We start from the raw sequence: 144179 nt of genomic DNA, 5'->3' as shown, positions 1-144179 counted from the left end.
AAAGAACTGGGAATGGAAAAGAGCAAGGAGAAGAAGAAGAAGAGGAACTGTGCAATGAAAAAGACACAAAAGGAGTAAAAAAGTGACGTGAAATCTGAGATATTTAAAGAAAACGTGAGTGCGGTCATTCCTGTCAGAGGGGGCAGGTGTGCTCAGGTATGTGCTCCTTCTTTTAGCAAAGGTTTGGTCGCACATGAAGTACAAAGCTTCCGGGCTCACACACCTGTGTTTTCAGCTGCCAGCTCGGTGACAGTTTCCTGTCCTTTATTTCAGCACCAATTATTCAGGAATCTGGGAAAAGTCGGAGTGTGACTGAGGAAAAGATGCGTGGTTTCAGCATGGCGTGGTTCTTTTTAACAAATGACCTGAATCCAGCTCGCCGTTCGCTCAGTATCCATCGGTAAACCTGAGCAGCTGCATGGCTTTAAAATCAAAGAACGAGGTTTCAAATGATTAATACAGCTCAAATCTCTTCCCACACCCACGGAGCCGATGGAGTGCAGCCTGTAACTGAAACTAAAATGAAATGAGAATATGTAAAAAGTAAAGTGAAGTTAATCTTTGAGCTTGATTCAATGCAATCAGACGATCACAGCAAAGAGCAGGACGACAACATTCAACAGTTCAGAGCTAAATGTGGATTAAACGACCACAGAAAGTAGTTTTGAACAAACACTCATTAGCTGAGAGTGGAGATAATTACATGATGATCCGATTCAGACATTATACATCATGGAACTGAATCAGATTCATTTGATTTTTCTAATTAAAAGTCATCAGTCTGAGTCACGTTTTAAGAGTTTCTTTCAAAATAAAATTAAACTCTTTTAGTCTTTCATCTCCACCCTCTGTGCACCTAATCTGATCTGGAGTCAGCGGCTCTCGGGCTCTGGACTGACTCCAGGCCGGTGCGTCTGTTCTCAGAGCTCCATCGAGGTGCCTGCCAGAAACTAGCAGCAGGAAAAACCCGCCAAACAGATCCTCGCCACTCAGGAGTCACCTGCTCGCTGCCCGCTCAGGTCAAAGTTCAGACACCAGTTTAAGGAGCGGTCAGGCATTTCAGAGCCGAAGGTGAGAGGACGATATCAGACTCGTGGTAACGCTGACATAAGGCTGCATGTCTCACCGTCCACATATTTCTGCTCACGCGGCGCAGATCTGGTCAGTAGTTTTCCTTCTGTGAGCAACAGAAATGCAGCATGTTCCTTTAAGGCCGCCCCGGGCTCAGCTTTCCTCACTAAGACGGGTAAAACAAGAGCGGATATTAGAGCCCCGAGCTGCCGCCGACCTCTCCCTGGACACAGAGCAGGAGGAGAAGCTGCAGAGAGGTACTGGAATCACAGCTCACAGATAAACTCAAACTCCACAGAGTCTGAGAACTCAGAACGAGTAAAACTGACAGAACAGCAACGGCTTCACTTCATCGTGTTTCAGAAAGAGACGCAGCGCAGGAAACAACAGAGACATTAACATTAGGAAAGGAAGGTCATCAAAAATAAAGAAAATTAAATAGAGAAACAAACAGTGAAGGAAACAGTGAGAATAAAAGAATAAAGCAAAAGGAAATCTGAAGATACAAGAACACGAGAAAGAGAACAGAAAAAGGGATGAAGAGCAAAGAAAGAAAAGATGATGTGAAGAAAAAAGAAAGATAAATACTCGAGGCAAAAAAAAGAGGAAGTGAAGCTCTAAAGAAGGGAGGGAAAGAAAAAAAGTGAACAAAGACAGAAACGATGGAGCGTGAGAAATAAAACAGAAGCAAACCAAAAAGAAAAAGGAAGAAAATAGGACGTGGAGAAAAGTAATGATGATGAAAAATGCAAGGTAAGAAAACAGAGAGGAAGGAAGGACAGAAGGGAAGGAAAGAAGGGATGATGGGGGAGAGGAAAGGAGAGGTGAAAGGCGAGCAGAGGAGTGAGTCACGTTCGACAGCCTGAGACTCGCCGGGAGCTCGAGGACTCGCCGTGTCCTCACACTTTCCACACCGCAGGACAACCACGGGGAGGGCGAGAGCGGGCCAGGACGAATGCACAGAGAGAGAGAGGGAGAGAGAGGCGTGGGCGAGCGAGCACGCCACGTTCAGGAAGTTCAAGCAGACAATCCTAATCCTCCAATTTCCTCCCCTCTAATCATCTCTGCCTGCTCATGGCCGCCTCCAAATTGGAAACATCTTCTGCTCAATATGACACTCGCTGTGTATCACACACACACACACACACTCTCACACACACACACACACACACACACACTCACAGAGACCACGTGACCCTGCCGGGCCATCTCTGCATGAACTCTGTGCTGAAAAGGTAAAATTAGTGTGAAAAAATGAGTCATTTCCATCAGCTGATCAAGCACAAGGTCGCGGCGCCTTTAAAGGAACAGTCTGCGCTTTTTAAGCTGCCGTCTGTTTGGGAAACCACCTGAATCCATCAGCGCACCTTTCCGACACACACACTGATTCGAGTTTTCACGGAGGAAGAAAAGCTAACGAGCAGTCCTCCGAGCCTGAAAATCACCTCCAAGCGTGGAGCAGTCTCTTTTTTTCAGACACCAAATCATCCACCCTAAAAATCCTAAATCTGGGTCCAAACTGAGTCCAAGCTCAACCTCAGGGAGCACGGCCAATCACGAGAGGTCACTGGCGGAGGTAAAGATGGTACTCTCCAGATTCTTTCTCAATATACTGAACACCAAAAACTCATCCTCTCATCAGTCTGATTTTACTAAGAAGCCGAGCTCCAAAGAGAAAAGGCACGTTAAATAACGAGAGCCCTCTGGGTCAAAGGTCAACAATCATCGTGATCGGGTCACTGAATGGCAGGTGGCCATTTAGGAGCAGCAAGTGGCAAAAACCTGGATTTAGATTGGTCCACGGCTCCCAGCTGATACAGTGCTGTATCTCTAGACCAGGGGTGTCAGATATAAGGCCAGAGGGCTTCAATCCGGCCTTCTGGACCGTGTTGGAAAAGAGGGCATAAATTGTGACTTTTAACTGTGGTTTACAGATTTTCCTGCTCCTCCATGGACATACTACACCAAAGTAAGTAAGAAATAAATAAATAAAAGACAGAAAATTTCACCATCTACTATAAAATGTTGTTTTTTACAAAACGTCTACAGAAGAAAAGAAAATGAATGTAAATAACAGCAGGGTGGTGGATTACTGAATCAAGTCATGCACATCTGTAGATTTAAAAAACCGTGAAGCTGATTTTTACACTGAAAACAACAAGCACTCTGTTTATGGCTCACATACTGAGCAACCACAAAACTAACAAGTTAAAGCCTTCTGCTTATTTAAAAGTGATCAGCATTCGTTTGTAGATCACACCCACAGTGGTCTCAGTGCACGTTACTGGGCCCAGCTCAGGAAGACCTTCACCCTCCTGCTTGGCCCGCAGCTACAGTCAGAGGGTCCTGGTTTCAGGACCGTCTCTAAAGTTTTGGCGTGCTGTCTATGCTCTGCTGCTTCCTGCACTGCGTTTCTGCTCGTTGAGCTCATTGCTGAGGCCCGGTCCTCCTCTCAGGCTCTGGCTAATGAACGCGACCTCACACGGACCACAAACACAGCGCTGAGGCGCCACCGGCCCGCTATGAGTCACCGCTTCACAGAGCCGAGCATCGCCTCACTCAACCTCTGACCCCGAACACACTGCCAACCGCTAACGGACACGGGTCAGTAATCAGAGCCATCAAACAGCCACCATGTTCACCTGGAACACACACACACACCTTTCTACTGCTCATTAATTCTTACACAATAGCTTGATTACTATAGTCGATATTAATTAGCTTTAACGATTATTCAGCTTTTTAAAGACGACAACAGAGTGTGTCCTGAGTGGCGTTCAGGTGCTCAGGTTAATTATAACAGCCAGACGAAGACGCCATGTCATCTTCACCGTGCTGTAAGAACACAGTCAGAGCACCTGAGCATGCCCCGCCTTCTCCCAATACACCTGGAAGCAACTCCTTCTGATTCTTTACATCCCTACATCATCACATATCCACTGTATTGCCCTTCTACACGCACAGCTGGTACTTCCCGTCCGTCCGTCTCCCTCAGTGTCATGCTGTAAGCCCCGCCCCCTACAGAGCATCTATGATTTGTGATGTTTGGACTGTAGAAATAAATTTGTCAGAACCAGTGAAATCATCAATCAGCTGTAGTTATTAATGAATCCTTAATGATCAAGAATTTACTCTGTTCCATATTTAGCTTCTTTTATTCTGTAGGATGAATTTACATGGCCAGCCACTGTGACATCATCATCATCATCAACATCAAGTCCATGCAGACCTGCTCAGTTCACGCTGCAGTGTTCATAAACAGGTTCATCACTGTGATTTAAAACGTCTCTCCGAACCTGAACGCACCCTCACTGGGTGGACAAAATAACATAAACACAAACACGTCATAAACCAGACTCTCAAAAATGACTGACCGGATCTTTTTTACCTGGTTGATCTTTTTTTTTTTTTCCATTTGAGAAATTCTCTGCTGAAAGGTTTTAAAAGTTTTTATTTGCTGGTTTCTCAGTAAACTCGTCATCATTTCATCTCCAACTCAGAGAATAGCATCAATAAATCACGTTCTGTTGATTTATAGAGCCGCGGCACAGTTTACGCTCTAAGTATTGACTAACAGAAAATATTGATACCAACACCAATCATTATTCCCACGTTGGAATGGCCATTAAATGAATTATTATCTGCTGTTACTAACCCTGACAGTCATGAGGATGTTCAGCGTGTTTGGAGGCTGGATGAAAAGTAATAAACACAGCTGGCTGTTATTAATTTAATGGTGTGCCTGTCCAAAAACATAATTTCTACATATTCACAGACTCAGCACCCTGAAGGATGAATCTGTATATTACACAGTGACCCATCAGGCTCTGTTCACAGGTCTCTGACACATCAAACTCACGCACGGGACTGAAATCCTCCAGTTTTTCTCTGTGACACTAAAACGCTTCTCTGACGCTTTCAGACAGGAAGCTCATCGTGATTGAACTCTTTTCATATGCAGAGAAAACAATACGACCGTTTTTTCTTTCAGTGTGTAAACCCTCGCACTCGCCAACACTTACATGATTTATATTTTAACATTTCACTCAGATTCACTCGTGTTATCGAGAAACGTTCAGCTGACAGGACATCGGAACGTTTTTTTAACGTTTTATGGTTTCATCATTAATAATAAAGATTTTCTAATAAAGGATCGACGAGCTCTGGGTTAGGGTTAGCTGCTGCAGGCGTCTCAGAGACAAACACGAGCTGAACCTCGGCGTCGGACGCAAGGCGGCGACACTGAGACTGATCACGCCTTCCTGAAACCATCAAACGGGTCTCAGAGCCCGGACCAATCAGCTCGCAGAGTTGATGTAAACAAGTGCAAAGGACAGCAGACAGTGAGACACATGTGATCCACGGCACCACCATCCCACTGACCAATTACACACTTTACACACACAGGTTCAAAGAGCTGCCTCACAACTGAAGGCAACACCCGCAAACTGCCCCGACGCCGCCATCAGTGTGTGTGTGCGTGATTGTGTGTGTGTGTTTGTCTGTGAGTGTGTGTGTGTGCAAGTGCCTCTGTTTTTATGTGTGTGTGAGTGTCTGTGAGAGTGTGTGCGTGAGTGTGTGTCTGTGAGTGTGTGTGTGTGTAGAGTTCCTGAGGGTTACACACTCAGATCACTTGGTTTTTGTGCTTTGTCAGTCACTTAAGCTGAAACTGATGGAGGTGCAGACCGATGAGGCCGTACTGTGCTCCGTCTGCAGCACCTCCACAGCTCCTGTTCCTCCTGAACCTCCAACATCCAGCATGTGCTCTGATCAGATACTTCAAATAATAAACCGCCTGCGGTGGAATCGCCGCCAGCGCTTACTCCAACGTTCTGCTTTTAAGATGAGCATAAAGCAGCTTTTGAAAAAGGAACAAAATATTTTCATTTGTGCCTTTGAAGACTCGTTTATTGCCGCGATGAGCGAGAGAGAACAATCTCAAGAAATCGTAATATTCTAGGAGCTCAGTGTTAGTGGTGTTTACACCTGCCTCCTCCTCAGCTTTCTAACACGTTTAAAAATAATTTTAAAATTCATGAATTTCACAGTTTTTAAAGCATCTGCAGAAACTCTAATAACGTTCCACATGTTCCACATGCACCATGTTTACAAACATGTTTATAAACATACACAACAACATCCTGAAAACAGAGTTGCTTATTTATTTGTGATGCTAAATGTCGCTTGTAGTGCTGTTAACCCCTGCAGAGAACACACACACAAACTCTCTCCTCTTTATTGTGTATGAAAGTCAGATGTTCTTCTGCTGTAGTTTAAATTGATGCGCAGCCTGTTTGTTCTGCATGGTTTTAAGTTTATAATTTAAATACATTTTCTGTCTCTTCTGAGAAAAACTCCCTGATATTATTTTTCTCTATCTTTTTGCTCGTGCTCTCCGCCTTCATCCTGCTCTCACTGTAAATGTGAGAATTAATGAAGGCGACGTGTTCACGGCTGCAGACGCCGCACAGCAATAAATACTAACTGGCAACAATTCAGCTTCACTTCTCCAGCGTTTAACTGTAACGTGCAGTGAAGACGAAGAAGGCCGAAGAAAGGCTCACAAAAAACCCGACTCCACGAGAGGTAGCAGGAATTCAGAACATTTTTACAGCTTTAAAAACAAAATATCCTGAATATGAAAGACTCATTAACGATATTAAATCACCAAACAGCAGATTATAAAAATATTTAAATGAGATTAAAACCTAAAATCCATTAAAGCACTAAAGGAAAACTGGTGCGCTGGCCTGAAATCATCTGGAATAATCACAGCTGCTTTCTGAAAATGGGAGCAGATAATCCTCTTTGTGCTTTCAGCCAGTTTAACCTTTCCTGCTGCTTCACAGATTTAAGTCCCACTAATTACCCGCTATGATCATTTAGGACGCAGCGGCGGTGATACCTCAGAAAACTCTCAACTGCTGAGTTTTTAATGCAGTCACTGCAAACGTGTCTGTTATCTCCCCACGAACTGTCAAATTTTTCACGCAGAGCAAAAAATTCAAATCATTATTCATTTGAATTTACTGCAAAAGTCCAGTAGAAAAAAACCCAGAAAATACCTGTGCAGTTCATTTAAATCATTTAGAGGAAAAAGGAAAATATTTCAGGTTTTACATAAAAAAACGTAATTTTTGTGCATTAGTACTGCCTAAAATTGCTGTGAACTTCCAGCATTGGCCTTATTTTAATTTATTTTCAGTTTTTTATTTTTACATTTAATTGTGAGGTTTAAAATCATTTTAATAAAGAAATAAAAATTAAAAGTAGAGTCCAATCAGGATTTTACATTTGTATTCCAAATGTATTTTTAAATAAATGTTATAAATAAAGAACAAATGTGTTTAATTTAACCTCCTTGATTTAAATAAAATTATTTAAATCAAGTAAAGCGACAGGAAACTTTTCCTTTAATAAGAAACGTTTAAGGACAAACAGACGTTTCTATCTTGTGCTCAGCGCGTGCCATAAATTTATTTTAATACATTCACTTCATTAAAACGGGAAATAAATTATTTTTTATTTTCCTGCTTCAAACTAAATTCAAAAGATTATTTTAATAGAAACTCTTCACCTAAACTTTCTCTCCTTGGACCGGGAGCTGGCGGCGGCAGCGGACGGCACAGTGTGACCGGAGGAATGCAGAGTTCTCGGAGCTATTCGGCAGCATGAAGCCGCCGTTGTGTCTCCGCGCTCAGGCTGGGGGAGCAGGAGCTGCAGGTGCCTCCGGCCTTGGAGCTACTGAAGCTCCGCGGGTCCACGGCGGGTCCACCGACCCTTACGCGTCATCACAGAGCCGCCGACCGGGGCCGGAGCCCAGCTCGTCCCGGGACATCACGGGGAGGGAGGGGGGAAGCGGGGGTGTCCGCTCCGTAAGTACCGGCAGGAGCGCGCGGACACGGACGCGGAGCCACTTTATGCGCGCTTTGACAAGTTTGCGCTTCTGAGTGGAGAGAAGCTCCGACACCGCGGGAGGAGCAGAGAGGAGCAGAGAGAGGAGCAGAGGGGAGCGGGGGTGTTTGGCGGGAGGAAAAGAGAAAGAGAAGAAGAAGGAGAGCAGCTCGTGCCAACTCACCATCCACCACGTCCTGGCTGAGATGTCGTAGCACAGCTGCCATTTGATGGATCCTTCCGAGCTTTTCCCCGCCATCACGCTGTCCGCGAGCCTCATCTGAGAGCGCGCTCACCGGACATGAGACACCTCACCGAGAAAACATTTGCTCTGGCATGTTGGGCAACATGTAGCCGCAGCACATGGAATCATGGGAAAAAAAGCGCCCTGACAATGAACCAATCTCCTGCAGACCCCGTGGCAAGGTGAGCGGCAGTCATCTGCTGCGAGGAAAACACACCCCCTACACACACACACACAAACTCACTGCACAAACAGACACACACACTCACTGCATATACACACACTCACTGCATATACACACGCACACACCCTATGCGCACACAACACACTCACTCGCACACGCGCGCGTTCGAGCGCAGGAATGACGAGCCTTTTTACGCATCGTCGCGCGCCTCGGGTCGCTTCTCCCTTTCTTCCTCCTCCGGTTTAATTAGGGCTTCTTCTTCATCATCATCATCATCAGGAGCAGAGGAAGAGGAGGCGAGCTGAACTCTGCAAACTTCTTCTTCGTGGTCACTTTAAAGGCAGGTAAGGGGGAGGCAGGGAGGGGAGGGTGCACATGGAACTGCTTATCATGCTTTGTTTTGTTTTCATCCTCTGTGAGCCCTCCACCTCCTCTTCCTCCACCTCCTGCAGCTGAGCCTCGTGTGTTTTGGCATAAATACCTCCAGACCGAGGGGCCGTGCGCGAGTGGACCCTGGACAGAGCGCACCTCTCCCGGCCGCCGCTTCATCATCCCGAGCTCCATCTGTAAGTCTGCTCCACCTTCATGCACCTCACCTGTAGGAAGGAGACAGCAGGAGGCTCAGGCTGAGGCTCAACCTCACTCCGAGCCTAAAAATGAACAGAAAGAGAGAGGGTTTAAACTTGAGACTAAAATCAGCTTGACTGGTTTTTATGTTTATTATTGATGTAAAAATAATTTCAGCAGACAGACACACACACCGCTTTAGTCTTTAATTAAACTTTCATATTTTTATTCAGGAGGCTACAGCCATTAATAAAGGAGCTGCTTCATATTTCATATATTTCCGGATGAGACAGAAATCACTGTAAATTATGATTTTTTTTTTTTTCCGTCTAATCCAATTTTATTCTGATTTATTTTAGTGTGAGCGAAAAACAGATCTCAATAATAATCTGACAGGACAGTTTATGTCGTAGCCACGCTTTACACCATACCTAAACTCAAAGAGTAGAATTATATTCTTTTTATAGCACTGTATATTTATAAAAAAGAAATACGTATTTTATATTTCCTGGCTGTGGAGATTTTAATGCCAAAGCACTTCCTGTTTGTAATTATTTCACATTTATAGAAAGAGAAAAATTATTAAGCTAAATCAATAGGAAGCATTGATAAATATTTGTCCTCATCATACATCATAATTTTTCATTATATATATGTATAATGACACAGAATAGGAAGGAATTAATTAGAAAACGATGCAGTTCTTTAATTATTCCATTTTAATAATAAAAGCACGTGTTGATGGTCAGGTGGCATATATTTCTGTTGTGTATTCACTGTGTGTATGAATATTACCTTTATTATTTTATGTTTCTCTTTTTGTGGAAATGCAGGTAATTAAACTCTGGAATCTTCTTCATACACGTCTCTGTTTTTATTTCCTCTCAGGATGGACAGAGCGGTGGTGTTGTCCCATCACATGTGCTTCAGCCTAAGAGAGCCTCGCTCTGTGTGTGTGCGTAGGGGGGTCTGAGCGGGGGGGGGGGTCTGTGCAGCTCAGGTTCCTAATCAGACGGGGAATACCTGAACCAGGGCAGAGCTGCCATCAAACAGTTCAACCATTGTGGCGGCCAAACAGAGGAATGCGATTCGGCCGGAGATACGTGGGGGGGGGGCTATGCAAGGCCGGGAGGAGGGGGTCTCTGTAAAGTTTGGAAAGAAATGAGAATAAATTTGGAGAGCCCTGCAGTGAAAGGTTAAATCAAGTCAGGCTTATGGAGCATGCTCAGGTGCAGTTAGCGGCTGTGGTACTGTTTGGGATCATCTAGGACACGTCGTTCACCGGGAACACAAGGAACCAGCTCCGTCTTCCCTGCTGACACACTTTGTGACTCCAGCCACGAGCGTTCGACAGATGCCGAGCGGGACTGTTTTCGTAGGCCAGCCCTGGCGTTAGCATCGCTCCGCTTCCCTCCACACGTGCGCTGAGGATGATCTCTGAATTCAGACTTCATGAAGCTTGCGTGTTTTTTTCACTCAGAAACTTTCTGCAAACTAGCACAGCTTTCACAATTTTCAGTTCCCGACAACTCAGCCGCCTGTCAGGTTTTATCAGGAATGTTTCTGTCAGATGATTTAATAATCGGTCAGGAATACTTCCTGTGCATTCAAGGAGCTGCATGAACTCGTTAGTCAGGCTCCTTTTAATCAAATCATGTCGTCGAAATCTGCAGACCTGTGTGTAACGCTGCAAACACACACACACACACTGTCAGGTTGGTCTGGAGTGTGACTAACCTGAGTAGTGCCAGCACCAGCAGTCGTGGTTTCTTCCTCAACCGGCATCCACACGGCGGTGTAGGTCGTGGTTACATGTTGCTTCGGTCGATTAGTTATTTTCCAGTTTATTCTAACAAAACCAACTGACAACCGCTCGTCATTCACATGAAAGTGAACAGTTGGCAGCACTGCCTTCTGTTTACGTCTGATTCGCCGATTCGTATCCTGAATTCATGGTGAGAGCAGGACGCCGCTGCCTGCCAGGCGAGGCCTGCCGGGATAGGCAAATACCTGAGTCCATTTACCATTAATAGAATAACCTGACTAACACGGACAGGGACCTTGAAACACTTCCCTTGTTTTTTCTGATGATTTTTATTTTTGAAAGCCAAACGTCACAAAGCTCTTAACTGAGACGTCAGGAAGCAGGAAATGTTAACCACTTTTAAATACTGGCTTTTATGGCCCATTCATATAGCAGCAGAGACCCTACATTTATAACTGTTGTGACAAATACATTTATGCTCACTGCATTTCTGTAGTATACCTTAAAATTGTTAAATGTTGATTATAATGATGACCTATCTAGTTTGTGCCTCTCCATGATAGCTGGGATGTCAGTTTTAATTTTAAGTACACTGTCTGTTACCCAAACAGACCATCTCAGCTCTAATCCACCTGGACTTCATGGTTAAAGGTACAGTTACACTTTTCTCCTGTAAATTAAACCTGTTTTAGCTGCTGATGTAAAATAAGTGAAAAGTCTCACAGCAGGCTGTGAAATACTCACCAAACTGTCCCTGAAGTCCACTCCACGTATGAGGAGGACGAGGCATTTTACCTAGAAGTTCCAGTTTGAACCAGAAATGGGTTCAACGCTTGGAGATATTTCAGCTTCTCTGTGTTTCGTTTTGGGCGACTCGCTTGGCTTAATGAAAACATCGTGGACCGAGTGAAACATTTTCACCACACGTTTCAAAGCTTCATTTTTCTTGGTCTCTTACCGCTGAGTCCATTAGACACATCGTTTCACGTTTCAAAGTCACGAAAAACCCTCATTAAAAAAAACCCTTGTCTTTTTCAGTTGTGGAATAATTTACCACAAGTTCACCTTTAAATGTTGGATAAGTTAATCATAACTTATTTACACATACTGAAACAAATCATGACTGTATTAATGTGTTAATGTACATTTAGCTTAAATTTTATTAGCCTAATCATTAGCTTTTTTTTTAGCATCATTTGAATAGTTAGCTAACATTCGCATTCAAGCTAAACTCTACGATTTATTTAAGAAAAACTGCACACATGACAATTTCACATGTTCAATATGTAAAATTAACAGCTGAATAAAAACCTACACGAAAAGAAAAACTGAATATAAACTAAATTAAACTTTTTCTTCAAAAATAAAAGTAAATTGAAAAAACTTTAGCTGGTAAAATAAAATGTTGATCAATATTAATATAAAACTGAATATACTAATTTTAACTGATATTAATACTGGTCAAATTACATTTGCACCTATGAGCTGCTTAAACCAAATATATCTCTTACCGTCACCATCGTAGCATACACGTGTCTCTAACTCCTCGTAGAAGTGTTCATCAACCTGGAGGAAATTTACTATATGAACTGCTCAGGATATATATCTATGCTTTGGAAATAACTCTTAAAACACACAAAAACACTTAAATCTTTACAATAATTTACATATTTATATATGTAGTAGCTGATGTCTCACGAATGATGACATTACGTATCCGTTATTTGGAAATAAACATTTACTATGGGTGGGTTGTTTTCTAGTATTTATAGCAATAATGTGCTATTGTGCGTTTCAGGGAATTACACATTAAATCTAAGCTTTGTTTTTGTTATTGAATAAAATTATGCAAGTCTATTTTAAATGTTAGTGGTTGATTTAACTATATTCATTATTGTGTTCTTTAACCTACAATCAAGTGCCTAATGTTATTATTGTTATGAATATGAATGGTGCTACATACATATATATAAAATACTAAAATTGATTGAAACAATGCCCCCCCCCCAACAAAAAAAAAAAAATTCTATATTAAATATAAATGTTAAAAACCGACTTTTGTTTTAAATTATGTATTTTTAAAAATTATGAAAAACTGTTTACTTTTTACTTTGTGATAAAGTTCAGATTTTAATTCAGAAATGATGTCTGGTCTGCATTCACAGGTGTGTCAGTGGGTCTAAAAAATAAACATCTGTCAGTGCAGCAGGCTCTAAACTGTGAGACTGTCTGAATATTAATACCTCCTCACCGCAGGGAGCTGGGTTTAACCAGGAAGTGATGATGTTGTGTGTGAAGACCTGACTGGATGTCAATAAAAGTGTGAAGTTTTCTTCTGTGTGGTCCTTTCGTGTGTCAGATGAGTGGGACCTTCACGCTTTGCAGTACCTGAACACTCTGAAGCAGCTGCCGGGCTTTACCTCAGCTCCCAGCAGAAGGCGCTGTTGTGTTTCTTGGACCTCCTGTGCTCACCTGCAGAGGAAAGTTGGCACATTTGTCCTTATTCCACCTGATTCTGCTGAGAGTTCTACTCACCTGCCGCAGGGCAGTAATTTATTCTCTCAGCATAAACACAAAACTCTGACGATGAAAAATGCATCACGTTCATCTTCATCATCTTCATCACTCAGTAGAATCATTTATTCTTGCAGGGCAGAGATTAGATGGATCTGTGTTCATCTACTGAAAACATGTATACATATCTTTTTTTGCCTTTGATTTTGATTTTTCTTTAGAATTTTTCTGCAAACATATTCAAAAGTAATCATTTGGGAGCAAAAATGAAAGACTTTTTAAATCAAATAAACACTTACTTAAAAAATGTTTTTCCCCACATATTATTAAGGAATTCAAACAATGAGGTGTAACTGAATTAAATATAAAGCACATTTATATTTATATGGAACATATTCTTTTACATTCATTTTATTATATTTCCACAGTTAACACATTAAGAAAGCATAAGTATTGCGTTTCACGGGGCACACAGCTCATTTTTCAATATTTGTCTGGCCTCTGTGAAAAAGCACAGTACAAAAATACACAGAAACAAGTGAAAATGCAGCAAAACCCAAAGCATGAACAACAAGCTTCGGTGTCGACCACAGACTGTCAGCACGACGAGCCGAGAACACATTTCTCCAATTTTTCCACTAAATCCAATAAGTTACCCAAATATATGTGTTTCACTTCCTTCCTCCCCCGAGACAAAAAGACCTGATTGTCAGCAGCTGTTTTTCCCATTGCCCCCCCTCTCTGCGCAGCACGGTGGCGCCCCCGGGCGTCGCAGCAGGAGCACCCTGCCACCCACCCGTCTGCCCGTCCACCCGGCCGCTGAAGCTCACCGAAGCCAAAGCGTCCATATGAGGACACGCTATCAGGGACATTTCCCCGAGTAGCTCGCCAGCTGTCCCCGCAGCGCTCGCCACATCAGCCATATTAAATGACCCTTTGTCTTCTTCCTGCTCCCTGTCTCTCGTGTATTCTCGCGCCTAATCTTCGCTGTTTGGCCGTGCAGCACTTGCAGAACATTAGAGGAGCATTCAAACGGAGCGTTTGACAAAAGCCAGGAAGCCTGAGCTCCAAACAACAGTGTTTGTTTTCATGCCTTTCCCCCTTGTCCTGATTGCTGTCAGATGCCTTTGTGTTCCAGGTGGCTGAGGCTGCAGAGGGAAAACCACACGCAGAAACAAACACCACACATCCTCCTTTATTCCCGCTGCTGTCAGCGCGCACATTCAGCACACCACCAAGGGTAAAAGAACCACATGGCCATGGAATCCACAACAGGAACTTATTACTGTCTCCGGGCCGCTGACGAATCAGCACCAGCTGAAAGTGAATGAGCTCACTAGTGGTATTTAACCTGTGTTTCTCTCAGGGTTCGCATCCAATAAAGGTCAATGCTGCTGCTCACAGAAAAACATTTATGATTTCCTGATCCTGACGGAGATCGGCAGGAGATCCTCCACGGGTCCAGAGGTGTGCTGCTGTCATATAGCTGATGCTTAGGTAGCAGGCTCCTTAAAAGTACTGAAAGCTGAGGTGTGGACTAAAGTGAAAACAGCGTCAGATCTGTTTACTTGCCTGCGAAAAATCGGAAAAATCTAGCTTGATCTGAAAATCAAATATGAACCATATTAAACAAATAATAACAACTAAACATATTGTTTTCATCTGGTCACATAATAATCATATGAAACTATTCATTTTGATCTCCTGAATTTTTGAATATGACATCAACAATTACAACTACATTTTTCACTTTCACATCACTTCCCTCAGTTTCATCATTTCAATATCTTTCCCTTCATCCTCGACAGGTCTCAGCAGATTCCCTTCACTTCCTGAGCCTGGTTCTGCTGGAGGTTTCTTCCTGTTAAAAGGGAGTTTTTCCTTTCCACTGTTGCCAAGTGCTTGCTCACGGGAGTCGTATGATTATTGTAAAAGCATTTCTGCAGAATCTGGTCATCATAATGGAAAAAGTAAACTGTGGACACAAAGCTGGAAGAACTCCTCATCAATCTGTTGCTCGTGACTAATCGTTGTTAACCAGGCCTTCCACTCCTTCAGGAAGTCATTTTCCAGAACATTTCCAATGACAGACAGATGCTATGAACATATGTGTTAATCTGTAATTAGACAACGAGATCGAGACCTGGAAAATGTTTTCTGTCACATGTTGAAAAGTCGGTTCTCTTCAGTTCCCATAAAATAAATCAAAGCAAATAATCACACTGTGATTTTTTAAGACTCTCAGCTCATGGCTGTAAAAAGGGATTGTGAGTACAAACTGCTGGGATGGTTCTGAAATACTGAATGCATTACACTGAGAGGGGTGCTGGCACAGTTCGGTCTGTTGCTCTTTTACCTCCTACAAAGCAGAAACCACTGCCCAAGAGATGAAACTGGAGGTGATGGTGAAATCTGGAATAAGGCTGAAACAAATAGAGGATAAACTAACAGGACTGGAAAGCAAGAAGCATTTAACCACAGAACTACAGCAGATCAAAGAAAAAAATAAATGAAAATATATGAAAAGATCTAAGTGACTACACCAAACATCAGACACAATAACTCCTGAAACAACATGACATCTGGAACCAAACTGTGGATAAATCCTGTAAAAACAAGAAGAAAAGTCACTGATGCGACAGGACAGTTTTAAAAAATCTGTCTTGTCCAAATAATTTGGAGGAATACTTGGAAGTAATTTAGAGGCCATCATGTAAATCTAAATATTTTTTGAGCTGATTGTTCTAATGTACGGACGTGTCCTGAAGTCACCGCGGAGGCAGTAACGAGGACCTGATGGACGCGTGCTCTGACGATTAGAAACATGCTGCATATGGTTTACGGAGCACGAGAAACAAATGAGCACAATAATGACTTCATTGTTCCGCAGCAGAGAAACAGACGCTGAAGCACTCGCACACAAACTACCTGACGTGCTGCTTCCCGTCGGCCTCCACACGAAGTGCATCGCCGCTCTCACGTTTACTTGCAGGATACCCAAACGTCAGCGCGTTACCCTTACACCGCCATTGCCTCGATGTAACCGTCACCCGCCCGCATGGTTTCATTTCTCCTAGCTCGTTTGTTTCTCGTCTGATTCTTTTTGTAACTTCTAGATGTGTTTGCTTCATGAATCTGCGTCCGTGTCAAACAGCATTACTGTTGTTATTTTGCCGCCACAGAGCACAAACAGCCCTCCAAACGCTGCACAGCACACCTGTCAGTTTTCCATCTGTTCCGAGACACGAATATTTAGATCACCTCTCAGGATTAGGAAAACAAAGATGTGTGAACAGACTGCAAGTTTGGGGCGCTTCAGCAGTCCTTTAACATTACAGTCAGCAAATCCAGAGAAACATGTCGGAGAGTTTAGCTCTGTGCTGCGATGAGAAAGTTGTTCTTACTCTGGAGGACAACTGTTTTACCTCCTGGTCACGTGGCCTCTGTTACACCTCACAGGGCTCCTGTCCTTATGAAGGTAATGTAAACACAGATGATGGTGGCTGACGGTTTCTGAAGCCAACAGTAAAGAATGTGAAGCTGTCTGGAGAGCAGATGCCTGCCCTTCCCTGAGCTGGAGGTTTCTTCCAGTAAACGATGAGTTTTTCCTTCTCGCTGTCACCAAGTGCTTGCTCACAGGGGTCGTCTGATTGTCGGGGTAATCTCTCTATCATTATAGGGTCCTTATCTTACAATATAACCGCCTTGAGGTGACTGTGTTGGGATTTGTTACTATTTAAATAAAGTTGAACTGAACTGAAATTGAACGAGTATGTTTGTTCTCTGGTTGTTGGTTTGTGCCCAAGAAGACTGTTGATGCCACAGCTGCAGAGCTGCTGAGAGCCACCTTAGACAGACAGCCACTGAACATCAGCACAGCCTTACACCATTTCTATTCATGGTTGCACTCCATCCTGAAGCAAACTGGTCCAGTACATGGTTTGTGAACACAACAGTTGTTGTGGTGGGCCTAGATTTCATGCATTACTTCTCAGTAATAATAATGAAATGCTGCAGTGTATCACTCCTCAGTCAGAGATTCAAACAACAATGTGGAGACATTTCTCACAAAACAGGCGGTGTAACCACATCTCCACCCAGCTGTTAAGGTATGAAGCTACAGCCATCTTTCACATCTGCCATCATTTATTTTCATTTGTGGGGGGCGGGGTCGTGTCACGACTTTATTTCTTTAATTACATTTTCTTCACTTTCACACCGATGCGCTGACAGTCTGACAGTGTTAATAAATATTCTTCTAATTAAATAAATGATACTAAATAATAACACAATAAGCACGTTTTTCAGAATAAAGTTTCTTTAATAACAAAGAGAAGGTGTGAAGTGATTTTAGTGATGTAGACGGTTCCCAAAAATAAGTAAAATCCGTTCTTGTAGTAAAACGTGCATCAGAACAAATGTTTTAGTTCCAGTTTCTGAGTGAACATGGATGCAGGTTAATGTATTCTGCTGGAAAGCCTCCACACAGCAGAGCTGCCACCTCCACTGTACAACAGCTGCTGCTCTTCAGCCCGAGTGTGTGTGTGTGTGTGTGTGTGTGCATGTGTTAGCCATGAGCACCATCTGCCTCTCCATCACTCAGAGCCAAGACGTTTGGTCAAAGCGCTCGGCGGCGAGCTTGGACGTGGTTGTGAGGCTGGGCGCTCGTCCTGCTCACCGTGTTTGCAGGTTGTTCTTTTCTGCCCGTTATCAGCTCATGGGTCGCCTGAGCGCCGCCTGATGACATGTTCTCCCAGCGGAGACAAACACGGCTGTGAAGGATCGTTGTGCATGTAATGACAAAGCTTCAGTTACGGAGGAACGGCAGACCTGTTATGTGCACAGTATGTCTGAGCTGAATGCACCAGGCTTTATTTCCATATTCACTTGTCTGATGTGTTGTTATGGGAACCTCTGAACCTCTCTTTGCATCCCATAAGAAGCTATGTAAGACTTTAACCTATTTTTTACACTCAAAGGAGATCTGTTCTGCTTCTTCTGCTGTTCCAGTGATTGATGTTCACATTAAATGCGTCCACAGTTTCTAATAACGAGGCCATTGCATGTGCAGTAAACCTCAGCCTGCTCCTAACACTCAGGTTGATCAGTTTTTTGCTACTGTTGGATCTGCATGATGTCATAACGGGATAGCGGTAACGTGGTCACTGTTAAAAAAAAGTTGGCAGATTTTTCAGTCACCAAAGTAAACTAGCTGGGGATGTAAACGGGCTTTACGTTTGCTGCAGTAGAAAGAAAGTGTGTCACGACCAGAGTCCAGTTTTCAACTGCTGGTGTGGCTGCGTGGGCTTTCTGCTTTGAGGCCGTCGTGTTGACTTGATGAGCTGCAGGATAAACGGGTCACGGGGAGAAGTTACGTCCTGTTCTCAGGTGTTGCTGCTATTTTGTCCACCCACGGTCTGTGTAAATGTCACGGGCCGCCTGACAAAGCTGCTCAGAAACAAACAGCTTCATGTGCAGATTGATGAGGAGATTTCTGCATGTCCTCTTCAGATGGCTCCACGCCGCGTCCTTGAAGGCTATTTATACCCCGCGACCTTTTGCCGTGTCTTAATGGATTATCAGAAGGCACTCATCAATTCTGCCGGGTGAGGCCTGACGGTCACGTTGGCACCCAACATGAAAGTTTTGGAGTGATTTTTTCCTGACAAAAACACACAGAGGCCGTGCACCTCCCTCTACAGAGGCCCTGAAGACAGCAGAGCAGCAGCCAAATGACGCGAGGCGGCGCGGGATGCCAAAAGAGCCACGCTTCCTCCCCTAAAACAAGACATTGTGCAGTTTGTGTTGGCATGCAAGCAGACAGGCGGGGCCGGTAGCCAGAGCATCCCCGGCTGTGCTGATGTCCATCTTGGCACATCACAGCCGATCAGAGAGAGTGGCGGTGAGTGTCAGCCAAACTTGTCATCCTCATGTCCTCTGACAGCCAGGATCCTCCCACCCCCTACAAGCCCCCCAGACCTCCCTCCTCCACCTCGGCCCCAAACGCCACTGTGCACCGACAGCATGTTTCAGACACGAGGCCTTGAGTTTACAGTCAGAAAAATAAGACAGGAAAACAGCAGCTGCTGAGAATATGAGCGCTAACATAAAAAAAAAGTATATTCTTATCACACATAATTATATTAATACTATATCATCATATTTGTGGAAGGCAACTGGTAGCTGCTGTGCATCAGGGTGATGCATGTGTGCAGCTGACATGCTGCTCAGGGGGGGCTGGCTGCTGTCTAAAGAGGCCGACATCTCAGTGCAATTAAAATCATTCATCAATATACTAATCTGAGCCTGCTGCCAGAGATTTCTTCCTGTGAAAAGGGAGTTTTTCCTTCCCACTGTCACTGAGCGCATGCTCAATCTGATTGTTGGGTTTTTCTGTATGATTGTAGGGTCTTTACGTTACAATATTAAGCACCTGGAGGTGACCGTTGTGATTTGGTGCTATATAAATAAAACTGAATGAAATAAATCTAAGAGTTTTCAGTTTCACCTTTTCTGCTCCACAGAACATGCTTTTCTTGAGATACCAGCACAGTCGGTGGTTCCTCTCTGACTCTCTTCCACAGCATGTCTTTTATCCCGTCTTACTTCTCCTACTCCAACCGGCCGCAGCAGATGGCCGCCGCTCCCTGAGCCTGGTTCTGCTGGAAGTTTCTTCCTGTTAAAAGGGAGTTTTTCCTTCCCACTGTCGCCAAAGTGCTTGCTCATAGGGGGTCATATGATTGTTGGGTTTTTCTCTGTATGTATTATTGTAGGGTCTACCTTACAATATAAAGCACCTTGAGGAGACTGATGTTGTGAGTTGGTGCTCTATAAATAAAAATGAATGCAATAAATGTAATATTCCTCAGACTGATGTCGCTCCAGAGAACATGAGATACCAGCATGGTCAGTGCATTCCTTTAATAACTACTGGTTTATATGCAGAATACATGCTTCACATATTGAGGAGATGTGTGAGGGTGTTTAAAGGACAGCACAGGCTTTGTTCCAGTATTTTAACCAAATCTGGTCTGAGGTAGGACATCACATAAAGAATAAAACTGAAACCAAACAAGCTCAGAGGTTTCATATCTGTTCGATAATAAAGTTCCTGCTACCTGAAGCACATTTCCAGCCGTTGGAAATGGAACCAAACCAAACCTCTTGGACTTATAGATGACGGGTTAATGAGGACTGAATTTAACTGCTTTTCTCTCTAATCATTTTTTGTGGTATGCTTTGGCTCTTGATGGTCAGTGCTGCTGGTCGCATTGATTTCGCTCTGCTATAATTGCAGGATAGTGTCTTCATATTCTGGCAGCCTTTTTAGACCACTAACCCTGGTTCAAGTCAAGTCTTACTGGTGAAAAACACCAGAGCTCTCTTTAACTTCTCACGTTTTTAGATCGAACATGAAATAATTCTAAAAGCCAGCATGTTGAAGGTTGGCATCTTTATTTCAGTGCTAACCAAAATATGATCACACTCATGCAGACTGATGCTGCTTTACACACAGAGAGCATGAGACATCAGTTAAACTGGCCATCGCTCAGTTCGGATTTGGCTCTTTGAGGTTCTTCCCCTCTCGGGCTGCGAGGCGGCGGCTGGCAGGAGCTCTTGTCCTGGCAGCGCTGCAGGGTTTCTCCAGCCAGAGCAACACAACAAACACTTCTCCAGAGCCCGTCTGCAGAGGCCCAACACAGCGAGATGTTCAGAGTTTTAGTGGTAAACTGGGCCAGTTTAGGAACACGTGCAGCCAAAATTATGTGATGATTTCAGTCTGTGTTAACAGAAACACAACCTTCATCATCAAGACCGAAGAACAGCAACGTTCAGGCTTCCTGAAGTGGACTGAACCATCAGAGAAGTTTCCCCTGTGCATGAACAATCATTAGATTAAAAACTCAAAGATTCAAATCACACATGAACTACAGAATCTAATGTCTACAGTCTCCAGCTTCAGGAAAACCTCTACAGCAAATAACCACACACTCACTCTGCTCTGCTAACAAAGCACAGATAATTCATGCTGCAGGGTCCAATCCTTTCATTAATGCAGCAGATGCCGATCACTTCTTCTCTTAGAACCTGCCTGACCCAGCAGGCTCAGCAGACTCAGCTTAGCATGCAAAGACTCCTGGTTTCATCTCAGCACATCATCCTGGTACAAATAACAAAATGCTATAGTGCTACTCGCCACACTGCGTTAAACATGTACAGCTAGCTAGCTTAGGCTTCAGTTAACATGTATGATGTAACCACATTAATGACGTTATCTGTAGTTTAATTACACGTCCGCAGTGATGATTGTTAGCAGACTGATTTTTGACTTTCACAAACAGGTTTTGTCTCTGTGAGCTCTGACTACAGAGACCTCACCTGTAAGACATCACTAAGGTTATTTGTGGAGAAAAAAGTGTATCCCATTGACTGATGCTGATTGGTTAAACTAAAAAAAAAAAAAAAGAACAGCATCCTGTCCTCAAATAACATAAAAATGTATGTACATCGAGCATCTCAAATCTTTGTTGTAAGATCAGATCTTAAATGATCCGATCGGTGCTCTGGCTGCAGGGTAAAAACATTTCAGTGAATTTTGTGGGAGGAAACAGTTTCTTTAACCTCGGCTTTTTACATCATTAAGCTGCTGTTCTGCAGAAACTTCCAAGCGAACCTTTCCCGGTTATCTGAGGAGAGGAATCTGCACAGGAATGTCTGCATTACTGTATCGAGAGCGGAAGACTTTCTATCTGCTGTAACGAGGCCGCCGCTGGTTTAAAATGCTGTTTTAGGGATGTGTGTGTGTGTGTGTGTGTGTGTGTGTGTGTTGGGGGGTTTGGGTGAAAGCTGGATCTAAGATTTCCTCTTCTCAGTATAATGCCTCTTTTGTTGTGACTGCAGATTAGACGCTGGAACTGAAGTTCACAGAGTAGCTGCTCTCCCCTGAGTGGACGGCCTGAAAGCTCACTTTTATTCCTTCTACCTTTGAAACTCTCCTCCTGCTTCGGCGGCCGGCCCAGGCCAGGACGCTTTCATCTGCTGATTTGGTTGAAGCGGGCGACTAACACTCCATCGCCTGAATTAGCCCGTCCATCCCGACGACAATACGGCCGAATCTTCTTTGATATACGATCGTCTGCTTGTCGTGATAGGAAATCTTCAGCGGGCACTTGTGTAAAATAAGCTGTCTGCTCTTCTTGGTTTCTCTTAAAGACCCAAACTCAGAGTTTTTCAGCTGCCTTTATAAAACCAGCATCCAGGCCTGGGCTATGTGGGAGTTTATTTCTTGTGTATTTCAACAGATTTAGATCTCAAGCTCCCTTTCACACACCATTAGCGTCTAATTTTTGAATCTGCAGGACAGCGCCGACACAAAACCACCAAAGGCTTGATTTATTCTCCACTTATTTTTGTCTCTGTCTGACAGCTGATCCTGTTAAACTGAATACTTCACCTGTGACCTCCAGCTTCACTCGGACATGTAGCGATATGGATTCCAGGAGAGGTTTTTGGAGCTGCCATGTGAAATTTAGTTCAGTTCAGTTTTATTTACATAAGCACTCAGCGACAGTGGGAAGGAAAAACTACGTAGGAGAGGCAGGTTCATGGAGGGGCAGCTGTCTGCCATGACTGGTTGGAGGTGAACAGAGGAAGAGAGCCAGAAACTGTGTGAGACTGGGGGCTTGGTCCTAATTGGTTGAACTCAGAAAAATACCACTGAAAAAAACCCAAAAACAACAACCAACCAGCAGATGATGAGCAGATGTGTGTGGCTGCACCTTTTCCTGCATGTTATACCTCTTTTTCCCCACCTTCCCTCTCTGAAGACCTAGCTGTCACCTTTTGATGTATTTAGCAAGCATAGACTGTAAATAAAGATGCCGTATCTTCCAGGTCTGCAAAGTGAAGTCAGAGCTGAAGAGGATTAAACCTGCATCCATTCTAATGTCCGTAGCGGGACATTATTGGTTGTAGCGGGGCTACAAAGGTGCACACATGAACAGTGTGAGATCCAGTGTGAGATCCAGTCTGATTCGTCACATCCAGACACAAAATGAAACACTGAATCTTATAAATTTGAAGTTACTCAGATGATCATTGCTGCCACACTCGCAGTGCACAGGTCACATAAACTGAAAGTTGGCCACAGCTGGAACAGATGTGCACTCCATGAGTAGCCATGTTATAATAAAAAGGATCAGGAAGGCAGCACGGAAAGATTGGGCCTCTAAAGAGATGAAATGTTGTATTTGAATCAAGCTGAGCTGTAATGATGAACACTTCTATCGTCAGCTCGTTACAGATGCTACAGAAACAGAAACAAACACAAACTGAGGAACGTGGGATCATGCCTGCAGCTCCTGCCGACAGCTAATCCTGTCGTCACGGAAACAATCGAACAATCATCTCGTGTCTCTGGTGTTCCCTGAGCTCAAACACTATGCGTCTACCTATTCTCCTGGGTGCTGTTAGTATTTCTTTTTTGTAAGATTTTATTTTTGGACTTTACTACAAAGCGCAGTGAAAAGTGACGGGAAAGAAGGAGGAGAGAACAGGGAAGACATGCAGCAAAGGGGCCACGGGTCGGAGTCGAACCCAGGTCGCCTGCTCATGCTGCTGAGCAAAACTTGCGCCTCAGTTATTATTTAAAAAAAGGAAAGTCCATATTTTTAAAACTCCGGTGTCAATTTCTGTTTCAGGTCACCAGTGAGGGGCTAGATGTTAGATTCATGAAGCTTTAAACCCATGGAGCCCAGCACATCAGTGACTTATGCTTAAATACCTAAAAGTTCATTTAGAAGTGTTTTAAAGTTAATCATTCATGTTAAAACAGTAGCTGTAAAAATGATTTTCTATATGTTGATAAAACTGAATACAGCTTTGTTTCCTACCTACCCTGCTGAGCTGCACACTATCAGTATTGGTTCTTGGTGAACTTCAGACCAATCAGGGAGTTGTCGGTGTGGGATGTGAAGCTGACCTTGTAGAGAGCGGCTGTGCGAGATGTGGAGCGAAACCCGAAAGACCGCAACCATGCAGATGACACCTGTGAAGAGCAGTGAATACGTGACTGTTACCATGGCGACTGCAGAGTTTGGTTTAATGAGTTTATAGATATGCGGAGGTAACCACGTCTGAGGTTTGTTTTGGACTGTCTCAGGCACAGTGTGTTAAACATGCTAATAGCAGATAGCAATGTTAGCACGTGTGCCACCTGTAGTTGTGTCAGTTACCATGGTAATGTGTTTCATTGTTGTAAGTCAGGAAAAGCTCAAGTAAATTTGACACGAGTTTAAAAGCTTCATTAAGTAAACGCGCTGAGAAACATTTGTGCACGCTCGCTAAGCTACAGCAACAGCAGGCTAACCTCCTCCTGATGGAGCACAGACGGACCCGGATGTTCGCTTTCTCCTCTGGGGATTCGGTTTGTGTCACTGCACCCTCTCGTCGTTCTCTTCGATGGTTCCTCCAGGTTTCCATCACTAATTCATTACCAGGCTGTGACAGCTGATTGTCAGGAGGTCGTGAGTAAAACTGCTGCACGTGAGATATTCTTTAGTGCTGTAAATAGTAGAGTTAAGTCATATTGGGTTATCGTGTGTTTGGTGTCTATAAAAAGTTCTACATTTCACAGAGTAAATAAGTGTAACCCTGATTACTGAGTTTACTGAGCCTGCTCTTGGGTCCTTTCGCTCATGTTGGCCTCCAGACGCCTTCTGACAATTGGAAATGTGCAGGGAAATTTTCTACTGGGAGTATTTTGTACATTTATTTTGTTTAATCTGAAACTTTGTTCAAAGCCTTTGAACAATCAAATTATTTTGACTAAAGGCTCTTATTTCGGTTAAGAGGGTTGTGTATTTGTGTGTTTATATTTCACTTCAGCTGTTTGTCAATGGCCTGATTCACTGGAATGATTGCTAAGTGGAGGGACCGATATAAATTTCAATAACATTACTGACAGTTTGCACTTTCATGTTTAGAAAGAACTTTAATTCATTTAGATTGATTTTCATGGTGACTCAAAATTGGCAAGAGCACTTGGCTGCAAACACTGTGGAGATCCACAATAACTGAAAACACGTGACTTTAACCTCCTAAGACCTAAGACTCTTCCATGGCATGCATTTTTAATTTCTCTTTGATATTTGGGCATATTGGGAACTGATGAATGTAAAAACAAAGAATTGCCAGATTTTTTTTTTTTTTTTTTTTTTACCTGATTTTTGTTCCTGACAAAAATCAGATGCACATATGAGGATATTCGTTTAAAATTTCAATAGAACAGTCCCAGTATAATGTCCTCGTAAGTGGATATCAGGCCATTGTAGAGCAAAATTTTGTATTTTGGTCTAGACAACCCAAAATGTGATGTCCACATATGTGGACGCCAGGTCCTCGGAGGTTAAATTTGAACACAGTTACGTTGCACGGGCCGTGTCTCAATATGCGTGCTTGTGTGTACACAGTACATATACAAAGTTTGAAATATTACTCTTTTGGGTCACAAAATACACTTTTAAGATATTTTCAGGCGAGAATGTAGCTGCAGCCACTGGAGCTCCACAGTGGGCGGAAACATGTGACCTGCACAGTAACAGGAAACACTGGAGTTCAAATTTGAACACGGTTACGTTGCACGAGCCATGTCTCAAAATGCATGCTTGTTTGCACACAGTCCATATAAAAGGTTTGAAATATTACTCTTTCTGGGTCACAAAATACACTTTTAAGATATTTTCAGGCGAGTATGTAGCTGTGTAAACTTCAAATATCTGCTCGACTTATCAAGACATCACAGTGCTGACGTCTGTTACCCATCAGGTCAATAGCTGACCGGGAGGTCAAGGCTCACTATACCAGGCAAGAACAGCGAATTCCCGGCACATCGTTTTCAAACTCTCTGTGGTCTTTTGCTACTCATGATAAGTTATAATTTTACAGATAACTTAAAAATGTTATTGTTTTGCTTTTTTCAGTGTTGTATTTTTTCCTGAGCAAATCGGTTTGGCTGAGATTCAAGTTAAGCTTTATAACTGGACTGTTTTATTTAATACTGAAGTCTTACTTGGAGAGCTGTCAGTATATTTTGAATTTCGCCTGTCATACCCCCTGATGTAAAATGTTCTGTTCTTATTTAAACAGCTGACTCTGAATTAAATATAACATTAAAAATATTTAAATTCAAGAGGAAACAGTTTCAACGGGAACAAAAACAGCATGTTAATGCATGGAGATCCTGAAGGCTGCTCCAAAATGATCCGATTATATTTTAAATATTTGTTCAATTCTCTTCCAGTCACCAGCTGTCTATTGTAAGTGTCAGTGTCTACTAAAATAAAAATAAAAGCGTTCTAACATCTCACCTGTTTGTTATTATTCAGGCATACATGTATACTATTTTTATTAATAGAGAGATTAAGCTTGTGTTTTCATACATGTAGTGATTGTGCTTAACTGTATGAAGCTTATTAGACATTATGGAACAGATCATACATAAAAGCAAATTTTGCCAGATTGCTTTAAATTGTCTTTTTAAAAATAAAAAAAAAACAAAAAACTACAACATCATGTGTAATTTCCATTGTTAATATTAATCACAGTTAAATTAAGAGAGGATGGCAGTAAAAACTCTGGAATGGTGATGTCATCAAGTACGCTGCTGTTGCAATTGTAGAATGATCGTACTACGTTCTTGCATTTTTGGGAAGTCCGGACTCCCGTGTGTGCTTAAGAAGTCCGGACTCACGTACTTGAGAATTGAGAAACGACCACTGTTTTTGTGTTGTATCCCGTATTGCAATATATTGGACATGGTTCTACCTAGTGCAGAGGTCACGTATTTCCGCCTACTGTGGAGGTGACATGTTTCCAGATACTGTGGAGGTCACGTGTTTCCGGTTACTGTGGAGGTCACATGTTTCCGGTTAATGTGGCGCTCCCCAGTGGCTGCAGCCAGACACTTCTCAAAATTGGTGTGAAACTGAGCATGACTGTTTGTGTCACTGTGTCAGACCTACAACAGACAAGCGACCTGTCCCCCCCGTGACCCTGAGTTGAAATAGTGGAAGAAAATTAATGGACAGAGTTTCTAATAAATATGTATTCTTGTTTGGTTGAGTGTAGAGCTGGGCGATATATCGAGTTTTTTAAAAATATCGATATATTTTTATACGAGATATAAGATGTGACATTATCCTTTATATCGATATAGTCTATGTTACGTTATAATTATAGTTGCGGAGCCGCAAGTTTGCCTCTCTTTCGTCCACTTTTGTCTTTATGCAACGTTACTCGACCTCGCCTCTCCTTCACTGAACACAACTCCCCCTCCTCCCCCATCGCTTCACCTGCAGGCAGCGACAAGATGGACATGGCAAATCTCCGTTAGTAAGTTACTGCGCATCGCCCCGTGCGTGGGGCTGGACGGCGTCAACGTGTTAACGAGCTAACCACGCTAATGAGCTAGCCATGCTAATGCCATGCACGGCCTGAAATCCTTTCATTTTCTCAAAAGTTGACTGCGTGCCTTTTGTATGAATTCTGGTTGTGCTTGATGACCATGAACCAATTTTATGTGATACACAGCGCTCAGCAATCTGTCAAAAAATGTTTTAGTTCGACTTTGGTAAGCTACGGAGCTGCACCGCTTGATGGATTGTCGGAGCATTACGGCTACCGAGGAGCCTCGCGGAGTAATACGTACTGTGCTTCAACATAATATTACCGTATTGTGTGTGTATAAGGACCATAAATGGCACCTGTTCAGAGACATGGTTACGAAGCGGATTTCAAACTCCAGGCTGTCAGTAGAAGTTGGGAACAGAGCAGCTGTGAAATCTGTCTATGTTATTATGCTCAGCGTCTGTTAGTTTACATTTTGACTGCACAATTGTGAGCTCTTTGTTATGCACAAAACAACATAGTTTTCTTTTATTTATAGAGCATCATTATTTATGCTCATAATTTATTTTTGAGTAGTTTTTTTTCATGTACATCTATGCTGTATGTTAATAAAAGTGCCTGTGTGACATCTGGGACACAGCTTTGACTAAGAACTCTCTTTTTGTTCTTACTTTATGGCTTTAAAAAAATATCGAGATATATATCTTATATCGCCATCCAGCTAAAAAATATCGAGATATGAATTTTGGGTCATATTGCCCAGCTCTAGTTGAGTGTGTTTATGCTAAAATGGACTGCTGCTTTCAGTGTATGACACTGTTAAATCTACAACTGAGCTCACACTGTGAAGCGTGCATCAGAGGTCATCGGTTTTTGATAAAACAATGGATAAACGTCTGAGCGTGAGCGTGAATGAATAATGGCATTGTAAAGCGCTTTGGGTGCCTTGAAAAGCGCTATATAAATCCAATCCATTATTATTATTATTATTTACAGCTGCTAAAGCCCTTCGCTTTAAAACCCACACTGAGTGAACTCTGCTGACTAGAGACTCATCCATAAAAATAAAATCTGTACGAGAATGAGGCCGCCGGCTCGAGAATTAGGCCGCTGCCTGCTGATGAATGGAGACATTAATTGAAAATGGTCACTACAGGAGCTCCCAACATGAGGCTGGAGGCCGTGCCAGCCAGAAGAAGACTGGAAGAAAAATGACAGGGGAGGGAGGACAATGTGGAGAGTGAAGGTTAGTTTCCTCTTTCTCTAAATTCAGAGTGTGAGCACTTTAACATGACGGCATTCATCGCTGTCACCAGTGTTGGGGAGTAACGGAATACATGCATTATGTATTTAAAATACAAAATATGAGTAACTGTGTTCTGTTACAGTTACCGCTTAAATAGGTAATAATTAGAATAGAATTTTGTTGAAATAGATGGATTACACAGCCGTCTTTTCCTGTTTCATATGTTAAGCTATCCCCTCTCTAATGTTGGTAATTAATTGCATTGCCAGAAACCCAAACAAAACACACAATAAGAGGCTCTAATGTGAGTGTCCTGTTAATGTTGGTGGCGTCAGTTACACAATGGACCCAGAGCCAGCATAACAGAGTCAGCAGTGCATGGGCAGGAATGCATTTCTTACTTTGAAATTCCAACATCACTTCATATTTTGGAGATAATATATCAGAATTTTAGGAGTAGGACCACCCCTCCAAACACGCTCCTTAGCATCAAAAGACTCCAACCTAAAGAAACATCTGGAAGTAAGTCCTTTTTTAAAAACTAACGTTAGCCTATGGCAACTACCTTGTTTTAGTTGTGGTAAAGTATAGTATTCTGGATAAATATTCTGGATAAATATCAGTCTGGTTTCAGAGCCTTCCACAGCACAGAGTCTGCTCTACTGAAGGTGTCTGGAAAAAGTACAGTCTTAATTCTCCTAGACCAGAGTGCAGCATTTGACTCTGTTGACCACACAATCCTATTAAACTGTCTAAAGACGTGTCGGCATTCAAGGCTCTGCTCTAAAATGATTTGCCTCCTACTTAGAGAGCAGAACATGCTCTGTGATGCTGATTAACAAATACTCTTCCCAAGCTACACTTGTTTGTGGAATACCTCAGGGCTCTATTCTGGGCCCTGTTTTATTCTCCATATACATGCTCCCATTAGGCTCTATTTTTCAGAAACACCAGATTTCCTATCACTCTGATGCAGACGACACACAGTTCTACCTCGCTTTAAAAACAGGTGCTGAAAGTACGCTGCAGAAAGTTTCAGATTGTCTTAGCGACATACATTGCTGGATGTCTCTGAACTTTCTCAAATTAAACCATGACAAAACCAACATTATAATTTTTGGTAAGCAAGACTCTGTTAGTCTCATAAGAAACAACTCGGCCGACTATCAGCTAAAGTGCACCCCATGTAAAAAATCTTGGTTTCATTTTCAATTCTACCCTCAAGCTGAACAAACAAATAAATTCAATTGCTTGTGGCAGTTTTTTCCAGCTCAGGAGCATTTCTAAACTCAAAAATATCCTGTCATCTAAAGATCTGGAAACCGTTATCCATGCCTTCATATCATCACATCTTGACTACTGTAACTGTCTTTATTTAGGCGTCTGTCACTCAAGCCTGTCCCGCCTGCAACTTGTTCAAAATGCAGCCGCAAGGCTCCTGACGGGAACCTGAAAGAGAGAGAGTATTACTCCGATACTTGCATCTTTACACTGGCTGCCAGTTAAATATAGAATTGATTTCAAGGTTTTATTATTTGATTATATTATACCACTGTTCAGGATTTTGGACGACACTTGATGTTCTTTAAATGTGCTATATAAATAAAGTTGACTTGACTGTTGTTTGTCTCTTGTGTATAACTGAGCATTTCTCATATTTTACATGTCTTCTATTCTTTTTGTGTGTGTGTGTTCCTGCCTTCTTTTTAGCTCATTTATTGGATCTGTTTCCCGCCATGTTTCTTCCTCTCCTCCGCTTCCTCACTCAGCCTCTCACCTCCAGCCGCTGCCACATGTTTAACCACGATGATATTTTTCATGGAACAAGCTGGAAGGTGCCACAACACTGCATCTCCCCTGCAAAGGTTCATGCTAATGCTTCTTCCCTCCGGCCTCCGTTTTAAACTCGACCTGCCCGCCTCGTGCAGTCACCACATCTGACTGGAGGCTGTGATCTGTGAATGCCATCAGCCATGAGTTTATCTCCGGCAGAACAATGCTGCTCGACCCCCACTGCCCCCCCACCGCCTCTGACTGCTGCTTAGCATAATTAATGTGATCGGCCCACAGTGGAGCCCAGCGAGCCTGGGCTGCTGCCACTGGGGATCACATCGCCATGCTAACCCGTTTAACGGCGGCGGGGACGATCAAAGAGAGAGAGAGAGAGGGGGTTTTTATCTGCAGTGAGAGTTTCTGAGAGCCGAGTGTCGACCGGAGAGGAGAAACCAGGAGGCTGGATATTTAACCAGCTCCTGCCAAGCGTCAGATCATCAAGAATCTTGAAGTTTTCATCACGCATAACTTTTAAATTCTAAAAAAAAAAAAAAAAAAAAAAAAGAAGCTAAAAAAAAAAGCTAAGCTAACGCTGTCCTGACCACAGACCGTATAAAACATGAAGTCACCTGTGCAGGTTGTCAGAGAACTTTCTCTAACCTTGACTACATAAATAATGACAATCGTTATTAATGCATTTAAAATAACAGTGTGGTCTCTGGTGGGGCGGCCTCCATGGCCTCAGGTGGTTTCAGTCCAATGTCGCTGGTGACTCTCTGTCGTCATTCAGGTTCGTCTTTCTAGAGCAGGAGCATCTGTGTGTGACGCGTTTAGGGGACTTCTGTAAACTGGAGCTGTAACAGTAACGAATAGTTATGTCTATAACTTCTGTTCCCTGAAGGAGAGGAACGAGGTACAACACATAAGTATGGGATATCACGCCCTCGCGTGTCCTGGCTGAAGAAACCTTTATTCACGCCTTTAAGGCAGATGACGTGTGATGACACGAGCTCGGCCCCGCCTGCACATATAGCCGCTGTCATCACAGTCATCCCTCAGTTCGATAGCCGCTCTTCACCGAGCCAAACTGCTCAGTGGGGCCACCTTGTGTTGTACCTCGTTCCTCTCCTTCAGGGAACAGAAGTTATAGACATAACTATTCGTTCCCTTTCAGTCGATTCACTCGGTACAACACATAAGTATGGGACATATATACACGCCCCGCAGAGCAGCCACCGAACCGGAATCGGGCCACCACTTCCTTAGTGAGTGGTAGACCCAGCAGAAAGGACAGTATGAGCCACCGAAGGGGCTGTAACGTCCAACCGATAAAACTGCACAAAAGTGTGCGGTGATGCCCAACTACCTGCCGCACAAATATCAGCTACAGGCACCCCTTTAAAAAGAGCCCATGAGGTTGCCATCCCCCTGGTGGAATGAGCTCTCACCCCGTGGGGCAAAGCAAGACCTCTGGTGCCGTATGCCAGTGAGATAGCTTCTATAATCCAGTGGGACAGCCTCTGTTTGGACAGAGATCTACCTCTATTTGGATTGGCGAAGCAGACAAACAGCTGGTCACATAAATGCACATTCTGAGTGCGCTCAATGTAGGTGCGTAGCACACGCACTGGACAAAGAGAATGCATCCTCCTCTGCTCCTCAGATGCAAAAGGAGGGGAGCAAAAGCTCAGCAACTCAAACTCCATTGAGCTATAAGATGCAGGCATGATCTTGGGAAAATAGGCAGCATTTGGACGCAATACGACCTTGTGGCCATCAGGAGAAAACTGTGTGCAGGCGGGATGCCCAGACAGCGCATGGTCACCCACTCACTTTGCCGAAGCCAAAGTGAGAAGTAATGCAGTCTTATATGAAAGAAATTTCATATCCACAGACTCAATGGGTTCAAACGGGGGGCTACAAAGGGCCTCCAGCACCAAAGACAAGTCCCAAGCAGGGACACTGGACTAAAGCATGGGTCTCAGCCGGCGAACCCCTTTCAGAAAATGTATGGCGAGGGGATGTGCACCTGGTGTCACCCCGTCAAAGCCAATATGACAAGCAGATATAGCTGCTAAATAAACCTTAATTGTCGAAAATGAAAGGCCCTTATCCAGCAGCTCCTGCAGGAATGTCAAAACATCCACAATAGAGCACTGAAATGGGAGAGTGTGGCAGTCCTGGCACCATTGCTCGAAGGCTCGCCATTTGTAAGCGTACAAGCCTCTAGTAGACGAGGCCCTAGCGCTCTGAATCGTCGCTATCACACTAGGTGGCAAACCCTTCGCAATCAAGTTTAGCCTCTCAGCAGGTAAGCATGAAGGCGCCACAGATCTGGGCGCGGATGAAACATTTCTCCTCCCGCCTGAGAGAGGAGATCCCTGTGGAGAGGAAGCTGCCAAGGACTCTCTGCTAGCAGGCTGATTATCTCTGCATACCACGACCTTGTGGACCACCAAGGGGCCACTAGAATCAGAGAGAGGGAATGCCGACGCACTCTCTCTAGAACTGGAGACATCATTTCCACTGGGGGAAATGCATACAGGAGCACATCTGGCCATTGGTGCGCTAGCGTGTCCAAGCCCAAGGGTGCATCGTGGTCGATTATGGAGAAGAACAGGGGGCAGTGAGTATTTACCCTGGAAGCAAAAAGATCTATTTGCGCCTTGCCAAATAGATCCCAAATCTGAGCCACTATTAAAGGGTGTAACCTCCATTCTCTCACCAGAGGACCCCCCCTGGAGAGAAGGTCCGTCCCCAGGTTCAAGTGGCCCGGGACATGGGTGGCTCTCAGAGACAGAAAATGAACACTGCACCATAACAGCAGAGAGCGAGACAGCTTCAACAGGGGAAGAGAGCGTGTTCCTCCCTGCCTGTTTATGTAAGACACCACTGTTGAATTGTCCGTTCTGACTAAGACATGCTGGCCCTCCAGGACTGGACGGAAATGCTTTAGAGCTAAGAACACTGCTAACATCTCTAAGTGGTTGATGTGCAGCTGGCGCTGAGCTGCGGACCAGATTCCTCTCACTGATGCACCCTTGGACAGTGCTCCCCACCCTCTTAGGGAAGCCTCTGTGGACACCACCTTGTGAAACAACACCCTCCCAATCCGAGAGCCCTGATGCAGCAGCCTGGGCTCCCTCCAAGGACGGAGAGCTAGCATGCAAGACGCGGTTACCGGCAGCCTCCTCCGGAGGTGACGCGATGCACACAGGCGGTGAGAGAGGGTCCAGCGTTGAAACGCTCTCATTTTTAACAGTCCAAGTGGCACTACGGCGATCATAGATGCCATCATGCCCAACAAGCGTAATATCGTCTGGAAACGCAGTCTGCGTCCCAGCCACTCTGTGCTCCAACAAACGCGCGCGGCTGGAAAGTGAGCATATTTCCAAACCGAGGAAAGAAATCTGCTGACTCGGGATTAGCGAGCTCTTTTGAAAGTTCACAGAGAACCCCAGTGTCTGAATGTGTGACAGAACCAGTGACAGCTGTGTCTCCGCCTGCTCTCTGGAGCAAGCTACGAGAGCCCAGTCATTCAGGTAGGCTAAGATGCGGATGCCTCTCTCTCTGAGGGGCGCTAGCGCTGCTTCGGCACATTTCGTAAAGGTGCGAGGAGCGAGTGACAGTCCGAACGTTAGCACTAGGTATTCGTAGGCTACGTCCTCGAATGCAAACCTCAGAAACTGCCTGTGTTTCGGGTGTATAGCCACATAAAAATAAGCATCTGTTAGATTGATTGTCGCAAACCAATCTCCCGGGCCGACTGCGTTCAAGAGCTGTCTGAGTGTTAGCATCTTGAACCTGTACGTATGTAGATACGTGTTCAAGACTCGCAGGTCGAGGATGGGACGAAGCCCTCCCCCTCTTTTCGGAACAATAAAATAGCGGCTGTACCAACCTTTGTTTGTCTCCAAAGCGGGGACCACTCGTATTGCTCTTTTCTGCAATAGCGCCTTTATTTCCTCTCTGAGTATCATGGCCGCCTCGGTGTTGACAGTCGTGTTTATGACTCCTTGGAAACGAGGCAGCTTGACCCGGATCTGCAACCCATGGCAACAGTTCACAGCACCCACGGAGAGGGGGCGCAAGCGCGCCACTGAGGGAAGTGAGCAGCCAGCCAGCTGACCTGCAGCACCGTCGGCGGGGCGTTGTCGCCCCCCAGTGTGTCTGCAGGGGACTGCATCACCTGCCTGGCTCATTCTGCCCGCAGGCTGAGCATTTGTGATTGTTTGAGAATAAACAACACTCTTTATTGATTGTAACATTGGAACATGTACATTCATACATTTTGTTGGAGGGACCTTTTCTGGGGCACAACAATGAAAAACAGCGGGAACACTTGATGTGGTCACCTGAACATTTAACACATTTAACACCTGAACAGGGAGCTACCTGAGGCATTTTGTGTGCAGGGGTTTTGTGCTTGGGAGACTGTGTTAGAAAAGTGCAGCACCTTCTGGGGTTGACAACCTGAACAGAACTTAAGCGGCACCTCTTGGGCGGCAACAGAGGGGTAAAAGCAGCGTCTCCCTGCTGCTGGACCCCTTCTCCACTCGAAACCACAGCTAGGAGGGCTGAGGCTTCTTCCTCCTGGGCGTCGGGTCCCGCCGAGGGCCCGAGGGTGGGCCTTTGCTCCAGGCCCGATAAATCTTCTCCAGCTGCGAAGCAGAGAATCTGCAGTGCTTGGACGGCAGAGTTGCGGGGCCGCCGACACCATGGTTATGGGACGCGGCCAGATAAGCAGCCAGAGACGGCTCCATATGGGGTGGGTTAGCTAAGCCAGACCCCTCGGCGCCGTCCAACTCCATGTACTGTCCATAGCCGGGCACAGTGACGCGGGTAGACAGAGGTTTGTCCCATGATGCTGTTAGCTCGCAGAGAAAGTCTGGGAACATGGGAAGGCAGTTTTTGGCCATTGCGGGCTCCGGTGGGAGGAAAAAACCCGCGAACCGCGACGGCTTCTGAGCTGGCGGAGGAGAGGGCCAGTCCACCTGCAGCTTCTCAGCAGCGCGGCGAAGCAGGGAAAAAAGAGAGGTGTCATCGTGGCCGACCGGCGCAGCAGCGGCGGCACATTGGGCCGACAATGAGCTCTCCTGCTCATCCTCCGACAAACCATGGATGTCCAGGCCGATGTCCAGCACGTCATCGTCTTCCTGGGGAGCGCTGGCGGGCTTCAACCCAGGCTGAAGCCCGTCAGCGCTCCTGCATGGTTCGGCTCGTCATCGGCTAACCTGTCAACATATTCCATGTGGTCAGCCCACCCTAATTGCGCGGGACATCGACGGAAAATCCTCGTCTTCGGACTCGGACGGCCGGGCTCCAGACTCGGAAAGGAGAGGGTCATGCCGTGCGACAGCCGAGGCGCCCCAGCACTTTTTCCACAAACGTCACCCGTCTTTCCAGGGTCGAGCACCGGAGCTGGCGACAAAACGCACAGGCTTCGGGCTCCGTCAACGCTCTCCTAGCGTGGACGATCCCCAGGCAGACAGGGCAGGCATCGTGCTGGTCGCTGTCGTGCAAAGAGAAACGCATCCCTGAGGAAAGGGGCGAACAGAAGATTTCTGCTTTGCTCACTTCGGTTTGGAGTCCATTCCAAAACGCAAAGCGAAACGCTGCACAGGAAAACTTGAAATTAGCGCTCCGCGGGCAGCCTACACACCAACTGGGCGGTGGAGACTAACACCAACAGGGGCAGTTAAGCTAAGTTCAAGTCGGCAGACAATGAAGATAACTAGCAGCAGCTAGCTAGCCCAACTCAGCAGAGGTGTTCTCAGCGAGGTGAAGAGCGTAAGAACTGAGGGATGACTGTGATGACAGCGGCTATATGTGCAGGCGGGGCCGTGCGCGTGTCATCACACGTCATCTGCCTTAAAGGCGTGAATAAAGGTTTCTTCAGCCAGGACACGCGAGGGCGTGATATCCCATACTTATGTGTTGTACCTCGTTCCTCTCCTTCAGGGAACCTGGGTGCCTCTCTGGAGAACATGAACGAGTCCAGACCGAGAAGCCGCAGCTCCTCCTCTTCCTCAGCCTCATCCTTCACCACCTCTGCAGCATTGACTGAGCTCGCCGCATTTCGTGTTATTTTCAAGGTTTTATTTTCATTGGAGGGAGATCAGATTGTCGTCTTCGTGGGAACATATGTTGACCAACCCCCCCAGCAGATGTCCGACTGGAGGCTCCAACGTGAAGCTTCTGCTGCTGTGATTCGAGCCTCGCCGCCTCCTCCAGGGCCCGGCGCGCAGCTCTGACACTCTTCCAGTCCCTCTGTGGTGTTTTTAATGAGAGGCACTGCAGATGTGTGCGGCACCCAACTCTGCAAATAACTCCGACCTTCAGGGGTCCTTCACCTGCTCCACCAAGTGTAGGAATGTTTTTACACAGACAGGTTTCAGATGCAACAGAGGCAACGTAATCCATGCTTTAAAGTAAAAAGAAAAAATCAGATCAGGAGTGCATTGTTCTGCATCATCTCTGGATTTGAATACCATCACACAGATCTGTTTCCTGTGAAGACGTATCAGGGCAAATGAAGGGCGGTTATTCCAAGAAAAAAAACTTTCTGTGTGAGAAACTTGCATTTAAAAGAAAACGGCAGCTGCTCCATCTTTACCCCACCTGTGGTCCTGACTCCAGCTGTGGAAGTGTAAAGCATCCTCCTGCTTTATTTCCCGTGTGTGTCGTCCCTGTATGGGTCAGGAAGGGTGGCCTGGAGGTGCAAAAAAGAAAAACATGACAACATTTAAGTCGTAAATGTTTGAAAAACTCAAAAATTCATTACAACAAAAATTTAAAAGGAAAAAGTCACTGGCTATAAAATTAAACATTTACAAGGAAAATTTGGAATGATGTCAGAAATGAGCATGATGGTGTGGATGGTGTAAGGCTGCAAAGCTCAGCACCAAGAAGCTCGGACCGCTGTGATTGACAACCTGACACTGAATCATGAAGGTTTTGTTTTTCAGGGTTTGGAAAGACATGGAGTTATGGATCATCTAACCTCATAACTGGTGATGCATTGATTGTTTTCTGCCGTGCACATCACGAGGGGCGTTGACCATCAGCTCGCTGCTCATTGGTTCTGGGGAGTAAAAAGACAGATACCACAATGACCTGATACTTCCTGCTCCCTGATTCATTGCTTTCAGGGCTTTTTCTTTTCTTTTAGTTTCAGATAAGTCGGCGTGAGAGCTGCATGGCCCACCTACTGTCCAGGTGTGTTTTTAACACAGCTCATATCCTGGCAGGTGTGCTGCCTCCGTCAGCTCATGTCTTTCTTTGTGCTTCCTTTGCACATGTGTTGTTTGATTAAAGAGAGCTGGCGGGGGGGGGGGCTGTTTTCTTAAAGGAAGGACTCAGAAGTGTGGGCGGAGCACGCCATGACAAGCCCGTGAAGGTTTGCCGTCTGCAGCCTGCTGGCTCCTTCTTGGCACCACGTCCATCAGCCTTTCCTGCCGGGTGCAGATTAACAAAGTGAGCGGCCTCCCCCCGTGGACCCTGACACAGCGCTCCTCCAACAAAACAGCTTTTCACACCCAAACACCCAGAGGAGGACGGCATCCCGGGGCCCCATCCAAGCCTCTCCGGGGCTTAGAGCACTTCCTCCTCGTTATCACTCCTCTCCTGCTGCTCCTGAGCTCTTCTCCTCTGCACACAGGCATTAAGGAGGAGCGAGGCGGGGCTGGCGGTCAGCGGACTGAAAACAAAGCTTTGCTCGGCCCGGGATACTTGGCTCCATCCTTGCAGAGGGCCCCCGCCCTTGGGTCAGGAGTTCTTCATCATCAGCTGCTCCTCCTCCTCTGCCCGGAGTACTGAAATCTGATCCTGTAGCAAATCCTCAGAGCCAGGACCACCCCAATCTATCTGAAGGTAAAGTGAGGCTGTGCGATCACATGACTCCGTTCAGAGCTCAGTCTGGGGCTTCAGTTTAAAATCTCAGATTAAGTTTGAAGAAAGGAAACAGCGAGGATACACTCGCAATGCTTCACTGAACATCAGCTGCTCAGTTTCACAGAGAAACATGAAATCATCTTAAAAATGTTTGTGTTTGGACTCGAGCTGTCCTGCACTGGCCTTTTCGCTGCTTTTGTTCAATCTCACATCATTATCCAGGCCCACATCCGCCTTCACTGAACTCTGAAACACCACTGAGGGTTACAAACACTCCCATGTGTGTGCACAGTTTCCTGACGTGAAGAAAAAAAGGGGAAAAAAGAGGGGAAGACGTCGTTTCTGGAATGGTTCAGTCCAAACTTTACCCAGAAATTCTGTCATCGTAGGAGGACGGAGCAGGAGGAAAGCTTTGTGAATATTTGGGGTTAAACTTTATTCAAACAACCTCACTAATCGGTTTATTGGTACTCAAAGAATTTGCACTGTTTTATCCTCAGCATCTAATTTTAGGAGCTTTTTTTTAACCACTAGAGCGTTGAAGTGAAACTCCGATCCAGATCCACACAATAACCCAGCAGACTCATTTTTGCTGTGTGGATGTTGGAGATGTGTACAGGAGGCTGGACATGCCTGGTGAACGTCATCTGGATGGATGTCCTTTTATTGATGAGAACAAAAGGAACCAATCGACCGAGCTAACAGAGTACCACTTCTTTAAACACGATGATGACGGGAACACAAAGACGACATGGCCGAAGTCACTGGTTCGTCCATGTTAGCTGTTAGTTTAAGTCAGAGTTGGGACTGTGAGCGCACACAAAGTTTGGAAATGTCAGTCTTTGCTGAAGTTCTCTGTCCTTTCTAAATGAATTGAGTTCTTTCCTCACAGTTCATCTTTCTGTATAGCTTTGTGTTTAAATTCCGTTTCATGAATTATTCCATTGTTAAAAACAGATTTCCATAATCTGAGTGGATATTCTTTGTCGCCGTGATTCCGACGAGCGGTTCGAGTTAAAGTGATGACATTAAAGTCAGAGGGGGCGGTGTCCCTCTGCCACATCACACGGCTGAGAGGAAACACAAAATATGTCGAGCGTTAATGTGAAGAGAGTCCCGGCTGCAGGCTGCTCTAAAATATTTAAATCGAATCTGGAGCACAGCCACGGGAGCTTGTTTCAGAGTCCGCTGCTGCTCCAGGTCAGACCCGCTCTGAAATGTGAAAGTGGATGTAAATCGGACATATTTGAGTGGTTAAAGGCAGCGTGGCTCGCTGAGGTCCCGCCTGCAGCGCCCGTGCAGATTCATCAGTCATCGCCTGTGACTTGCACCACCTGCTCACTGGGGACTACAATATGGAGGCCCGCCATGATTAGCACGCCACGCTAACCGCTGTGACAGAGGGGCCTGCTCAGAGGAGGAGCGGGGAGGGGGGTGTCCTCCTGCCGGGCGACAGAACTGATTAGCACAGATTAATAGCAGTTAATATCACCGGGGACTCTCAGCTGTGTCGCACTCATTAATAAGTGCCTTTAATTAGCGTCATTAGCCAGAGTTTGTCCTCTCCTAAACACTTCAGTTTGTTTCACGGGACCTGATCCCCGAGGAAGGAGCTCACCTCAAAGGCTAAAATACTGAGCGAAGACCACAGAGCAGCACTTTTCTTCATGTCTGACTCCTCAGTGAACATGCTCCTGAGATTTGAAACAGCTGACGACATGTCGTCCATTCAGGGTTCAGAGCTGCACAAGTAAGAGAAAACACAACTGTGGGAATAGCATAAACCCACACCTGTCCTGAACGTCAGAAAGTCTTCCATTAAACAAACTCTTATCCAAATTACAATAAAAAATATTATACAAACACATAATTTGTATAATAAAACAAAATAAATAATAAACAAATAATTCAACTACGGCTACAATAATACATACAGAGTAAACCCAACAGTCATATGACCCCCTATGAGCAAGCACTTTGGTGACAGTGGGAAGGAAAAACTCCCTTTTAACAGGAAGTTAAAAGCTAAGGAGCCTGCTGTCACAGTGCTGGGTCCATTGACCCAGGGTTTGTGTTTTCTGGCCTTTGAATATTCTTTGATTTAGTGTTGTCCATTTCATAGTCTTTGTATTTCTTGTTTCATAGTTTTTTTCTGTAGTTTCTAGGACTTAGGTTTTGTTACTACACCTCCCCTAGATTCCATGTTTCATGTCTAGTCACCCTTGTCTCTATGTTTATGTCTCCTGTGTCCAGACTATGTTTCCTCTGCTTAGTCAGTCATGTCTCCTGGTCTCAGTATCAAGTCTGCGTCTTCAAATTCAAATTCAAATTTTTTATTTGTCACATACACAGTCATACACAGTACGATATGCAGTGAAATGCTTACACAACTGCTCGTGACCTAAGGAAAAAAGAAAAGGCTATGAATAAGATAGGAAATAAATATGAAAATTAAAAAGGGTAAATTTAACTAGGAAGGAATAAAATAAAATATATATATGAATTTGTTGAAAATAAAATAAAATAACTGTACAACACAAATTAGAATGAAGGGTAAATTTAGCTGGGAAGGAATAGATAAAATATATATGAATTAAAGTTTAAAATAAAATAACTGTACAGCAAAATACACAATACACAGTATAGAAATATATAAGAATGTATGAAGAAATATAAATATATATACAATAACAGCAGCATTTTACAAGTATTAAATGGAAATGGAGAAATATAATGTCCAGTGTTGTGCAAACCACATTGTAGGTGTCTTGTGCAGTGCAAATATGCTTAAAGTGATTAAGTGTAAACAAAGTCCAGACTGTCCAGTGTGTGTGTGTAAGAACCATATGTGTGGGTCCGTTCTATGTGGTGGTGTGATGATTGAGAGACCGTATCGCCTGCGGGAAGAAGCTCCTCCTCAGTCTCTCTGTGTTGGTCTTCAGGGAGCGGAATCGCTTTCCTGACCTCAACAGAGAGAACAGTCCGTTGTTGGGATGGCTGAGGTCCTTCACGATCTTCCTGGCCTTGGTCCAGCACCGCCTGCTGTAGATTGAGTGCAGGTCAGGGAGCTCGGAGCGGATGGTGCGCTCAGCTGATCGCACAACCCTCTGTAGAGCTCGTCTGTCCTGCATGGTGCTGTTCCCGAACCAGGTTAAGATGTTTCCCGTCAGGATGCTCTCTATGGTGCACGTGTAAAAGTTCCTGAGCACCTTGGAGGGCAGTCGGAAGTCTCTCAAGCGTCTGAGGTGGTAGAGACGCTGTCGGGCCTTTTTCACTATGGTGTTGATGTGACAGGACCATGACAGGTCCTGCGTGATGTGAACTCCGAGGTATTTGAAGCTGTCCACTCTCTCCACTGGGCACTCGTTGATGACGGGGTCTGGTAGTTCCTCTCCTGCTTAGTACTGAAGTCCACTATCAACTCCTTTGTTTTACTGACGTTTAGAAGGAGGTTGTTCCTCTGGCACCAGGTCTCCAGATTCCTAACCTCCTTCAAGTAGGCCGTCTCGTTGTTATCAGAGATAAGGCCCACCACGACGGTGTCGTCAGCAAACTTGATGATGGTGGTGGAGCTGGTAGTGGCCACACAGTCATATGTGTACAAAGAGTACAGCAGGGGGCTCAGAACACACCCCTGGGGGGCTCCAGTGCTGAGAGTGGTGGAGGCTGAGACATGTCCGCCCATCCTTACTGCCTGTGGTCTGCCAGTTAGGAAGTTGGAGATCCACTGACACATAGATGAGCTGAGTCCCAGGTGCTCCAGTTTGGTGGTGAGTGTGGAGGGAATTATGGTATTAAATGCAGAGCTGTAGTCTTAGTCTGTGTCTCATATTTCCTGTTTTATTTTGATAGTCTAGTCTAGTGTTTAATGTGTTTAGGGTTCCTTCCTGACTAGTATATGTGATTACTCCCAGCTGTGTTCCCTTCTGTGTCTCATTCCCTCGTTATCCCTCTGTTTTTAAGCCCTGTGTTTTCTGTGCCCGTTGTTGTGTTGTCCCATGTTGTTGTGTGTTGTCCTGTGGTCCTCGTGTACCCCCCCCCCCCCATTGCTGTGTGTTTCTCTGTGCTCCTGGTTTCTTTGTTTCTATTTTCCTTGTTTGTATTATTTGGATTTTTGATACTGCATTAAAGCTTCCTCCCTGAGTTTACTGATTTGTTTAGAGTCCTGCATTTAGGTCCTACTCCTGCCTGCCACAGGACTAAACATGACAACTACTACTGAATTTCCAGGAGGAAACCACCCGAAGGATTAATAAAGTTTCATCTAATCATCTAATCTACAAGGAGGAGGTCAGGGTGGATGAATGGGTCAACAACGTGATTTACAGTGTTACTGATTTTAGCAGACCATGTTGAAATAGTAACATCCTACAAGTATCTGGGAGTTCAACTGGATGACAAGCTGCCAACACGGACACTGCCTACAAAAAGGGTCTGAGCCATCTTTACTTTCTACGAAGTCTCAGATCCTTCAATGTATGCAGCAGGCTGCGCTATATGTTCTATCAGTCTGTTGTTGTAAGCACCATTTTCTTTGCTGCATGCTGGGGTGCAGGTATCAAAGTAAAGGACGCAAACAGACTAACAAACTTATCAGGAAGGCCGAGTCTGTTGTTGGCATGAAGCTCGCCACCCTGGAGGAGGTGATCGGTGACAGAATGCTGGCAAGACTGCTGGTAATCATGGACAATGACTCCTACCCCCTCCATAACACACCGGCCACCTAGAAAGAGACTTGGCAATAGAAGACTGAAATCTCCACTAGTGACTAGCCATAGGAGGATGTAGGCTTCAGCAGTGATGAAGAACAACTCGTCTGCACTGAATGAACCAAAAGAAGAGTCCAGTCAGAGAGGCCTGGAGCCGTCTGAAGTGTGGGCATTCTGATCGAGCAACCTAACAATCTAGTAATCAGAGCGCACCATATCTGTCATATTTCTGTGCAGAATGAGTTTTAATGGACTTCTTGCTGCAATGGGTTTCCCAGTCTGAGGAGATCAGGTGAGAGCCAGAGTGGCTGAGTCTTTGTTCTTCCCCCCTGTTGCTGCTGTAAGAAGACAGCTGCTGGGCAATAAGTGTTTAAATGAGATAATTAATGAGTGCAGTCAGCTCTATTAGAGCTGTGAGCTGGCCCTCCTCCTCCTCGTGTTACCACTGATCCACTCTCATGTCATCTTCATGAGCTGCAGGGTTACCACATGATGACAGGAAACCCGTGCCGGAGTCAGCATTGTTTGCTAAAGGTTCACTTCACCTCAGAGTCACATGTAGTCACATGGATTTTTCTGAATGACTTCTGCAGACACATTACTGCTCAGTTTTTAAAATGCATTTATGTAAATATTTATTTTTAATTTATATTAAACAGAAAGCAGAACTGCTCTGCAGCCCATGTTTGCAGCCCTGTAAATGAGCTGTAGCTTGTGAAAGAGCTTCAAGCCAAAGAGTTTATCAGTAAATCTTCACTTTAAATGATATTTCAGCTGCAGTGGAAATTCCTCTGCTTGGAGTTATAATCTGAAATCCGTCTCAGCGGATGGAAAACCGACTCGTTGTGGAACATTTTCTCTGTGTAACAGCAGATATAGTAAACCTGCAGCAGCTCCCCTCCGTTGCCCTTTGAATGATTCTCAGCCTTCTTAGAAACCTCTTCTGATTTGATAAGCATCAGCGTTACCAAAGCATAGCAGCTGGAAAATACAAGCCCAACAAATAAACACTTCACAACATTAAACAAGGATGAGTTCTCATCACAGAGCTGTTAAGATCAGAGCCAGAGCAGGTGGACCGTTCGCTTGAAGGATGTGAAGAAGATGAGGGATGAGGAGGAAGAGCACAGGTTGGAGATGTTTTTCTTTCTGTGGAAGTGCACAGCATTCTGTCTAGAGGCGATGCTAGATCAAAACACGATTTCCCACGTTTCGATGGGCTCTAGCATTTAAAAGTCTGAAACCATGAGAGGCTGCACATTCAGTTCTTTACTGATGAGTATGAGAAGAAAACCTGAAATCACAACATCACAGGGTGTGAAGGTTCCTGCAGAGTGGGAGGAAAACTGCCACAAATAGCATGAAATGCAAGGAAGTGGGTGAAGCTGGTGGAGGGAAATGTTATTTTAGTTCAAATAACATTTGCCAGTTTTATATGTCGCGGTGTCTTACACAGACTGACTGCTCAGGCTTTTTGATTTTTATTTTAAAATATGGAAGTAATCAGTATTTATTCCTATAGTGTGTTTATATTTATGTAGAGATGTGTGTATTATATATACTCGAAATGCCATATAGTCCATACAGTACCACTGCTTCATGACACTAACAACACATTTCTCAGTTGTATACAAACTTAAAAGAATAATCAGCCGAGTTTGTGTGTGTTTACTTACTATGACATTTTTGACCAACGCTGTCCCACAAACATTGTTTCATATTTAGTTTGTTGGGTTCTGGTCACTCTGGTGAAGCAGAGATGAACGCTGTCTAATAAAAAGATTTAAGTGAGACTCCTTTGAGAACAACTGCTTCAGCTAATCAGTGATCATGATTTCATCACTGCTGCCAAAAAGCATTGAAGCAAAGAAGATCTCCAACTGAAGATGAAGAAAGTTTCTCAAGGTTTAAACTTGGCTGCAGCTGGTTCGTTATTTTCCTGCTGTTTTAAAAAAAGTTCCTTTGTACAACGTTAGCTTATTAGCTTAGCCTACCAGGTAAAAAAAAAAAATGCTAACACTGTCTTGCAAAGGTGAGCTAGCCAAGATGCTGCAAGCTGAAGCCCAAATGATTCAGATGTGTCCTGTCTTTCATAGACAGATAACCTGCTGCAGCTTCAAAGCTAACATTTCACTCTGCAACCTGTGAAGTGACCAAAGCAGGAAGTCCGTGCTAACCAGTGTTAGCATGCTGCAGCTGATTTCTGAAAGGAGAAGAATTTCTTTTAACAGCATTTCTGACAGCCAAAAACACCTGAAGTCAAGTCTGAGTGCACGTAACCAGGCACACACACACACACACACTCATAAACATACAGACAAAATAGACAGGAACAAGAGGAAAAGAGACTCATTAACACCGTTCTTCAGAAAATTAAAAATCAAAGACAAACAGTGTCATTGCAGACATATTGACGCCGTCTGTTATTCTCACACACACACACACACACACACACTCTGCCATTTGTCTCTTTATTATTTGGTGAAATCGGGCTTCAGTCCACCCTCTTTATTGTGACGAGCCGTATGTCTTATTTTTCTAATGTCAGCTTCGTCCTGTGTGGTTTGTGTTCTCACAGTCGCAGAGAGGCGGCGCAGGCTCCTGAGGGGCCTCCGGGGCCCCCTGCTGGGAGGGACTTGGACCAGGACCGTGCCTTTGGTCACGCTTCCAAATGTTTCCATTGATGGGCGAGAAACATGCTGGATCGCCATCCCAAACAAAGCCGGAGCCAAAACTAAATCAGGCCTGGCCGGCTGGGGGTGGGGGAGCTTCTGCTGGCAGGCGAGCTCCTCGCCCTGTAGATGCGACTCGCTGATGGCAGTGAGAGCAGAATTTATTTAAAGAGGAGGAGGGGGAAGCTGTGTCGTTCGTATGGTGACGACGATGATGATGAAGAGATAACCTGTGTTGATTATTTTACTAATAAAGGTTGTGTTTCATATTTTTATTATTTCAGTCATGTGATGTGTTTTTCAGTAGGAGGGGCCATCGCTCTCAGACCCGGTCTTTATTTCCTGCTGACCATCAGCACGATCAGACTGGGAGCTGTGGGCTGTAAAGGCGGAATCAGATTTCTGTGTTTGTGTCATTAAACGTCAATCAGTCCAACTACAGAGACACATTTTATTTCAGTTTTTATTGTCCAGATCAGTTTGTTTACCCAGATAACTCAAAAAAAAAAATCAGAGATATGTGACACATGTCTATAAAGACACAAGCAGATTAAATCTTCTGTCTCCACAAAGAGGAAACATCATAAACTTTTATTTAGGTTTCAGTGATGTGCTCACACAGCCTGTCGTTGGACACTTTTAGTTTAAAGGTGATCTTTCTGTATTTTTACCTTCAGGCTGTACGTGAGAGCCGAGCATGATTCAGTTAAGAATAATCCTTTTTTTCCCTAATACTGGGACTCGTTGCAGCCCAGAACAAAATGACTTGGTGTGCATCAGACGCTAATGCATTAAGGTGCCCATGCCTAAAATCTGACTGATGTTGTAATTGTTTGGCTTCTGGAAGTGTGACCTCCAGATTTCCAGATCTCTTTTTCATACTCCCTATTTCAAGGAAAAAGATATAGGAAAAGGAAATAGTAGCAGTAATCCTGCAGATGTATTTCTTGGAGTATTTGACTGCCTGCAGGGACATTGCACACTCACTGAGTTCAGTATTTGAAACACCTACCCAGGAGCAGGACTTACTGGGGTTGAGTGAGTTTGATTTCACCTCCTTGTGGTCACGATGTCTCTGCATTTGTTTGTTTCATTGCTGCTTTTTTTCATCATCTCTGAAGTGTCAGATCTGAAACCTCACCACAGTCTGGATGTTCTCGGGACTCTGGGGGCTCACAGTCAGGGTGTGCACTGCCAGGCTGAAGAGGCAGACCAGCCAAGATAAGCAAACGGTGAGCGGGTGGCGCGGGGCACCTCGCCATCCAATTGTGTGTAAGATAAAAGGGTGAAAACTCCGTGCGTTTGCAGAAAGAGCTGGCAAACATGGCAGAGAAGAGCCGGGGGGAGTGGAACGGTGTGAATGTATTTTCACTTCAAATTCAGGATGTGTGTTCAAGGACCAGCTCAGCTGCCTGCACACTGCAGAGCTCTGAATGCAGGGGGATGGGTGTGACTCTCTGACCCATTCAGGTTGCTCAAAAGGTGTTCTAGCTTCTATTTACATTTTTACATTAGGTTTTACCAGTTTTCTAAGGTACAGTAATTTCTTTAGACAACGTGGGCTTTTATTTTGGAAATCTGAGATATTCCTCTGTATCCTGTTAATTCTGTAAAACTAAAGACAGGATTTTACTTTGAAAATGTCACAGCAAAGTCTTTTTGGTAACATCCAACCCAATGAGTAATTGTAGGTCTGTGTAGGTTCTCAGTCATCCAGCTCATGGTAGTCTAAGGAGCTTGGAAAGGAAGCGAGTGGACTTCTTTAAGTTTCATCTGCAGATGTTTGTTTTAAATGAGCTGAAGGTCAATGTCCAGTTGCTTTTTTCCCAAGCTTTTACTTTGAAAAGTGAGACATTTTTAACACCTGGAGATTTGAAAATCTGAAACATGTATGCTCCTTCCTGTGATCTGCTCTCCATCAGTGAGACGGGAGCAGCACCTATAAACTCGTGCATGCACAGAGATGTTTAAACCTGCAAGGGCGTAGGTGACAGATGATCTGCTGCTGCAACTTTATCATCTGAGCGTCTCCAGCTCTTTATAATCAGCCTGCTGGAGGTGGCGGGTCGCTCTCTCAGCTGCGGTGTCGCGCTCTTCACACACCCTCAGCTCGCACACAAACAATGTGATGTGTGTGTTCTTCACCGCGAGGAACGCAGATAACAGAGTCTTTTGACTGCAGACAGCTCTCAGTGGCCGCCGCCGTCCTCCAGCAGCTCGAGGTCAGTGGGTGGCGCTGGGAAGATGGCTGACCTCCAGCCTGAATAAAAGGAGGCCGGTGCGGGTGGAGGGCCTGCGAGGAGCATCCACACACACAACACCACCTTTTCCCGCTGCTTTCCATTGGTTGATGACAGAAAAACAACAAAGCTGCGTTTGAGCAGCCTGGTTGGCAGCTGCGAGCTTCCTCCTGGACTTTTTCCTCGGTCTGCGTGAAGCTTCAGATTCAGGACACGATGAAAGCTTCATCAATCAGCGTCCAGGATCCACGGAGCCAAAGCACCCAGAGCTCCTCAGTTTAATGCTTCATATCTTCTCCTGTAAACATCACCGAGACACAGCTAATGGCTTCAGCTGAAAGAAACTCTGACTTTCAGATTAAAAGCATTCATTTATTTCTTCATTTTCATGCAGGGAACTACAAAACTAAAGCAGACCGTAAAGGCCGACCAGGAGCTAAGCTCTTAGAGCCTCTGTTCTGCTCACTGTGATTTGATTTCAGATAAATGTTAGGTGTTGACCATCCTCTTGAACATATTCTTGGTTTCTTCGGGAAGAACACGGATCAGTCCGCGCTCACACATCTGCAGATGTTTGTTTTAAATGAGTTGAATATGTTCTGATCACGTGCTGCAGGAGATCTTCTGCTTCCTCCTTAAATTTTCACCACCAACAAGCTTCAATCAGCTTATTACCAAGAAAAAACCTCAGAAAGGGCTTTTCCGACAATAAATCCCATCAGTTCGACCACCAAAAGCATGGCTGGAAATGCATTCTCAGAGCTCCTTGTACACATTACACAATCAGGCGGTTATTAATGAGAGCCAGATGGAGAACTCCAAACAAAAACATTAAGAACCTGGAAGCTTCTCAGTCTCTCCTGATGTCTTTGGGTCTCCATTTTTCTTTTGAATTGACTGAAACTCACCTTAATGCATGACCCTGAGCTGATATTACTGATTCGTTTTGATCTACAGCACACAGGCTGTGAAGAGCAATTAAACTGAATGTTTCCACGGTGGTTTCATCACAAACTGTCCATCCACGTTTCACAGGTTCACGTGGAGCCTAAAATCTTGCCTTCATTTGGACGTGATGGTGTTTGTCCACATTCTCAGTCCTGCTCCATAAACCCTCTGAGCCATCATTACTGGTAACCCTACACTCTCCATGTACTTCCCACAAAGACCAAGTGATATTTATGGAAAAACAGAGGGGTTTTTTGTGTTTCAGCTAGAATGAGTATTTTCTGTTTGCTGTTTCACTAGCAAGACTAGCAAAGATTGGTTACAGTTAGGATTAAATAATGAGAAGCCTCAGAAGATGAACCCTCGATACCCCAACAAGGGTTTATTAGCATGCTAACATCTAAAAGCAGTAAATAAATACAATACATGAACTGCTGTAAAGTCTCAGTTATAATTTGGTTTTCATTTAAGCTTTTTATATGTGACCATGTAGGAATTCTACATTTGTACATTTCATCATCTATTTCTCCTCCTCCTCTTCTTCACCTTCACCACTGCCCTCTCTCCTCCCTCATCTCCACCTCAGTCTACTCCTCACCTCAGGCCTCATCTCCTGAACTGAAGTCAGGGCTCTAACACAGGAAAATGTGCACAGTCACACTCATTTATTCCTGATACAGTCACAGTTCCTTATTGTTAGCAGATTAGACATGTGACCCTCTCTGGACACTGACAATGAGCCAGCTAAACAACAGCAGCAGCTGATTACAAGCTAACATTATGCTAGCTGATGTTAGCCACCAGTGTCATTGTGATCGTGATTACATTCTCAAATGGTATCAAAGTTTATTCACTGAAGGTATAAAATTGTTAGATCCACTTCAAAGACAGTTTCAGCAACACTGTGGCTGTCATCAGACAGAAGTGAATTGCTCTCACTCATTGACTCTTATCAGTCTCAGTTTTACAGCCTCCTCCAGAGTAAATGAAGGTGGAAGCTTCACACTTACTAGATAAACACGTTTGAGGTTAAGGAGTAAAAACATATCACCTGTGTTCAGAATCAAAAAGATATTGCCAAATAGTATTTGACAAATATCTGTTTGTTTATTCTTGCTAAGTGAAATAAATAATATGCACAAAACATTTTTATACATAAATAGTAGCAGAAACATGTCCCCCCACCATGGCCGTTATGGGCTACAGAGCATTAAGGATGGCTCACTGTCCTTCTCATTATCTCTCAAATCAAATTTCTAAACCCGGTCATCAGGACCAGAGCAGCTCACAAAAACAGGGGGTGCCCCTCAGCAGGCTTCCAGATGTTAGCCAATCAGAAGAAAGTCAGCTTTTAGGGAGGGAGGTCTTAGTGATAGGAGCTGCTGAAGGCTGCTGTGACGTTTTCTACTATGTGTGTGCTGAGACTGTTCACTGTGTGTGAGTGATGGTGGAGGAAGACACTCGAATGCTGGACCTTCAGGTAGAAGATCGATGATGTCTCTGAGTTCTTCTGTAGTCTGTTATCACAGCAGCATCAGGACGCCAAACAGTTACAACACTGCAGCTTGTTTTCACCTGTATGTGTGTGTGTGTGTGTGTGTGTGCATGTTTGTGTGTGTTTGTGTGTGTCTGTGTGTGTTTGTGTATGTGCGCATGTGTGTGCGCATATAGGTGTGTGTGTGTATGTGTGTGTATGTGTGTGCATGTTTGTGTGTTTGTGTGTGTCTGTGTGTGTGTGTTTGTGTATGTGCGCATGTGTGTGCGCATATGTGTGTGTGTGCATGTTTGTGTGTGTTTGTGTGTGTGTTTGTGTATGTGCGCATGTGTGTGCGCATATATGTGTGTGTGTGTGTACGTGTGTGTGTGCGTGTGTGTGTGCATGTTTGTGTGTGTTTGTGTGTTTGTGTGTGTGTGCTTGTGTGTTGTGTGTGTGTGTGTGTGTGTGTGTGTGTGTGTGTGCATGTCTGTGTGTGTGTGTGTGTGTGTGTGTTTGTGTATATGCGCATGTGTGTGCACATATATGTGCGTGTGTGTGTGCATGTGTGTGTGTGTATGTGCGGATGTGTGTGTGCATATGTGTGTGTGTGTGTGTGTGTGTGTGTGTGTGTGCGCATCTGTGCATATGTGTGTATGTGTGTACGCGATATGTTTGAGGCGCCAGAATCACTGAGTGTAAGCGTGTGTTTCATGAACGCTGGCTCTGTCTCAGTCATGATGTCATGGCGAGGAGCGGAGGGTCACTACAACTGTGAGTGAATGAATGAGTTTCCCGTCAGTCCATGTGACTTGTGTTTACAGTTGCTGATTGGTCGGTAATAACTCTGGACCTGAAACAGACCACAGGAGGAGAGGTCCTCTTAATCACGCTGTCATCACCTGGTCAAAAGTATGTGAACAGCAAACAGTTTGATTGTCTGTTACTGTGCAGCGCTGCAGCTCTTCTGCTTTCAGTCCTTCTAGCATGTGTTTTAGTGAGTTTAGTTTAATACAAACCTAAATCAGAGGCATTAGAAAAAACAGTGCAATACACTGAGATGTCATTATTGTGTTTTTCTACATAAACGTAAAAGAGTCCCCATCCTTGGGCCGTGGTTTAGTTTGGCGTGGCGTCATGTGCTGGCAGGCTGAACTTCGCTCACAGCAGAAAGTGGAGAAAAGTTCAGATTCTTTGAGTCATAAAAATAAATCTCACTCATCCAAACGATCGGAGAGCGAGTGCTGCTAATGTCCTGTTTCCACACTCCATATTTCATGTGATCATTATCCTATTTTTCCTCCTTTGGGGCCGAGATCATAATCGCTGCCCTGTTGTTGGACCAATCAGAGTGTGAGATTTTGTGTCATGGATGCTCTGTTCTCTGGGCTAAAGAGGAGGGGCACACTCAGCACAAAGTTTAAAACAGCCCTGATGGTACGTGAGGGGGGCATCAGTGCACATGGCAGGGGTAACTGGGACACTTGTGAAGGGCCCTTGAACCATATATGCAGGTTTAGGAGCAACAGTCAAGCAGACGATGAATGAACAGCACTGAGCTCGTACTCCAGATGTATGGTTTCACAGGTAAAGAGTCAAGATGAGCTGAATACAGTCCAGACCATCACTCACTGGAACATGTGGAGCTTCATGAAACCAGCAAAGGAGCAGCTGATGTCCTACATCATGCAGGAAGCTGCAATAAATTCAGAATGAGCACACACACACACATGCATGCACACACACACACACACACACACACACACACACACACACACACACACACACACACACACACACACACACACACACACACACACACACACACACACAAAAACGCATGTACACACACAGTAGGTTTTCTTTGTGTGATTTTCAGGTTTTAATGATTTTAAAATCATTATTTGGATTTTTCAGTTGTTGTGGAAACAGAGCAAACGCAGTGTTTGTGTTCAGGTGCTGCGCTCGTCAGGTGTGTTTCAGCTTTAAATGTTTTTAAAACCTGCAGTGTCGCAGTGAAGCGAGCAGAGCCCAGCGGTCCCACACGGCACAGAGCCAGCACATCTATTATACATACATGAGGGAGGCAAATGTGTGTGTGTGTGTGAGAGAGGGTGGGGAGGGAGGTGTGTGTCCAGATGTTGCCAGAAAGTCTGGTTTCTGTTGTCAGCTGAATGGACAAACTCAGCTTAAATGGCCCCAAACACCTGTCATTTATTCATCCACCATTTTTAATTGATCTGCTGCTGAGATGGAGGAACACACACACGCGTGCGCACACACACACACGCACAAACATGCGCGCGTGCACACAAACACACTAGAAACCACCTTCAAACACTTTCTTGTTGTCCTCTAACAGCAGAGGAAAATCCCACAAAGCTGTTTCTGAGGGTTTCATTTAACAGAGCATAGAGTAACTAAACCAGAGGTACTTATACTGTACAAAAGTACTGTAAAAGTACTTTATTACAAGGATTTCAGGGGGTTTAAAATTCCCATTAAAATATTCAGTTCTAAAGGTTTCAGCTCTGTTCATGTTACTGCAGCTCATTTCATCTGCTGATTTGAATCTGAAGGAAACACATGAATGTGTTTCCACAGAATTTTATTGCAAGAGAAAAATGTAACAATGTACAATACTGCCCATGACTAAGGACTTTTATTTTAAATCACAATGTAATTATATTCATATAATTATATGTAGGTAGGTACACAAGAATAAGAGTTAACAAGTCAGGTTTTTAAAGCAAACAAAGAAATTTTAAATAATGTGGAAGTCATTTTAGGGAGTGCATGAGTCACTTTAAGTATTGCATAATTTGATGGTATTTGTTTTTTGTGTATTGGAGAACAGTCCTTTACTACAAAATTACTACTTGAAATTACTTAAAATAAGAAGTACAATTATTTCTTTGTTTCCTGCAAAAACCTGACTTATTAACTCTTATTCTAGTGTAGCCGCATTTACTTTGTAGGCAAATATAATTACACTGCAATTTCAAATAGAATACATCAAATTTAAGTGGCGCTACGCCCTTAGAAAAATCATAGAAAATGTGTGTGGGTGTGTGTTTCTGTGTGTGTTTCCCTCTGCAGGGTCTGATCGGAGCGCCTCGGGCTCCTCGCTGACCTACATGAACAGAGAGGATGAAACCAGGATCAAGTGCTGGTTAATAATCGCTGTGATAAATCGGACTGTAAACACTCAGAGGCCTGCACGGCTCTCAAATTTAACTTCCAAATGAGCATGTGGGCGGCGCACTAACACACAGCGTGAGTGAGCCATGTTTGTCTGTGTCACTTCCTGTAAGATGATTCAGTCTCATTTAAGCAGCATTAGAAAACAAGAACGACTCAGCGAGCACACATGACAACAAGAATCAATTAAACTTTATTCATACAGCAGCCCTGACACCCGCCGGAGACAAAAGATTAAACACGTGAACCGAGAACAATTTCATAAAGTCAGAGGAAGGAGAAAGAACAACAATAAACACAGAAATAGAAATCAGATCAGACACACTAAAACATTTTTATTTGTTCACGATGACTCTCATCTGTTATTCCTCATTGCGTATCTTTGCATGCAGCAGGTTTGAAAATGTCGGGCGTTTTTCAGGATGTCTTTCTTTATATTTGTTGGTTTTTAAGGTTTGAAATGAAGCTCAAACATCTGGCTGGAGGATCCACACCTAGGTGCAGGACCTGGATCTTGTCCTCGCTGCCATCTGAGTGTCCCCCAGCAGGGGGAGCTGTGTCCTTAAAGCTGCAGGGTTCACACATACCTGAGCAGGCAGCTGTCTTACCTGCTTCACCTGTAGAGGTTTGCACAGAAATCAAGCTGAAACAGAATTTAATTACAGAACACAAACAGTCAGATAAAAGGATGAGGTGAAGATGAGATGATGAAGATTTTCTCAGTGCTGTGTCTGTAGTGTGGGGTCCATCGTGGCGCTCGGCTCAGGGTCGTCCTGAACACTCCGGCAGTAATTGATTAAATTAACAACACATTTACATAATCGAGCCTGTTTACATTCTGTGGACGAGCGAGGCCCACAGCTAATCCCCCCTCTTTCTCTTTCTCTCTTTCTCAGCCGTCAGTCTATCACTCAGGCCGTCCGCCCTGTCAGTCTCCATCAGTCTCCTAGGCGACGAGATGCTGGTGGTAACCCGCGGCGATGGGAGGCCTCTCTAATATGTAAAGCAGGCCGTCTGGACGCGGGCCGAGCTGTCAGGCGTCCCGGCTGCCCGTAGCTGCGAGGGAGGCCGACCCAAATCTATGCTAATTTGACATTTCCAGCCTCATTTGCATATGTACGCATCAAAGTTTTTTCCTCCTGTAATCTCTCCTTTTTTAACCTCCTCCTCCTCCTGCTGCTGCTGGTCAGCCTGAAAAGAAGAAAACTCACATTCATCCTCCCATCATCATCTTTAAATCACTGATTCACAGCATCGTTATTATTATACAGTAACATTATAACTCATGGAAAAATACAGATATTATAAATATGAAATATTCTCCTGCACTGACAATGATGCTCAAGTACACACATGTGGGTCAGCACTCAGTCAGACATCAACCCCAAAATGAAAAGACGACAGAAGACGAGGAGGGAAGCTGTGTGAATGTGGTACTTCTGAACTGTGCAGTTCTGCCCTCAGTAACCTCCAAAGGGACCAGCCGACCGACGAAGAAGAGGAAGACGAGAGCACTGTAATTTATTATTATTATTTATTTTCCTTTGAGGTCAGGATGGTCGGCACTGAGTCTGTGTTTGTCAGCTCTTTTGGATTCAGAAGCCCCTGATGTAACACGCTTCTGTAAAGATGTTTTGTTTGATTGAACACCTGGAGGTCTGAATCCTCTCCTCCCTGCTTGTTGGGGGCGTTTGTTTTGCGCTCCTGTTCGTCTTGGCCTGCTGTGCCCACGTGGAGCCTCAACGCTCATTTCACAGCACGGACTCAGCGGGGATGCAAATGTGACGTCGTGCAGCCAAACTTTCATCATGTGACGTTTTCACACCCGAAATCTGCTACACACACACACACACACTCACAGACTCACTCACTCACACACACACACACTCTGCTGGCACGCTGCTCGGCTGCGTCGGGGGAGAAGCGGCGGACGGACGGGTCACCCAGCTCGGTTGGCAGCTCAGCTCCGGCCTTGGCTCGGCTCACCGCCACCGTCTGCATGTACTCATGGTGTTGGCAGGTCACACTCATCCCCAAACCTACACACACACACAGAGTGATGTACAGCAGCCGTGTTTAATCCTCCTCCTGGCTGCAGATTACACACCTACATGCTGGATGGGAGGTGAGGGGTGGAGGATGTGGGGGGAGGAGGGGAAGGGGGGGTGGGGTGCTGGGGCAACCCCTGCAAACACACACACAGACACACACACACAGGCCTGATGTCAGCTGGCTGTGAAAGGCGGAGGCTGACCACTCGCTGTGATTAAGCACCAACTGGGCTCCGGCCAGCCCACTGGAGCTCCGCCATGCTGCCCCGTCCGGCTCCTCCACCAGCCAGCCAGCACCCTCCTCCACACCGCCTTCATCCCCTCCCCCTCCTCTCTGCACTCAGCTGGCTGAATCTGAGATCTTTTCTTCTCATATCTGCAGCAACAAGTGTTCCTCACACAGAAAACTGTGAAGCTTCTCCAACTCCATCATCTCCATCGTCTCACACGTGAACACTGAGGCTTATTTTCATAATGACCACATGTTTGCCTTTAGAAGAGCTCATCTGTGCTGCTTGATTATGCATATAATGGAGACATGAACATGGGGAGAAACACAATTTCAATCTGATTTCCTGCGTTTTTACTCCACCCAGTCTTTCAGATAAGGTCATCCACTGAAGTCCAGATAGATTAGATTAAAACAGAAAATGCACTGAGAGGAACAAAGCTAATACACGTTAGAATTTTGGCTTTATAGAAGCCTAAAATGACACTAAAGCAAAACAACTACAATAAGTAGCAAAAGTACCACTGAGATTTGACCTTTGAGGCACTTACTTTCATGCTTCTGCAGAGGAATGGCAACCTTAAATCCTGCTCCTCAGAGTGGCTATGTGTGACACTGTGGAGCAGATAATGTTATCTGACCTTTCACAATTTTAACAATGAAATGCGATAAGACATCGAATAAATTAAATAAGAAAAAGAAAGTTAAAAAGGACTCTAAAGCACTTTAAGTGGTCAGTAAGATTAGAAAAAATGACATAAAGAGTGATGAGAAAAAAAATGTTTTCCCCCTAATGCTAATAACTGATTGGGCCATCCTTAACAAATGCAATCGCGTGTTTGTGATAACTGACAATGAGACTTTTACAGTCCTGAGGAGGAATTTTGCCCACTCATCTTTGCAAAATTGTTGTAATTCAGCTGCATTGGAGTGTTTTTGAACACGGACCACATTTTTAAGGTCATGCCACAGCATCTCAATCGGACGGAGGTCAGGACTTTGACTGGGCCACTCCAAAGTCTTCATTTTGTTTTTCTTAAGCCTTTCAGTCGAGGACTTGCTGGTGTGTTTTGGATCGTTGTCCTGCTTATCCAAAACTCTGACGTAAACCTGACATAATGATATTATGTGTTCAATGTTACTGATGCATGTTTGCTGATGATGCACACATTTATGTTTCAGCAAAGGCTTCACAACAGCCCAAACGAATGATTTGAGCCAACTCACTGATTTGTGAATCAAATGTCTCAAAAGTAATTCTACCTCTTTGAACTGGCACATGACACATTTAGTGACACCGATTTGAAAGGATCATCTAAAACGTGGGACCTAACATGTTCCATGATTGTTATGATTCACTCATTTGGCACATCAAAAATATTTGGGAACCAACAGTTCATGAAAATGTGATAAAACCTACACTAAACAAAAGATAAGCATGTAGTGCCAGGACCTCCGCCTTACTGAACCCCTATGGTCCCTCCTGTGGTGGCTGAGCCCATAGGAAGACAGATCCATGTAGCTTCTTCAGGCTAAGGCTGAGACACCAGACACTTGTCCTTGAGTCTGTGCCCCAGGGTAGAAACCTGTCCCTAGCAGGGACAGAAATGAGTCTCCTTTGAAGGGTGGCTGAGCTCTCCCTTATAAGGAGGGAGATATAGGGTAAGAAGCTGGGTCATTCAAGAAGGACTTGAAGTAGAGCTGCTGCTACTACTCCACATCAAAAGGAGACAGTTGAGGTGTTTCAGGAATGTCTTACTAGGAGGATGGCCCTAGGTAAACCCAGGACTCACTGGAGAAATTACATCTCTCGGTTGGCTTTGGAACAACTCTGTGTTCCCTCAGAGAAACGGGAAAAGGTGAAAGTCTGGGCTTCTCTGCTCAGGCTGGTGCCTCTGTACCCTTAACTTGGGTAAGCAGTAGAAAATGTATGGATGGAAATACAAAAAAATAGAAAAACACAGCAGTCAGCGGGCTCAGAACCAAACATCAAGACACAAATGAATGCCCAACCAAAAGCCCCAAAAGTGAAATGCAATGCAAATGAAATACATACACATTTGAGAGCAGGTTCTCTGACGTCAGCTTTGGACTCTGGAGACTGCAGGCTTACCGTCGTGCTACACATGTGAGGACACGGGAGTCTCGAGTAAATGGCGGCCATTAACACCAAACGGCTTCTGTTAAAATATGACCTCATGACTTCCTAAAAGTCTTCACACAAGGATATCTGAACAGGTTATGAACATATTGCCCAACGACTTCATAGCAGTGCAACATGTCTGTCCTCCATGCTCCTCCAGCTCAGTAAGAAACAAACGCAAAGCCAACGTGAAACGAAGATGCTGCCACCTTGTGACGAAAGTCTGTAACACCAGGCGCACCTGAAATGTACTTTACAACACATCAACCAGAAACGTGAAATTCAAAGGAACTGACAAAGAACACATTTATTTAGGAACGTTTGTATTTAATCGATGAGGAAACTATTATGAGGTTGGGTTATATGTCCACCACTGTGACAACATGCTTTTCAATAAAGGAGGCCAACAAAACGGCACCATTGAGAAGGAGTCTAATCTCTTGAGTTTTGAGGATTTTATACAATTTTCATAAAAAAATTATTTTTAAGATGTGAGCTGCCTCATCTCTGATCTGCTCGGTCAAATGATTTCAGGATACAGCAGCAGAGAGAGATTGTGGACTAAAGCATCTGATCTTCTTTCACAATTTAAAGTCCAAAACTTTGTTTTTTTTTTTTTTTTGTTACACTTTATTTTTATTGACAGTCCTGTATATTTTTTACGAAACATTCAGACCCCCAACACGCACAGAGCATCTAGGCTAACAAACAAAAAAAAGACATATCCCTTTATGGTACAATCAGATCAAATAGGTGAACTACAGCAATGAAACATGGTATCAGAAATGATAATATTTTTCCATTTAAGTAGAGGTCCCATTTTTTCCAGTATTTCTCAAATTTATCGGCAGCCAGTCTTAGTGAAAAAGTCAGTCTCTCCATTGTGTAAATTTCCTTGATAATGCCTATCCAGTCCAAAGTCCAAAACCTTTAATGATTTTTTTAATGTCTGAATTTAAAAATAAGAAATTAATCCTACACATGCTGCATCGGCTCTTACTGAAATGCACCAACAGGTACGAGCCACCTTTTATCCTCCTGGAACTTCAGAGAATAGCACACACACACACACACACACACACACACACACACACACACACACACACACACACACACACTGAGGTCGTTCAGTCAGATTCAGCCAAATGGACAAACATGGCGTCCAGCTTAAAGAAGAAAAACATGGTGGATGACAGCCGAGCGCCAAACATAGAAAAGACACACACACACACACACACAGGCTGATGATGCATGAAGTCCGGACCGCAGCCAGCTCCTCTCCAGCCTTGGTGGCCTAATCTGAAGCTACTGCTTGCCTCCTGCTTCACTGAGCACACTCTGTGGGCCACACGCCATCCCAGCCCACTGCTGCTGCTCCACCCCGCCTCCGGTCCATCCATCCATCCATCCATCCTGAGCACACATACTGCAGGACCCCCAGGGATGGATGGAGAGCACGGAGATGTCACGTCAGAAGAGTTTAGAGGAGTTTGAGCTGAAGAGGAATTTGGGGGGAAAAAAAAATCCCGCGGAGAAGAACAGACTGAAATTATCCTGGTTATCCTCCTCAGTTTGGACTGAAGGGCACTGAAGGAAATCTTTAATAATCAGCTGATCAGTCGAGCCAGAGGTCTGAGCGCTCTGGGTGACATCAGCCTGGCCGACAAACATGATGAAGTGGATTTATTTAATATTAGCTGATAAAGTTTTAAGGTGAAAAATATTCTGTGAACTTTCTTAGTCTTCAGAAAAACTTTCTCCGACTTATTTACTTAACACAAGCTTGGTTGTTTTAAGCAGGAAGAGTGCTCTCATATTTTGAAATTCTGTGTTGAAAGTAGATGTTTCCGAGTTAGTGGTGGTGATCATGTGATTAGCACCTGCTCGATACTCAACTCTAACATGTCAGAGTTTCCTTGAATGCACCATTATGAAGAGAAGGGTACCTGGCTAGCATACCTGCTGGGGCACGTAGCACCCAGCCTGAGCTGATGGAGGCTTCGTGCTGTGAAGATGATTTAACAGGTATGTCTAACCTGAGTCGCCTCAGGTGCAGCCTCACAGCAGAACATTCATCACCTTTACATTTATTAAAAAATAAAAAACGATGAGTGTCAGTGGAAAACTCCTCCAAAGTTTAAATATGCTATTGAATTAAAATCTATGAGCAGCATTTCAGTTTTAAGCTCAGAATTACACGTTTTTTATTAAACAGACTTAATCGTCAGCTGTTTGTTCAAAGCCGTTTGGTATCCAGGTGATATGTCAGTCAGGTGTAAATGTGGGTTAAACTGGGCCACAACATCTAGAGTTGTGGCTTTCAGGCAACTTCAGTTAATGTCATGTGTTCATGCTGCCATTGTCAATAAAGTTGAGGTTGTGGTACCATCGCGCTAACTCACCTGCTGTGTGACAACCTCAGTCAGAGGTGGGGTCAAGCTGTGTTTCTGTAGCATCTTCGACCATCACGGAGGTTCTCAGAGTGCACGTGGTCTCTGTGATGTCCACGTGGTATATCACAGGGACCACGTGGTAACGTGAACGACTTCAGTGCAGCTGAATTATCAGCGGTGTGACACTAGAGCAAATATAAGACTCACAGCCTGCAGATGCTTCAGGGCAACTTTAAGACAAGTGAACAATGAGCTACAATTATCCAGACGTGTTGAAATAAATGCATGAATAACAATGAATTTTGACACAATGAACGACACACAATAGACGCTGGCTTGACTGTTAAATCAGGAAACTACGTCGCTGTCCGGCAGGTGTGCGAAAGCTGCCCTTAGACCTTTCAGACGGAAGCACAACCAGAATTTATTTATTTTAGGCACGTGGATGGAAGGATGCTAAAGCAAGGTGGTTGTTTGATTACTTCAGGTGCAGATTTCCCCTGCTGGAAATTAGATGATTCTGCCGCTTTGATTGACTTTACAATTGTGTGTCTGTTTTTGTTTGTGTGTCCCAGTTATCCTGCTGTGTGTTTTCTGATATTGAAATCAGACTATGAAAGGTTCCATAAGGTTCCAATTAACTCCCTGTTTGCCTCTAAATGCCTCGATTCATACATTAATCAGGTCCGGTAGCTCCATCATTGTTTACTGACCAGTGAAGTGTGTGTGTGTGTGTGTGTGTGTGTGTGTGTGTGTGTGGTGGTGGTGGGGGGTGGGGGGGTCGGGTAGTTGATGAGATAGTAAAGGTCAAAGGTCATCTCTTGGTAACAGAGGAGGAGGAGAAGAAGAAGAAGAAGCCGGCTGTCCTCGCGGCAGTGAACGCACCGTCGAACTGCTTCCTCATTTCATGTGGAAAAACCAACTAATTACGTGGAAATATGATAATGTATAACGCCAGGGGAGCTGCCCGCCCAGCGCCGCTTATTACCCAGACTCCCCTGTTCCTCCACTCTCCCCCCCACCCTCTCTCTTCTGGTATTTCTCCCAGGGAGTCTCGCCCTTTCACGACTGGAGAAACATTAGCAGCCAGTCCGGCTTGTTTTGCATCAAAACAACGCCTCATTTGCATAATCTGAGCATGAGCTCCTCCCTCCTCATCACTGCCAGGGAAGGTCGATCCCTCCGCTCCCTATCTTCCTCAGGAGGCGATATCCCCCCACAGACCATCCCCACCACCTTCTCCCCTCTGCTCTTCATCATCTCATCTCATCTCATCCAGTTGTCTGATTCCTCCTTAAATATGCCTTCACCCGATACTGCTGGCTGACCTGCAGGCCTGTGTGTGTGTGTGTGTGTGTGTGTGTGTGTGTGTGATCACTCCTTTCTTCTCCTGAGGAGGAGGAGGAGGGTGTCAGTCAGTCAGTGATTGTGATGTATGAGAGCTGACAGCTTCCCAGTGTGACTATCCACTGGTCACCAGTATAGCCCTTAATGGGTCTAATAGCCTGAGAGAAGAGACACACACAGACACACAGTAAGACGGGTCGGCTTGAACCAGAACTTTCAGGATGTGAAGCTGAGTGTTAAACTGGAGCTGAATGAGCCAAACAGCTGGAGACCATCCAGATGTCTCACAGTAGTTTTTTCTTTCAGTTATTTGTAATTTTGTTTTGACCCCAAATGTCCTTTTTTTCTCAGGACAGGAAAGAATCTTTCCAAAAGCTTCTGGGTCCACATCAGAACATTCAGGGGCTTAGGAGGGGACGGTGGTGTGTTTGGTAACCCGTGTGAAAACAGTTTGTATCACACCTGAATATTTATGTGATGTGAGTCGGGGTCGACCTTCAGCACCTGCTCAGACACTTTGACCCATTACAGATTTGGAGCTTTTTTAGAGATCTGTTATGAAGACCGAGCCCGAGATTTATTTGCTAATTTATCATGTGACTCAGTTGCTCAGTCTTAAATGTCCACGTGTTTCTTCAGCATGGCGCCATGTTAGCACTGACCAGCTACTCCCGACAGGTGACGGGCTGATGTTAACCTCCTCGATCCAACTGAAGCTGCGAGGCCAGCAGGTCGTCTCCAGTGTCCCTCAGGTGGTGCGTCGCCATGTTTCCTTCTCTCAGCCTTTGATGTGTCACACGGTAATGATTCCCAATATCTGAAACACTGTCCGAGTGGTGTGTTTGGACTTTCTGATGGTTCCTGTGACAGTGACAGTAAGGTAAAGATAGATCCATTACTGTGCGCAGTTATATAGCTGTGATATTTAAACATAATATATTAGTAATGGCTTAAATATGAATATGAAAATGTGATAAAATTGGTCAATTCTGGTTCCAGAGACTCTCCTCTGCTCTGTGCTCATATTTTAAGAGTAATTTTTTTTGCTAAAAAAAGCAAAATTTTCACACATGTTAAAATGATTCTTTAAATGGACTGGTCCTCCTTTCTCCTCAGCACTCACAGGGCTTTATATACAACACGACTCATTCACACAAACACTTTTTTTTCTATGTCAAAGTGCTTTCTATCTAACATTCACACTCAGAGAGCAGCTTGCATGCAGACTGGAGCAGCCAGGGATCGAACCTGCTATTCCTGCTGATAAATTGTACAGATCCATGTTATCATGAATCCTTTGGCCATGAGAAGTCTGGACTGGCCTGCAGCTGTGGACTCTGGCTGCAGGATCAGCTGTATTCACAGGTACGGGAGGAAGGGCTGAAAGGAAACCCACAGGCATAACTCTGTGCAGACAAACGATAACGGGAACCCGAGAGAGGATTCAGGTTCAAAGGTCTGCAGGAAATAAGAGAAGAAAATTTGAAAGCTTATGAGAAACCAACTTAAAGTTTCCCTGCCAGAGGTTGTAAAGGTCAAAGGACATTCCACAGTGTTCATCTCAGAACGTGCCTCTTTATGTCTGCTTGGGATTTCGGCTGCTTTAGACTGACAGGAAGTGGAAGAACAGGAAGTGGAGCCTTCTCTTTCTCTGCGTCCCGATGATGATGATGAGTGGAGTAGAGTTTCCTCTGACAGACAGAGCACGCTCAGTCACGATGGAAGCTCTGAGTCTGCTATTACAGAGCCCCTCGTCTCTCCAGAGCAGCGGCTTTCTGTGGGTCGATGCCATCGAGCTGAACGACAGCCATGACGCTGCCAGCGGCCCGCCGCTCTCCTGCCAGCACGCTGCAGACCCGAGCGGCTTTCATCTCTCTTTGTAAGAGGCTCAGCAGGAACCACAGCTCTTACCTGATCTTCACTGAACTCAGAATCACTTTCTGGGCCAGCGGAGCTATAGGAGGAGCCAGCAGCTCAGCCCCGTTTCCACATCCGCAGCTTCAGACTTGGAGCAGCGCTTCTTCAGCGCCTCAATGAAGCTGCAGCAGAAAAGTTAAAGGCCTGCAAAGTCAGAGAGAAAATTCTTCTTCTTTGCTGCTCGGCGACACGGCCTGTTTAATTATGGGTCAGCGAGGAAGGGAAATTAATCTCAGGCGGTGGAGGAGTCACGGCGTCAGGCTGACAGGGGCCCTGGGGCCAAGGGGGGCAGGCACGGGGCCAAATGCCGTGGTAGCCTCTGAAGTCACCACGCAAAAGGGTAGCAGTCAAAAGTGATCAGAGAGCGCCGGACAGCGGACTGGAAGTCAGTGCGTTTCTGGCAGCGAAGCCTCTGAATGAACATAAACCCATGTGACAGACACGCTTCAACTTCACCGCCACTTTCTGAGGCTGCGGCAAGGACGTGTGCACGGCCTGGGGGGGACGGGGGGCTGACGGTTTCAGAGAGATCACTCTTCAGGTTTAAACTCTACACACAGCATGAAAAAGAAACATGTTCAGAAATCACGTTTCTATTCTGAACTCTGAAAAAATGCACAGCAGCGCCTCACTCAGGTACAGGGGTCCAAACGTGACGGCCATAACTACCCGAGAGTCAGAAACAGCTTAATCTGAACCTTTCCACAGTTTTTATTCATACATTTTTGCAGTTTTATTTCTGTTGAGTTGGATTGTTGGTTTTTATTAAGTTCTGCATTTACATGTATTATTTAAACAAGTGTATTTGATTTTTTTCTATTTTTATTTTTTGCATTTACTTCCTTTTCCTGTTTAGTTCCACATTTATGTTAGCTTCTGATCACTGGATCCATTTTTTAACAGACCTACCAAGCATTTATCTGCACAATCTCTCTCTCACACACACACGCACACACACACACACACACACGCACACCTTCATACATCACGTTACTTTTTGCACAATCCACTGTCATTGTTGCAGATTTATATTGCACTGTTCTGCCTGTATCTTTCTGTTCTGTCTTTGTTTTGTTTTGTTTTGCAATTTTTGCACACTTGCACTTTACGTAGTCCTGTATTGATTATTTGTTATATGTAGCACCAAGGTCTTGGAGGAACGCTGTCTTGCTTCACTGTGTACTGTACCACTGCACATGGTTGGAATGACAATAAAGCCACTTGAATTGACTCTTGTCAGCTCTGGGCCTCCGTACCACAGAAAAATTACCTGACAGTGGTTTGTGTGTCTGCTCTGGTTCAGAAATTAACAATTTTTGGACTCTGCATGACTCACCTCTGTTCCAACCAATCAGAGGCAGGACTCACTACCGCCCCTCACTGCTATTCCTCATGTTCGAGCCTGATGAAGACTGGTGCTCTCTGACCTCATCCAATCAGCTGTGACAGAGTCATCAGCTCATCCCACTAAAGTAAAAAACCCTCAGCAGGTCTGTTTCCTCCCTCTGGGACGGTTTCACTATTCCGGCCGAGCCGCTGCTGCTTCCCAACAGGTGTTTAAATGCTGTTGGCACGAGCTTTAGACAGAGGCCCAAACAGGAATGGGGAGGATACGACCTTGTCAACGCTCCTGCTGACCCCGTGAACCATTTCATGATTCTTCATCACAGCTCCTCAGTTTCCAAACAGTTTGTACGTTCAGTCCGCCGGCTTCATCAAACCCGTCGGGCCTTCTCCCTTCATGTTAAATTTCTTGCAGTTTAAACTGAACCTGAGCTGACGTGATTTTCCTTATGAACAAGAACATGCGACCTCTTCCACCCTTCTTGCTCAGTCAGTGGGATCATTTGTCCCAAATCTGAAGCTCTTCCCAGCAGAGATGCTGATCGCTGGATGGAGTTTAGAAAATTTCCAATCCAATTTCCATCAAAATGTTAATTAGCTGATGAAAAAGACTTTCTCTGCGGCAGAGATGTTATCAGGGAGCCTGAGACACTCATTGAATCCCAAACAGAAACCTGTAATCTGGTAACGGCAAAAATGGCGAGACATGTTCTCACTCGCTGCCACCAAACATCCAGTCAACTGCTGAACAGGAAAATGTAGGAACCAATCATGTCACTGCACAACAGAGACTGAGGACAGTTTGAGTTATGTGATGTCAGAGGAATGGACTTGTTATGGTGGTAAAGATGGAGGTCAGAATACTCAGCGTTTGTTTACTGCAGCTGTGGTGGGAGGAGCCAGAGACAGTGAAGTCATAATGAACCGTGAAAACCTGCAGGAAAGCCTCTGTGTGGCAGAGACGCCAAAGTTTGGACGCATTGATTAAGATTTGTTCATGTAGAAAAACACACAGACACACACTGTGATGGTGTTTGACTCTTGCCTCCAGTTTGTTGCTTTGGGTTTAGTAATGCTGGAATGGAGGGAGACTCTCAGCTGAGCTCAGACTGAATGTTACAGGTAGCACTGCTGGCTGTGAGCAGCTGCACGGTAAGAGTTTACTGCCTGAATGAAACTGTTTCTGCTGAGTCAGCTGATCTTCTGCTGCTGGTTCTTCCATTAAGGCAGATTTTCTCCTCTGGCAGCTGCAGAAGCCATCAGAGAGCAGAGATCAGGGTAACCTGGGAGTTAACGAGGATAACAGAGCTGTGAGGCCATCAGCGGCTCTGTGGCAGCGTTCGTTTATACCAGCTTAGTTTTAAAAAGACGCAAACACGAGTTCTCGAAAGATGCCTTTCTGTCTTTATGCTAACAGTTTCCCTTCATTTCCAGTGTTTGTGCTCAGCTGAGCTGCAGCTGTGATGGAGAAACAGCTGTTAGCAGGGTTCCTCTGATTAAACACGCCGTCAGTGATGATTCACAGCTGCATCTGCTGGTGGTCTTAAAAGCCTCACACGGCAGAGCTGAACAACATGTCTGAAATCAAATCACGTTCACACGGCTCTGACTTGATCGTCATCTGAGTCTTCCTACTTCATATGAAGCAAGAGCCATGTGAACCAGAAAGATCCTCACAGGTCTAATTTATATATAAGGAGCTTCAGTGATATTAACAATAACAGTTTAAGTTGCTGTAGGAAGTTAAGGTTCTGCCTTTTCTTTATTCTCTGAAAGTTTAGACTTCACACAGTTTTTTTTTTTTTTTCTACTAGTGGCTCTGTGGGATGTCACAGAAGGGATGTAAGACCCACCCACCTGCGGTTTGTAATGAGCAGCCAATCAGAAGAAAGTTGGCCTCATATATTTGAAATCATCTTCAGCCTTCATGGGTTTGGTGGAGAAACCAGAAACCTTCTCGCTGCTTTTGGGAGTTTATTGTCTGAACTTTGTGGAGCTTTGCTGCTTGTTTCCTCCTGGTTCCACTCGTCCTGCCAGAAGGTTCAATTTAACGTTTAAAACGTTTACACTGACACGTTTCTCAGTTTTCTAAGTGTACAGATACAGTTCACTGTCTGGACTCAGATCTGTGAGCGAAATGTTTGGTATTCCTGATGAGGATCAGAGGCGTGTTTGGGACTCAGGGCTCTGATGTGGTTCAGGACTGAGAGCAGAAGGTGGAGCTGAGTCAGGCACACAGAGGGGGTAAACAGACGGGGGCAGTAAAACTAAAAGTCCTGGAAACTTCTCAGCACGCTTCCTGTCTGCTCTCTCTCTCTGGCTGTAGAACGACTGTGCTCGCCTTGTTTTCCTTATCTCAGTTTTCCCCCTCTACTCCCCTCAGATGCCGGATGTGTCAGGGTTACTGACGGCGCGCGGTGGATGTTTGTGTTGTTTGTGTCACAGCATTCCTGTGAGCGTGTGCAGAAGGTGAAGAAGACAAGTGTGGAGCTCCTGCAGCTGCAGGTAGGTGCCAGCTCCCTCATCTCCAACCGGCTCGTGCAGATTAAAGGATTTTCCTTCGTTATTCTCTCACCCTTTTCTCCTTTTGGCTTCCTCTTCCTTTAAAAAAAGAAAAACCTCACACAGCGAGTCATTGGGCTTTGCAGGCTGTTGGTGCAGCAGGAAGCAGCAATGCAGACAGACATTCACCTGAAGCACGACTCAGTTCAGCTCTTTAATGCCTATAAGTGATGACATGTTTTGTTAGCGGAGCTGAGCTGGTGGCAGAAGTGACAGTACCTTTGTGTACGTATATGTAAAAACCCGGCATCCATACAAAACATGTCAGTCTCTGTACGTCTACTTTTCCAGTCATTACAGATTTGTGTGAATGGTGCCGCCTATCAAGTGTTTTTTCTAAAATTCTGGTGCCCACCAAAGAGGTGTTGATGAAAATCACCAGGACTGCGATTAAACATGATTTTGACCAGTATTTTTTAGTTTATGCAGGCTTAACATTCCAAATAAGCAACTGTTAACTAAAGTAAGAGAGATACACCCCGTCCACTACAGTTTAACGTCCAGGTGTCTGTGAGAATGGGATTCGGGCAAATCTAAACACGTCAGTTCAGAGAAGATGGAGGATGAGGGTTGATCTGTTCAAACTTCAGCCAGACAGCATCTGAGAGGATCCATCCGTCCATCTGCTGCTGCGGGATTTGGGTCAATTGCCAAAGTGCCAATGAGCCGTGTGTATACTGCTGACCGGTGTCATGCCAAAAAGTGATTAGCGTTATTTAAATTTGTTTGAACTGTTATAAATAACTTGTTGGTCTATATTATGTGAAACATATGTCAAATGTATCCCTCATGAATGATATCCAGTCATCTTGAACCACAAACATTCCTGTCACAAGGGAGAAGCTGCAGTCAGTTTTCTGCATCCTTTATCCTATATCCAGTTAAAAAATCTCATTGACATTAAAAATGCTCTAAAAGGCTCAAACAGAACAAACACAGTCCAGAGGTCCAGCTCAGGTGAAGCCTAGCAGACAGCTAGCAGGTACAGCCACCCGTGTCCACATCCACCTGTCAGTCAAAGAGGCCACGCCTCTAATAATCCTAATTTAAGATTTAGTACAACTTAAACAGGTAACTTATAAAATAAGGCTGTTAAACGTGTTTGTTTCTGCTCTAATGTATGATCATGGGAGTCTATGGGGACTGACTCACTGCTGATCTGCTGGACTTCAGAGGGACTGCAGTTCGTTGTAGCTTCTGTTTCCTTCCAACCTCAAACTAATGAACCCACGCTCATCTGGCTGGATGGGAAGCGGCCCGCCAGCTCTCTGCTTTGATCCTGAAAACACCCCATCACCTCCTCACCTCCTCCTTCCTTCTCCCCCTTCCCCCGGCCCGTCCAGCACCTCTGCAGGGTCATGCAGATTAACCTGTCGTTTCCTGCAGACAGTTTTGGTTGGGAGTGAAATGGAGGGTGAAAGCAGTTTCCGGCTGGGAGTGTGGGGCAGTGGGGGAAGAAGCTGGGCTGGCCAGCTGCATGCTGGGAGTGTTTTTTTGTTTTTGTCTGAAGGATTTAGAGGACTTTTCATGTGGCAGAGGGGCAGTTGCAGGGATTCAGAGGGAACCGTGGAGGAGGGTTGGAGCTGCTCTGGAGTATCTGCTGTAAGTATTCTGGTCTGCTGGGTTCAGTGTTTGTGTTGGAAGAGGTCAGAGTCAGGATTACATCTGTCTCTGTTGGAGTCAGACATTATTAAATCTGCTTTAGTTTGATCTGTCTTGAGCCGTTTTCATGCAGAAAACTGACCTGTGGAGGACACACAAAGAAAACCACAGAAGAAGAAAGACTCTGTTGTTCTGCAGCAGCTCCCTGCCTCTTTGTGTGCAGTATTTCCTGCAGGAGAGGCTGGAGTCTTCGGTTTCATAGACAGGTGGTGTTCAAAGCACCCACAGCACACTGAAGGGCAAACCAAAATGTAAATGCACACCTGTATTTATACCTGCCTGAAATAAGCTCAGGGTCGGCTGACATGTTGTCGGTGCTTCTGTGGCATGTTGTGTCAGATGAAGACACTTTGACAGCTCATTTGCATGACAGCTGCAGTTACAGTATCAGGCAGTGCTCCTGCACACTGTCTCACTCTGTGCTCTCTGATTGGATATGGTTCATATGATTTCCTCTGTAGATGGTCCAATGTTAGCATTAGCCAACCAGTTCTAAAATATGATTCGCTCTGTTCCATCATCCATTAATTCAGTCAAGTGACGCTGAAATACGATGTAAGGTTTTCCTGTTTTCCTCCTTCAGCCTAAAGACGAGGAGTTGAGGACGATGTGGGCGGACTGAGTGGGAACCTCTGAAACCTCAGACAGATTTATTCTCCGTCAGCATTGCTTCACCTGAACTACTGAAACCGGTGACCCTGCCCCCAGCATGGCTGCCGTCCTCGTGTCCCTGCTGCTGCTTGCGGTGACGGGTGTTTGCCCTCGGACTCTGGTTGTGGTGAACTCTGCCGTGGAGGTCAGCAGAGGGCGCTCAGTTTTCATTACGAGGGCGGAGCTTCAGATCAGCGTGGACCCGAGCGCCGACTGTAAGGTGGAGGTGGTGATGAACGAGCCCATGACTCAGAGGGTCGGGAGGCTGAGCCCACAGGTGAGGGTGGAACAGGTGGTGCCGTACGGCAGCCGTTCAGAGGAGTTACAGGTGCTCTGCTCTGTGCGCTCTGCAGGTGTTTGACTGCAGCTTCCTGGAGGATGAGGTGAAGTACGTCCACGATGGCAGCCCTCTGCTGGACGAGGACGCGGTGATGCTCAGAGTCTACAGGTCAGTCAGCAGCATCCACAGGTCTGCAACATGTCTTCTGGCTTGTCTTTCTAACCTGAGGTGCTCTGAGCCATGAAGGTCAGCTGGAAATGGCTGCAGTGCTCAGAGCGGGTCGGGGGGGGTCAGGTCTCCTAGGTGGAGTGTTTGAGGCCAATCTGGGACACACAGCAGATAATATTTCAGGTGCTAGTCCAGTCATGGAGGCACAGACATGGTCTGTTAGCTGATCCTGCAAACAGTAACAACAACCCCTCTGAGCCTGAGGAAAGCAGCCCAGATCCCCCTCAACACTCACAACACAGCTTAGAATGCTGGGAGCTGCCCCTCAGCAGGCTTCCTGAAGTTTGTCATTCAGAGGAAAGTGGGCTTTTAAAGAGGCGTTCTTACAGAGGGAGGTGCTAAAACAGTTTGTTCCAGAGGATGAACTGAGGACAGACCCAGATTAAATAAAGAAGAAAAAAAACAAATGCAAAAGATCTTTTTTTAAGCAATAAAAAGTAATTTAAAAAATCAGTTTTGTTTTTAGAATGATGAGAAAAACGATTTCTGCAGGTTAGATTTATGGAGCGTTTACAGACGTGGCTTAAACATTAATTCAAACTTGGATGTATGTGTGATGACCTCGTGGGCCAGGGTGGAGCTCTGTTTAACATGACATGTGGTGTCTGTGTGGAGGTTCACATCCTCGGACACGCAGGTGGAGACGGTGGTCCTGAGGGTCCGGGTGGTGGACTCGGGCTCGGGCGTGGTGGCACTCGGCAGCGCTCCGCTGGTCGTTCCCCAGTTCTACGGTTTATCCAACGCCATCAACGGCTCGGTGCTGAACATCAGGGCTGCGCCTGACCTGGTCTGCACCGTCAGGCTGATGACCGCGGACACCAGCGTCCCCGCCGCGGGTCGGCTGGTGAGGGAGGAAGACTCCACGCAGAGGAAGGGTACAATATTTTAAATTTGCATTGTTTTATTGCATCATCACAGTTTCTAAAATATAATTTAACCTTTAAGTTGAATAAATTACATTTTATTTACAATGTGGAGCACAAATAAAGCAAAAAGTATAAAAAAAAATATGAAAATTTAAAAATAACTGAGAGAAATGCTTAAATATAAAATACACATTAGTATAAATATAAACTGAAACGCAGGCTGCTTGTGGTTGATCTGTTTGTGTGTGTCTGGTGTTTCCACTCACCGATTGGTCTAAAACCCTTGGCTCTCCTCTCTGATAGGCGGACAGGCGGCGCTCTGCCCGGGAAACAGTCCGTGTCTGCATGACACCACCGAGGTCCGCTTCCTCAAAACCAGCTGCCATGACTTCCTGAGCTCCGGCCTCAAGTACCAGCACCTCAGCCCGCCATCCCCGGAAATCGACTATGTCCCCGTCAGGGTGGAGCTGAGAGAGCAGGCGAGCAGGGCGCTGCTAGAGGTACAGGAACTTCAGATGAGCTCACAGCTCAGACAGCACTGTGGAAACAAGCAGAAACAAGGCTCAGAGTTGCTTTAAAGGAAGAAAGTTGGTAAAGTGCAGACTGTGCTGTTTGAAGGTGAGATTTTGGCAGTGAGAAGGTGACATCCCGCCTTCTCAGCTCGGCGATGAGGACGGATGTGCAGGCGGAGGTTGTGTGGGGTTTCGAAGCCTCCAGCATTCCTTTAAAGCATTTCTGTCTCCTTGTTAGCGCGTGAACGGTGGCGCGACACCTCTCATGAGTGTAACAGCAGAAATTGTGGCGCCATGTGTTGATCTCTGCGTGGTGTGTTAAACTTTACCTGTCCTCGTCCTCCCGCAGTCGCAGGCCGTGTGGCTGCCAGTTCTGATCCAGGGGGCCATGCAGAACCAGCCCCCGCAGGCTGCCTTCATGGCCTCTTTCATCCTGGAGGTGGACCAGTTCATCCTCACCCCGCTCACCACTGCCACGCTGGACGCCAAGGACCACGAGACTCCGCAGGAGAAGCTGGTCTTCAACGTGACCGTCCCACCCGCCGAGGGCTACATCACACACCTGGACGACCACACCAAGCCCATCTGGTCCTTCACATGGCTGGACCTTCACGAGATGAAAGTGGCCTACCAGCCATCCAACAGCAGCCGGGGGCGCCGCAGGAACTACGAGGTACTGAAGACGCAACGGGGCTCCAAAGGTTCTTCCAGTTTCTGAAGAAAAGTTGGAACAATGTTAGAAGCACCAACACTGGGAATTTTGGAGAAAACAGCTTTTTTTCAGGGCAATGTGGCAGATATCTGGGCTTTTATTCTAGGAATCAAACCTAACGTAGCTGCTAACGCTGCTTCAGCTTCTAACATAACAGCACACCAAAGCTAACCAGAGCTAACCCACCCCACACTGATGTTTCAAAGGCTCTAAGCCGGGGCTCCAGATCTGAGTGTTAGTGTTCTGTTCCCTTCAAAAATGTCTATGTCAAAAAAAGGAGACATGGAGGTTTAGGAGACGCTTCACCTTCAAGTCAGCTGTACACAGTGTTGGGCAAGTTACTTTGAAAAGGTAATGAATTATAGTTACTAGTTGCTTCTTCAAAAAAGTAACTGAATTAGTAACTGAGTTACAAGATTCTAAAAGTAATTAATTACTTGAAAAGTAACTATTGCGTTATTTAAAAAAAAAAATGTTTAACCCTCTGGGGTCCAGGGTATAATGGGCCATTTTTAACTACTTTTGATTTACATTTCACCTTTAAAAACTATTTACTTTCCCTTGTTTGGTATCATCCTTTTCAGCACAACCTCACGTGTCTGAATTTACAGTTATGTTTTCATTTTGACATACTGTATTAAGACAATTGATCTAAAATCAGACAAAAAAACATCAAATCTGAGTAGAAAAAGTTATTTTTTTTACTGTAACAACCAAAAACATGTTTATTTAATCATATTTCAGAACTTTAAATGCAATTTTAAAATCATATGCACAAGTTTTGCAAACAACAAAGTTATTTGCAGCCATTTTACCTTTTACTTTCTTTTTTAAATAAGCATTTTAAACTATTTACGTAACCATAGGTGTTCTGCATTAAATAAGATGCCACACAAATTATTTGTGCCACTCCCAAAAAATAATTTCTGTCCACTATTAAGGAGAACATCACAGCCTGATACCTGCAGGTCTGACAGCAGCAGGTGTATCACTCCTCCTGTTTTTTACCTGGAGACAGCAGTTGCCTCATTGTTCTGACACACAACACAAAACTATCCACAACAACACGCTAAACGTTACAAATCTCTCACATCTCAAAACTCGCTCTCTCTCTTTTTCTGCTGTCTCTCTCTCTCTCTCTCTCTCGCTGTCACTCCTAAAACTTCCGCCTCTTCCTAAACAACCAAAGGTCATGTTGCCATATTATTTTTGATTGGTCGACATGGTACATTTTTCTACCAACACGAACAGGCTGTTTTTTTTTGTTTTTTTATTTTATCATAAGTAGAGAGTGCTTGCTAGCGCTGTCCTTAGATAGCAAACGTGACGAAACTGAGGAAAAAACGCCGCGTATATATTGTTTATCATGACTCTGGTTTTATGTGGCCTATCAGGACAATTTAAAAACTGGTATATATCACCTTGTTGCTTTGTCATCTTAAAGTGGCCGTGTGATTGGCTTACCACGACTACTTTATTCTTCCTCAGTCAAACAGCAGCACTCATGCGATGTTTTGCCCCCTAGCTACAGGTGTTGTGCCAAAAAGTGATCGTCTGCTAGAAAGTGATTGCCGTCCGCGGGAGCGCGCAGCTGCTTAAAGCTGTAGCGCCCAGATTACTTAGCTGAACACAGCTTCAGCCTGTCTGTTGAAAAATAGTAACGAGACCGCGCCGCATTTTCTTGTTAGTAACGGTAACGGCGTTGTAACGATAGAAATAGTAATTAGTTAGATTACTCGTTACTGGAAAAAGTAACACCGTTAGTAACGCCGTTGCTTGTAACGCCGTTATTCCCATCACTGGCTGTACAAAAACAGAAGCAGGTGTGTGTGGGTAGCTCTGAGCTGTTACCTCACCTGATTAACATTATTTTGCTGGACCTTAAGTGTAACTCATGACATTTATGAGTTTAGTAAGTTGGTGGATTGAGCCAGTTTAATTGTAATCAACCTCCCTATGAGTAGCTCTCGGTGACAGTGGAAAGGAAAAAGTTCCTTTTAACAGGAAGAAACCTTCAACAAAACCAGGCTCAGGGAGAGGGAGCTGTCTGAGAGACGGGGGGGGGGGTGTTTTACACGCTTAATAATGTAATTTCCTGTCATTGCGTTCCCTTTTTATATACTCAGGTGGAGTTTCAGGTAATAGACGGCTCCTATCTGACCAGCCCGCCCATAGTGGTCCACGTCTCCATCAGGACATCGGAAACGAACGCTCCCAGAGTCTCCTGGAACGTGGGTATGTCCGCGTCCATCTCTGTGGTGTGAGAAAGTCTCATGGCGTTTTACTCGTTGAGGTAACGTGTGAATATGTGTGCCATCTCAGGTCTGGACCTGCTGGAGGGTCAGTCCCGACCAATCACCTGGGAGCAGCTGCAGATAGTCGACAACGACAACATCGACGCCGTTTACCTGGTGGCCGTGGACGGACCTGTGCACGGGCGGCTCAGCGTCAGAGGTGAGGGGTCAAAGGTCGGCGGGGTCGGGTTTAAGGTGGTAAATGCTCCATCAAACAGTCAAAGTGAAGAAAAATCTTCTCCTCAGTTTTCTTTCTTTTCTTTCAGACTAATCAAGCTTTTCAGTTTTAGTCGCTACCAAAACTTTGATGTGCCACAAAATTGAATCTGTAGGTGAGACTTTTGTACATGAAGCTTCTGCTTTCTGTGTGTAGTCTGAGTTCTTTTGACCAATCAGATCTGAGCAGATGAAAGAAAACATGGTGGGGTGCTTCATTTATTAAAATATTAAAAATCGTTTTAGTTTTTAATCCTTGAGTCATGGCCAGAGGTGGGTAGAGTAGCCAAAAATGGTACTCAAGGTAATAGTAGCACTCCCTCAACATAGTTTTACTCAAGCAAAAGAAAAAAGTAGCCGTCCAAGAAATTACTCAAGAGTAAAAAAGTATTAGTCAAAAAGCCTATTTGAGTACGGAGTACCTGATCATAACATCTGATTTATGTTTGAAAGTGAGATAATCAGACAGACAGAAGTATAAAGTCTAGTCCAAAATTTGGTGTTTGAAATAAAAAATAAATATAAATAACATGATTACAAAATAATAAATCTAAGCACTTTTCCAAATTAATATTATTTCAAGATAAAAACGTGTGTGTGTGTGTGTGTGTGTGTGTGTGTGTGTGCATGTACATGTTAGAACAGGGTAAAGTACTTCCAGTGACAATATACGCTGTTACTTTACTTCATCTCTAAATGGCACAACAGGCTCAGCAGACAGAATAACATTAAAACAACAAACCTTATGTACAAACAAGAAGTCTCACTTTCACATAAACTGCAAGTTTGTGTCTGTCTCATGCATTTTTGGTTAAAACACGCTTATTATTCATTCACTGAAGTTACTCACACTGAGTCGATTACCCGGAAATTTTTCTCAAGTAAGAGTAGTGATACTTCATAATAATAGTATTACTCAAGTAAAAGTAAAAAAGTACAGTTAACAAAAAGTTACTCAAGTAAATGTAACTGAGTAAATATAATTAGTTACTACCCACCCTTGGCCATGACAAAATATTTTTTAAACACCTTAAAATTTTAATTATATATATATATTATAATAATTTTTACTAAAATTATATATATTTTTATTTTTATTTACATCAAATAAAAAGTGTGTTAAAAAAACTAAAGTTTCAAGGATTTATGTTCCATTTTAAATTTAATGGTTTATTTATTTGCGCTTAATTTACTTTTTATCTTCTGTATTTTGAGTTTAAATCTTGTTATATATAAATTATGATCCATTAGTATTTATGTTACGTCTGTTAGAAATCATCATCAAGACCAACGATAAACACCGAACAGACAGAAAGTATAGAAGATGTCGTCGACGGGTTTCGGGAAGCCCCTCGGCACCGCCGCCTTGCCTCGTCCCTCCGTCCTCGACTCCCTCGCTGGTATGCTCCTCGGTCGCCTGGGACTTCTGCAAATCGGCGTCTGGCCTTTTCCGCCCTTTTAGCTCCATGTGCTACGTGTCCGTCAGGGACCGCCGTGTGGCAGGGGAAGCATATGTCTCACGGTCCTGCATGTGTTTCCTAATCAGGTGTAAAATGGGGCCAGGGCCACTTCGCCAGGGGCCGCCGCTGCCCGCCTCTCCATCCACTTCCAGCCCGCCGCTCGGCGAGGCCGCCTCTTTGTCTGAACGGCATCGGGACGGAGCAGATTGGAGCGACTTCTGCCATTTCATGGCGCCGTGCACAGGGAGCAGATGCACTGTCCCCAAACAGGTTTTCATGCTACCAGCTCGGAGGGGGAGGGGGAGGAGGTGGCGGGCGCCCCGAGGGCTTCAGGCGGGCGGGAGTTAACCTTTCATGGCTGCTTTTGTGCTCGTCTCATCCTCCGCTCGTTTGTGAGGTTTAATCAGTGATTCAATTGCAGTCCTCACCTGAGCTGCTGTGACATCACGCTATCACGCTATTATTCTTCAACTCCTCAAAGTTTTTACCTTTTTAAGATTTTGGTTTTGTCCTGCTTTTTACTTTATTGAAAGAGATATGTGTTTTGGTTTTTATTGGTTGTTTAATTTTTTCACTGTGTTTGGGACAAAAACTCGTGTCGTGTAAGCGGATGCAGAAAATGATCCACAAAAATTCTCCATCCAGCGTGTGACGTTCAGACCTCTGCTCTGAGGAAGCCTCCTACCACGTGTTCACACTCTGGTCGGGCAGCGGTTTCCTCAGATTTACAGATTGGGGTCACACAGAAAAGCTACAGTGAGGTCAGGCTGGAAGAAGAGCAGGGGTTAAACTTGCTCGCTGTGCCTCTGTCAGGCTTCAAACCACAAACTTCACAACAGCGAGAACTTGTGTTTGCTTCGTCGACGGAGTCGCAGCTGCTCCTCATGTCTGCATCCTCCGTCAAAGCGCAGAAACCTGCAGAGGGAAGAACGTCTCTAACACGCAGCAAAATAAGTTGGATGCTTGTTGAAACTTTGGTCCCACCAGGCAGCTTCCTCCCCCTCCTGCAGCACCTGCTCCTGCATCATTTCATCCCGTCGGTTTGGGCTGAAGTTTGGCGCCGCGTCCGCGCAGGAAGCTGCAGTGGAGCTGCGTCTCTGAGGACGCCGCTGACCCTCGGTGCTGCGACTGGAGGGCGGCGGCTGCAGCATGGGGACGGGCTCGCTCCAACGCCTTCAGCCAAATGGATGGCTGCCTGTCCCTAACACACACACACACATACACACGCGTCCCGTTTCTCCCTTCGTGGGCCGGCTGCCCAACGCCACCTTTGGGCCCAATTACCAAGTTGTTTCCATCACTTGGACCGCGAGCCGGTTCCCCTCGGTAAAGTTGCTAATGAGGTTCGGGCTTGCGAACGCTCGTCTCTCAATCTGTCTGCTGACCTTGCCCTTCTGTCTCTCTGGCACTCGCAGGGAGACAGGAAGCCCCCGCCCTGGCAGCCGGGCGGCCGCCGGGAAGGACGCCATGTTGTAGCCCACCGGTGTTCACGGCGCAGACCGAGCCAGCGCCTCGCTGTGCCTCCAGGCGCCAACACAAACTTGTTATTTCCAAGTGACAATGGGAGGAAAGCAGCGCACGTGTTGGAGACGGTAATTGAATCAAAGTGCGAAGCTTTGGCTGGAAACCGGCCACCGACAACACGTGTCCTCCGGTAGGCCACGGTCACGTGACGCTGGGCCATCAGCATGTTGTAGAGCGCGAGGAGGGCCAGCCAGCGGCAGAGAGCTGACAGATGGACGCGGCTGACGTTTCATTAATGTAGGACACCGAAGTTTTTCATGTTCGGCCCGACGAGAGACAAACAACATCCCGCCGCTCTGTGACAGAAGCAGACGCTCGCCACGCGTTCATCCCGAGTACGACACGATGCGCTCCTGACGCGTCACTCCGTGGAAACATTCAATCTGTTTCAGTTTATAAGTCAGCATGAAGATTTACTGTGAAACCTGGCAGCAGCCGAAGATCCCATCAAAAAAATCAATAATCAGTCAATATGGAGGCTATTTACTCTTTAAAAACACGACGCTTGTGAAGACAATAAATAATAGCAATGTAACAATAAATGGTGAAGGGTCAGAAATATTATGTGCAGTGTTTAAAACAGAGTCTACAGCCTCGTTTTGTTTTACTTTTCTGAATTATAAGTCAGGTTAAAGAGGGAGTGCTTTCATTTTTATTCAGTCCAAACAGTACTGCAAAAACTTCTTTCAGCATTAAAAAAAAAATCCTGCCAGGAGTTTGTGAAGAGGCACAGAGAGCAAGTGGCCTCAGTGTGTTTGTGCTGTCGCTGAGGTGAAGCCTTCAGCAGATGGTTTTCGGTCTTTGTTTTGACTGATGTCGTCGTGAATCTGCCCCCAGCTGATTAAAACAGTCATCATCACAGTCAGAGTTTTATGTTTAAATGTACAAATGAGGTTTTGTCTCATTAAATATAAGATCTGAACGTGACCTTAGTCAGACAGACAAAAATCTGCAGTGAGCGTGAAGAACAAAGTTACTGACTGAAGTTCCTCCTCAGTGAGAGTGAAGGTCCAGTTTGAGAGGATCACAGATCATTTATGATCAAATAAAAACATCCTTTCAGCTGCCAGTGAGACACTTTGAGTGGCTGGAAGGAGGCCGCCGACCTTTCAGTCTCTAATGTCTTAAATCTTGTCATCACTCTGAACCCGCTGGCTGGAATCGAAGGTGTTTTGATCTGTCAGGCTTCTCAGAGGTGAGGATTTGAGGCCTTTTTATTTTAGAAAGCAGACGTCTGAAGCTGTGGGAACAGTGAGGACTCACTGTTTAGTGGAAAAGAATGAAAGATCTTTCCCTTTGAGTCATGTAATTTTTGCGTTGTGTTTCCAGGCGGGAAGGCGTTTATGTTCCGCGTGCGGGACCTGAAGGAGGGCACGGTCGTCTACCACCACTCCGACAGCGACTCCACCCGCGACCACGTGGTCTTCCGCATCAGCGACGGTCGTCACAGCGTCCGGCACAAGTTCCCCATCAACATCCTCCCCAAGGACGACTCTCCACCCTTCCTCATCAACAATGTGGCAGTGCAGGTGCAGGAGGGTGGGGCCGTGCGGCTAGAGGAGTTCATGCTGCTGGCCTCCGACCTTGACTCCAGTGACGACTACATCCTTTATCAGATAGTCTCCGCCCCCCGGGCCGGGCACCTGGTCAGAAAGACATCCGCCCATGAGACAGGTGAGGGCGGGTATTTAGACGTAATAATCAGAGAGGCGATGTGGGCGTGTCTAACTCTGGGACTCTCCCACCCAGAAGAATCAGCCAATCCAAACTCACTCTGATAGGTCAGCTGATTATCAGCTGATACTGACCTCAATGACCAGAATCACCTCTGTGGTAAATAAATGTTTGTGATACTCAATTTGTGTTGAATTTAATGGTTTTGAAGGGTAAAGGTAAATGTACACTACAGTCACATGACTTGGGGTCAAACCACTGAGCTCCTGGGGGACACTCAGCTTTACTCACTGAACCACAAATGCATTCAGAAATAATCTATGATGGGGTGAAAATGCTGATATCTGGGTGAGAGGGCTCAATCCTGCAGCTCTCTGCTGTAAACCATCATGTTCCTGCACTGCTGGTCTCTGAGCTCTTCTGTGCTCTCCCTGCAGGGTCACCGGTGGACAGCTTCCTGCAGAGGGACCTGATCCAGGGTCAGATCTTCTACCAGCACTCGGGGGACGAGCAGTTTGAGGACGCCTTCGACTTCACGCTGTCTGACAGCCACCGGCCGCCCAACCTGTCGCAGACATACGTGAGTCGGCTCTGGTCTGAGAGAGTGACAAGTCTGAATGTCGCACTGAGACCTCCTCTTCCTCTCACCTCTTCCTTCCTGTGTGTAGACGGTGGTGGTGCACGTGTTCCCGGTGGAGGACCAGGTGCCAGTCGAAGTTCCTGGCAGCGTCCGCTCGCTGACAGTGAAGGAGACAGAGGTGGTTTACATCACCCAGGCTCACCTTCACTTCACAGACCGAGAGCACCCAGACGCTGACCTCACCTATGTCATTACACAGCCCTGCTTCAGCCCACTACATCCTGGGTAAGGACCCGCCCGCCAGCTTAGCTCTGACAGAGGAGGAAGAGCAGACCCTGTGACTGAGAAACTAACTATCGTGTTTGTATTCGTTTTTAGCCTGATGGATGCAGGACGTCTGTTCTACACCGACAGCACCAACGCCATGAAGAAGGACCACACAGCGCCCGTGCTGAAGTCCTTCACTCAGGTGTGCAGCACCTGCTTGTTTCTAATACATATGAAGGAGTCGCTGCTTGGGGGGGCGGCGGGAGAGTGGATGGTAGGGGTGGGGAGAGTGGCATGGCTGGCGAGGTTGGCATGGGTGGTGCTTTTGTGGGTTAAGATGTAAGTTTCTTGTTTTCTCCTAGCATGCTGTGAACCACATGAAGGTGGCCTTCATGCCGCCGGTCGAGGACATCGGGCCCGAGTCACTCTTCGTCCAGTTCATCTTCTCAGTCAGCGATCACCACGGCGACACCGTCTCCGGCCTCATCTTCAACATCACGGTTACCCCTGTCGATGACCAGGCGCCAGAGGTCAGAGGTCAAATGGGCGGAGCCTCTGGTTTGACCGTGCTGTGGATGTCGTACTGAACCTCTCTGTGCTCCTCAGGCCTTCACCAATCTGCTGCGGGTGGAGGAGGGCGGCGCGGCCTTCGTGACGGAGGAGCACCTCCTGGTCCGGGACCGAGACAGTCGAGAGGAGGCGCTGAGGGTGGAGGTTCGGAGCGCGGCTCATCACGGCCGGCTGGAGTTGCGGGGCCGAGCGCTGCAGCAGGGAGGCGGGTTCACCCTGCGGGACCTGAGAGGGCTGGGCGTCAGGTGAGACCCGGGTCAGGTGGTTCTGGACGTGCTGTGGTGATCTGAGCTCAGCGATCACGCTGAGAGCTCTCTGGTTTTATTCGCTGCTTCAGCAGATGGGCGCGTTTTCACCGGTGATGTAATGCTGGAGGGTTTTTCTGATTTCAGAGGATTCGGTTTCAGAGGTTCAGAAGTTTTCAGGTGATAATGAAGCCGCTCACCGTGCTGTGGTCGACTGTTTGCAGTCAGTCTTGGTTTCTTAGAGCAGAAAGCACGGAGTGGATTTATTGCCAGCTTTTCTTCTCCTCACTTCCTGTCATGTACCTCCTGTTCCGGTGGTGGGCGTTCACATTAAACATGTTTCTAATAACGAGGTCAGAGTGTGCAGGTAGGTCACCTTTAAAGTGTTTCACCTGCGCCTCTGTTTTAAACGTCCACTGAAGGTTTAGATAAACCAATTATTGTTCCTGTCTTGCAAAACTGTTTTGTTGCTTTTGCTCGCGTCACATTCTTTTGTAGGTGATGTATGATTTCTTGTTCTAGCACATACGTCAGATAGAAACGCTGCAGTTTGTTCCTGTGAGTGATGCTGCTGTTTTTGCTGTTGTCGTGTTCTTCTGAAACCTCGCCCTGCAAAGAGCGCCAGTCACGTAAAATCCAACCAGCCGGTGGCTGTAACCGTGTGGTGTTCAGGAACCCCGGGTCACGCACCAACCAGCAGTTTGTGTTCTTAAAGTTCACGAAAATCAGAAAGTTTCTTCTTTTTGAATGTTTAAGGCATCCATCATTTTTTTCAGTTGTCCATAGGTGACTATGAGTATTTCTATAATTAGCAGCTGTAATCTTTCTATTTTACTATATTTATACTCGGAGGCCAGATTCTTGTTTTAGCTGAAACCCCACTTCACGCTTCATATTTTATATATTAGCTATTTCTTTGTTAATGCGATGATTAAAGGCAGACTCTGTCAACACGTGACTTTGACTCGTTGACTCATCGGTTTCTTTTGTACTTTTAAAAATATTTTCATTCGGCAATAATTTTGTGCCAGTTTATTTTATTTTATTTGCTTATTGTATGTCATAAGAGGGTCAGTAGTCTCCATTTAAAAAGCAGAAACTCTTTGGGCTCTAAACATCATCAGTGTTTGTAGAAGCTGGTGATGTCACCGATGTTTGACTGAGAAGCTGGTGACAGGTCAGCGTGACAGCGTCTCTGTGTTTCAGGTACATCCACGATGACTCTGAGACCACTGAGGACGTCGTTGGTCTCAAGGTGTCGGACGGTGTGAACTCAGTGGACGTCGTTCTGCACGTTCAGGTGAGTCTACTGAATAAAGGTGTCACCTGCTGAGCACTCACAGGTTTTTACTGACATGTAACAAGTGAAGAAGAAGCTGATTATAAAAGTTCAGGCGCTACTGTGGGGGGGATGCTGAGACACCAGCAGAAACCGAAATGGGAAAATTTCAGTTAAAAAATTCACAGGTTAAAACAGGGAGACAAAGAGTGTTTAACCAGCAACAGTCTGTCTCAGTGGACAGTTTATGGATAAAAGCAAGGTGACACGCAGCAACCTAAACCAGAAGAGGTCAGCGTGTTAGGGCATGACCGCCTTTTATAGCAATCAGCTCAGTGCTTACAGGTGTTGCTCCACACCTGTAAACATTGAGTCCTGCCCACACAAAACCAGTGGGAAATGTAGAGGAGGAACAAGCAGAGTGGGAGGGGACAGCAGATGTAGCTGACGTTGATGTTGGTGAATGTTTACTTTCTAGAGTTTCTTGTTTCAGTGAACTGTGAGGAGTTTTCACTGGTTGTAGTTCAGACTCGGAGAGAAACCAGAGCGATGACTATGTGTATAAAAGAGACCAAACACAGCCGGGACTTTTAGCTGGTTAATAAAAACAAAATGTAAAACACCCCCCGTCCTCAGGTGCTGCCGATGAATGACGAGCCTCCTCAGCTGGGTGGGCGTCTGCAAGGGGGGCTTAGCTGCGCGGAAGGGGGGCGTGTCCAGGTGACGGTGGACCACCTGTTGGCCACCGACCGGGACAGCGACGACTCCGCGCTGACCTACATGCTCGCCCGGAGACCGAGTAGGGGAGAGCTGCAGCGAGCCGGCGTGACTGTGGACAAGTTCTCCCAGCAGGACGTCTTGCAGGGTCACATCTACTACGCCCACACAGGTGAGCAGGCCAGGCTGCGTTCACGGCACGTAGTAAAAATGTGTGTTCCTTTCGCAGGAAGGGAACCAGCCTTGGCTGAACTCTGGAAAAAGTTTGAATGGGTTATAAAGTAGGTTTGAAAGCAGAAACTAACCCGTGGTGCATTCAGGTTCCGTCAGACCCGCTGACTGAACCATAAAATCAAACGAAAGCAGCTCTTTAGAAACGTTTGTTGTGGACGTGCTGTTCTGTTTAAGGCGGGGAGATCGGACCTGAGCCGGTGTTCGACACGGTCACCGTCATCATCTCCGACAGTGAGGCCAGAGGGCCGGACAGCTGCTGCCACGGGGAAGCCCCGCCCCCTCCTGTTCCTCTCCATGGTACACTTCCTGTTTACGATCTGAACATCACAGTTCTTCCTGTCAACGATAAAGTCCCTGCCGTCACTCTGGGTAAGACTCACCAAATTCACAAAAAACATGTGTACAGTTTACACAACAGCCTCATTCACGATGTCACGTGGACACACCTGTTGGATCTGTGTGAGTGAACCAATCAGAGAGAAGCCCTAAAATCCAAAGTCTTAACTTTCCTCTGTAACAGCATCAGAGCCACAAAAAACTCAAACTGTCACTTTATTGCAAACAGGAAACAGGTTTGTGGTTATTTAAACCGCAGAAATAAAGAAATGTCAAAAATAACAAAAAACATTAAAAAACTGTGCTGATGTTCGCTCATTGACCTCCTTCAGGATTGGTCAGATTTTAGTGAAGCTGACACACAGTGTTCACACAACCTCCTCTCAACGTTGTGTTTGCGTTTACATCTGTGAACTGTGGGGAAGTGTGGGCTTTCATTCCCACTGAAAGGCTCAGTGTGTGTGTGTGTGTGTGTGTGTGTGTGTTTAATCCTCTCTAACCAACAACACACCGTTACCTATCAGTCCAACACACACTCTGTAATGGGAGGGGCAAGGGGGGCTAACATCTCTCACACACACATACACCGTCTCCCAGTCTTCCCAGTGTGTGTCCCAGTGGTCACTGGTCTCCATTGATAACCATGGAGCTCTTCAATCCCTGTTTTTGGCTGTGAGCAGTGAGAATGATCATCCATCCCAGGAGAGAGAGAGCGAGTGTGTGTGTGTGTGTGTGTGTGTGTGTGGGATAATCTCCTCCACAGTAGAGACATCATCTGTGCATTGTCTCCATTTTCTCTGTTTTAATCCTGAAGATGTGCTTTGAGGTGATTTTCGGTCACAGACGTTTAAACTGTGAGGTAGCTGCACTCAGTGACTCACCTGTCACAGGTGGAGATGATGGGAGATAAGAAACAGCAGGTGTGTGTTGTTAGTCGGTGGCTGAAGATTTTTGGTTTCCTTTACAAACGGCGCAAAATTCCCCAGAAATGATGCTCATTGGGAGTGAAATGTGAACACGATGCTTTATTTCAGAGCAATAAATAAGAACTATTTTAGTAAAAATGAGCCGTCTTCTGAGCTCACAAATGACACTTTACTGTGAGCTGTGTCGTCAGCCTGCTGCTGGCTTGATTACAGCAGGGATGTCAAACACTGTGGGCCAGACCAAAGAAACTCTCCTTCCAGTCAGTCTAATGAAGTTTAACAATGCATTAACTACTCACTATAAAACCAGAAATTTCTACAGTAGGTGGTTAAAAACGGGGACTTTTCTTTCATGTAATTGTTTATTTATTACTTCATTACCTTGGTGTAGTGCCGGGGTGGGCAACTCCAGGCGTCGAGGGCCGGTGTCCTGCAGGTTTTAGATGTGTCCTTAATCCAACACAGCTGATTCAAATGGCTAAATTACCTCCTCAACATGTCTTGAAGTTCTCCAGAGGCTTGGTAACAAACTAATCATGTGATTCAGGTGTGTTTACCCAGGGTGAGATCTAAAACCTGCAGGACACCGGCCCTTGAGGCCTGGAGTTGCTCACCCCTGGTGTAGTGTGAGTAGTCATAGGCAATCTTAACCTTAAGGCAGGGGTCCCCAATCCCAGTCCACGAGGGCCAGTGTCCCTGCAGGTTTTAGATCTCACCCTGGGTCAACACACCTGAATCACATGATTAGTTCATTACCAGGCCTCTGGAGAACTTCAAGGCATGTTGAAAAGGTAATTTACATTTAAATCAGCTGTGATGGATCAAGAACACATCTAAAACCTGCAGGGACACCGGCCCTCATGGACTGGGATTGGGGACCCCTGCCTTAAGGTCTTAACCCATGACTACGCCAACCCTACCCAAAAGGAAAAACTTGTGAAACTTATGAAAATACATTTAAAAGTTTATGCCCTCTTTTCCATTTTTTCATGAGATCCTGTGGGCTGAATTTCAGTCTTTGCCGGGATGATTCTGGCCCTCGGACCTTGTGTTGGGAACCCCTGGATTACAGTTTCATAAACCAGAGTTTAACCATCGAGGCAGCAGATGAGAAGACGGAGCAGTTTGGGTCAGACGAGTTTTAATGTAACTGTAGGTTGGTGCTCTGATCCTGTCAAGCTTCAGGAAACCGAAATCAGAATGATCTCTCACTTTAAAGATTTAAAGTTAAACTCAGCGTAGAGTTTATTCTGGAGACAGAGCCCTGAGTTTACACTCGCTGAGGTCTTTGTTTAAACTGGCCTGATACTTGGTGTGTGTGTGTGTGTGTGTGTGTGTGTGTGTGTGTGTGTGTGTGTGTGTGTGTGTTGTCAGCCGGCTAACGAGGTTGGCACTGATGTGTTTTAAATGAAATCTGCTAATTGTCTGGTGGTATTACATGAAAACACACACACGGCTGAGAGATTATCTCAGCTCTGTGTGTGTGTATGTGTGTGTGGACAGTGGACAATGAGCGTCTTTACTAAACAAAAGAGAGAACCTCCATTCCGTGCTCACAATAGGAGACGTGTTAGCCGCAGCTCAGCAGCCGGATCAGCTTAGCGCTGCCGGCGTCGGGACGACTCGTAATCCTGCCGGCGGTTCTCCCTGCTCATTCGGCGCCGGCACACGGTTCAGGGCCGAGGGTGGGTTGGTGCGTATGTGTGTGAGTGTGTGTGTGCATGCGCGTGTGGTGGTGCTGGTGTTTGGGTGGGGGGTTCTTGGTCTAATTAATTAGCAGTGAATAAAGACGCAGAATAAGAGCCTTAGTGGAGCGAGACGAGAGGGCCTCACATCCACGTGTTCCTGTTTTAGGACGACGCTGGTTTATCAGCCAGATCCAGGACTGTCCCTCATTAATGCTCACACCCACCCACTCACATCCGCCCACAGTGTTCATACTCACCCGCTCCTGTCTGCAGAAAACAGGGGGTGGAGGCTGCAGGTGGAGGGAATTCTGCTCCTGGTCCTGTTTGAGTTTCACTCAATAAAAAAAACAGGATTATTAAACGATGCCTGAACTTTAGTTAGAAACTAATAACCACAGGTGTAGTTTCCAGCTGTGAGAGATCTCAGTTTGGGGTAAAGTACGATGAGTTGGGAGTGAAAGAATGGACGGATTCGCCTGCATGAACCGCCCGCTAACACATGAGGAGGCAGCTCAGCATCTACACCTGTACCTGTTGTGTACAACATGTCCAGCCCAGAGTTCTGTTAGTGCTACAGGTGGGCTTCAACATCATGGCAGAAAATAAGCCAGTGCTCCTGTGTGCTTCGAGTGGACACCTCGGTGGACGGTGTGCTTACTGTGTGGTGTGCATGTGAGGAAGCAGTGGAGTTTAAATCCACCATCAGGTGCTCAGTCAGTGTGGCGAGCAGCATAGTTGATAAATGAAGAATGAAGGTGTTGCTGTGTCCTGGCGCAGGCGAGTCCATGCTGGTGGTGGATGAAGGCTCTTCTGTCTGTCTGTGCGGGGGCGTCCTCGGAGCGTCAGACCCAGACAGTCCCACCGAGCAGCTCGTCTTTCACCTGGAGACTCCTCCCCTTCACGGCTTCCTGGAGAACACGCAGCCGACGCCCGGCTCCGAGAAGAGCAACGCTGGAGTGCGAGTCGGTCAGTGTGCGGTGCACGGGGAGAACCTCGGGGAGCCGGCTCAGATCTCACTCTGATGTTTGTCTTTTCCCAGAATCCTTCACTCTCACACACCTGACCTCTGGCTTCATCAACTACGTGCAATCCGAGCACAAAGGGGCGGAGCCAACTGTCGACCAGCTGTCCATCAGTGTGAGCGACGGGCTGCATCGCTCTGCCCCCGTCTCCTTCTACATTATCATCAAACCAACCAATGACGAAACACCATCACTGCTGCTTGCCAACTTCACCGTACGTACACCTGAGGCCTGACCTGAGGCATGATCAATAATCAGTCATCAATCAGCTGTGTCTTCCTGTGACTTGAAGACACAGCTGACTGGTTATTAAAAACATCGTCACCTCAATCACCCCGATTGAGGTGACAATGCTGTAATTGTGGCATCAAACAAGAGAAAATAACAATAAAGAATAAACAAAATTCACACAAGAGAGTAAAAGTAAAACGATTTCTCGGTCTGAAGCTGAATCTGCGATGATCCCAACAGCCTCACGGGGGCGCACTCCTCCTGTTCTCTGCAGGTGAAAGAGGGCGGGATGAGGGAGCTGATTCCATCCATACTGGACGGTTTTGACTTGGACGCCCCACCTGACCTGCTCACCTTCACCGTGGTGCAGCCGCCGATTCACGGCAGCCTGATTAACAGCATCCACGGCACGGAGGCGGGAGCTGACCTCCTGCACAGGAGCCTCCCCGTCACCTCCTTCACTCTGCAGGAGCTCCGACGAGGTGAGGCAGTCACTCAAACAGGAAGTGTGAAAGTACAAGGTGAATACGTTGTAGATTATTAGTGTGTTTTATACAGATGATCATCATTCAAACACTTTGAACCAGAGCAATAATCGCTTTTTATTTCATATTCAGAGAGGGTCAGCAGCAGGGCCGTGTTCCCAACCATCTACAAAATAAAATGTTTTCAGTCCATCCATTTGCTTCTGCTTATCTAAATCAGGGTCGCGGAGGGGCTGGAGTCCATCCCAGCTGTCTTAGCGCGAGAGACAGGGTATGCAATGGACAGGTCACTAAAACACAGAGACAGACAACCATTCACACCTATGGGCAATTTAGAGTTAACCTATCCCCACTAACTGCACGTGTTTGGACAGTGGGATGAAGTCGGAGTACCCAGGAGAGAACCCACTCAAACACGGGGGGTGCATGCAGGAATACCTTGGCCTCATAGTGGAATTGAACTCAGGACCTTCTTGCTCTGAAGCAACCGTGCTAACCACTGGACCACTCTGTTGCATTGTTTCTGGTCCAATGATTCTAAAAATCCTAAACATTCGTTCCTTTTATGATTCTCATGAGAATCTGGTTTCTTTTTCTTGCATTTTAAAAACATGAAGATGTTTTCATATCTGATCAAGAGTCTTAAGAAGACACACACACACACCGTGTATTCATAACTTTGTGGGGACATAATGACTAATTGACATAATGCTTTCCCTAGCCCAGTGGTTCCCAAAGTGGGGGGCGTTCCCCCTAGATGCGGGCGCAGAGCCATTGCGGGGGGGGCATGGTATGGATTTAACAAAAAAAAGAATTCTTGGACACTGCTAGCATAATGGACAGCTTTTTGATGGGGGTCCCACACAAATGCAAATCAAAAGATGAAGCATCGCCAGATATGCTTCCAAACCAACTTCCTTCCAAGCCAAACACTAGAAGATATGAAAAGGCATATCTTGCCACCACAACAGCGGTGCTAAGGTAGGTATCCCCGACAGAATTTGTTTCCCCTGTGTCGGGAGGACGCGTTGGGATGTCCAAATCACAGACAAACAGTATCCCACATTCTTGATTTTCAGTTCACAAACACTTATTATAATGACTAACTACCCCTGAAATTTTGGAGATGTTAGCTCTTTATACAGTAAAGTTACAGTGGGATACAAATAATATCAGGCTGATCCTACCACAATTTGTTCCCCCTGTCCAAATCACGGACAACCAGCATCCCACAGTTGTTTATGTTTTTAAACCCATTTTGCACAGAGTAATTTTTTGTAAAATGTATTGACAGCAGTGCTGAATATTCTTACACAGTAAAAACAAAAATACAAAACAAAAAAACAACCACAACCACGCTGTCAAGAACATGCCAAATCCTAACTGTGAAGAAATGTTGGCCAATCAGAAGTCTAGAAGCCTGGGAGGGAGAGAGTAAAGTACTTCTGAAAAGTGTTTTTTCTGGAAAGGCAGCTAATTTTGTGTTACTTTTTAAATGCCTTCATCATTTCAAACATTAATAACTAAAGACAGTATTTTGGATTTTGTCTCACGGGCTCCGTTGGCCAGAGTTTATTCAATAAATAAATAAACTTAAAATTTTACATTAGTCTGAGTGATTCATAATCATAAGTCACAGTGCTGTGAAATATGCCTGGTGTAGACTCACTACTTAGGAATGGACAAAATGCATACAGCATACATAAATTTAATTTAAAAAAATTAAATTTATTCAAAACTGACGACAACGCTGGCGTCCCGTTTTGGGTTGTGAAAGTGTCTGTGGTGAACGTAGAAGCCACGTCTGAAGTTCACTCTGACGCCTTTGTCTATCTAAATGGAGGGACAGTAACTGCGTGTGTTTATGTAAAAACTGCAGATAGTAAGATTAACGGCAACAGTATTTTGTCTCTATCCGCCATTGTAGAAATCCATCTCACGTAAACATCACGTGGCGCACAGCGTAATGCCAAAAAAGGCCCACACCTTTGACATTGCGTGACTAAATCTCCGTTTTCCTCGTCCACAGGTAAACGCCAAAACAGACTTTTTGAAAACTCCACACTGGCAGGAGTTTTTAAAAATCTCAGTTTTCAGTGATCCAAAACACCGTTTACACGTGGACGAAAGGCCCAAATGCATAGAAAAAGCTGCGTTTTCAAAAATACTCGTGTACGTGTGGACGTAGCGTAAGATTTAGTAGTTTATTTTATTGCTACCTGTAATTTATTGCAATTAATTTTTATTTGTTTAATTGTTTACAAAAGGTTTGAGGTGTGAAATAAACTGCAATGGAGTTTGAAAAAAATATGTGTGTGTGGTTGGAGGATGTGTTTGTGCCGGGGAGTGGGGGGTCGCAAAGATTTTCTTGTAAAACAAAGGGGGGCCTAGTAAAAAAAGTTTGGGAACTACTGCCCTAGCCCTTAACCTAACCATCAAAATGAATGCCTAACCCTAAACCTAACCATAACCCAACTGTAACCCTGTCACTAAAACCACATTTTGAGTTTAAAAAATGCCTTCAAATTTGTTGGGACCAGGATGTTAGTCCCCATAAGTATAGTTAACATCCAATTTTTGAACACCACAAAGATATGAACACAAGCTCACAGAAACACACACACACAGAAACACACTGCTCCATATTTTCTGTTTTCCTGCTGCAGGCATGAGGATCGTCTACATGCACGATGACACAGAAACCCTGAAGGACGCCGTGGCTCTGCGGCTGACAGATGGTGTCCACGCAGCTGAGGGAACGGTTCAGGTCACCGTGCTGCCGGTCAACGACGAGAAACCACGACTGCTCAAGTACACACACACACACACACACACACACACACACACACACACACACACACACACACACACACACAGAGTTGTATTTGCTCATCCTGATGTGGATCTGGCTTCCTGTGGGTCTGAAATTAAAATCAGGTGTAAGGAGGCTGAACATGTTTTACGTTTCCTGTGAATTTGCTGCAGGAATTAAAAATGCAGCTGCTGCAAAATGTTTTTCTTCTTGGTGGTTTTGTGTCACTTGCTGAACATCGTTTTCAGTTTGTCACACACATTTATTCTCTTTGTTATGAAGTTAATGTTCGTGGCCCTAAAAACCTCAGAAACATGGTGTCACACAGAAATATCTAAGACTGCCTTCCTTCATCTGAGACCAAACACAGACCTCAGCAAGTGGAAGACAAAAGTTAATGACATGGAGCAGAGGTGTGTTAACACACAGGAACACTCGGTGCATCATGGGAACCCCCCAGCACCCTACACCTGTTGCAGCATAACTAAGGGAGGATTCGGCGTCACCTGGTCCAGCCCTAACTATATAAGTTTGAAGCCTAATCTAAGCCTAAGTAGAGATAGTGTCTGTCTCCTGAATCCAAACTGGAAGCTGATTTTATAGAAGAGGGGCCTGAAAACTGAAGGCCCTGCCTCTCATTCTACTTTTAAATACTCTGGGAACAACAAGTAAGGCTTCAGTGCTCTAATGGGGTGATATGGTGCTATAAAGTCATTAAGATAAGATGGAGCCTGATTATTTAAGACCCTGTATGTGAGGAGATTTAAAACTCTTTAAAGGTTTTCAGGGAGGAAGTAAAGAGAAGCTGTGAGGGAGGTGAAATGTTTTGATTTTAGTTCCTCTGGTCACATGGACGTACTATAATTTGGATTAATTTGAGCTTTATGGAAACAAACTTCTGCCTCCTCACAGCAGGGGGCGCTGCTGCACAGGGAGGGGGAATTACCTGCACAGTGTGACAACAGAGTCACAAACTGTTACAGAAGCAAATGCAGTAAATTCTTAATATGGAGTAAAAACTCTACAAATAGAAGTTTGTGTGTTATGTTCAGTCCAGGTGTTTCCACCTCACACCTGTAACTCTGTTGTTCGTCTGCAGTCTGAGCGTCGGACGCGAAAAGATGAAATTCAGAAATCTCTCCGGCTCCTTCACCTGTGAAGCCGTTTGGAATTTTCCGTGGCGTTTGGGTGTTCGGATATTCGTTTAAGTCCTGAACTGTCAGCAGACGTCCTGTTTAATGTCTGTCTGCAGCTGCTGTGTAATCCAGAGCATTTGGGGAGGGGGTGGTAGGTGCATGTGACCTGTGACCCCCTCCTCCCCCACCCTTAGTGTTTTCATTCCACTGATTGTGAATTTGCATCCTTGACTGGGCTCCCACCCACTGTCCCTCACCCCCTCCCCTGCGCTGTCCCCAGATCAGCTGTGTTAGTGGGGGTGGATGTTGCTGGCGGAGGCTGAGCTGGTGCTGTAAAGGCAGCCGAGGCAGAAGTAACACAGAGACTTGGCAGATGCCGGCCGCCTTGTTTTCCCGTTTCCTGCAGGATGGACGTGGCAGCTTCGCTCCTGCGTGGATTTTACTTCCGAGTGAAGAAGCAGCCAGATGCTTCGTGATGTTCAACACCGCCCCAGCCCCAAAAAACAAAAAAGACCCCAACATCTCCACCATCCCACAGGAAAAGCCTGCTCACACAAACGTCCACACTTCTGCTCGTGTCTCACATCAAACGGCTCCTGTTCGTGTTTTCTTCGAGTCCTGTGGGGTCGAAACGTGTTTGATGATAAAAATAAAGCAAGATGTTTTTAAAGTCAGAAATATTTTTTATTAAAGTCATCCAGAGTGCAGCTAAAAGCTGAAACAGACCAATATTTTCTGTTCTCCACCCCTGCGCTTCACCTCAGAGATGTTGGTATGGTATGCCGCTCCTGGTGTTGTGACATACACTGATGCTCTTAGAGGGTCAGTGTCATTACCTCCTCTCTGTCTGCCGTTTTGTTGCACAGGAAACAAGTTAAAGCGAACTTTTGTCTCACTCTGAACACAGATCTGCCAGGAGGGGGCACTCAAACATCTGTTTAACTTTAAGTTAAAGTTGAACTCCATGCAGGATGGAAGTTATGAGCTGAGAACAGAAAAATGTGTTTGACCACAAACGTAATGAGAAATTTTCTTCTGTGGTGTTTCAGGAATGCTGGACTGCAGGTGGACTCAGGTGAGCTCAGGGTGATCTCCAGTGTGGTTCTGGAGGCTGAGGACCTGGACACGCCCCCAGAACAGGTGTACTACTTCCTTAATGCTGCTCCACGGTTTGGAAAACTGCAGCTGAAGGTGTGTGTGTTTGTGTGTGCGTGTGTGTGTTTACTGAGTTTTACTTCTATAATAAGAAAAGATTTCAGTTCGAGTTGTTTCCAGGTTAAAAGTTTAAACAGGACAGAAGGAAGGAGGAGGGAAGGAAAGAAGGAAGAATTAAAGGAGGAAAGAGAAGGAAATAACGGATTGCATTTATATAGCGGTTTTCTAGACACTCAAAGTGCTTTACAATTCCACTATCATTCACTCTCACATTCACACACTGGTGGAGGCAAACCACAGTTGTAGCCAAAGCTGCCCTGGGGCAGACTGACAGAAGGAAAAAGAAAGGAACAAGGGAGGATGAGAGGAGTAGAGGAAGGAAGGAAGGATAGAAAGACTAAGGATGGAATCAAAAGGAGGAGAATAACTAGAAAAGGAGAAAATGAAGGAATGGAGGAGTGATGGGAGGACGGAGAAGAAATGTGAGTGGGCAAGGGATTAGAGAAAAGAGAAGGAATGGAGGATGAAGACAACAAATGGTAGAATGAAGTAAGGGAAGAAGAGGGGAAAGAGAAAGGAAGATGCGATAAGACGAGAGGAATGAAGGATGGGAGGAGAAGCGGCAGAAACAGGAAGTCAGCTGTGTTTGGTGTTAAATCCTCCTGAATAAATTGTGACCTGACCCTGATGTGAGACGTTGAAGGTGACTCTACTTCCTGCCACGTCTCTTCCTGATCTGAGCGTCTCGCCCGCAGACGGCGTCGGGGTGGAACGAGCTGACGGCGGGTCAGAACTTCACACAGGGCGACGTGGAGATGAACCGACTGTGGTACCAACACACCGCCGCCACCAACGCCGCTGGCTTCAAAGGTCACGACAGCTTCCGCTTCACCCTCAGCGACCTGGACAACGAGTCTCCGGCTCAGAGCTTCTTCATCTCTGTGCACGTGGTGCAGAAAGGTCAGAGGTCACAGAGAGTTTTAATGCAGAGAATTCAGCAGTAACACTTTTATCCAGGTCATGATTTTATTTCATGTTTTCTCGCACTCACACACACTTACACAGGCTCACACACACACACGCACACACATGCACGCACGCACGCACTGGGCCCTGTGTGGCTCTGCTTCATTCATTATTGAGCGCCCCCTTCCTGCCAGTTTTACCAGTTCGATGAACACGCTGCCGTGGGTCCGTGGCCCTTCTGGCTTGGCGCCCTGTGATACTGGAGGAACGGAGAGGTGAGAAATGGCCGACCTCCTCGGCTGCTGAATAATTAATTGCGGGGAGGTGGAGCAGCTGTGGAGGGCGCCGCCTTACCTCCTCTGGGTGCTTTTTAGTTTTCTAAGTTGAACTTGGGCCCCGACTGTCACATGTATTATGTAGGCAATCACTCGGTCCCCTCTGACACCTGAACGCTCCCTCTGACTGCCTCCAGGGGACATCATGGTGCTGAGCAGGCCGGTGCACCTGAGGGAGGGGCAGCGTGTCGTCCTGAACACTGACATCCTGCTGGCATCGGACTCGACTGGCCGGCCCGAGGAGCTGGTCTACACGGTGTCTGACCTGCCGCGTCACGGCCTCGTCCACGCTGTCCACCGGCCCGGAGTCCCACTACTCAGCTTCACCCAGCTGGACGTGGCCGCACACCGAGTCTGCTATACCCACGACAACAGTCATGACGCTGAGTCCGACTCCTTCAGGTGAGAGTTGGAGCTCAGAGCAGCTTCTTTTAATGACAACTGCTGTACAGGTGAAGGCGGAGCCTGATTTTTAAAAAAACAAACACTCCGGGTTTTCTCTCTGCTCTCAACTCTTTTTCCAAGAACTGTTACAGTGGAGTCTGTCAGCCTTCAAACCGTTGCTGTGTGTTCTTTAGTATATTTAAGTTTATCCCACCTCCCCTCCGAAGTCATCTGCTAGTGTTCTCCGGACCAATTCCTTGATTTAAGGACACTTCCTGGAGGTTCTTTAATGACCGTGTATTAAACATTTGAGATGCTTGTTGTAACTCCGTCACTGTGTCGAAACACTGAACCTGAACTTGAATTTAAGTTTGCAAAGTCACAGGCAGCCGAACCTGCAGAGCAGCCAGAAGAGTGCGTTTGTGTGGCACTCCTGCAGCTTCTTAAATAACATTATACGCTTCGTGAGGAGATATCAGCTTTATCTCCAGTGACTCCCTCTTCCACCTCCTCCATGTTGTTCCACCCCAACCAGTCACAGCAGATGGCCCCGCCCCTCCCTGAGCCTGGTTCTGCCAGAGGTTTCTTCCTGTTGAAAGGGAGTTTTTCCTTCCCTCTGTCGCCAGAGTGCTTGCTCATACGGGGTCACATGATTGTTGGGTTTTTTTCTTTGACTGCAGGGTGGGTAGGGTCTACCTTACAATATAAAGCGCCTTGAGGTGACTGCGGTTGTGATTTGGCGCTATATAAATAAAATTGAATTGAATTGAATTCTGCAGCTGGTAGCTCTGGTTCTGCTCACAAACGGTCCTCCTGCTGCAGGTTCTGGTTAGAAGAAGCTTCCAGAACAGAACTAGGAGGAGGCTGAGTGATATTGAGGACCAACAGGAACCTGACCAACCAGCAGGTGTCAGATGGCAACTGCTAAACACAGTGAATTTTCAAAATAAAAGCGATGCTTTCAGAGTGGTTAAAGTCTTATGAAGTTTTAAAAAGCTGTTGTTCTTAAATAAAAAAATCTATTTGTCAAGAAGAATATTTTAATCCTTAAATCAGTTTGTGTCCAGATACAAGTTAAAATGACAGAATAAAATGGATGTTCGTGATGATGAATAAAAGGCTGAGGATCCTGTCAGTGTGAAAGTCTGCACACATCAGGAGAATAAATGGAAAATTATCCGCCCCACACTGTGAGAGGAGGAATTCTCTGCCCCCCCCCCAAACACACACACTCACACACACACACACACACACACACACACACACACACAAAACTATCACGCACAACATTTGGCCAACAAAAGAAAACTGGGCACGGAGACGAAAGGAAAAAAGGCTCAGCATCAGGAGACGAGAGGCTTTCTCTGCTGCAGTATGTTTATCTGCTTTTCCAGCCAATTTGGCAGCGGTTAGGGTTTTGAGGAGGAGGAGGAGGGGAGCATGCTGGTGTGTGCAGACCCCGGGTTTGTCACCCAGACCTCTGCTGCCCCAGCCGGCTGGCTATCTGGCTCCAGAACACCCATCAGATCACAGCCAAGACTGAGAGAGAGAGCCACACTCTGACGGCTTCCAGAGCAGCTGAATTATAATGAATTACAGTAGTCCAGCTTGGAAATAATAAATACATGAACCAGTTCTTCTGCATCACTCTGAGACAGGGTGTTTCTAATTTTAGAGATCCTGCACAAATGGAAGAAAGCAGTGCTACATATTTGTTTAATATGTCCACTGAAGGACATATGCTGGTCTGGTGTTACTGGACTAAGTATCTGGTTAGATACAATATTTGTAGGATTTTTAGGTTTGAGTACAGTAACCTCAGTTTTATGTGAATTTAAAAGCAGAAAATTAGAGGTCATCCAGGTCTTTGTCTTTAAGACATCGCTGCAGTTTAACTAGTTGGTGTATGTTATCTGGCTTCACACATAGATAAAGTTGGGTGTCATCTGCATAGTGAAAGAGTGTGCTGTGTTTCCTGTGGAGCTCCAGCTGATTGTCTCTGTTTAAGCCGTGTAGAACCGACAGTGAGTGAAGTCATCTTTATCATCAAATATCAGTTGAACGAAATAAAACATGTGCCGAGCTTTACTGTCGGCTGCGGTAATTAATGGCTGCTTCCGCCGATTACATTCCTCCATCAGCTGACTCCAGTGGTTGTAGCTGTGGTGCATGGATGTGGATAACTGATAATTGAACACTTTCTTTACTACCTCACACTTCAGTACCTGCATTCATGTTAGAGCTATACGAATGACTTTAATTTATATATGTTTTCATTTTGTGTATTTTCTTGATTGACTGCTGGGGGACATTAATTTCCAGACTTTTGGGATGAAGTATTCCTTATCTTAAGAGGTTTAGAGAGAGTTTAGGCTTCATTTACATGAACAAACTGGAATCAGTCGGATAAAGAAGAATACTGATCACGTTCCTAGTATCTGAATCAGATCTGGAATCAGAATCGGGGTGAAATAGCTTTCATCAGCGTAAGTCTGTCAGCTTTAGAAGGCACAGACGAACTCAGTCTCATGTAGTTCAGACCAATACAGTTATATATTCGAGGAGGAGGAAATGTCCCTTTTTTAACTTCTGAAAACACCAAAATAAGGAGATCACGAACAGCCTGACGAGTCAGAAGATGAAGAAAAAACAGTTTGAACATCGTGTTTCAGTTTCCCACAGTTAGTGTGTTTCTGTCATGGAACAACACAAATATTTAACCTCAAACAAAAACTAGTAATGATGTAAAAATCTTTTATTCTTCAACATTAACGCTGGCTGCTTTTAAAGGACCCTCTGGAAGGCCGGATTTGGCCCCCGGGCCACATGTTTGACACCCTCTTTTAGAGTCTGAGCTCGAGCTGTGGCTGGATTTACCTTTAACTGATGATGTGCGTTAGGACTCAGGTGTACACCTGTGTGTGTGTGTGTGCGTGTGTGTGGTGACAGCAGATGATGAATGTGTATTATTAGAAAAATAACAACAACATTGGCAAGACAGCGACCGGCAACCAGAGCACGGCCGTCCCTGGGCAAACGTGGACGCTACTGCAGCCAGATGTTACACCAGGACTGTGTGTGTGTGTGTGTGTGTGGGGGAGCTTGGGGCAGTTTGTCAGCTGCAGGGCTGAGAGGCAGATTGTGTTGGCACAGAGCAGAGAGGACAAAACACACACATACACACACACACACACACACACACACACACACACACACACACACACACACACACACACACACTGGTTTTGAGGACACTGCCTCAACCTGAGGACAGTGTCCTGTTTAACATGCTCTCCCCCTGGGAGGCGCTGCAGAACTAAGTTGAAGCTAAATATCAGATCAGTTTCTGCTTCCACTCTTCTCTCCTCAGTTTTGTCGTCACAAACGGCGACTCGTCTCGCAGCTCCACCCTCCGCTTCATCATCGAGCATGGTGACCGTATCCCGCCCACCCTCAGCCGCAACGTTGGCCTCCGGCTGCAGGATGGCTCCACAGTGACCATCACTTCAGACCAGCTGCAGCTCACCGACCCTGACACCGCCACCGCCAACCTGAGCTACGTCATCACGCAGCTGCCGCAGCACGGGAAACTGCTGCTGAGAGGCGCACCCTTGCCCTCGCCACCCCGGTTCTCCCAGACGGACATGGACGACCTCCACCTGACTTACCAACACGACCCGAGCAGCCCTGCGAAGATCGACGGGTTCTACTTTCTGCCGAGCGACGGGCACAACAGGGGCTACCTGGAGTTTGGGCAGCTGAGGGAGGAGCCTGCTGTGTTTGACATACAGGTGAGTCACGAACGCACAACATAATCAGAGGAAGTAACAGGAAGTAACACAACACAGAAAATCTGAACATTTCATTTCAGTTCAGTTCTACTTATACAAACCAAAATCACATCAACAATCGCCTCAAGGTGCTTTTTTTGGTAAGGTAAAGATCGTACAATAATACAAAGAAAACCCCAACAACCACATGACCCCTGTGACGGGGGGACAGTGGGAAGGAAAAACTCAATTTATTTCAGGCAGAAAACTCCAGCAGAACCAAGCACTGACTGCAGGGTCAGAGGTCAGTGTGGCTCAATCCACAGGTAGAATTACTTTATTCATCTCACAGCAGAAACGCAAAATAATAACTTTAATAATAACTAAAGCAGGTGAGATGGAGCCCAACAAACAACGATCTGGACCTCTGCACATGGCTTCAAACCAGCAACTTCCAGCAGTGAAAATGGACCAAACACAGGAGGTGCTGGTCCTGATCTGGAGTCAGTTCCACGTTTCCACTAAAAGTCTGATTTTGACCCAGAGTTGGATTCCTCCCCACAGGTTACCTGCTGACAGGCAGCCAGGTGGCTAACACCATCGCCTCGAGCCTCTGAGACTCCGGAGGCCACCTGTGATTGGACCAAACATCGACTAGTGTGTGTGTGTGAAAGGGATATCAGTGTAAATGTGTGTGTGTGAGGCCGTTTGATATGTATAATGTGTAACACCAGAGTCTGATGTTGGCTTCCTTCAGTCTGTTGGTGTTCAGGGAGCATCCATGAAAAGCAGCAGAGGACCCCTCACAGAGGAGCTGCTGATGCCTGCAGCACAAATCTCTGACCCGATGATGACGTAGATTTTATATCTTTTTGTGTTTGGATATAACAGAGGTGACCTGGATGAATGAAACTGCACTCCTTCCTCTGTTCTTTAAAATATTAGAAACCGAAAGAGCTGCAGGTCACTGAGATATTAAAGCACCTTGTCTTATTCAGATGTTCTGTTCCTGCTCTGAAAATGAATTACACACACAAAAAAGAGCTGAATTCAGAGGATGGCATAAGCTTCATCAGTGTCATCAGAATCATCCACGAACAGACTCATACACAGGACATCGGTGACACCTGGTGGTCAGGCAGCTGAACTGCAGGCAGCCTCTTATTCTACTACTGTGTGTGTGAGAGAGAGACGGGTAAAATAACACACACTGATCAGTTTCCTGTTTCTGCTGCTTCACAAAGTTCTCTGAAATAACCAGAACATAAAAATTCTGAGATGAAGTCTCAGCAGGCCGCAGGAAAAGGAGAGAAAGAGGAGGAGATGATTTGTGCTCAGTTTGATGACAACAGCAGCGTAAGAGCTCCCTCCACCGCCTCTGCTCAGATCTTAAATCAGGATGACAAAGGATGACCTGAACCTCCGCCAACATGTGACGTCACATGCAGCTGTTCCCGATGTCACTTCCTCCGTCACCTTTGAATCTGTCACTTCCACAGTTTTGAGTTTCTATAAAGTGCTGACAGAGCGACACTTTCTTAGCAACCCGTAAGCCTGACTGAAGCCTGACTGTTATCTCTCCAAGACCGACACATCATCCTCTCCTCTGAACTCCGTCTGAAGACACGTTCCAGAAAACCCTGTTTGTTAAACTGTTCATTTGGGTCCTGAAGTGAGATGATGAGTTGATGACGGATGCACAATTGACAACTTTTTGTGTGTGTTTGACTCGTTTGGTTTCTTTTAGCTTCCTGCTGCTCAGTTTCCTCTGATCTTCGTCTCCCTGAAGGTGCTCACTGTTTCTGTGTTACTGATTTAACTTCCGGCTGTGTTCAGGTGGATTGGGTCGACCGGACGCCTCCCACTCTGACCACCAGGGGGAGTCCCAGCACCGTGGTGGATCTGGGCGGCGGCCGTTATGGAATCTTCATCACCAACAGAGAGCTGCAGGCCTCAGACCCTGACAGCCCCACAGAGGAGCTCGAGTTCTCCATCAGCAGACCTCCACGCTTTGGATACCTGGAGAATGCCGCCACAGGTTTTTGAGGAAACTGATGGTTGCTTACACGGGATCACCTGTGCAGGGCTCACCTGTGCAGGGCTCACGTGCTTCTCCTACTGAGAATCTCTGATTTCTGCAACCTAAACATGCTCCTTCTTATCTTTAATATCAAAACTTAGGATAATGTTTATTTTAGAGTTTCAGGCCCATTTTGCTCTTTTTATTCATGAATGGGAGGTTTAATTATTTTATTAAACATTTTATTTAAATAGCTTTGTATTTTTGCTTGCTAAGTCAAAATTTGATGTCTGAATTTAAATTTTTCTTTAAGTTTTAATCTCATGTTTGAGTGGTTTTATTTTCTTGTGCAGTTAGATTAAAAGCCTTCCTCCTCTTCCTCCTTCCGCTCCATCAGGGTCGTACATCAAAGGTCGTTTCACGCAGCGTGATGTGGATCAGCGAGCTGTGATGTTCGTCCTTCCCGCTGACGTTGAAGTGACGTCTGACAGCTTCCTGTTTGTCCTCAGAGATCCGGCAGGAAACAGCGCGTTGCCTCAGACGTACGTTACATCACATCTTGCCTGTCTGCTCGTGGTTACTCTGAACATAAATGAAATGTTCGGTCAGGTGGGGGCGCTGTCTGACTCTAACAGCCTCTTCTTTTTCCTACAGGCTGGAGCTGTCCTGGTCTCGAGTGGAGCTGTCGGCGACCTGCTACAGAACCTGTGAGACGGCCGGGACGCTTCAGATCCGCGTGCAGCGCAGCGGGAGGAGCGCTGACCCTGCCTACGCCGCCATCCAGGTCACGCCTCGTCCGCCTCCTAGTTTATAATGTATAAAACAGGAAGTTCCTCATGTCTTTGTCTTCTCAGATTGAATCTGTTTTAAGTCTGAGTGCAATCGCTGACTTTAGCTCTCAGACGTCTTCCTGAGCGTTTTTCAGTTTTCAAGCCGCTGTGGTCACCTGCGAAAGACTTCAGCTTTTACGAACTCTGACTTAGATTAACAGCAGCTGAGAAACGAGTGAAGCCGACGTGTAACGGGCAGGAAGCTGTAGCTCGGTTTGTTTTGGACTAAAATCCTGACGTCTTCTTCTTCAGGTGGACGAAGGATCGGCCAAAGCTGGCAGAGATTTCACTCACAGCACTGCAAGTCTCATCCAGTTCGATCCAGGTCTGACCGCCGCTTGGACTTTCACCGCCTCATCATGTGACCTGTTGTGGCGCAGCGCGCAGTCCTGGTCTAACAGCTGTTTTTTGTCGTGCTTCAGGTGTGAAGGTGAAAACCTGGAACATTTACCTGATTGACGACGGCCTGGAAGAAAACCATGAGAGCTTCAGGATCACGCTGAGAAACCCCCAGAACGCCGTCCTGGGACCAAGGAGCTCAGCCACCGTGGAGATCATCGACCCCCGTCAAGGTGACGTGATCTATCTGATCAATATGTCCAATGAATGAATGAATTTAACTCTGTCTATAAATTGAGAAAGAAATTCAATAAAATCGTATATGGTAAATGGCCTGTATTTATATAGCGCCTTACTAGTCCCTAAGGACCCCAAAGCGCTTTACATATCCAGACATCCACCCATTCATTCACACACTGGTGATGGCAAGCTACATAGTAGCCACAGCCACCCTGGGGCGCACTGACAGAGGCGAGGCTGCCGGACACTGGCGCCACCGGGCCCTCTGACCACCACCAGTAGGCAACGGGTGAAGTGTCTTGCCCAAGGACACAACGACCGAGACTGTCCAAGCCGGGGCTCGAACCGGTAACCTTCCGATTACAAGGCGAACTCCCAACTCTTGAGCCACGATCGCCCACGATATGAGTGGGATTTAAAAATGATTCCAGTTGACTTGAAATGAAAGCTGCTGCTTTATTTTTCATTTAACGGGTTCAGATCTGACAGTATTAAATGCAGCTGGTTCTGATTAACCAGGATGTCAGCGATAAAAGCTTGTCCTCTCTACAGGGAGTGCAGAATTATTAGGCAAGTTGTATTTTTGAGGAATAATTTTATTATTGAACAACAACCATGTTCTCAATGAACCCAAAAAACTCATTAATATCAAAGCTGAATGTTTTTGGTAGTAGTTTTTAGTTTGTTTTTAGTTTTAGCTATTTTAGGGGGATATGTGTGTGTGCAGGTGACTATTACTGTGCATAATTATTAGGCAACTTAACAAAAACAAATATATACCCATTTCAATTATTTATTTTACCAGTGAAACCAATATAACATCTCCACATTCACAAATATACATTTCTGACATTCAAAAACAAAACAAAAACAAATCAGCGACCAATATAGCCACCTTTCTTTGCAAGGACACTCAAAAGCCTGCCATCCATGAATTCTGTCAGTGTTTTGATCTGTTCACCATCAACATTGCGTGCAGCAGCAACCACAGCCTCCCAGACACTGTTCAGAGAGGTGTACTGTTTTCCCTCCTTGTAAATCTCACATTTGATGATGGACCACAGGTTCTCAATGGGGTTCAGATCAGGTGAACAAGGAGGCCATGTCATTAGTTTTTTCTTCTTTTATACCCTTTCTTGCCAGCCACGCTGTGGAGTACTTGGACGCGTGTGATGGAGCATTGTCCTGCATGAAAATCATGTTTTTCTTGAAGGATGCAGACTTCTTCCTGTACCACTGCTTGAAGAAGGTGTCTTCCAGAAACTGGCAGTAGGACTGGGAGTTGAGCTTGACTCCATCCTCAACCCGAAAAGGCCCCACAAGCTCATCTTTGATGATACCAGCCCAAACCAGTACTCCACCTCCACCTTGCTGGCGTCTGAGTCGGACTGGAGCTCTCTGCCCTTTACCAATCCAGCCACGGGCCCATCCATCTGGCCCATCAAGACTCACTCTCATTTCATCAGTCCATAAAACCTTAGAAAAATCAGTCTTGAGATATTTCTTGGCCCAGTCTTGACGTTTCAGCTTGTGTGTCTTGTTCAGTGGTGGTCGTCTTTCAGCCTTTCTTACCTTGGCCATGTCTCTGAGTATTGCACACCTTGTGCTTTTGGGCACTCCAGTGATGTTGCAGCTCTGAAATATGGCCAAACTGGTGGCAAGTGGCATCTTGGCAGCTGCACGCTTGACTTTTCTCAGTTCATGGGCAGTTATTTTGCACCTTGGTTTTTCCACATGCTTCTTGCGACCCTGTTGACTATTTTGAATGAAACGCTTGATTGTTCGATGATCACGCTTCAGAAGCTTTGCAATTTTAAGACTGCTGCATCCCTCTGCAAGATATCTCACTATTTTTGACTTTTCTGAGCCTGTCAAGTCCTTCTTTTGACCCATTTTGCCAAAGGAAAGGAAGTTGCCTAATAATTATGCACACCTGATATAGGGTGTTGATGTCATTAGACCACACCCCTTCTCATTACAGAGATGCACATCACCTAATATGCTTAATTGGTAGTAGGCTTTCGAGCCTATACAGCTTGGAGTAAGACAACATCCATGAAGAGGATGATGTGGACAAAATACTCATTTGCCTAATAATTCTGCACTCCCTGTATAAACCATCAAACCATCCTCACACCATCACAGTTAGGACTTCAAGTCTGTGGTTCGATCTCCTGGTCAGTATTAGATTCGATGTTTGAACGTTAAAGGATCGTTTCTGTCTCTCAGGAAGCTGTGACCCAGACGACCTGAGGGTAGAAGATGATCAGCGCCCCCTTCCTCCTCCTCCCCCTCCTCAGCTCCCTGATCCTCCACAGCCAGAGGAGGAAGAGGAGGATCCGGTCATCAATATAGAGGCGGAGCTGTTGTGGGAGAACCAGCCTCACCCGCCCCGAGGAGACGTCCCGAATCGACACCCACTGGACTACAAAGAGGTGGAGCCACGAGACCCAGAGCCCCACAGCAATGGCTACACCCACCACAGCAGCCACCCAAACATTCAGCAGCACACTGGAAGCAGCACTGGGAACATTGGAAGCACGGTGAGACACGGACAGAACATGAATCTGAGTTCTTTAAACTTTAAACAGTCAGAGTGAACGATTGTCACACGATCGTAACACATCAGCGAACAGGAAGTTGGGCTCAGATGGGCACCGCCTCCACTCTGAAACAATATCTGTTCACAGATTTGTGATCCACTTTCTCATGTGTGTGTGTTTGTGTGAGTGCGTGTGTGTGTTTGTGTAAATTCTGAACTTTGTGTTGTTGTTCAGGTCCGTCTGTCAGCACAGAGGAGGCCTGAGGACGAGCAGGAGAAGGTTTGGACGGTAAGACGCTCAGCCAGTTTATCCAGAGACCGACTGAAGCTCACTGTGTTAATGTCTCCTCCTCCTCCTCCTCCTCCTCCTCCTCCTCCTCCTCTTCTTCCTCCAGTTCCACAGTCTGACTCCTCTCCGGCTGGAGGAGCTGCAACCGGGCGATGTTGAGTGGAGCTGGTCAGCTCACGGTCGCCCCCTGCAGGAACTCCAAGTTGGAGATTCTCCTCAGATGGCTCATCAAGCTCAGAGACACCATCCGGAGCTCCGCCAGCACAAGGCACACACACACACACATGTGCGCACACACACACACACACACACACCAGAGTAACCTTTGATGACCTCCGGCTGTCTGTGTGTGTTCAGGTGGGGAAGTCTGTGAGCAGCTCATGTCCTGACGGCTGGACGCACCACAGGAGACGATGTTACATCCTCAGCCCGTCCGTGGCGAGCTGGGCCAGCGCCGACAGAACCTGCTCGCTGCTGTAAAGAAGCCGCTTTCTCCTCTGACCCAGTTTACGTTCTGTTTCCGGTTTGCTGATTGATCTTTGGTTTCAGATTTGGTCACTCGTTTGAGATGTTACACAAGTCAGAATCATCACTGATGTCCATGACATGTTTTAAACATGATCACGAGTCTCGCTGTAACACATCTGATGGTTTAAAGGAGGTCCTCACAGAGTTTCTTCCAGCTGTGCGTGTTTCTGCTGTTCGTACAGCAGCATGACATCACAGCGAGTCGCTCAGCACGTTCTTCTGTTTCTCATCTTTAACGTGGCAAACAGCCTGCAGCTTTGAAACAAGGAAAAGATTTCAAACTGTCGCAGTGACTGTTTGATTTTTATTTGAACTTAATGAGCGTTTGAAAACGTATGAGCAGGAAGGAAATATTAACCAATAAAGAACCTGCTCTCTAATGTGACCTTTGACCTTTGGTCTCCTCTGGCAGGTTTAACAGCAGCCTGACCGACGTGCACTCCAGGAGAGACGTGAGCTGGCTCTGGAGGTTTGCAGGGAAGAAGCCATTTTGGATCGGTGGGTGTTTCCTCGAAAATGATAACCAGTAATTAATCAAGTTCATTGATAGTTAGTTTAGCTGTTTCCTGATGTTTCTCAGCTTTTGGGTCATGTGGGCTTTTATTCACATTTAAAAAACTGAAAGTTTTAACATAGTCACATAAACCCCAGCAGGCCTCTGTGGTTTGACTGGGAAATAAATTTTATTTCACTGTTTTGTTTTGTTTTTTAGGATGTAGCACAGATATGTGAAACTGTACGCAGGCTGAATCTTGTCCCTCACAGATTTTCACTTTGGGCTTTCAGCAACACCTCGCTGCACCTGCAGGCTCAGAGAGTGTCAAAGGTGATGCTGATGCTGGAGGAATAAACATGTGAACTCTTCAAAGATTGTAAAGAAAAGTTCTGTTTTCAGAGATTTAGAGTTTGGGGCATCACTTTGAATCCATGGCAACGAAAGCGAAGCCATTGTCTTTTTTAAACTCCAGTCTCAGACCGATGAAGCTGTCAGGGTGAGTTTTGTGCTTACATCAGGTTACCTGGCAGGAGGCTGTGCTGCAGGTAAACTGCAGGATCATTGTCACACAGGTGCTGAGTCTGTTCTCACACACCTGAACACAAAGGAAGCTTTGTGGTGTCAGTGTGGCCATACGTATCATATCAGAACTCTGCTGCAGTTGCTGAGCTCCGAGCATGCTGTTCTGGTTGTTTCACTCCTGAATCTCTCATCTTTTGATGCTTTGAACTCTTTGGAAACTTTCAAGCTCGCAAACCTGAGCAGGTTTTCTTTATTGATGAGTTTTCGGGCTGATTCTGATGACGATGAAAGGTTTTTGTTTCAGTGACTGTGGAGCTCCAGTGGATGAAATGTTGTATACTGAGGCCTGGTGTGTGTCAGTCTTTGCTTCCAGGCTGATGGCTCCTCTCTCTGCTCCTCAGGTCTGTCTGGAGGTCCGGGACGCTCATCGTGGGCTGACGGTCGCTCGCTGTCTTCCTCCAGACTCAGGGGGTCGCCGGTGAGCCTCGGTGAGCCCGAGGTCGACTCCAACTGCGTGCTGGTTCAAAACCCGAGAAGCTGGATCTCCACGAGCTGCTCTGCAGAAACTCAGCACTCATTCATCTGTTCCTCGCCAGCTCAAACTCACTGAGACATTCATAGCCGGTGGCCTTTATATTTAACGTGATGAGGTGATGCTGCTCTGTACATTAGTTTCATACTTTGTCTTAATAAAGCTGCTGCACAAACACAAATATGAGTCCGCAGTTTCGTGATTTCTTTCCTCACATTTTCAGATAGGTTTGTATTACATAGGTATAAAGGGTGTCAGTGATTGGAGTCGATGTTTAAAGAGAGTTTGAACAGATGAGTTTTGACTTGAATGAGGAGAGAGAGCCAGTATTCCTGATATCAGGAGGAAGGGAATTCCAAAGCTACCAGAGGTGCAGAGCGGCTAGAAGGAAGAAATATACAGCTGAGTGTCATCAGTGTAACAGTGAAACTTAATATTATACTTCTGAGTATGTGACCAAGTGGAAGCATGTAAAAAATTAATAGAAGAGGCCCCAATACTGAACCCTGGGGCACACCAGCAGAAACAGAAAATGAACCTGAAAAGTGAGATTTAAGTTGAATGAAATGAATGTGATTTAAGAGATATGAGGCGAACCAGGCAAGGAGGATATGACTAATGCCAATGGCTGCAAGTCTTTTCAGAAGGATAGTGTGGTAAATCAAAGGCTGCACTCAGAGAAGGGTGAGGATGGCAAGGACACTGGAGTCACCTGCCATCAGGAGGTGATTGGTCGTTTTTAATAGTTTCTGTGCTGTGAAGTGGGTGAAAACCAGAGTAGAATTGTTTATAGAGATTGTTACTGAGATGTGTGTGAAGCTGCGAGGCGACAACATTCTCAATAATTTTAGAAATAAAAGGGAGGTTAGATATCTGTAGAAAGTTATTGAAATTATGGGGATCTGTATCAGCTTTTTTTTTTAAAGAATTGGAGTAACTGACACAGTTTTCAATAATGAAGTAACAACTCCAGCGCTAAGGGAAAAGTGAATAATGGTGGCAATAACGGAGGCCAGTGAGGCTTTAACTACAGATGTATTTAAATCACTTTCTGAGAACAAAGAACAAAGATGAAATGTGGATATTACCATTGTTTCAAAACAAACTGCCATGTTTGCTGTACTGTCTACAAAATGTCTCGTTTAGATGAGTAGGTGAAACAAAGTGATCAGCTCTTATTTGTGAAACAACAAGCATCTTCTTTACTGCATGAAGGCGTAACCATCGATAACCTTGCATCCGTTGATTACCAGCCATTTGATTTTGTACAAATCCGGCCAACTCTTCCACATTTGTGTGTTTTTTCCATCTGACCAGATGCAGCTTTCAGCACCATCTCTTCGGCATCCATATATTTATCACCACGATATGGTTATGTTCTAAAGAGCAATCATTGCCTTCCTCGTGCATGTTTGAGCTTGCTCTGCTTCACTGGTTTCTTCGGAACAAGAGATCCGGAGCACCTTCTTTGCAGGTGCTTGGAGAGATTCAGTTTTACTTTACTTTTCTGTTCTCTGCACAAATTACACTTTTCTGTCACACCGTTTTTAATGCTTTTGGAAATTAATTTCTGAATTTGAAATCACATTTAATCCGCACAGATACAAATACCTTGCACTGGATTTATGTTTTACCTCACTTTTAGATAATAAACACACATTTCCACAGAACTTGTTATCAAGAGACGGCTAAATATTGACCAGCTCTCTGACAAGGTGTACAAACACAATTTCAGGATATAGTTGCTGGAATTTGTATTAGGAATGAGGAACAATCGGACTCAGGGTATTCTACACCCTTCCTTAAAGCAAACATTCTAATAAACCTTCAATGGTTACTGAAATATTTCAGTTTTAGATTTGTAATCATTTTTACAAAATTTAAGAAACTCTCAAAACTAATTTTCACTCTGAATTTCTTTTAGTGCAGACTAAAAACATGATAACTTAAGTAATTTAAATACTAATTAAAAGTAAAGCGGTCAGAATTCTGAAACGTCTCGGCAAACTGGTCGTTCTTCAGTGTGTATTCTATATTCTAACATGCGGTCTTGTCAATCAAATCACAGAAATAACAGAGACTTGATGGCAGTTAAATTTAGAGCAGTGAAGAGTTCTGCACTTTTTTTTCACTGACACTGGCAGATCTCTGCTTTCTGTCATCGGCTTATTTGTAAAAACATTTGTAGCCCTCTTCCAGAGCAATGTTTGGGAGCCATAAAAAAACCAACCACATGATAATTATAGGTACAGGTAATGGGAGGAGTCAGGCGAGGCATTATAAGATATAAGTAGGAATGCTCCAGTTACACATCGACAAGCCTCATACAGAACTCAGCTGGTCTGGACACCTTTACCAGGTAAGAGAGAGGTGATCACAAACTCTATGTGATGCAGATCAGAGCACTGTACAGAGACTCATGCTACCATAGGTTTGTAATTAATTACTGAAGGTTGTATGTTGCTGCTTTGACTTATTATTAATTTAGATCTCAGTCCTGCTCAGAAGACAGAGTTCCTTCCAAAGATTCCTCAGGTGCGTGGGAATAAATAAGAAAGGCTGAGAATGTTATTCCACGCACTCTTCCCTCCGTGTACCGTTTCCACTTGTGCGTTTTGTAATGAAGACTTGTTAAACTTGAGTGCCGCTCTCCGTGTCCGTCTCTGCGCTTGGGTCCACGTTACGTACTGTCCTCTGGGCCTGCCTCAGTGTCTCCTGCTCTAGTTTCTTTCTCTATGTGTGGAACTAAGCATGCAAATACCATGTGCGCTAGCAAAAAGGGATCGGGTGGAGACCCAAATGGCAAACAACTGTACCCTCCATGGTTCACCACCAGATGGTGCAAAAGAGCAAGCTCAACGAAGCATCAAATGCAGAAGACTGTTCATCATCCTGTCATCCTCTCATTCTCTAAGATTGTGTTAAATAATATGGTTAAAAGTCCACTTCCCTCTCTCCTAGACATCACTACCATTCCACTCTTCATCAGTTTCACTAACTTTCTTCCATCTATTCTCCTATGTCTCTCCTTTTTTTTAAATTCATTAACTGCACTGCTTCTGTCATCTGCTAAACACTTCTTCTGTCTCTGCCTGTAACTTATAACTTGTCTTGAACAGTCAAAGTGCAAGCTATTTAGTGGGAGTCACACTGTTCCCTCGCACACAGTTAACACTGCAATTTATTATTATACCTTTTCATTATATGCTGCCTCTCTTTCTTTTTTACACTCCCAGGATAACTTGTTATTTTCTTTAAATTGCTGTAGTTGTTGTCATTAGGCCTGTTTAACTAGAATCATGCACGCCACTTGCAAACTCTCAACATTACTACTGTAGATTGAAGTCACCCGTCAACAGGCTCTGGGTCTTTTCATCCATACAAGGTAGAATGTTGCAATGCATTTATAACAAGTGTAGAAAATTTGCAGCTCTCTCAGTCTGCAAGTTCAACTAAAATGTTGAGGCGCTCGTTTCACTCAGTGAATTTTAGATCATTTAAAATTACATGGAGAAAAATCAGACCAGAGACCAGCAATTAATAAAATACATTTTTGAAATCAAAACAGAGCTGCAATCCATCATGAAGCAAACAGTGACATCATCAAGCACTAGTTTATTTTAACCAGACTCGTGAAGCATTGAGGTTTCAGTTCAAGCTACATTAACTAACTATAACTAAACTAAAACACAAGCGGTTCATTAAAAGACATGAGGTTTTTTTTTTGAAATTTTATTATTGCTCAGTAATAAGACAAAAGTATTTCTTACCTGAGTACGAGATTCATAAAAACACACCATAGCCATGCATTAGTTTAATTTGTTTATATTTAGCAAATGCATTTTGCAATTTAGAATTAAATTGCATTCATGTGCAAAACTTTGCATTTCCAAATGAGATTCAGAACATGCAGTGTCCACACAGAAAGGGCCAAGGGCCATTTTAAAGATGTCATTTTGAAGTGTTAGTTGGACACTAGCAAACAATTTCAATAACAGTGAGAGATTCTGAATTATTTTTTGGGGAAAAAACAGGGCTGTAACTTTAAGACACTAAAGCAGGTAATCATCGCCTGATTTTGACTATGACTTTGCAGGAAAACAATGTTTTCAAAAATTGTCCAAAAGAACGCAACCTCCTAAAGGTCTTTGAAGAGGATTGGTCAGCTGAATTGTCGTCATTCTCCGTAACAACAACAAAAACCTTTATCCTCTTCTCCTTCATCTTGTTCGTTTCAGATATCAACGTTCTTGCTACATTATCTTCAAAGTTTAACTGCCTGAATTCCATGGCAGTCTGTAGCATCAGTTTAGACTTATATGTCTTCTTTAGACTCTTATAAATGGCTCTAACGAGTTTGTCTAAAGATTTGGGAAGTTGTGCGGGTAGTTTTCCCACAGCCATTTCAATAACGCTTTCTAAAATGCCAAAAATGTTGACCTGCTTTGTTGCTGTGTCCATCTTTGAGGCGATCATTTTGATCAGCCTAATAAGAAACTGAATTATAAAGTTTCTTTCTTCAGTTTTTGTTGTTGTTTCCCCTGTACTGGACACAAAGAAAGCGTTTAAACGACATGCCTGCGTCTGTTCTTCAGACATTTCTGCAGGAATGGTCTGGTCTAATGGATTTTCCCCAACAACAGAACCCTTTATCCTTTTCTGCTTTACCTTATTGACTTCTGATATTAAAATTCTTGCCACATTTGCTTCAAATATGAACGGACAAAATGCAATGTCCGAATGTAGCAAGTCGTTGAACATGTACACCTTCTTAAGTCCTTGGAAAACAGACTTAACCATCCTGTCTACAGACTTTGGGAGTTCTGCAGGTAATTTTCCTGCAGTCTTTTCTGTGACAGTTTTTATAAGTCCATACATGTCCACGGGTTTTATGAGTAACTTAGTTTTTGTTGTGATGGTTGTTGTCAGCTTTACAACAAACTGAACGATAAAGTTTTTTTCATCCATTTCTCGTCTCGGTGCCCCTGTAGGGGTCATAAAGACAGATTTTAACAGAAATGTCTGCATCTCTTTTTCAGATATTTCTGTGGGCCTGGGCTCTTGTGGACTGTCTGCTTTAAAGGAATCCATTTGAGTTTTTTTTTGCTCGCTGATCCCGTTACTAGCGCCTGTAATAATTTTTAGTGTCAAGTTTCTTTGGCGATTTCGGAACTAAATCCTCCGCGGCTAGATACGTATTTATGAACCAGATCAAAGCGGAAAGGTATCACGTGACACTGACGTCACACGCTATAATGTTCCACACTGGCACGCGTTGACCGCGTGCACGTTCGAGCGCGCACATGAACAAACATGTAACATGCTTACCACAGCAGCTGTCAGCCACCTACAGTGCAGTCAGCATTGTTAAAACATGTAACAGGAATGATTTCAAGGTAGACCGAAAACCATACTCTACACTTGTACTTGGAGAACGTGGCTTATTATTTTTCTCCAATCCCAGTTACTCCAGTAATGAACAATATGACATGAAATATTTCCACCAAATTTAACAGACAGGAAATGAATTTCTAAAAAGATTATTACCCTGTTATTTGACATTTAAACACACAGATGTCACTTTCTATTTAAAATCACTGGCACATCTGAAACCTGCAGAAATAAATTAAGACTGTTAATCTATGCAGATGTCACGGGGTGGAAATGGACAAGTCACCTAGGGTTTTTTTATTGTGCATGAGTTGCTGTGTTTTACTATTTTTAATATTTTAATATTGTACAGTCTTTTATTCTCATGGTTTTATTGCATTTTTTTTTTAAATTGATTGATTGATTTATTTTTATCGTATTTATTGTTGACTTGTCCTGGAAAGACTCCGCCCCTCCCTGATTATTAAGTTGACACACCTGGGAGGTCCCAGAGGCCAATAAGAGGGCCTGGCAGGTCAGGAGAAAAAAGCAGCAGAGATGGCGAAATAGCTGGTGGCTATCTCCTACGGCGAGACCGCAGTGCTGGCGTGGCACAGAAAGGCTGCGGGCGGGGTTGAGAGCTCTGCCCATCCGGGGTAAGTCCCGAGACATATCGCGCTGCAATAAACCGGTCCACTGGAAGGAACAGTGACTATCGCTGCCCCCTCTCTTTTCCAGCACTCCGGAGCGGACAGATAGACGGGACGGCTGGGGACGCCGCCGGGTTTTCCTTGCCCCGCTCCGATTTTTACTGGATTTTAATGCTGTGGCTGACGCCACCTGACTTTTCATGTTTATGTTTTACTGGTTTTTATTGTGTTCTTTTATTGTGTTTAAAGCCCCACTCATCTGGTTTGTTGGCAATATACTGGTGGAGAGTGCCAGCCCTTGTAGCTTCATATGAAACCATGACCTCAAACACACTGTGGTTGTAGGTGGATGGTATCATTAGACACCGCTCACGAATCCTCCACAGGACCATGTGATTTTTTTTTAAAGCCATATAATTGTTTATTGGCCATATAGTACTTGTTAAATATGACATTATAATTTTGACAACTTAGTATTATTAATTTACCAGCTACTGTAATTTGGTTAAAATGTAATTAGTTGTGATATTTGTGATTTCCACATGTCACTCTTTATTTTTGACATATTTACTAATATTAACTCAGAAAGTTACAAAAATTACTTGCTGAGAAAATTATTTCAACATATTCTTGCTGTGCTAACGCTTAATGTGATTTATCAACAGCAATGGATAAACAAAATGGGTCTAGTGGTCTGATTGTCTGGCAAATAATCAATTTTAATAACATTTAGGTTATGTTAGCATTAGCAACATAAAGTGAAAAATCAACCATTTGGTTTAGCACTTTTAGGAAAAAAATAAACATTTAATTTAAGTGCATCACTGCTCCCCTCGACCTAGTCTAACAGACCACAGTCTCTCTGGACCCGTGCAGGATAGTGCATTACTCTAACCTTTGTCACAATAATACAAACTGACCAGCTGAGCTCACACTGGTTAACTGTCTTTTACATAACTTGTGAGTTCAACAACAAAATTATAATTCAGTACGTTTCTAAAGATGCTTTACAAAATGAATGAACCTTATACCTTCAGCAACTCGCCATGTACAGATCATTAAAAAAAAGCTGATATATATAAAATCACATATAAAAGCAAGTGGAAACCTACAACAGTGCAAGTTATTAGTAAGTTAGTACACCTTTCTTCAAAAATAGATAGAAATAGATAGATGGTATTATAGTCCGTGTGCAGATGGGTGGCTGCACTTTAGGAGAGATCCTACCTTTTATACAAACTGCTGTATACATTCTTTATTGTGCTGGTCTGTAAAATCTATGTAAAACACAAACTTGCCTTTAGTCTTTCTTTCCCTGCTTTGTCTCAGTCTGGCGTGAACAAGCAGATGCAATCGAGTTTTAATTCACTGCACAGTCTCAGTGTTGCTGGCCACCATCCATTAAGCTGTGCTTGCATGAAGCTCACCATGTTTATTAACAGACGCGATTGATTGAAAGATTGTTTATTTCACGCATATGTGTACATATACAAAACAGAGCATATATACGAAAAGGAAAATACTGTCCTCTTGTACAACAGGTGTTCAAAAAGCAGTGGGAAGAAGTAACACACACGTTACCACCCCCTTCACATATTTATAGCTCAGTCATGTAATTGTGAAGCTGCTTCCAAATGTTGTATAACCATGAGAATTTATCACATTGGACTGCATGAAAATCATATCTTTATACACTGATTTAAATTTCTGAATATATTTGTCTTGTCAATTAATTTTAAATTTAAATGTAAAATTATTTTCAATAAAGACACTAATGTGTTTGTCTTATACAGGTTTAAGTTGCGGAGAAATGCCGTTACTGTTTGTTCAACTATTGCAGGACAACCACTGTTTAAGTGAGAAGATAAATGTTATGACATTAAATCTGAATGCACATGTGGTAAAACATATTTTTGTTGTAAATCTACACCAACTACCGAGTGAAACTGTTTTCAGTACTCATTCATGTGCTTTCTATTATTTTATGCATCCCCCTTTCTATGGCCTCATAAGCCTCTAATTTTAGAGATTTTTAATCCAAGTTTTTACTCATTATAATTATTTAATTTCCTTTTTAAGTAAATGAGTCATTTAAAGTCCAGTTTGTTTCTCAGTATCGTGTATCTGGCTTAGTCACACATGTGGAAATGTTCTTGCGTCTCTCATTATTTTTGTAATAATCAGGAAATGCAGATTACTGTCACCATTTCCTCTCTCTGATGTGAATCTGCAGTTTATCACCGGAAGGTTTCTCTCGCTGTTTGAGCTGTTTTTTTCTTTTTAAGTAAAAGGACGCATACAACACAATTTGATGATCACAGTTGAGTTCATGTTGATTTTTAAATGCACCTCATGTTGTTTGAAGATTGAAGGTTTCCAGTGATTATTATTTTCTTTGTTGACAGTTAGTTTCCTGATCAGTTGACTTTTTGTTTTGTGTTTAACTTAATAAACAATGACAAAAAATGCTTGGAACCAAAGCCTCTGTAATGTTCTCCAGCCAAAAATCAAAAATATTCCCTATAATTCCAAAATCACATATCTGACAAACTATCAAATGTTCTGTTTATCACAACAGCTGATTTAATTCCTGTCAATTACCATGTGCTATTAGACTAATCAGCATCTCTAACACAAATATGATGTTCCTTAGAAACAGGAATGATGGTTACTCTATCGGTTGTTGGAGAATGTAACTTTCCCTTATGTTCTTTGATGGAGTCTCTGTGGTCAGGTATCTTAGTATAAGTCTGAATTGTTGAGCCATCTGGGTTTCTTTTGCTGGCGGATATCACCCCATATGCCTTTCCATCTTCACAGACTAACGGACCACCACCGTCTCCCTGGAAGTATTTAGTATTTACACAGTATTTAGTGATTGCTTTGGAAGTTAATTTCTGTTGTTGACCAAAGTTTGTTTCTTCATGTTAGTGTACAAAAATACACTTACCCGACCAGGTCTTCTCTTACCCTCAGAGCAGTACTTGTTTGTGTTAGCACACAGCTCATTGTCAGTCAGGGTCACATTTACTTCCAGGAGTTGGTCAGATGATTTACCGTTTTCTGTTGTTCCCCAACCAGAAATGACACATGCTTTTGGCAGAGATCCATCATCACAGTCCGCGAGAGCGATGGGTTTCACTTTGTCGTTCAACTCTGCCTTGGTGCTCAACTTAAGAAAGAGAGAGAGAAAACCCTTTAAAAAAAATAAAAAATATTAGCGCTGTTAAAAACAGTCTGTTTTAGTGCTGCATTCAGTTGGGCTCAACTTCAGTAACACGAAGAGGGGAAAAAAGTAAAATAAAAATCAGTATGTACAGGATTTCAGTGCTACTTGAGAGAGAGAGACACACACACACACACGCAAACCTTAAGCAGCATCATATCATTTCTATAATCAGCTGGATCGTAGCCTTTCATTAGAAATGCATTTCTCCCAGGCACATTAACGTGCTGTACACCATTCTGATCAAGATAATTATGAAGTCCCAGAAAAACTTTGTAGGACCTAAAACAAAAAAAAAAAAAAAGTGTATCATTTGTTTGATAAAAATAATGATTTTTTGTTCTTCTATTCACGCAAAAAATTATTTTGGGGTAATTTTATCTACTAGTCATGAAGCTTCATAAAAACAGTCTCAATATATGACTTTACTTTAATCTGGAGATCACAGATTCTACAGGAGGACCCTAAACACAAAAAACGGTTTACCACTGCAAAAAACAAAACAAAAACCCCAGTGTGTTAGACTCACTCGGCTTGGCAGTGTGCAGCGGTTATCACAAAATCCTCATTGAGAAGGAAGCCATCACAGTAGGTTCTATGACCATTTGACTTGTGGAGCTGCAAAAGCACCATGTAAGGTGTACTGTGAGGCACAGCCTCGTGACCTCCAATGATCGCATGGCCTGGGAGAAAACTGAAATAAAGTATATATACAAAAACAAATGTGTGTGTAAAATATGTAAAGATCTTTACCTTGTTGATGAAAGCTCAGTACCAGTGTCAGTAATGTCAGTTTATAGTAAATAATCATGGTGCGATCTCAGTCGAGAGTTCAGCTGAGACACTGAGGGGAAATAATTATCTCTGATCATTTTCACCCTGAAATGTTTCCTATATATTTGTGTCATTTGCATACGCATGCTCAGTGATGTGGCTTTGAACCGAATTCTTAAGGAAGGTAAATATCGCCTTACCATTTTTTATGAAAAATGTTTAAAAATATGATCCTGTGAACTCATTAACATCACTCCAAAGTCCATCAAGTTTGCACCAAATTGTTTTTTATGTTAAATTAAATTAACTTTTAAACAATAAAATATTCAAATGAAATTCAGTTTAAATTCCAGGATTCAAAGAGGCATCACCACTTGACAAATTAAAGCCTTAATTTATTTTGATAATATTTTGACTCTTGCAGGATTCCAACTGTGTGCTGTCATGAGCACCTTTCTCTATAGTGGCCAGAAAAACAGTTTACATGTAAAAACAAATTGAGAGTTAATCATACCTCATAAACAAGTACAAAGAAAATCAGGAAGATCCTGATGCACTAATGCATAATCCACAAATACTTTCCTAATATTCCTAATTCAAAACTTTTAAAAATAAAGTACTTGTTAATTAAAGATAACAATACTTACCGTATTTTTTGGACCAAAAAGCGCACCGGATTATAAGGTGCATTAAGCGAAACAAAACAGTCAGATAAGTCAAACTTTACTCAGCTCTGACTAAATGACGTGACGTGACTGAACTGGAAACACACACGCAGAATCGACAATGACAAGACAATGAACTGGAGGAAACTCAGGACTTAAATACACAGGATGATGATGATGATGATTATGAACAAAGGTCAGGAGCCACTGAAGGCCAGGAAGGGGCCAGAAGATGTAATAATAACAATTAGCGGATATAATGTAATCCCTCTCTGTGACTGTGAGGACTGCTAATGGCTGAATGACTGTGATTGTTTACACCTGTGTTTGAGTCTGTTGGTCTTAAAACTTGAAATTTGGACTGGGTAATGTTTTTGGATGTCATGTGGACATCTATGACAGGTGCAGGAAATGTACATGATTAATACATTTGTTTATTTACAAATATTAACATTGTTGTTGTCAATATGATATATATGACTACAGATATTTATAAACAAACCTGATTTATTATGTGTTAGCCTGCTGAGCACTCTGCACACCTTCACACATATCTGTTTCTGTACAGAAAACATGTCCTCCACCCTCTGGAAACACGGGACTACAGAGCCTCTAGAAGCAGTATAAAATCAACATCTATAATGAGTTGGAGTTTGACACTGAAAAGATGTGCACAATGACCATATTTGGACTATAAATAGCCTGTGCACAGAGGCCCTAATGATGTCAACACTAGAAGTTTAATAGGCGATGAAATAAAGATGTCATATTGACGTCCATGTCGGCTCATGGTTGGATGACCAAACTGTGGACCTAGTTTGGATATCCAGAATTGGTTGTGGCCTTTGTCTGATCACAGAAAGAAGTGCTCATTAGTCCATCTGGAGTAATATATGTCAACTTGTACAAAATTTCGATAAACTGTATGGATTTCTTCATCATTTTTTATTATTTTTGGATTATTATAAATTTTGGGGGGCTCTATGACGTGAACTTCCTCTCTGAGTGTGTGTGTGAATCTGAGTCGCAATAGAGATGGTCATAAATGACAGAGTCAGACTGTGCACAGTACCTGACTGAAGCAAGGAATTTATTTATATCGCACTTTCATAGCAACTCCCAGCTGAACACAAAGTGCTGTACACTTGACATGCCAAAAATGATACATTGAAAAACTAAAATAAAATTAAGTTAAAAATAGTAATACTTCAGTATTACTGTAGTAATACTGTAGTATTACTACACAATAATACAAGCAGTACAAATGTAAGAATGCAAATTTATCTGTGGCTTATCGCTGAGTCTTTTTTTTAATGGTGTGCTATAAAAAAGTGAACATTTTACATTATTCTTCAGACTCTGTTCAGTTTAAATTGAAAAAGTAAATATAAACAGTCACAAAGAGGTCATTATACAAATGATTTTATTTAATGCTAAAAAAGAGAAATGTATAAACAGATACGAAAGGTTTATTTTTACACAATATGAGATAAAACAAAGTTAGAGGATTTTATTTTCTCATTAGATTGAAGAATCTCTTTAATACATATGAAGAACAGAACAATAATGAGATAAAATATTAAATTCACTGAACAAAATTTAGATTTCAGACGTCTGCAGATATGAAATCATTTGTAAAGGTAACATTTAAAAAACAAAGCCCCAGAACTATCCAAAAACTGTAGAAAGTAATGCAACAAGAGATTATTAATTTAATTGTTAGTTAACCTGAGAATCAATGTTTTATTTTAGATTATAGATTTTTTCTTAATTTTGCATTAAGACATGGTACTTCTTAGATTGTTTTCATTTCTGCAGCTTCCACATTAACTGACTAATCAGCAGGTCTAATACAAACATGATGCTGTGTTTCAGTGGATTCAGGAATTTTAGTGAATCTAATGATGACTGGGCCACCTGAGTGTGGAGTGACTGCACTGGATATCACCCCGTATGCTTTTCCATCTTCACAGACCAATGGACCACCAGAATCTCCCTGGAAGTAAATATTCAGCATGTGAAGCAGTGATGCTTCAAAAGTGAGTTAACTGAACGAAGTCACTTCATTTTATTTTACAAAAATGTACTTACCTCGCTTGGACCAGTCTCTCCCTGAGAGCAGTAGAAGTTTTCCACGGCACACTCCTTATTGTCAATCAGTGTTACGCTGGTTTCCATAAGTTTGGGAGACATATAGTTTCTATTCCTGTCTGCACGTCCCCAGCCAGAGACTATACATGATTTTGGCAAAGTACCATCATCATGACTTGCCAGAGGAATAGGTTTCACATTCTCATTCAAGATTGCCTTGGAGCTCAACTGGAGAAAAAAACAAACAAAATAAAATAAAAACTGTAAACTGATTTTTTTTTTTCAAACTCAAATTCAAGGGAGCATTTAAAAATAATAATGTGGGACTCACCATTTTCATTATATTGTACTTTCTGTATAGGGATACTCTTACCTTCAGAAGCATTACATCATTTTTAAAAGAGGTTTGGTTGAAGTATTTATGTGGAAATGGTTGTTCCACAGATATGCGCTGTATTTCATTATTATGATACACATGGTGAACTCCTAGTAAGGCAATGTAGGACCTGAAATGACACAAAATTATGTGAAAAAAAAAATCATCTAAGAATACAATGATTAGTGTTTCTGTGAGAATGTAGAACTTCTGCACCTACAGAGACTATTTATTCATGTATTTAAATTCTCAGTGCATCAGTCTAGAAAAACATCATAGAAAAATATGAAGTTACTTAAACTCACTTGGCTTGGCAGTGGGCAGCAGTCATTACAAAATCCTCATTCAGAAGGAATCCAGCATAGTATTTCTTTCGACCATCTGACATGTGCCTCTCCAAAAACACCATGTATGGTCTGCTATGTGGCACAGCCTCATGGCCTCCAAGGATTGTATAAACTGGAAATATACATACATAATTTGCTATATTATCATTATATTCAGTAAAGTCAAACTGCAGAAAATGTAACTTACCATGACGATCAAGGGTCAGCACAAATATCAGTGTTGCCAGGTTACAGTGGATGAACATGATAGGTTCCCAATGATAGTTCTGAAAAGAAGTGACACACGTCTGCTGTGAAGCTGCAATATGTTTGTGCAATATGCACACGTGTGGTTTTTCACAACATGCTGATTATGATCAGAAAAAGAGAAACTGTGGAGTGAACTCAAACATCAATACACACGACAAACTGACTATAAAGAGTGATTCTGACCTCGAGTCTAAACTTTAACCATCCAGCATGCAGTGGAGATTAATTATTCAAACTCGCTCAAACAGTACAATCAGTCCTACAGTAAATATCTCATTTTCATTATTTTATGTATATTATATGTGTTGTTATGCTGAAGTATAAAAAGCTCTGATTACATTTATTAGTATAATTAACATTCAGTACTAAAAGAAATATTTCCATCCATTAGGTTTTATTAGGTTTTACAGTCACCATAGCACAACTGCACAACAGGATGTGCTTTTTAGCTTGAGGGCCAAAGATCAGGGTCTGCCTTTGCCTGGCTTCTCACCTTTGACCTGTCCAGGACAGATAGATGTGTCAGTTGTTGGGCACCGCTCTCAGAGTTGTCAAGGTCCTCAGAGCACAAACCCTGCCCACCAAGGAAAAGTGACAGCAAAAAGGGCTAACGGTATCAGTCCAGCTGTTTTTCATCAAACTGTCTATTGTACTGCAAATTTGCCACAACAACAACAAAAACAACTATTATTCTTATAGTGATAATATTATTATTATTAATAATAATATTAATCATAATACATTTTATTTAAAAGCGCCTTTCAAGACACCCAAGGACACTTAACAATAGCAATAACAAAAGCATCATACTGAAAATTGTACATTTTAATTTGTTACTGACCCCTTTACCCCTACTCCTAAAGTGTATATTTATTTTCCTACTCTTCTTATATTTATTGTTTGTTTGTTTTTTTGCACTGATGTAACTGGAGCCTCGTCGTCTTGTCTCTTTATATACTGTACCGTATATAGCAGAGATGACAATAAAGATCACTTTGACTTTGAAATTGAATAGAATAAAACACATAGTAGAACAATGACAAAATGAAGAACAATAAAAAACAAAACAAGATAAAATAAACAAACATTAAGTTCACAGTGAATGTGCAGACTTGAACCCAAATAAACTGGAGGAGGGAACCAATGTTTTTTTATATCTGGGGGCAGAGAGTTCCACAGCCTGGGAGATGAGCAACCGAAAGCTGCTTCCCATGGTGCTGACATGGAAAGAAGGCACAGCACATTGGATAGAAGAAGAAGATTGAAGTGAGTGGGCAGAAGAGGTAGTGCTTAACAGGTCAGAAAGGTAAGGAGGAGCAAGGTTATGAAGGGCCTTGAAGGTGAGCAGAAGAAGCTTGTACATTATTTGGAATTTCACATTGTTTTTACTTCAAGATTCATTAGAATCTAACAGTGCTGAGGTGTGAAAATGCACCGTGAAAACTAAACAGAAACACAAAATACATCTTATTCGATGCTTATTATTAATATAAACTCAAATATAAATCAAAGTAATAAATATAACAAAATATCAACTCAGCAATCAAGTACAGGTTACAGTACAGTAACCTGTACAGTACAGTACATCTACCTCGCTCTGCCTCCCAAGGGCCGCAATGTGTTTATTTTGTTAGACTCTCGTATCACACTGCTTTGCGCTTCATTGAGAGCTGCATTCTGGCACATGTACACCACAAGTCTTTGATTTTCCAGTCTGAGCTGGAAGTGCAGCTTGTCGCTAACTAAGCAACAGAGCCCTCTACTGGACACTAATCATAACTATACAGCTTATACTAATAAACAAAAACGGACCTTTACAGCTCTGAACCTGACGTGAAGAGAGAACCGTGGAGTTTTCAATAGTGAGAGTGAAATGATTTGCCTTCAGTAGGTTGGATTTAGTGCCAATAAGAAGGATTTCAGTTTAAACCTCACTGAGCTTAGGAAAATTAGAGCTGAACCAGGATTCTAATTTAGATAAGCATTCTGTAAGAGAAGAAGGTGGGAGGGAGGTATCAGGCCTGCAGGAGAGCTATAACTGGATGTCATCGGCAAAACAGTGAAAGTGATGATCAAATTTACTGAAAAAATGGCACCAAGAGGGAGGATGTATATTATGAAGAGAAGAGGGCCTAGGACTGAACCTTGGGGTACACCAGAAGTGACTGGCAATAGAGAAGAGCGGAATGATTTAAGTTGAATAAACTGGGAGTAAAAGATCATTAGTGACTTTAAGTAAAATGGTATATAAAACGGTATATATATATCTATATCTATATCTATATAGATATAGATATGATATATTACAACCCCCAAAAAAGAACCTTACAGTTTTAGAGTCCTCATACTGTATATCTCTATGTATTAGAATAGCCACTCCTCTGCTCTTACTATTGAAATCTGAGTGAAAATATTGTGTAAAGCCTCCTCTAAGAAGTCTAGACTGATCCTTATTCATCAGGTTGGTTTCCTGTAAATAAACAATGTGACTTTTTAGCTTATTGAGATGAGAGAATATTTTGTTGCATTTAACTGGATGGTTTAGTCCTTGGTCATTCCAGCTCACCAAAGTGGTGCTGGTCAGTGCTCCATTTACTGAGGGCATAGTAAGAGGCTAGCAAAGAGTGCTGTGGAGAGAAGGTGCTAGTACCATGCTAGTCCACACCAGAACCAATGCAGAGTATGATTAGACCAACTTTGGAATCTCTAGCCGGCAAAAAGTGAGATAACGACACATAGCCCAAGGGTAAATGAGAATCTGTAAAGTTTAATTGTCATTATTATCTTGTACCTGTTTCAGCCATTCATAGTTACTCCAAACTATGTATTGCCAATGCAGAGAAAAAAGAGAGAGCGAACAGTCCTGGCCCTGGACACATTTCAAGCACTCGTTAACTTCTTCAGAACAAATTCCTTTACACGTTTTGGGTCTTTAAAAGTCCTTTCTTGTCTGTCCATGTGATCCTCCACCTCGCTGGGTACCTCAGCCCGTAGCTGACTCCTTTGCAACTGCGAAGTAGATTCTTCACCTCGGTAAAGGCGGTGCACTGATTACTCACAGCTTGGGTGAAGTCTGGCAGTGTGCGAATATGATCCCTGTCTGTGGTTGTTATCACCCCAGCCTCGGCTGCCTTTCTAAGAAGTAGTTCCTTTTCTGTGAAGTAATGACATTTCACTACAAATGCCCTTGGTGGCTGGTCATCTTGTGTTGGTTTGCTGCGGAGGGTCCGGTGTGCCCTATCCAGAGTCTGTACTTTTTCCAGACTGGCAATAGAGTCGGAATTAGCAGTGACTCACTTTTCCAACTCAGATGTGTGGCTTTCAACCTTATCCAGTCTTTTATTGAGCCTCTCAATGACGCTGGGGAGGGGTTTTACATTTTTCTGTTTTTCTTTAACTGGTTTATTTATTTCAATTGATCAACTTATGCTTTTGTAACCAGGTTAAAACTGTCAGTAATTAAAATGTGTTGAAAAATTAAAAATGTTAAAATGTAAAATATTAATGGTTAAAGTATTTGGAAAAATGTTGGAATTCCTTTTAAGAAGACTACAACAACAATAATAATGTTTAATAAGTTTAAATGAGCATCTGCATTATATATGGTTCATTTTCACAAGTATCCTGTTTTATTGTGAAGAGCTCTGTAAGAGGAAGTGAATGCAGTTGTGATCGGTAGCAGGACTGAAAGAAGTTTGTTCCAGTGTGTATGTATAAATTGGACTATCTGTTCGTCTTTGTTGATGTTCACATTTTGAAACTGTCTGTGAGAAGCTGGGGACATTTCTGCTCAACATCCACCGAGCAGCTGCTCACTTTTGTTTTATCTCAGGAGCCCAGCAATCTCATAGATGTCTGCTGATCACTCTGCACACCTTCACACATAACTGTTTCTTTACTAAAAACATGCTTTTGCACCTTCTGGAAACACGGGACTACAGAGCCTCTAGAAGCAGTATAAAATCAACGTCTATAATGAGTCGAAGTTTGACACTGAAAAGACACAATGACCATATTTGGACTATAAATAGCCCGTGCATGGAGGCCCTATTGACATCAACACTAGAAGTTTAGTAAACGTTGAAATAAAGATGTCATTTTGACGTCCATGTCGGCTCATGGTTGGATGACCAAATTGTGGACCTAGTTTGGATGTCTAGAATTGGTTAGGGCCTTTGTCTGAGCACAGAAAGAAGTGCTCATTAGTCCATCTGGAGTCATATATGTCAGCCTGTACAGAATTTCCATAAGCTGTATGGATTTTTCATCATTTTTATTACTTTTGGGTTATTATGAATTTTTGGCGCTCTGTGAGGTGAGCTTTCTTTCTGAGTGTGTGTGTGCGTGTGCGTGTGAATCTGAGTCGCAACAGAGACGGTCAGAGATGACAGAATCAGACTGTGCACAGTCCCTGACTGAAGTATTACTACACAATAATACAAGCAGTATAAATGTAAGAATGCAAGTTCAAAACCCCAAATCAGCTCAATAATATCATTTACATATAATATATATAACATCAAAAAAAATAAAAAAAAATAAAAATAATATCATTTACTGATATTATACATTTTAAATAGATTAACCCTAAATTATCATGTACAGTATTAATTTCTGCTACTGTGTGCAAATGATTAAATTACTGTTATTTTTATTATTTACTAAATACTTTTTTCCCTTTTTTTGGCTGAGCACATGCCTAAGCCTATGTCTGGGTTAGTGACGTACACTGGAACATTCTTGTTCTGTCATCCTGTTGGTAATCAACAGGCAGGGATTACTATCATAAACCATTTCCTGTGACTGACTAGTGATACTGCAATGTTTCATCCATGCCTTATTGCCGAGTCTTTTTTTTAATGATGTGCTATAAAAAAGTGAACATTTTACATTATTCTTCAGACTTACAGAATTACTGACATAATATCAACATATCAAGAAGTTTATGACTTACCTGCTTTCTTTTCTTAAAGAAAAGACAGAAAATTAAAAAAACAAAAAATTAAAAAAATAATGAATTGATTAAATATATAATTAATTAAACCAATGAAATGAATGCACATTTAATTAATAATGGATGGATTGCATTTATATAGCGCTTTTCTAGGCACCCAAAGCGCTTTACAATTCCACTATTCATTCACTCTCACATTCACACACTGGTGGAGGCAAGCTACAGTTGTAGCCACAGCTGCCTTGGGGCAGACTGACAGAAGCGAGGCTGCCATATCGCACCATCGGCCCGATTAACTATACATAATTATAAATAACTAATATACTAATACTAATATACTATATTAATATACTATACATTCCTCAAGTGAGGAATGAGCTTCGCAAGATCAAGGTGGGGAAGGCTGCAGGTCCAGATGGCGTCAGCTCCAGACTCCTGAGATGCTGCGCAGATGAACTGTGTGGCATCCTAGGTTATCTGTTCAACCTGAGCCTGTCACTGGGGAAAGTACCACAGCTGTGGAAGACCTTCTGTGTGGTACCGGTACCAAAGACCTCCCATCCCAAGGACCTCAGCAGCTACAGGCCGGTAGCCCTGACATCGCATCTGATGAAGACCCTGGAGAGGTTAGTTCTAAACCATCTGCGCCCCCTGGTGAGGTCTTCATTGGATCCGCTGCAGTTTGCTTACCAGCCTGGCATCGGGATGGAGGACGCCATCATCTACCTCCTGCACCGAGCTCTGACTCACCTGGAGAAGCCTGGAAGCACTGTGAGGATCATGTTCTTTGATTTCTCCAGTGCTTTCAACACCATCCAGCCACGACTTCTGAGAGACAAGCTGGAGCTATCGGGAGTGGACCACCACATGTCCCAGTGGATACTGGACTACCTCACAGAACGTCCACAGTATGTGAGGTCACAGGGCTGTGTGTCTGATACACTGGTCTGCAGTGCATGGGGCCCCACAGGGAACTGTGCTGGCACCGTTCCTCTTCACCCTCTACACTGCAGACTTCTCCATCAACTCCCCACGCTGCCACCTACAGAAGTTCTCTGACGACTCTGCCATAGTCAGCCTCATCACAGGTGAGGACGACTCAGAGTGCAGACAGTGGACTCTGGACTTTGTAGACTGGTGTCAGCAGAACCACCTGCTGATCAACGCCGGGAAAACCAAGGAGTTGGTGGTGGACTTCCGGAGACGCAGACCCACCACACTGACACCGGTGAACATCCAGGGAGTGGACATTGAGATAGTGGACTCTTATAGATACCTGGGTGTTCACCTGAATAATAAACTGGACTGGAGCCACAACACTGATGCTCTTTACAGGAAGGGTCAGAGCAGACTCTACCTGTTGAGGCGGCTGAGGTCATTTGGAGTCCAGGGAGCGCTTTTAAAGACCTTCTATGACTCTGTGGTGGCATCCGTCATTTTTTACAGTGTGGTATGTTGGAGCAGTGGTTTATTGGCAGCTGAGAGGAAGAGGTTGGATAAACTCATCAGGAAGGTCAGCTCTGTTCTGGGATGCACCCTGGACCCAGTGCAGGTGGTGGGAGACAGAAGGACTCTGGCCAAAATAACATCTCTGATGGACAGAGTCTCCCACCCCATGCATGGAAATGTTGCTGAACTGCAGAGCTGCTTCAGTGACGGACTGCTGCATCCTAGATGCATGAAGGAGCGTTTCCGCAGGTCCTTCCTCCCTGCAGCTGTCAGACTGTACAATCAGAACTGCTCCCAACAAACACAGATGTCTACATCAGCGTTGTAACAACTTGTACTGTTATAACTTGCACATTACTTTCTCAGCTTATATATACACTAACTTATTGAAAGTTACATGTCTACTTTTTAATGCACAGGTATAATAAACAATCTGCACTTTTCTAATTATTCTAAATATTCTTAACTATTTAAACATCTTTCAGTATCCTGCTATGTTTGCACACTATGGGTACGCTAATTTAAACAACTGTACTGTACTCTGCTCTGGTAACTACTGTCCATGATGTAAATATGTAAAAATTGTGCTTCTGTTCTGTGTCCTGTTCTGTTTGTATATGTGTGTTTTTGCTGCTGATACAACCAAATTTCCCCTTGTGGGACAATTAAAGGATTATTCTATTCTATTCTATTCTATACTAATTAACTATACAGAATTAGTTGTATAGTTAATTAATGAATTATTTCCAATTTAAATTAATTGTTGACATATTTAATTTTTTAATTTACATATTATTTAATTCATTTTGGGACTCGAGGTCCTCTACAGAAAAATCACTTCCCACACTAGCTGAAGCTGTTATAGCTGCAAAGGGTGGGCCTATAAGTTAGACCTCAGTGTGCGAAAAGATTTGAGTAGGAATACAGTAATAAACATTTTTAATGGAAAAAAAGACCAAACTTAGATATAAGGCATTTTGTTTTCACTTTAATTTATTGTACAGTTTAGTTGATGCTGTTTTGACTTGATGTAGAATGTATATCCCACCAGAACATGCTCTGGTGGGATATAGAGATCAATTTTTAAAACAAAGCCTGAATTTTTTTCTGAACCAACCTTTATTTATCAACATTGGAAACGTAAATATGAATCATGCCAGAAGCAAAGATTTTCCTTATTTTATGAGGCCATAATTATACAGACACTACGAGTTCTGAATGAGAGTCCACACCCACTGATTGATATAAATATGAAAACAGAATATCTTAAAATAAATATTCATGTTTATTTCATTTCTTTGGTTTCAGGAGGAATATGAAGCTAAAGAGTTCCTAACATTTATCACTGCAAAGTGCATAACCTGAACCCATCAAACAAGATGTTCAAGTTTCAACAAAGACCTCCTAAATTATAAATACACATAAGATTTGTTTGTTGTTTACGTATTAAAAAATTACAAAATACACATTTATATATTTTTAAATCCATAGCTGTGATAACATTTACAAATATAAATCGCTACATAGTAATCACAACAATCAAATAATTGTGTAAAAAAAAAAAAAGAGCTTGTTCCTGTTACCTGATTAGTATTGCAATATTTTTCAAAGGAAAAGCAACAACTTTATATTTCTTACATAATTAAAACAAGCTGTTCCAAATGACTTGTCAATATTCCACACCAGAACCACAGTGATCTGAAAAACTTCTCTTGACAGAGTATACATATCACTTACAAATCACTGAATTCAATCAACACACCAAATTAATATACTGTTATGATCCAGAATCATGTCTGTTGTTTTTGTGTTCGGCTCCTCCCATCACAGTATATATTAGTATATGCTTTTCCCTCTCTCTTTCCTCCAATTTAGTGTATTTGCTGAGAAAGCTGTTTGCTGAGTGGCTGATTTGAATTGGTTTTCTGCATCAGGATTGGTTGGCTAGATGGACACCAGCCTCGTAACCATCAGCTCACTCCTGTGTCTCCCTCTTAGTTTTCATACTTAATATCATATGCAAGTGGTCCGTTAATGGCAAAACCAATGTAGAAAGACACTTTTTCTGTGCTAAAGCCACTTCTGATTCCACTTAACCGAGCTGGACGCACCAGGATCTTCTGTTGACCATAGTTTGCATACACCGCTCCTTGCTCAATAGTCCCACTGACCCGGTGGAGGCGGTTAATGATTGCTTTTTCCTTAAATATGTCTCCGTTCCACCAAAGTTGTGCCAAAGTATCACGAGGCATCTTTGGCAGAAAGCTCTCATCTAGTTTAGGTTTTGAAACAAGCCTCTTTAGTCCTTCGCCTTTTCCTAAGTATAAGCGGGCAATAGTGCTTCTCTTATTAAATAACTTGGACAGGTGCTTGTGGGAAGACTTTCGAATGGCTGTGACATATTTCCCGATTTCTGTGTTTTCCTCTGTAGGACTTGGCCAGAATAAAAGTAGAGCCAGATAATAAGGATCTGGGAGGGGATGCCATAGTCCTATATCCTGCAGAGTTTCTGAAAGTAGACCAGAAAGGAATCTGTAACTCTTGACATGTTTAGATTTTGGTTTCAAAAAGTAAAGAACAATGTTTGATAGGATGTAGTTAATTTTCATTTGTACATTTTGTTTTTGATTGCCAGTTTTCTGCAGAAATGCATAGCATTCTGTGACCATTTCAATCTTTTCAGCAGGCTTGTCCAAATGCTGAAGTATTCCTGAGAAAGTGTCTGCTTGGTTCTTTTCAAGAAACAGCTTTTGTTCATGGACATCCAATTTCAAAGTGAGATTGGATTGATGTTCTTTTTCTTTTGTCATTTCTTCAGGTGTACTACAGAAAAGATGAACATACTTCTTAAAATGGTCACAGACTATTCGATGATTCATTGAGTCAAATTCACACACCCCTTTAATGTAGGCAAAGTAACAGTTAAGGATATCAAATATTTCTTTGACGTCAGACTTCAGTTTAACAAGAAACCTCTCGTGTTCGTTGATGATCTTGACATACCAATTGGTGATCTTATTGTCCTCGTCACAAAGAGTGTTCAGCTTATTTCCCCTAAGAAAACTCTGCAGGTACTTTTTCTTCATTGGGTTGTGTTCATCAAAGAAAGGCAACCTGCTCAGTATCTCAAAGACCAAGAAAGCAATTTCTAGCATGCGCACATACCCATAAACATTGTATGACTTTCTGGGGTAGTCCTCATCATCAGGTGGTTCTTCTTGTGGTTCATCTTCCTTATCTGCCAGCTGTTGGGCTCTTTCGAAAGCTTTCATACCATTGATGGCTATCTTAATGTTTGTGTCCAAGTCCTCTGGGTTGAGTGATTTCTCCTGCTTTTCTTTGTCCATGTTAGACTTTAAATTGCTTTTGTGAATTTGTCCAATTGTGTCAAAGGTGTAAGGATTTTCTTTAATGTCTTTGGCTTTTTCTGCCCACTTCAGAGCCTCTGGGAAGTCACGCTCATTGATGTACAAATATCTAGCCAGTGCCTGAGGAATAGATGCACTTGTCACAAATCTGGATGAGGCTTTCACAAAGATTTCTTGGATGGTTTGTCTCCCCTGCTGGTCATGGATTTTGTGTACGAGAGGAGAAAATAGTTCTCTCTCATCTCCATCTTTCTTACGTTGCCTTTCAATCAACATTCGTTCAATTGAGCGCATCAGTCTGTTTTTAACAACGAAAGTACTGAAGAACAGATCGTAATGGAGCATCTGCATAGTAATTTCACTGACTTTCTTGTAGCAGCTTCTCTCCAACTCAGCCAGACAGGCAGATGCAATGGTCTGATGAAGTATCCGGAGTCCTTCGTATCCACCCGATTCTTGAATCCTGTCTATGATAAGAAGGTTTGAATACGGATTCATTCTTTCCAAAACACTGTCCTCTCTCCAGCGAATAAATTTCATCCCCAAAAAATCCTCACAGAGAGAGAGAGATATTTCTGATTCTTCCACGTAAGTGTTCAGTAAAGCTAGAAAGGCAAACAGCTCAGACTCCTTTTTGCTGAAATCAAAATTCTCCAGTGTGTTATGAGCAAGGTCATCGATGTATTTTTGGTCAAAATTGTTCTTCATGATCATGAAACTGTAAAAGTTTTCAGGTTTGTCATGAGTTTCTTCAAGCTCTTTGAGTTTCTTTTCAAAATCTTTCTGCTCTTGTGGGGTCAAAGAAGCAGTTATGAACTGATTCTGTGTTTGATTGTGCTGTCTGTATTGCTGCTTTGGACTATGGGAACGAACACAGTTAAGGATGATAACTTTGCAGTTTGGTGCATCATCTGCGCTTACACTGAAGTTTTCTTCTACTGCAGCTTTACGTATGGAGATCACAAGATCGTAAGGATTATCCGTTTCTTTTGAATCAACTAAGAGCAGAACTGGAGACGGTTTCTCACTTTCAAGTTTCATTAGTTTAATAACTTGGATGGCAACTTCTGTTTTGGGCATGGAGTTGTCTTTCAGCACGGCACATCTGAATTCATGACGGAGGTCCCACATCACATGCATTGCTAAGGTTGTGCCGCCACAGCCAGGATGGTGAAACAGGTTGAGCAGAACACACATGTCGTTTGAGTCTCTCCACTGAGATCTGATCAGCTTCATCAAATTCTCATACTTGTCTCTCTTGATAAATGGCTTCTCTTTGTCTTTGTCACAGAAGTAGAAGTTCCACCATTTCACTTTGCCACCTCTGTAAAATTCTTCTTCAACACTGATTCTAAATTCACGAAACTCTGAACTGTTTTCATCATATATGTTTTCACATTGGTTGGTACACAAAACATCTAAAGCTGTCAATAAATCTTCATCCTTCTGTGTTAGGACAACAGTACTGGAACCAGAAGAGGGAAGCAGCCGTACAGATGACTGACTGAATGGTCCCATCGCCATTATGGTGCCATTGATCTCACTCAGGGTTAGTTCATTTATGGACAGATGCTCAATGTCAAAGTCACACTTCTCCTTGATCAGCTCCCTCCATTTCAGATATGTGCTCTGAGACTCACATACACTGATGATGTTTTCCTCCTCATTGTGCTTTACGAATGACTTGTAGATATCAAAGACTGGGTCTTTCTCAGTGTCCACAGGTGAAAGTAGGAGGAAGATGATCAGATATCTTCCATGGGGGAGAACTTCAGGGTTGCAGATGAATGAAACTAACTGTTCTACATCTCTACAGGATTTCCTGAGCCAGTTCTTATAATCCAGCTCCATGTTTGAGTCACTGTTCAAGTCATGGCGGCCATTACAGAACACCCAGCTGGTCTGTTTGTAGAGGTTGAGGTTCTTTATCACTGACTCAGTCTGTCCTTGAAATTGTGGTGGTATATGCAGGTTGGCCACCCTTGACTCTCTGTATGAGTGACACAATCCACCTGAGGCAGCAGAATTGGGGTCAAAGTCTAACACGCAGAACAGTTTCAACTTCGTCAGAAACTGAAGATAATGAAGTTGTTCTGGACGGCTCTTGTTTACAACAACAATAAATTTGTCATAGTTATCAAGTGAGTTTCCACCACAACTTAACAAAGTCTTCAGCTTTTCTCCCTGGTTTGCTTCTTTCCTCACAGATTCTTTTGATAGAGTCATCTGCATCAGCTGACCTGTATGAACAGAAAAATAAATCAAGGGTTACAATGGGTGGTGCTTGTATTCACTGAATAAAAGGCTGCAGGGAAGGCTGTTTCTTTGAAGCTGGCTGAGAAACAGGTGAGGAGCGTTCAGCTCCAAGAGCCTGGTTCTGACCAGACTTCCCTTGCAAGTTAAAATGGATCGCTGTTTTTCTTGCTTTGTTTACAGGTGATAGGTCTCTGAACCAGCGGGGCCTGCAAGTGCAGACCCAACAGAAAGCATAAACAGGATCACTCTGAAGGTTAACGGTTCAGCTTGATGTATTTTATATATTATTGTGATTTTCATAAAATCATAAGAGAAATAAAAATTAACAATATCTGTCACTCAAAACTTTGAATTTTCCAGTATATAGAATACAAGTATGTCCTGACAAGTACTTTCTATGGTAATTTAAACTGGGGCTGCAACGATTCAATGAGTAATTTGAATAATTTTATTATTAAAAATAAGACAAATTATTTGCTTTTAAAGTTTCCTTTTAATGCACAGTTCTGTAGTGCTCAGTTGTCACCATGTAAATGCAAGTATTTCACCCATATTTCGAACTTAAAATAGACCTGCAATGGAAACCTATCTAGGAGCAATGTGTGAATAGAAAGTAGGACAACATTAAGCAGCCATCAGTTTTTAACCAAAAACACAACAGCACCAAAGATTGGGTCAACTTGGGAAAACAAATCTGTTCTTAATTTATTTTGGCCTTCAGACAATAATTCTGATTGCTACATTGCTGGACATAACAGACAACCAGAAACCCTGGATGCCCACAGAGGTGCGCTCACAGCTGACAGCCTGAGATGCGGCTTTCAGGACAGGGGATCAGACTGCTCCTTGCTGGGCCAGGTCTGCACTCTAATAAAGGAATAAAGGCAGCAAAATGCACTTATGCAGAGAGAATCCAGGGACACCTCTGTGAGACAGGAAATACCAAGCGAATGTGACAGGGAGTACGGGCACTGACAAATTACAAACCTAGACAGGGGGTCAAGAATGATGAGACTACTTTCCCAGACAGGCTGAATAACTAGTTTATTTTGCGACACCATGAAACAAACGATAGCATAATATGAAATGGTAGACGTTTTCATATCGTCATCCGACATATATTGTTATATCAAACATCCCTATGCCGTGGTATATTACTCCTACAGGAGTGCAGTTGGTTATACTCTAAACCAGCGGTCCCCAACCCCCGGGCCTCGGACCGGTACCGGTCCGTGAGTCATTTGGTACCGGGCCGCGAGAGTTGAGGCTCGGGTGTGAAATGTATTGTTTTCAGGGTTTTTATCGGTTTTCAGCGTCATTTTGTTATCGTTTTTATCGTTAACTCGGTTTTCCTGGGTCTTTTCACGTGTGTTATGAATAAATCTTCTTTTTTTCGGTACCGGTACTAGTTTTATTTTGTTGTATTTATCCGCGACACCTTAAAGGCCGGTCTGTGAAAATATTGTTGGGCATAAACCGGTCCGTGGCGCAAAGAAGGTTGGGGACCGCTGCTCTAAACCACATCCTAAAGCTCTCAGGAATTTATAGCTTTCACCTAAGAACTTATACCTAAGTTTCACATTTTATTATTTAAATACATTCTTACTAGGAACAGGCTTCAGCTGCACTTTGCAACCATGAACTGAAGAGTTAGTTGATTCTTACTTACTTGTTTTTTCTTCCAGCTGACGGGCAAGTGGCAGCTGATTTATCTCTTTTAGAGTTTGTATTGCGACCTGTCGAGCTTTCTCGCTTCCATAGTGGTTAGTCATTAACTTAGCAATGTCCATGCTGTCCTTATCCTCCAGTTTACTCTGAGAAATAGGTTCACGTTTGGATTCAGTGTGTAATCTTAAATTAAAAATAAATTTTTTAAGATCCTCTTTCAAAAGGTCAGCAAGGATCTTCTCGATCTCCACAGTAGTCCTGGATGCATCGGGTGACACTGTGGTCTGCTGGAAGAAAGCAATATTTAAGAATCCAACAGCTTCATTTATTTTTATTTTTTTAATTTTCATTTGTATAAAGCTATATTAATATGTATATAATATTTGATGTAGTGTGGTGTATAAATAATAACAGAAACTTTACCACAACAGTTCCTTTGTTCCTGACCCTCGTGTTCTGTGGCTTTGGTTGTTGAATTTCTTCCTTCTCTGAAGTTTTATCAAATGGTAACTGAATCTGTTTGGAGTCTTTTTCCACTGTCCCATCTCTTTTGGATTCAGTGTTTTCATATGATTCTGGACAGTTTATTTCTTTGGCCTGAGCATTTCCTGGTTCAGTGGGTTTGGCAGCTTCTTTTTGGTCTGTAATAGGTTGCAGAGTTGGCTCCGGTTTCTGGTTCAGTTGTTTGAGTGCTGAAATAATTTTTACAGCAGGACCACCTTTTACACCTAGATCCACTAAATCCTGCTTCCTGAAGCAAACAAGGCAATCTCCAGATACATCTTCCCCTTGGAGTCGTTCTGCATATTTGCTGTATACATTCACATGCTGCACTAACCACTGGCTCACCTGCTCTTTGGTCCATTTTTCCACATATTCTGGGAACTCTGATTGATGCTTACATGCTTTTTTCAGACTTTCCAGATAAGCTGTGATTTTCACAGCAGGACCGTGTTTTATTCCAAAGTCCAAAATGTCTGTTTTATTGAAGGAAACTAAACATGCCCCCGACACTTCCTCTTCAGTAAATCTGTCTGCACAACTCTGTTGAACTTTGACCTCTGCCGTCAGCCACTGGTGAACATCCTCTGTGGTCCATTTTTCAATCAGAGGTGATTTTCTTGTTGTTGACTGGTTCATTTTGGGTCACCTAAATTTGAGAAAAAGAGTTTAACACATCATCTCTCTGTGTCCATATTTCACTCCTTCATGGCTCAATATTCCACCCGTTCCAGCCTGCAGCAATTATTTATCTTTTATCCAAGTACAGTCTGCTAGCTGCTACGTTAATAATAATAATAAAAAATGGCTGATGTGGCTATTAGATAACTAATAATAATTAAATGGCAAATATTAACGTGTGCACTCGCTATTCTTTTTTACTTTGTCTTTACATATTATTTAGAATGTTAGTTTGTTTTAATAGCTTTCTCTTAAACATGTGGGTTGAGAGAGTTTTTGTTCTCCTTGTTGCCATGGAACTGTTACTTTTATTGAGGAATTGAGACCTCAGTGCAGCAGCTAAACAATGCATGTGTTCTTTAATCCAGAGATCAGCTGATTGGCCTGGTGCTGGCTGGCTTGTCAGCCAGACTGATGGACTGACTGATGGATGTAGAGGTGAGGGACACAGGAGGAGAAAGAGGGAGAGTGTGAGACAGCGGAGGCTTGAAGAGAGGAGAAGGTACAAACAAACGAATAGTTATGTCTATAACTTCTGTTCCCTGAAGGAGAGGAACGAGGTGCAACACATAAGTATGGGATATCACACCCTCGCGTATCCTGGCTGAAGAAACATTTATTCACGCCTTTAAGGCAGATGGCGTGTGATGACACGCACACGGCCTCGCCTGCACATATAGCCGCTGTCATCACAGTCATCCCTCAGTTCGATAGCTGCTCTTCACCAAGCCAAACTGCTCAGTGGGGCCGCCTTGTGTTGTACCTCATTCCTCTCCTTCAGGGAACAGAAGTTATAGACATAACTATTCGTTCCCTTTCAGTCGATTCACTCGGTACAACACATAAGTATGGGACATATATACACGCCCCGCAGAGCAGCCACCAAACTGGAATCGGACCACCACATCCTTAGTGAGTGGTAGACCCAGCAGAAAGGACAGCATGAGCCACCGAAGGGGCTGTAACGTCCAACTGATAACACTGCACAAAAGTGTGCGGTGATGCCCAACTAGCTGCCGCACAAATCTGACAACACAAATGATGTTGTGCAGTGTAGATGATATAAGTTACCAAGCCTTTGCCATTTGATTTTGAGGAACATTGTTTTTGAAGTATTCCACAATCTTTTTACACACTCTTTCACAGAGTCTCTGTGGAGAGTCTCTGCCCATCTTGAATTCTGAGAGACTCTGCCTCTCCAAGATATACCTTTTACAGCTAATCACATTACAGACCTGATATCAAATAATTTCAATTACTTGCTAAATGTTCTCCCAACTGAATCTTTTTAACTTTCTTGCTTTTTCAGCCATCTGTAGGAAGCATAAAATTATGAAATTTCTCAGTTTAAACATGTTATTTTATCTATGTTCTGGTGTGAATAAAATATTGGCTCATATGATTTGAAAGTCTTAGTTTTCATTTTGTTCAAATTTAAAGAATGTCTCAACTTTTCTGGAATTTGGGTTGTACACTATGAAATTAGTCTCTGTGCAAAAGTTTGCAATTAATCAAGCCCCACAAATTAAACTACAAGAAGACCACAGTGCATTGCAACAGGAACAGGAAGTAATACGATGCTGCAGTAATGCTGTCTATTTGCCTCAGAAGTCCATGGTTGGAGCTGGGAGTGCCATCACTTGAGTTGATAATGTTCCAACAGTAAAGCTGGAAAAGCAAGGTTTAACTACCACATGAAAACCATACCCTCCACTGAGTGTTGTACCCTTCTGTCCTGTTGTGTACCAGTATAAATACTGTGCCTTTTCAGTGGTTCAGGGTCGGCTTATCTTATCTATCTCGTAATTTTTAACGCACATTTATGTTTTATCTTTTATACTACAAAGATATGCATTGATAGTAGAATTATACACACTGACACTAACAGACAGAGAGAATTTCTGGGGGGTTCTAATACCTACAAGAAAACAAGGCTTTGTTAGAGGGAAGCATCCCCTCCCCCCCGGTGTCTCATAATAAAAGTGTTTACTGCTTGGGTGTGGCATTCTTGTCCCTCCAGTCCCTGGAAAGACAGCTTAAAAACTAAGTTGAAATTCCAACTGTGTCTTCTCTCTCATACAAGGAACCCAACAATAGTCTGGTCAGTGCTCAGCATATGGCTCATTTAGTGAGTTTTATCTTGGATTGTGATGTTGGAGTTGTAGGGACTTCTTGGACTTTTTAGATTGGAAATCCAACTTAAGGGAGTGTTCTCAACACGCACACTTGAGTGTACTTGTGTTCTTGGCTGAGATTAAAGTTGAACTTCATAACTGGATTTTTTTTTACTTTAATGTCTTACTGGAGCTGTCAGTATATTTTTAATTGAATATTTAGTTTGAACCTTAGTTCCCTAATGTAGAAATGTGTTATACTCGTTTAAAAAAAAATCTCAGTTTTGATTAAAAGTAACATTAAAGATTTTTTTAATCCAGGGAGAAAAGCAAGAGCATTTTCAGCATTTTTGGACCAGCAATGAATCAAGCTCATTGTGGATAAACCTGTTCCCTGTTAGCAGTTAACCATTTCACAAACTGCGCAAATCTTTTAATTCACTTGTCATGTTTTTGTTATCAATATATTTTACAAACATGGTTATACAGAATATGATGCTGGACATTAAACAGAATTTAGTATTTAAAATGGGTTCAAACTTAAACATCTAGCAGTAATATCGATCTATATAATAAGGATGAAATTTTTGTGCAGAGTATTTTACTTCTTGTTCATTTATTTACAATTTTCCAGTTATACAGTTTTATATGTAGTGGGGCATTTTCAAAGTGTTTTATTGCTTCTTTACTAAAGGAATGGCTCTAAAAAAAAAAAATCCTCCACCACTCCTCATTACTAATAGCAAATATTTTTTTTGCAATACAGTATATTTATTTAACCCTAGAACACTATCGCCGGGTGATTTACACCCGAGCAAATACATTTACATGATTTCTCTCTCCTGCAGCTGTTTGCGTGTCGAGGAGCCTGTGCCTTCACCAGGGAAGTCTCAAATTTCCCAGGAATGGGTGGACCAAAGACCAGCTTTCCAGAGTCATTATTTTGTTTTAGGAGGGGTTTTTTTTTTTCATTTTGTTAGACATGGCACAGTTGAAAGTAAAAGACGACCACTCTAATTTGTCATGTGTTGTCATATTTTGATATATTTGATTACTTTTTATTGGTTATATTATATCGGGTAAAAATCACCCGGCATTAGTGATTGTGTTACTATTTATAGCGATAGTGTTCTAGGGTTAACAATACATGTAGTACAACTAATATTATTTAATTACTCTTCAGCCAGGAATGAATACAGAAAGGTGAAGATATGGATGTTGAGGGATCCTCTCTGCTTGCCTTTCTGTAAAAGTCACTGAACACCAAGGGATTAAATTATGTATTTTTTTTTTAATACTTCTTAAAATGTATCCTAAATACAGACTGTGTATTGTAATTTTCAGAATTGTAAAAGATAAAAATAAAACCATTTTCAAATCCGAGCGGTTTGTTTGTGTTCAACAAGCAGAATGAGCTGTGCATGCATGTCGTTATTAAAACAGGTGAAGTCTGTCTTTCAGTCATGTAGTGACTGCTGTTGCTCAACAGTATTATGCTTGACACTATGAGACACTATGAAACACATCACATAAATATCTGGATGTTGGAAGACAACTAATAAAGGTCATGAATAAGACTAAAGATAGGGAGGTGTTCTTTAGATCTACAGATGAAATTCATATAATTGTAGTTGGCAGCTTTAGAATTAAAATATAGTTTCTACATCAGAAACCTATTTCAGTATAGTAGTTTCCAGTTCTTAACCAGTTCTAAGTTGACAATGTAAATTAATGCACAAGTCAGTCTAGAGTTAACCGAAATCTTCCCAAATTGTTTTGCCAAAGTCCTTAGAATACATTTTTTAAATAAATAAAAACAAGCAAACAAACAAAGAAAACCCCCTGGGAATTAGATTTGTGGAGCAGCGTCCAAGGGTAGTGAGTAAAGAAAAAAAACACACTGTAGCTGAGCTGTGTTCTCGGAAATTGAAAGTGAACTGGCCAAGTTCGGACTTGTTTGCACCAAGTTTGCATATACAAATGACTAAACGTAGCCTACTTGGTATTGAAAAACTCCCCAAGTGAACAATATTTCGGTGTTGAATTACCGTTTCAGTGTGTTTAAAGACTTTCCTTTAGAATCTAATATAGGAAACTTTGCAAGTTCGTCTGCGCCAATCAGCTGTATATCGGATGTGGCTGGAATTCTGCTGTCAGCATAACATTTGTACAGCCCCGCCCTAATAATAAGACAATCCATCGACTGGTACCTCGATTTAAAGTTAAAGAACACACGCTCACATTAAAAACGATACTTTTAACAATTTCTAAACATTAAAACTTTGCACAGTAATAACTCATTCTTGAATGATTCTCTTTGCCTCTACTTAAACATTTAGCCGATTTACAGGAACAGAGAAAAAAGAAAAAATTTCATAAACACAATTCTCACCTCAGGCTTCGTTTTGGCAGTCGACTTAGTGAATATGAAATATGATGGCGTCTACTCTGTGCAAAATGGTGCACGATCAACATAACTGAGGCACTATGTAGCGAGAAAAAGCTAACATTCTGTTCTCCTTCAAATGCTCAAAGCGTCAGCGTTAGTGATGTGTCGGTGGCGAACGAAACAGCTCTTAGAGCGGACTCTGAAGTGAACGACGCGAGTCGACTCTTTATTGGGAGTCGTTTCCCCCCCCCCCTTTCTCTCACCCTCTCTCTCGCACTTTTTTCAGCTTCACTCTGCACGCGAGCCTTGTGCTTTGCGCTGGGAAGAGGGGGGAGGGGCGGTAGTTACATGCAGTAGCACAGGAACAGAGTGGGAGGGAAAAGAGAGAAAGAGAGCCAGGGACAACAATGTCACATTAATCATCCACAACTATTTTCAGTTGCGGATGATAAAGAATTCAGAAAGTTTATTCATGTAGGCCCATATGACAGAGAATGTGCATCTTCTTTTTGTTTTCATATTTTTTTCATATTTATATTTAATTGTGTTGTGGTTTGCAGTTTTTGTGTTGTTTCACTTTAAATTTGTTTAAAAGGAAAAAGCAGAAAATTTAAATAGTTAAAATTTGAAATGTAAATAGTTGTTTTTTCTATTATATGATTTATTTATTACATTTTATGTGGAGTGAATAAATAAAAGTATATTTACGGTGGCCCCTAGAGACAAAGCACGTACAAACTCCAAAACACATACGAACTCCAAAACACGTACGAACTCTGAAGCACGTACAAACCCCGAAGCACGTACAAACCTCGAAGTATGTAAAAACTCCAAAACACGTAAAAACTCCATAGCATGTACAACCCCCGAAGCATGTACAAACCCTGAAGCACGTACAAACTCCAAAACACGTAAAAACTCCAAAAACACGTAAAAACTCTGAAGCACGTACAAAACACAACAGACAGCTCCAGGATGCTAGGGGCAGTGTTGAGCTTTTGTTAGCTAGTGGCTACACAAGCCAGGAAGTACCAACGACCGGATTTGGTGTGTGGTAGTAACAGGTAAATGAACTTTTTTTTTTTTTTAATTATTTGAATATATATGTGTTTTGGAGTTTGTAGGTGCTTTTTGGAATTGTGTGCATTGTCTCTAGTGGCCACCATATATATTTATATATAAACATATATAAATAAAACCACGGGATTTTTTTACATTAGTAATTCCTTTTGTGCATAATTTTATATTGTTGTTAATAATAAATTAATTAAAGCAACAAAACAACCTGAAGAGCCGGTTGGGAGACGAAAGAGCCGGCTCTTTTTAGTGAGTCGAGCCGAAAGAGACGGTTCTCTAAAAAGAGTCGGAAATCTCATCACTAGTCTGCGTGAAAGAGTCTCCTTTCACATGAAGTCATGTGAGGCGCAATTTCAAATCATAGTAGCACACACCCACAAGTGGTTTAACTTGGTTTTGTTCTGCTTTAAGTAGGAAGGGCGAGGCTATGATCATAGCAAAATTATTTGCGCATGTGTGTGCGCATTTTGGTCTGTGTGGAAATGAATGAGTACATATTGAAATCCGTATGTGTGTAACCAGATTTGTAAATGTGTCAAATCTGTGAGCATGCGTGGATATTAATGGCTGAAAAGTCTTAAATCTTAGCCTGAAAATACACTATGTTCCAAATTATTATGTAAATAATATAGTTGATACAAATAACAGTCCGTCATCAGCTATTAACCTCCCAATGATATCTACATTTTTGCAAAATGAAAAAAAACCCCTCAAAATGCACTGTTCCAAAGTATTAAGCACAACATCACATTTCTTGCATCCATTGAATTTGTGAATATTTAAAAAGTTTATCCTTGAATTTCTTTGTAAGATGTCCGAATAGACTCCCACAACTGCTGTGTGGATGTGAACTGCCTCCCACCGTCATAGATGTTTTTCTTGAGGATGCTGCAAAGGTTCTTAATAGGGGTAAGGTCAGGGGAGAATGGGGGCCACAGCATTAGTTTTTCTCCCATAGCAGCCAATGGCACAGAGGTATTCTTTGCAGCATGAGATGGTGCATTGTCATGCATGAAGATAATTTTTGCTACAGAAGGCACACTTCCTTTTGTACCATAAATAAAGTGTTCAGTTAGAAACTATATAATTTACCATTTTTACACCTTACGGGACCCAAAAGGGGCCTAGCAGCTCTCTCCCCATAATTCCAGCCCAGAACATGACTCCCTCACCTCCTTGCTGATGTTGCACTCATGTTGGGACATGGTTGCCATCCACTACTCCATCCATTGGGACCATCCAGGGTTGCATGGCAATCATCGGTGAAAAATACTGTTTGAAAATTAATCTTGATGCATTTCTGGGCTCACTGCAACCGTTTCTGCTTGTGGGTATTGGTTAGGGGTGGCTGAATGGCAGGTTTATGCACAACTGCAAGCCTCTGAAGGATCTTACACTGTTATTCCAGAGACACCATCAGCTTCAAATACACTGTAAAGTCTGATTAGTTCCCAGAACTAGTAATGTTTACTTAAGATAACTATGTTAGAACAACTTATTCATTGCAAGTATACAGTACCAAGAATAATTTGACTGACTGTGTAATACTAATTGTTTACCCTCTGCTTAAAATTTCAAGTTCTACTAAACTAAAAAATAATTTGTGGTAACTTAATGTGGTTTAAAAACGGTTTTATTATCCTTGAAATGTCTAGTACAACGCTTATACTAATGTTATACTGTATGCAAGTATGATTCAAAAATAATAATTAACAACACTTCCTGTAATGGTGTTAAAATTAGCCCAACTTTTATTTTCAAATGTAAAAAAGTATATCAGCAAACATACTGGACTCTGCTGAACAACAAACAATTACATTGCCATCATTGTAATAATCTTACAATGAAATAAATTCTCAGATTTAGTTATTCGGAATCCAAGTTTAGGGTTTCCACAACTTTTTTTTGCAAGTTACATTACTTATATAATCAGTATAAATGTATTTATTGTCTCTAGATCAGGGGCGATTTTAGCCCATTTTTGGGGGTGCTTCAGCACCCCCAAAATGAATCAAAGCACCCCTAAAGATCTCTTACTTTTTTGACAATATTTGCTGTTTGTGTGACACACTACTAAAAATATAAAAAGCATTCAGTACTTGGTTGAGACGTAACATCTTAACAACAAAAGTATAGATAACCCACCCCCACCACCCAAAAAAATGGTTTGTTGCAGCTCGGCTCTCCCCTGCTCTGGCTCCAGCACCGTTGCTGCCAGAGCGATGGTGGCTGAGACGCAGCGGAGCGGAGGTGGAAGTGCCTGGCTTAAAACAGGACATGTTAGCTGCATTTAACCTTCAGTTACTCTTTATGTAGTTAGGTAGGAGTCAGACCATGTTTTTTTTTAGCTGAAAAACATTACACCCAGGTAACCTGCAGTGTTGAAAACGTGTTTTCCGACGATGTTTGCTACCCTACAATCCGTCCAACTCTGTAGTAAATTCAGCGACATTTTATTGTCCTGTTACTCCCATTGAAATGTATATAGCCTATTTAAAATCTAAAACTTAAAATTGTCTGTAGCCTGCTGTTGTTACCACTGTCCTGTTTGAAATGGAGTGAGAGAAGCTGGTTATTTTGTCATATGTCTATGTGCCGATATTAAACCCAGGAGTAACATTCAGGTAAAAGT

The 144179-nt window shown here is 43.7% G+C and overlaps 4 protein-coding genes and 1 long non-coding RNA gene across 10 annotated transcripts; 1 reads left to right on the top strand and 4 right to left on the bottom strand.

Moving 5' to 3' along the window:
* Nucleotides 1–54018: 54018 nt before the first annotated feature.
* On the bottom strand, nt 54019–60712 carry LOC120436449. Its single transcript, XR_005610432.1, has 3 exons — nt 60627–60712; nt 56633–56696; nt 54019–54992 (listed from the first exon to the last, which is right to left on the bottom strand). It is a non-coding gene; the product is annotated as an uncharacterized LOC120436449 (long non-coding RNA).
* A 1948-nt stretch (nt 60713–62660) lies between these two features.
* Nucleotides 62661–107523, top strand: frem1b (Fras1 related extracellular matrix 1b). Of its 3 annotated transcripts, XM_039607462.1 has the most exons (37): nt 62661–62719; nt 67609–67730; nt 70033–70377; nt 70454–70548; nt 71224–71483; nt 71778–71974; nt 72336–72659; nt 74825–74933; nt 75021–75152; nt 79522–79866; nt 80304–80446; nt 80535–80731; nt 80825–80915; nt 81076–81243; nt 81320–81528; nt 82735–82828; nt 83444–83696; nt 83933–84127; nt 87486–87674; nt 87748–87944; nt 88236–88443; nt 91113–91257; nt 93444–93585; nt 94305–94509; nt 94988–95252; nt 98605–99025; nt 100841–101042; nt 101422–101566; nt 101679–101808; nt 102107–102179; nt 102277–102426; nt 104663–104976; nt 105211–105264; nt 105371–105532; nt 105622–105740; nt 106205–106290; nt 107212–107523. In XM_039607462.1, exons 3-37 carry the CDS (start codon nt 70159–70161, stop codon nt 107418–107420), a joined length of 6447 nt encoding a protein of 2148 aa, XP_039463396.1. In that variant the 5' UTR covers nt 62661–62719; nt 67609–67730; nt 70033–70158; the 3' UTR covers nt 107421–107523. The 3 variants fall into 3 exon arrangements, with proteins under 3 accessions (XP_039463396.1, XP_031599411.2, XP_039463397.1); XM_031743551.2 differs by lacking the exon at nt 62661–62719 and having other exon boundaries at nt 67550–67730; XM_039607463.1 differs by lacking the exons at nt 62661–62719; nt 67609–67730 and adding an exon at nt 68749–69389.
* A 7287-nt stretch (nt 107524–114810) lies between these two features.
* LOC116323265 (mast cell protease 1A-like) lies at nt 114811–117449 on the bottom strand. Its single transcript, XM_039606418.1, has 5 exons — nt 117342–117449; nt 117118–117271; nt 116732–116870; nt 116313–116534; nt 114811–116205 (listed from the first exon to the last, which is right to left on the bottom strand). The coding sequence occupies exons 1-5, from the start codon at nt 117397–117399 to the stop codon at nt 115978–115980; spliced, it is 801 nt and encodes a 266-aa protein (XP_039462352.1). The 5' UTR covers nt 117400–117449; the 3' UTR covers nt 114811–115977.
* Nucleotides 117450–119120: 1671 nt separating this feature from the next.
* LOC116323266 (granzyme G-like) lies at nt 119121–124301 on the bottom strand. Of its 2 annotated transcripts, XM_039607432.1 has the most exons (7): nt 123882–124301; nt 121584–121664; nt 121029–121107; nt 120800–120953; nt 120492–120624; nt 120119–120346; nt 119121–120023 (listed from the first exon to the last, which is right to left on the bottom strand). In XM_039607432.1, exons 3-7 carry the CDS (start codon nt 121084–121086, stop codon nt 119862–119864), a joined length of 735 nt encoding a protein of 244 aa, XP_039463366.1. In that variant the 5' UTR covers nt 121087–121107; nt 121584–121664; nt 123882–124301; the 3' UTR covers nt 119121–119861. The 2 variants fall into 2 exon arrangements, with proteins under 2 accessions (XP_039463366.1, XP_031599412.1); XM_031743552.2 differs by lacking the exon at nt 123882–124301 and having other exon boundaries at nt 121584–121689.
* A 4160-nt stretch (nt 124302–128461) lies between these two features.
* On the bottom strand, nt 128462–140747 carry LOC120436407 (sterile alpha motif domain-containing protein 9-like). 3 transcript variants are annotated; one of them, XM_039607395.1, is made up of 5 exons: nt 140474–140747; nt 135209–135935; nt 134787–135072; nt 130659–133101; nt 129701–130002 (listed from the first exon to the last, which is right to left on the bottom strand). In XM_039607395.1, the coding sequence occupies exons 2-5, from the start codon at nt 135923–135925 to the stop codon at nt 129843–129845; spliced, it is 3606 nt and encodes a 1201-aa protein (XP_039463329.1). In that variant the 5' UTR covers nt 135926–135935; nt 140474–140747; the 3' UTR covers nt 129701–129842. The 3 variants fall into 3 exon arrangements, with proteins under 3 accessions (XP_039463327.1, XP_039463328.1, XP_039463329.1); XM_039607393.1 differs by having other exon boundaries at nt 128462–133101; XM_039607394.1 differs by having other exon boundaries at nt 128462–133101; nt 134787–135069.
* Between the last annotated feature and the right edge of the window lie 3432 nt (nt 140748–144179).

The sequence above is a fragment of the Oreochromis aureus genome, linkage group 23 (assembly GCF_013358895.1).
Source record: "Oreochromis aureus strain Israel breed Guangdong linkage group 23, ZZ_aureus, whole genome shotgun sequence".
Lineage (NCBI taxonomy): Eukaryota > Metazoa > Chordata > Actinopteri > Cichliformes > Cichlidae > Oreochromis > Oreochromis aureus.
This window is presented reverse-complemented; position numbering and strand designations above follow the sequence as displayed.

Excerpts from the sequence above, each read along its gene's own strand:
- LOC116323265 (XM_039606418.1), bottom strand. The coding sequence starts at position 117,399 with ATGATTATTTACTATAAACTGACATTACTGACACTGGTACTGAGCTTT. Across the intron at positions 117,272-117,341 it reads ACTGAGCTTTCATCAACAAG|GCCATGCGATCATTGGAGGT; the intron begins GTAAAGATCTTT and ends GTTTTCTCCCAG. Across the intron at positions 116,206-116,312 it reads GTAAGAGAAGACCTGGTCGG|GGAGACGGTGGTGGTCCGTT; the intron begins GTAAGTGTATTT and ends AAATACTTCCAG.
- frem1b (XM_039607462.1), top strand. The coding sequence starts at position 70,159 with ATGGCTGCCGTCCTCGTGTCCCTGCTGCTGCTTGCGGTGACGGGTGTT. Across the intron at positions 99,026-100,840 it reads CTGCTGTGTTTGACATACAG|GTGGATTGGGTCGACCGGAC; the intron begins GTGAGTCACGAA and ends GGCTGTGTTCAG. Across the intron at positions 105,533-105,621 it reads CGGAGCTCCGCCAGCACAAG|GTGGGGAAGTCTGTGAGCAG; the intron begins GCACACACACAC and ends GTGTGTGTTCAG.
- LOC116323266 (XM_039607432.1), bottom strand. The coding sequence starts at position 121,086 with ATGTTCATCCACTGTAACCTGGCAACACTGATATTTGTGCTGACCCTT. Across the intron at positions 120,954-121,028 it reads GCTGACCCTTGATCGTCATG|TTTATACAATCCTTGGAGGC; the intron begins GTAAGTTACATT and ends GTATATTTCCAG. Across the intron at positions 120,024-120,118 it reads GAGAGACTGGTCCAAGCGAG|GGAGATTCTGGTGGTCCATT; the intron begins GTAAGTACATTT and ends ATTTACTTCCAG.
- LOC120436407 (XM_039607393.1), bottom strand. The coding sequence starts at position 135,925 with ATGAACCAGTCAACAACAAGAAAATCACCTCTGATTGAAAAATGGACC. Across the intron at positions 135,073-135,208 it reads GGAACAAAGGAACTGTTGTG|CAGACCACAGTGTCACCCGA; the intron begins GTAAAGTTTCTG and ends GCTTTCTTCCAG. Across the intron at positions 133,102-134,786 it reads TCAGCTGGAAGAAAAAACAA|GTCAGCTGATGCAGATGACT; the intron begins GTAAGTAAGAAT and ends CTGTTCATACAG.